This window comes from Vanellus vanellus (assembly GCF_965231255.1).
Source record: "Vanellus vanellus genome assembly, chromosome: 2".
In the NCBI taxonomy this organism is placed as follows: domain Eukaryota; kingdom Metazoa; phylum Chordata; class Aves; order Charadriiformes; family Charadriidae; genus Vanellus; species Vanellus vanellus.
Window position 1 is genome coordinate 63,042,923 of NC_138906.1, and position 113,426 is coordinate 63,156,348.

The 113,426-nt window shown below is 42.5% G+C and overlaps 2 protein-coding genes across 2 annotated transcripts; one reads left to right on the forward strand and one right to left on the reverse strand.

The window, feature by feature from the left end:
* Positions 1–13,085: 13,085 nt before the first annotated feature.
* On the forward strand, positions 13,086–55,791 carry SUSD5 (sushi domain containing 5; the record flags this gene model as incomplete). Its single annotated transcript, XM_082479573.1, has 5 exons — positions 13,086–13,179; positions 21,975–22,152; positions 35,160–35,278; positions 44,184–44,372; positions 54,423–55,791. The coding sequence occupies 5 exons, from the start codon at positions 13,086–13,088 to the stop codon at positions 55,685–55,687; spliced, it is 1,845 nt and encodes a 614-aa protein (XP_082335699.1). The 3' UTR covers positions 55,688–55,791.
* Positions 55,792–63,504: 7,713 nt separating this feature from the next.
* Positions 63,505–85,753, reverse strand: CRTAP (cartilage associated protein). The gene is made up of 7 exons (XM_082499576.1): positions 85,270–85,753; positions 81,655–81,804; positions 80,892–81,063; positions 78,046–78,174; positions 76,288–76,433; positions 73,857–73,940; positions 63,505–64,279 (listed from the first exon to the last, which is right to left on the reverse strand). The coding sequence occupies exons 1-7, from the start codon at positions 85,720–85,722 to the stop codon at positions 64,220–64,222; spliced, it is 1,194 nt and encodes a 397-aa protein (XP_082355702.1). The 5' UTR covers positions 85,723–85,753; the 3' UTR covers positions 63,505–64,219.
* Positions 85,754–113,426: the final 27,673 nt, after the last annotated feature.

Here is a 113,426-nt window from a genome sequence, read left to right on the forward strand (position 1 = left end):
CAGGACAAGTACAGAGTCTGTTTTATCCTCATTTACCCAGTAGCACAATGGCAAGAAGTCCAGGAAAGAGACAGGTGTGGCTGCACATAGGTGACAAAGAGGGTGATGTTAACATACAGGAAGAGGATGATGTCCTTCTGGAAAGATGAACCTAAATCTACGTTCTCCCAGCATTGCTGAGACTTTAGAAACATTCGGCTTCGTCACGGCATACATCCATTCATCGCGGTCATGCATCTCTGCGATACACCCATAAAATGCTTGTGTTAGGTTCAGCTTGGCCAGGGATTACTGAATCCCTTCCATGGCTCGCCCTCAGCAATTAAGCCTGAACTCACTGTGTCCTGAAGTCCACTGTCGATTAGTCTCCATATCCTCGTCCCCAGCAAACAGCCAGCAGCAGCAGCAGCGCTGCCAAGGTTTCTGCACTTGTTTCTGCCTCTTCTGTGTTGAACGTCATTCCAATTCAGATCCATCAAACTATCCACCGCAGAAACTGAAACATCGTGGGCAGAGGAATACACGAAATCAGAATTTCTTGGAAAAACCCTAGTCGCTATAATTGTAAATAGCTGTTTTTCTTCTTTGTGTGCTATTTCCTTTATGGATTCCACAGTTTCTGATTTCCGAGCTTTAGATCAGCTTAGAGCCGAGTAGATGGATTCGTGCCTGAAAATGATTGAAAAATAAGGTAGTCGCTGAGAGGAGCATGTCATGTGGTATTTCCAGTATGACTTGTGTTAATCAAACCAGAAATACCGTGATGCCTACCAGGGTGCCAGACACCTTAGCTACACAAACAGAAAGGAAACGACCGAGAACAGGGAACACCATCGCACTTTTGTAATTTTTTGCTGCTGCTCTCCTAACAAAGCAAAATAGAAACTGCAAAGCCGGTGAGAGTGAAACACTTTTTCATCCATCGCAAAGATCTGGTCAAGTTTGGAGAAGTTTCTTATTTAAGCTGAGCTGTTGCTGAGACGTCGTTAAGGCTATTAAAAGCAAAGCAAAGCAAACTGAAGGGAAACAATTACCCACCCAGACCCAAGAGGAAGATGATGCTGTGACTTAGCACGTTCCCTTCTCACCCCTGGGAACCTGAGGACAAATATGCTCACCACTTGCCTGCGTTGTCACAATACTGCTCATTTTTGTCATTATTTGCTACCTGTGGTCAGAAGAGGACACGTGGCCTGGTGGACCAGCCCTAGAAACGAGGCAGAAAAGCGTGTTGGTTTCAGAGCCCATCCTCATTTGGGAATTGAGAAAGGAGGGAGCACAGCAGGCACAAAATCCCTCTATTCCCTGTTTCACTTGCTCGTTCTTCTTTTCACCAGTTTTCAGGGTGCGCACTGCTGTTTTGCTAGTTTGCAGGCGATGGATTTTAACAGTCAGTCTTTAAAAGTCCTGCACTAGTAGGTAAGAGTAGAAGAGGAAGCAAATGTATGGAGGAAGCTCAGACTGATTTTTGGCAAATCCTGCACTTGATCCGTGTTGCAGTGTTGCCAGCCCTAAGTGTTCCAAAATCATACGTGATGAGGGTGGCTTAAAAATAATCAATTTGGAGTTCCTTTTTATTTGCCTTCTGGCTTAAAAATAATCAATTTGAGGTTCCTTTTATTTGCCTTTGGTTTCTTAGCCTTCAGGGTACGCTCAGATGTTTTCTCAGAAACCACGTGTGCTAGAAAGCTGCTTTCTCTTTTCCAAATAAAAATTACCATTTCTCAAGTCAAGCCTCAGCCCTATGCTAAGGCTTCATGTACCAAATACCGTGAGATATGCAATAAGCTTACTAGCGTTGCAATCCTTCATCTTGTTCCCCTCATGTTTTGTTTTGTTTGTTGCAGTCCAGCGTAGGATGACAGAGAAGAAAGCGGACAAGTTAATATGAGTAAAAATAGGAGAACAGAGAGTTTGGGAAGGAGGGGCAGCAACTTAATAGACGAAATAGAAAACACAGAGAGCAAAGCAAGGGTGCAAACAGAGACGAAGCATGAGGATGGCAATATTCACTATGGGGAAGATTTAGGAGGAGAAAGCAAAGCAAACAAACAGGAAATATCATTCTGCATATACCTATCCTTTCAGCGTGGCAGCTGCTTAGGGGCTCTGGAAGCTATCAGGGCTATAAATAGCTATGTATCTGTAATTAATGATTTGAAGCTGTGCCTATATTTAACCAAGGATTAGCCCCGCCAAAGCAAATGGGCAGCAGCATGTGGACCTTTTGAGACCAGGTATTTTCAAGCTTTTAAATGCTGCACTCTCACATTGTTCTGCATATATGTGTCTTCCAGAGGGCAATTCAGAGATCTTTAAGAGTGCTGGGCTGGAGGGACACTATTAAAATTCTTAGGTCTGAAATTAAATCTGCAAAATTTGGGTTCCTTAGCATATGTAACTCTGTTCAGGGCTGTCACATTCTGCTTTTCCATAGCCTGAGTGTTTGTGATGCTTGACTTTCAGAAGGCTTGAAGGAGTAATTCAGCAAAACACACTGAAGTCTGGCTATTTCTTCAAAGCAGAAGGTTGTTCTTGTTTTTAGAATTTCTTCCCCTTTTACACCTCTGTGTATTTTTTGCTTGTGTGTCTCCTATAACATTTCTATCCCTTTAATTTGATCTAGAATTATCTTTTCATTGTTCTCCCTTTTATTAGCCTTTTTTTCTGTTTCTCTCTCTGCCCTAAAAATCTGAGATGTCCTACTTAATGTACATCGAACTGCCTCCCATCCCCTTTTAAATCTGTCATTGAATTTGCAAGATTTCTGGTTATAACATGCTCTCTTTGTATCCGTCTACTCTTTCTTACAGCTTGTGAAATAGACGTGTCGTGTTTAGTCCCTGTTTAGCCGCTCCATGTATCCTATCTCCCTACGGAACAAAGAGCAATTAATAAATTACATAGTTCAGGAGGCTGGATTTACCTTTGTTGTGGTCGGTGAGCCATATTTAATCTAGGGTAAATGTCAGGAACTTTTTTCCTCCCAGTTTTCAAATGCAAAGCCCAAATTAAAAGAAGGTTCCTTGCACCGTCAACCTGGATAGAAGCGTTTTCACCGAGGGCTGAACACAAAACCAGAGAAGTCTAAGGATCACCATAGAAGCACTGATACTATGACTTGGATGGGAAGCTAGGATTGCTCTTGCGGTACAGCTCTGACCAGTAAAGAAGGTTGAATCACTGAAAAAATAAACTCCTCTCTATTGCATTCAGAGGCACAGAATATTTGCACTTGCATTCACGTGCGAAGCTCTCATGGAGTCATCTCTCTTCCCCTAACACTGCTTGTCTTACTGGTAAGTATTGGTTGTGCTCCACAAGGGCAACAAAGAGACTGAAGGACACCGAAAAAGATCACTCAGGTTAAGAGAAAAGATGGATTGATAAATATGCTACAACCACAGACCAAGCCAGAATAAGCAGGTCTTACTTTAGGCGGTATCTATTGGTCTGCTGATTTAAAATTGGCTTTTAGTAAACTAACTTGGTCAGCAATGCCTCAGCTACTGAAATTAGATAATATTTACTGTGTAATTAAATACTGGTTGATTTTTTTAAATATTTTATCAGATACCTTGCTAACTAACTTTCTTATTCCATAACCTTTTTTTTTTTTCAAATATTGAGCTTTAAATCTAGCTTAATTTCATGCTTTACAGCATCTTTTGCATACATTTACTGAAGCATATCACATGTTTATAAGGTGCACATAAAAAAATATCAAAAGTTCTCCAAGTGGGAAGCCTTAGCCACAAATCTAATTTTGGAGGTATCAGCATATGATGAGGTCTGCAGCATTAGATCCATGTCCGGAAATCACCTATTGCCACGTCCTGAGTTGCAAAAATAAAGAAGCAAGGAAAATTTTTCCGCTTTTTTCTCTCCCTCCCTCCTTCTCGTACACCCGCACGAGCACACCCACCCACACATGTGCGTGCCCATGCACGCATGCACGTACACACAAAAAGCTTCTGTTTTGATTCAGTTCTCCCTGCTTCTTTGCACAATTACAAATTGCAGATGTTCCAAACTTCAGGGCAGGGTTCAATTTCATTTGCAAATGAAATATATGATTTATATATTAAAAAAAATAAAATTAGTTATCTGGCGTTATTACAAATTTCCTTCTACTTATAGAGTTAAAATGATCCATTCTTTGAGGACACACAGTGTTGATTTTTCTTTTGCCAAATGAGGGAGAATACTTCTCTTCTTTTTTGAGTAAATATTTTAATATCAAAAATATCTTGGTTACTTCCACTGCTAAGACTGCATGTTTTGATGTCACTTTAAATTTACGGTAACAAGATATATATTTTTTTTCAGTATTTTTTCAGCTAATAATTATCCACTACTATTTTTGTAGTGTGTAATAAAAATCAATGGTTGCGATGTTAGTAGCCTTCCATTTGCGGCTACACCAATTACAATATCTCACATTATTCAATTCAAACCCTTTTGCAAGAGCTGACCAGTTCAAGGGGCTGACGTTAACTCATAGACTGCTAAGACCAGTTACTGGTTTTGGTACACAAATTGTGTTGTTATGCAACCCCAGTTGTCATTATGGCTTGTAGGGGGCACTTTAACACCTGTTTAAGTGTTAGTCAACTCCTGATGATGGGTCTTACTGCAAGGATGGAAGTGTAGTGAACTTCAGATGTTGTGGATGGTATTTGGCGGGTAGTGTGAACGTGGTTTGCATATTGTGTGTCCCCTTTGCCTGACCCAAACTGAAATGTTGCATTGAAAGGGAGAAGATGCAAGATGTAAAGTGAAACTTAGGCATTGTAAAACTGATGGCAGGTAGGTCTGCTGTTGTAAGTTGCTTAGGTATCTGATCTTCTTGGAAACAACATTCTCAGTATGATCATACAGCCCAACCCCACTGCGCCCCGCTCGTGCCTCTGAACCTCTGGTAACTACCACCTTGCACAAGCCCCTGGCACTGGCTTTGAATCAATTGCACTTTTCTTGGCCCTGGGTCTTTCCAGCAAATCTGGCTCTGCTTCTTCAACCTTCCCCCTACTCCTCCAGGAAGAGCTGAGTGTCAGTTGGAGAAAAGATGTGGAAAAGATGCAGGAGAAGAGATTGAGAGAAACCCGATAAACATATTTTCTGAAAAGATGGAAAGCCACACTGTGAGCAGGGATGTAGGTGGGGGATTGAGAAAACAGAAATTAGGCTTCCCCAGCCTAAGAGCTAGAGAGCTTGATCTTTTTCTTTCTATCCTCCTTCTCTCCCTGCTTCAGTGCCCCAGACTCCCACAGTAGCTTGGCACTGTGTGCATTAGATTTTCCGATCTACTCTCTCTCATGTTAATTTCTCCAACGATCTTCGAATAAAACCCTACACATATCACTCAGCAGCTTTACACTCCCAGATGCTCAGTTCCACTCTCCTCAAGTACCTGTGTATCTTGGAGAGATCATGTAGAGGTGTGAAAGAGGTCAGACTGTGAAAGCTAAGTGTGCTAACTGGAGGAAGGGAAGATGAGGAGTGTGGAAGGGTATTTCCTTCCCAAGTACAAATGAGCATTTATGACAAGAAAGGCTCAAAGCTTCTTCAGCGTTTGCCTTTCTCATATTCTCTGTTGTCTTACCAAAAAGTTATAGTGACCTTAGTAATGGCATGCTTGGCTTGTGCAAGGAGGGAAGGCATTTCAGAGATTGCTATCAACAGCCGTGCCTTCATCTCCCTGTATTCGGTTCTGCTGAATTAGGAAACATGACAACATTATCCTAGCTGCTTCAGTGTGTTTGAGCAATGTCATTTTCCCCAAGTGGAATAGGAAAACACAGCACTTTAGAGTTTGCATAAAACTCTATTTAAAAATACTACTGTTTAAGTGCAAAACACTATCAGAAGTTCTTGCATACGCTTTGCAGACTGCAAAGTGTCCAGGCTGAAACTCACTCACGTTTCATGGCTATACCATGTCTGGTTACTGTGACAGTCTGCCATAAAAACCTTTTGCTTCAGCAGAGCCCTGTGCTCTCTTTGGCCCAGCTGTTCGTTCCACCTTGATCTCAAACTCCAGGCACCGAGGTGAAGAGCTTTCTCAGTTGCGCTTTGCTCAAAGCAGTACTTGGTCACATCCCCAGCAGCTGAGAGCCTGTGGGGTGGATCAGAGCCACAGGCTAAGTCGCATAAGCATGCAAAAAATGAATTTGAATCAGCCTGGAGAAGAGAAGGCTCCGGGGAGACCTTATTGCGGCCTTCCAGTACTTAAAGGGGGCCTACAGGACAGCTGGGGAAGGACTTTTTACAAGGGCATGTTGCGGTACGGCAAGGGGTAATGGCTTCAAACTGGAACAAGGTAGATTTAGATTAGATATTAGGAAGAAATTTTTCACTCTGAGATTGGTGAGGCACTGGCACAGGTTGCCCGGAGAAATTGTGGAAGCTCCATCCCTGGAGGTGTTCAAGGCCAGGCTGGATGGGCTTTGAGCAACCTGGTCTAGTGGGAGGTGGCCCTGCCTATTGTAGGGGGGTTGGAACTCGATGATCTTCAAGGTCCCTTCCAACCTAAACCATTCTATGAATTTCAGTTAACGGGTTGGTATTGTAAAATGCTGGGGTTTAAGTGGGCTATATTTCAGAGGTCTGTGGTTTAAATGACTACAAAGGACTGGTAACCCACTCCCAGGAGGCACAAAAAATGTCAAGTCAGTGTAGTTAATGTGTAGATTTTTGACCATTTAGCATTTGACCAGTCAGCTTTTAAACACCAGCTGGGCTTTACAGCAAAGCCATGGGTCTATAACACAACATCCAGTTCCTGTGTCGCATGCAGCACTAGAGGGCAGAGCTAACAGCTAATGAGAAATTAAGGGTGCCTTAAGGTCCAGGGAACATACGTTATAACGCAGTTAAACAAACTTTTAGGAAATAACTGGAGAAGGAGGCTGAGACACAAAAGCCAAAATATTAGGTGACTGGTAAAATAAATGGCAAATTAATTGCTGTGCTGGAAGCGTGACAAACACTACAACCACGGCCTTGCATATTCCTCACAGCCCTGGTTGGGGAGCGTGTGCAGCTCTGAGAGATGCCGTTTCCAGCTTTCTGCACTCCTCTTTCTCCTGGATTTGCAAGGATCTATTTGCAAACAGAAGGACTGGACATGTCCCTTTGAAAAACCAAAGCTGAGATGCTGGAGCACAGTTTAGCTGCAGGAGGACAACTCGGTGCCCAGTGCCACGTAGGTGGCACCTTGTAAATTTTCTGGGGCTGAACTCTTCCTGCCACAGGTGCTCTGATCCTGCAGTATTCCTGGGTCACCATGCAACAGGGCTCACAGATGACTGGAGGGACTCAAGGAGGGAGTGGATGGAGAAGGTGTGGGGATCTGTGATAAATACTGAAGTTCAGCTGTTGCTTGTTTGGTCCACGTTGACCCTGTGTGTCCAGGTGGAGTATATCTCAGAGCAATGCCTGCAGTGTGGCACCCTGCTGATGCAGGTATGGGTGCTGGTGTAGGCACCCTGCTTCAGAGGAGACTCCCAGCATCAGTGAGACCCCTGTAAAGAGACTGTCTTTTCTCTGGTTGTTGCCCAGGGACCATGAGAAGATGAGTCATATCCCATGCTTGCTCATGCTGCGTGTCCCCAGCGTGAGGCAGTCAGCAGCTGTCGTCTAGGTAGATGTAAGTAGCCTTGAATTTGATTTAATTGCTCTCTCTCATCTAGCTGAAGGCCATGGCTGGTGAAGGTTTGAGGGTATGAGAAGAGGAGGGTGAAACTGTGAAATGGGAGTGGTTTGTCTGCAGGCTGAAGAGGGGAATCCAGGCAAGGTATTAGATTCTGTCTCTACCCAGACTTTTACAGATACCCACAGAGACCAAAGAGAAACCATTTGGCTAAACTTGAGTGCTTTTTTTACACTGCTGCATAATTTTCACTCATTAAACCACTGCAAGCCGGCCAAATAACACCAACCAAAACCAGCCAGATGTTTGGTTTGCCTCTGTTCATCAGGAAAAAAAATGGAGTTTATTTTGTATATCACTAATATTGTGGCTGCTGTTTTATGGCCAGATATCTTCATTCTTTTCTTGAGACTGCTCAGTCTTCAAGAAATGAAGTGTGATTTTTACAGTTTACATGGCAATGATTTATATGAGGGTCGTGGCCTGTCGCATGACAACGCCTGACCCCACATAACATGATGTAAGTGTAAGAATCACAGTCTTTCTCAGGGTCAGCAGCACCATGACACAAGTCCCTGTGTTCGACACACCACCCACAAAGTGGGGTATATGACTTTTCCTCTTTTTTTTTTTTTTTTTTTTTTGTCAGCTCCCTGAATTACTTTCAGGTAGTTCTGCACGTTTCTACTTTTTCATTTAATTAGGTGCAAACACTCTGTATAAATAAAATAAAAAGTTCCCTGCAGCTAGTAGACTGTTGCAGACTTCCAGACACTGAAAAATGTTTGTCTCTGTTGCTGTTGCTTAATAATTCACGTTTTATAAACAAAGAAATCTTTCTCTCCCTCTTTTTTCTTTCCCTTTTCCAGTTGGCGTTTGGGGGTTAGAAGCTTGGATACAGCTGCAGAATAAGTTTGGATCCCAGTATACAGTAGGTGTACTATCCATGAATACAATAGGTGTACAGTACTACCAAGGTTTCCTGCCTGCCTTTCAGTCACACAGACTCCATATCCTTTAGGAGATGTCAGTCATTGCAGGGCTTGTATGTAAATGCTATATCATCTATTAGGTATTTCAGATCCCTTTACACGGTGCTTGGCAAGCTGAGCCATAATTCTTTACGTCCCGTTTCTAGCAGCAGCTCAAGTCATAGGCTTCGGGAAAGCAGACATCCCCCGTAATAACGATATGATACTACAAAGTTTTCTATAAAGAAATTGATGTTGATTTACTAAAAGTATATCAGAATGGTGTGTAAAGTTGGTTATCTCCATTTATACGTGAAGAGAGAGTCTGAAAAGGTTGTGCAGACTTACAAGTTGATGTGTTAGTAACCTGCAGAACCCAAATCCTCTTCGTTTCCACAGTTGTCACCCCTGTACCCAGGGAGAGCCATCACCAACATGTCTGGACTGTAGGAAGTCAACTATTTCATGACACTTACATATATCAACCGATATCTGAAAGTTTGGATGTGGTAACTCATACTGGGCATGGATCACCACAGCTGGTTATGGAGTTATCCAGTAGTGCCATCATTTTATGCATCCTCTGCAGCTGAGCGCAGTGCACATAGAAAGCTATATGCCTCACTTATTTCTGTATTTGTCTCCTTTCAACTTCATCTGGAGACAGTATTTCAAAAGTTCCAGACTGTATGATAAATTCTTATAACCATGCTGTTTAGACCAATTTAGTCACCACCTTGCTCACATATTAATGTAGATCTCTTTCTTAAAAAAAAAAAAATTAGAAAGATAAGTAAACCTAAAGCCTATATTCCATTTAAATTCAGTTCTTCAAGCTTCATTATGCAGACTGTCAACATTTGAAGCTATTGCATTATGCAGAGAAACAAGTTAAACAGAATCTCATGCTTTAGTGACAGAGAGGTATCTTTTTCCGAACAGAAACTTTATTTCTGTTGTGCTTTATTCTGATATGAAAAGTGACCTTTCCTATGAGTTTCCAGCACTCTTCAAAGACCAGATTCTTTTCCAGCTGCAGCACTTTAACAAATTTGCCAACATCTGCCCAGCTTGGCTTGAGATAGCAAAAGTTTCTGAGAGTGTCTATTTGCTCAAGGCCTTAGGATCCTAAGTCCTTATCTTGCAAAGGCTTAAGGTCATGCGTTAGAATTTGCAGAATTGGAGCCTTTACATCTATAATGTTTATAGTATATAAAATTTTAATGGCAGAAAGTAAATATTCCTAGTAGTACATATGAAGAGACCAAATACAATAATCTCTATTGTAAAGACACGTTCCTGTTTTCAAATGTGCCTTTGTTCACTTATATTTCTTTTAGGTGTTTTATTTAGTATCTAAAATCCACTCTAACTTAAATGACGTATTCCAGATGTAAGTGTGTGTAGGTGCTCTTCAGGTACTAGATGCCCAAACCATTATTGTGTGCTTCACAGCGCATGAGTGTTTTGTGTGTGCACATTCATATGTGTATGTTTGCACTTTATGGCCCAGTGCCTTCACATGTCTTACGCCCTATGTGGAAGTTTGCATATAGTGAAGTACTGTTTTCTAAAATATGACTGTTGGCACATTCAGTGCTCCCAGGGAAGGCACGATCTATGAGTTGTGTAAAGCTGCACGTACAATTAGTCTTTTGTAATGTGTCATAATACATTGTACATCATACACTGAATAGTTTGACCAATGTGTTACTGTAGTGCTATGAGTGCCAGAGGTTCTAAGTGAAAGGTTATATCTGTTTCCAACCATCTTAACTTCCAGATCTCATTTTGAGTTTTAGCTGGTTCCGAGAAGCCCAAAATCTAAAGGCAAGACTTTTGCCTGATTAATGTTGATTTCAATGCAAAGCAATGTGTGTATCATTTCTGTACAAAACCTAATCTGCTCAGCTTTATGTAAATATTCTAAAATACAGTGGGAGCAGTTTTTTTTTGCTGATAGAAATATTAGATTGGAAGGACAACTATTTGGCAGCGAGGTACTTACCTTCCAGGAGTTAATAACTGGTAAGTTTCCTTGCCTTTCCACATTTACAGACTTACTTTACAGTTGAGATGGGATGACAAGAAGAAGCCAAGTCATTCCACGAACTGTTCATGCCTTCAAAAAGGAACAGATCCTGTGATTTGTTGTCATTCTTTAAAATCAGTACGATGTTCTACTCAAGAATACAAGCTGAGATTTTCCAAGACAGGAGCCAGAGTGGCAACATGCCTTTACATATATCAACACGAGGAAATGATCCAATTATAGCAAAACTCATCCAGCAGACCTTTGGAATTTTAGATGGAAATCCGGAAGATACTGTCCTTTCTTCCAACTGCTTTGGCCAAACTCACAAGGACAGCAAAGGGCCAACAAAGTCATCAGCCCTATGACAAGTGTCAAGGAAACCTGGAGCTATTGCTGTGGTCATGTCAAGTCTCTGTTAATGTCTGTGCTTCTTGCTGTAATTACTTACTCAATTTCATGGAATCTCTTTGCTATCTCACTAAAAGCGTGTAGACTCAACATCTTCTCTCATTTTTTTGTGCCCACTGATTTTTAAAATAGGGGCTAGAACTCTTGGTGTATCAGAGGGTTAAAACTGCATTTTATGCCATTAGCTACATTACTAGTAAAAGAAACACAAATAAATTCAAAGAACGCTACAATTTTCTATTTCATTTTCTGTCATGTTGTTTGTTAATTTCCGTGGTACAGAGCACACAGTTTCCGTTGAAATGAAATGCAGTTACGTAGTTACGTTACACCAACCGTCCCGTGTTAAGGATGGAGTGAGCAAGAAACTGCCCATCCTTCCATTTCTGGAGGTGTTCCTCACAAGTTAGGCTGGTGAGGCAATGTGAAGAAACCTGCTGCCATCCCTGTTCTCTGGATAAACAGAAAATTCAAAGCTCCCTGTCTGAAAGCTTTCAGCATGTACATTCACATGCCACACATGGGTATAAAGAAGGGGAAGAAGACTATGATTCTTTAAAAGTCAACAGGAAGGGAGCATTAGCTGCCTGAATTCATCAAACGTAGGGATTTTTAAAGCTTTGGGTATTATGGTGTTACTTGCTTCCTTGGATACCATATATAGAAGTTCCTGAGCTTGAGTTGTTTCAGTCAGACCGAAACCAACGTTGGGCAGGTTCATCATTATCAGAAGATGCCTACAACTGCCTGCCCAGCACCTTGCCATGTAGGACACTGGGGCCTCTGGCAGTGAGGAGGATCAGGTCCTTACTTCTGTTCCTGGTGGCTCAGAGTTTCTAGCAGAGGGAGTGATTTTTGCCCAGCCTCGAATTTCTAAGGGAAAAAATTTTAAGAAGCTGAAATAAAAGCAAAATAGGATGGGAATATGAAAACAACATTTCTGAGCCCTGCTCAGTTCCAACAGCAACACAAAACTATTCCGTTTATATATTTAGTGAAATAAATCCTGGCATCACCACCAGTATGTTTCCTCTTATTGTGGGGGATTCTTTCGAGATGTGTTGGGACAAATATAGGATGAATGAGAGTAAAGGACAGATGTCAGTGCTGTAAGTGCTAGTGGGAGCTGGAAACTCCCTTCATCAGCTGCTTTCAGAGCATTCAAACCTGACCAGCACCATTCATCTGGACCAGGAGCGCTGACGGAGACCAGCTGACGGACTCCTGCTTGGACCTTCAGTTCCTTATGCCCATCCCAAACCCAGGATGTGAAATAGCAGGATTAACCCATCCCAATCTTCAGAGAGGCTCGACCACCAGGGTCTCGTGCCGCTTGTCACCTTTCCTCAGCCCTTACCCGAGGACCGTCACTCTTGCTGCAGCAGCCTCTGACCTGCAACCCTCGGCAGCGTGCCGCAGGCTGATTTCATGTTGCAGAGAGAAAACGTTCCCCCCGTCTGAACCCGTCCCTCCGGAGATGCACAGCTAAGCCCACAAACTCACCGCGTGCCAGCACCAGCTATCTAGCTGCCCTTCTCCTCTCAGCCAGGGATTTCTTCAGCTCGCTGCTTGTCCTTTCTTCCCCCCGACCCCCCCCCTCCCCTTTTCTCTCCCTCCTGGCTTTTACGTTTCTTCCACCGTGATCCATTAGGTATTTACCGACAGGGTAATGTGACTTTTCACACCGGCTCTCTGCATGCACTGCCCTGCAGACTGGGCTGGATAAAACCTCTCCCCAACCCCAGCTGGCCGGACATCTCCCCCCCCCCCTCCACCCCCCCCCCCAAACCTTCCCCTCCCCTTCACACCAGCCAAGCCAAGGATTCCTCTCTCCCTCCCTCTTTCTTTTTCCACCCCTCCCGCCTTCAGTGCAAACCCAAGAAGCAGGATCCTGCCGAGGGGAAAGTGCTCCTTGAAATCATCACCGCAGACCCCGCTGCGAAAGTGCAGAGGAGGAGAGAGAAAAAGCCTCTCGGGCAGCCAACCTCCTGCAGCTGAGGGCTTTGCAAGCAGGGCAATGGCTTCAGGCTCTCAGAGGTTCTCTCTCACCTTTCTCCAGGGCGTGGGATCTGTCTTCTTCATCCTTCAGATCATCTCTGTTCAGGCTGATGGTGAGTCCCCCATTCAGTTTGGGCTGGGTTGCTATGGCTGGAATGAGAGCTGTATGTTGAAATGTGTTACTGAAAGAAAAAAGAAAAAACTTCTTTTTTTTTTTTTTTTTTTTTTAATAAGAAACTTAAATACACGCCCTGGTTTGGGTTAGGAAACGTCTGATTCAGAGGTTTTTGAGACTCTACAAATATCCCGGGGTTAAGCAGAGAAAGGAAATAAGATCCCAGAAGGCTAAGATTATTTTATTACAACAAAACGACAGGATAGTGAACTTTTCCAGAGGAAATAAGAATAATAAAACAAAGCCAGGACACGAATAAGAAGACTCAACTATGTTTTAGGAGGGCTCTCCTTATAATTAAAAGCGTCTTTTCTCCAAAGAAAGACATCTGCCCACTTCAGATGCCCCCCAGTGTCAATGTATACGGGCAGGTACTTGAGGAAGAGAAGACGAGAAGTCAAAGGCTTTTACAACCTTTTCTGTTTGGTACCACACACGCTGAAGATGACCGCTCACCTTTCTGCACGTGAGTTTCATCTGCACTTCACTGCCGAGGGATGTGACCAGGACATGAATTTGGCTGAAGCAACCAGTTACTCTGAAATGGGACTTTTTGCTCACTGATGATAATCCTAAATAGCTGCATCCCTTAAAAGTTTCCAGTAGCCTATTGCCCTTTTAATGATTAAGCCCGTATTAATGATGACCAACTTGCCTTAGCAAAAACCCACAATTTATTTTCGAAACAACTGTGCCTTTTCCTGGGAGAGCAATGCTGAATGGCCACATTTTTTCACTTTCACAGCTGCGATAGATTTATGCCTGATCACAGGATTTATTTTTTTTTTTTGTATACTAATCCTTTACCATTGATGTTTGCTGCATTATTCCAGGGAACAGATCTTAAACATTATAGGGCAATAAAAACCTCCTCTTTTTGTTCTCAGAGTATTTTCCCTCTTTAACCTAAATTTATTTCAGCTGATGACAAAGTATGGCAAAGGAAAGAGAAAATTAATCTTGCCTGTATGTTTCTACCACTTAGTGTAAAATACCATTTATACAACAGAACCCTGTCTCGTAAAAATTTGAAGAAAATTACTTTTCATTAGGAATAAAGGAAAATAAATGTGTCAGGCAACTGCACTTTGTTGCAGTAGGCAAAACTGTGATTCTGATTTTAGGAAATACTCCTTCCCTAGCAAAATGCCTCTGAAATGAGGAAAGAAAAAAAATGCAATCCCATGAAAAAGCGTTCTCCAGAGAACTTAAGAAAAGTGGACAGGACAGGAATAATTAATTTCCCTTGCTAAGAATGCTTCATCTGAAGAATTACCTTATCTTTTCAAGATCACCTCCCAATTTGTATTATTTCTATAGAATTAATGGAAACTTCCTGGTTCCTAAATAGATATCCTCTAACAGAGAAAGGGAAAAAAATGTTGGAGATAATTTTAAGGCAGAGTTCATGACAGATTTTAATTGTCATTCAACAGTTCGTCAAATTTACTTCACACATGGTAAAGCAATTATAAGAATTAAAGGGTAGAATATCTGAATTATACGACAGTGGTAGAGCATTATTATAATACTGTAGTTTCCATTTTTATTTAACTTCTACGTATCATTGTGGAAAATGTGGAAGTCCTCTATTAACATGCTCTTCGGTGTGTTCTCCTAATACTAATATTCAGGCAAACAACTGTAACTCTGTCCTATAAACCATCTGGCTTATTATACATTGATACAGAAGAAAACACTTTATGCAAACTTTAAAATTTACCACTACACGTAGGCGTCCGTATTTAAGAAGATCTAAGAACACAAACAGGATTAATACTTTCTTTTATAACAGATTCTGGCCTGATCCAGTCAGGAAACCACCTCCTTGTTTGCGTAAGTCGTAGGTAAAAATACAATTGTGCTACTCTCTAATACATGCAAATGTCACTTAAGTGCCAAAGGACCGTTCTGGGTGACACGTATGTATGTGTGTATTTGTTATTTTTAACTAAAAGTAACTGACTGTTTTGCAAACCGCTGAAGGGATTTTGAATTCACCTTGTAAAAACTCTGTGAAATTCAGACTGGCCCCTGTTACGGGCAAACCTCCGAAACTGGTTACAATATATTTCCCTAAGGAAGACTTTCGCTTTATTATCTCGCACACAAATAATGACAGAGAGCAGGTAATAAAACCGGAGAACGTCGAGGTCTGTTGAAGGTGTAAAGCCTCGAAGCTTAATTGATCTCTTTTGACTAGTATTTACCGTAGCGCATATTGCTGTAGTGCAGATAGACTCCAGAAAGACCAAGGTAAACGTTGGAATAAAAGATAGCTTTGTTTCGCTTTGCAGGTTTCTTTTTTAACGATTGAAATGTGCTAGCTCATAGCTGTCGAGGTCATGGTCGGACAGACAGAAGGCTCCTCAAGGGCTTAGTCCTGCTCTGACTTACCATGGCGTACCACTGCTGTTCATGCGGTTCCTGGAGAATACCACAGGTTATCGTGAGGGGTCTCAGTTGCACCAGTGCAAATGCAGGTTTTGGGGCATTTCTTTGTGTTCGCGCTGGAGTAGGAGAACAAGGATGCGGCTGCATGCATGCTGCACAGGAGTCTCTTCCCTGCTTCTTTTTTTTGACTCTCTCTTTTGTCTCTTCACGGCAGCTAAAATACCCGCGTGTATGAACCATAGTTTTCTGCAGAGTCCTTGCTCTGAGACAGAGCGTGTCAGCAGAGAAGGATGGCAGTCATTCGACCTTACTAAGACACTCCTGAGCAGGGAAAAAAAGTGCTAATTGCAAAACTTTACTAATTATTCCAGAGAGAAGTTGGTCTGTTGACTAAATTTGGGTTACATGGAAGACCTATTGGTCAAGCCAGTTGTCTGGTAGTGACCATCCATAGTGACTGCAGAGATTCCAAATGGAAGGATCCTGAATCCAGAAAGCTAGGCACAATTAGGTGAGGATCATAGAATTATAGAATGGCTTAGGTTGGAAGGGACCTTGAAGATCATCGAGTTCCAACCCCCCTGCCGTAGGCAGGGCCACCTCCCACTAGACCAGGTTGCTCAAAGCCCCATCCAGCCTGGCCTTAAACACCTCCAGGGACAGAGCTTCCACAACTTCTCTGGGCAACCTGTGCCAGTGCCTCACCAATCTCAGAGTGAAAAATTTCTTCCTAATATCTAATCTAAATCTACCTTCTTTCAGTTTGAAGACATTACCCCTTGTCCTATCGCTACATGCCCTTGTGAAAAGTCCTTTCCCAGCTCCCCTGTAGACCCCCTTTAGGTACTGGAAAGCTGCAATAAGGTCTCCCCGGAGCCTTCTCTTCTCCAGGCTGAACAACCCCAGCTGTCTCAGCCTGTCCTTATAGGAGAGGTGCTCCAGCCCTCTGATCATCTTTGTGGCCCTCCTCTGGACCTGCTCCAAGAGGTCCATGTCTTCTCTGCAGGATCCGGGCTGCATATTTCTGACCTAGAACCAGATATGTCTGATGTCGAAGGTAGGAATAAAACCTACTGTACTCTTTCCTTTGGCTTGCTTTGCACCCTTTTTGTAAAGAAAAGGAAAAAAATATGCTTTTTCTTTTCTGTTCTCTCTAGACACTAGCATTTGAGTAGCAGGTGTCTAAGCATTTCAGGCTCCCACTTGCAAAACAGCACATATGTTTGCATCTTGCAGAAATAAATATATAAACAATTCCAACTATTTGATCCTAAAGCCTGTAGTAAAATTAAAATTTAAGCTCCAACTAAATTTAGCTGAGGAGGAACTCAAAGGTGACCTTCCATTTTTGCTATTTTTCTGATGATGTAATATTTTAAGCAATTTGAATTAAATAAGACATCATTCACTTTAGTTTCTCACAGAAATAAACTCTACATTCATGAACACTAAACAGAACTGGTAATTACCCAAATCTCTGTCTGTAATTGTACAGTTTTACTAAATCCTCCACCCTTACTACTATTACAATCATGGCCATTGTTACACACAGCCATGGAAATGGAAATTAAATTGCTCTTGAAGTACAGAAGTGACCTTCCCTTCCCCTGCTCTCTTTTACCTCAATTTGAAGTTTTTAACATTTAAGTAAGAATAAATTGGACTCCAAATTTGCACATCTTTCAGCACTTTTATGTTGTTGGAACTAATTAGGTTTCATCCTTTGAACTAGTAAGTATCATGTCATGAGATCAGCACACTGGGCATGCATTTTAAAGTGATTTCAGATTACATTATTAGTGAGAGACATTTTTATTTCAAAGTATCTTTGGCTATGCAGTTTAATCTTTCTTCTTCAAGCATGATGCAAAACCTGCTGAAGACATGGAGAACTTTGCACCCATTTCAATGGGCTTTGAACCATGTCTATACACCTCAAAAGAACTTTGTGTTGTATCTGTGACTGTATTAAAATAAATTAGCCAAACTCTGTCTTCTTGGTAACCCAGAAAATTCTGCTAATTCAACTGAGATTCCTAAAAGTACAATAAAACAGGTTTGGGGCTGGTTCTATTTTTGAAGAGTCCCTTTTTTGTGCTTCCAAATATCTGATCGTAGATGTCTGTTCAGTTGTGAAAGTATAATAAGGTGCAGTTGTTAGAAGCTGAGTTTAGCAAAAGTTGAAAGTGGAAATAAGGTGGAGTGAGAGTAATGAACCATTGGAACAGTTTACTATAAAGTGTGCTGTAAATTCTCCATTACTTGGAGTCATTGAATCATGACTGGATGCCTTTCGAAAAGACATGCTCTAGTTCAACCGTGAATTTTTGGACTCAAAGGTGGAATTACTGGGGGAAATCTACAGTCTAGTTATGCAGGAATTAAACAAGGTGTTAAAAATGAATCCTAGAAGCCCCAAGATCTGTGCTTCTATGAGCATGTTTTCAATCAGGCTATATTGGGAAACTCTTAAGTGAAAACTATATTCAGCTATTGCATGTTGACAAAGTTTTAGTGCCAATCAATAATAAAAAATATTCTTTTGTCAATATATCAAAATGTAATCAACGTTCTGTAATAATAGTGATCAGATGATGGTAGAGGCTACTGATATAATGTAGGCTAGTTATTAAAGAAAGGCTCTCTTTGTTTTCAAGTGTGAATTTTCCTTGAGGTATGAGCCCAGCTGTTAATTAAAAGTAGCAAGAATTAAGTCTTATCATTGGTGTCTTACCAATGACATTAAAACTTTTTCCTGGTTTCAAAAGAGAACCTGAAGAAACTTACTGTGACAAAGACATTTTCATTATGAACCTGAAAAATTCAAGGTGGGTGTTACACCTTCTGGACAAAGGCGACTTTCCATGGATTTGCAGCTTGATCTTGAAACCAAAGGGACTGGCTTTGTTTGAAAAGGCTTCAGAAAAGTATGTAGAGTTTTGGGAATAAATTTCCACATCACCTGTCTCATCATAGCATTATGGGAAGCAAATATTATGGGGCAGAAATGAAGAGAGAGGGTTGCAAAGGAACTCAAACATGGTGGCTGCTCAAAGGTACCACAGCCAAAGGCATACTATGTTCTTCACACAAATAAACACAAAGACATAATCCTTCCATCCTGTGCCTTATGGAAATAGAGCACAGTCTCATATAAAACTGCACATTTAAAACAGAATGGCAACACATCTTTTGATTCTATCTCAGAGAGAAAATGGATTTCATCTACTCCACACTGTCATAATGTGCTAGAGAGAGAGGGGATACCATTTGAATTTTTCATAATCCCCGTACCGAAATTGTCTGCGATATCATCCAGTATGTGAGATAAACTTTTTTCTTTTTAAACTTTATATTACAACTAGCAGTGATAAAATTTTTACAAATACTTAACCAGGAACCTTCGACCCCAAGCTTGAAAATGATATGACTTTTGTGATTAAAAGTAAGAAAAATTCAATAATTGAATATGTTAGCCATACCACCGTAAAGGTGCAGAACTCAATTTTGGAGTTGTAGTCTTATTTATTATCAGAGGATTTCCTGTTTTGATGAGCTTTAGTATTTTTCCTATTATCGTGCTAGCATGTCTCCTGTATTTTTTTCCTGTAAATGCCCCTCAGTAATGTGACACAGCTCAGGATACTGGGGATCTATCTGTTCCGTTGGTCAAGTGTCAGATAAGCGAACCTTACTTGCTGTTATATTTTCTAAGTAAGAAATTAAGCAAAACAGAGGGCACATCTTAAAAACTGGGCAGATAGCCACAGAGCTTCTAAAGCTTTGGGGAAGATTCCCAGGTTGGTCTGGTAAGTGGCTCAGCCTTTATCCACTTCTGGCTAACCAAAATTTCCTATAAAGCAGTTCACTGTAATTTTCTCACCCAGTATGTCCTTCCTAGCTTGTCCTAAAACCTATTTGCCTACACAATTTGGATGTCCCAGATACCTTTTCGAAGGACAAGACTGTTTTCAACCAGTATCTTCATAGTTTCTAGTAAAAAGTTGATTTATCTTAAGTACTAGCAAACCTGTAACAGTAGTTAAGGAAAGCTGTCTCAGCCTCAGTCTTGGCTAGCTAAACTCCTCTAAAAATGTAATTGCCAATTACTGGTAAAAAGTCTAAATGATGAACTTAATTTCTTCTAATTATAAGTAGATGGAACTCAGTCCTTAATGGTTTTCCTTTCTTTAAGTCATCTAACTAAAATACAAATGACTGGAAAACAGGGCTTACTGCTGTGTCAAACTAACATTTGTGATTTAAGTCAAGTCATACGCTGCACAAACTTGCTCTATATGTCTTTGATGATGCATCTCAATCCTGACAGCCAAATTGTGAAATGTAGAACATGGACAAGTTTTAAGTTGGGACAAAGCCTCAGTAAAGCATTACATTTAATCCCTGCTTACCTTAACTAATGAAAGTTGTTCTGCAACTTAGGAATCGTTTAAAACCATCATCCTTCTGCTTTTATTATCTCTCTCCCTACCCCACGCATCTCTGCTTTGTTGATTCATGGCTTTGGAAACAACAGCCTGTGTTAGTCATGTGCATTATTTGGGACGTTCTGCAAAGAATCCTGAGGTTTTGGTACTCAGGACTGTAGAGGCTGGCTTTTTTTCACTGCTCTAATTACAGTTCATGGTATTGATTATAGTTGAGAAGCAAGAGACAATGTAGTCTAGGGTTTAGGACACTGATTTGTGCTTCTTGGTCGCATTCCTTGATCAACTGCTGCTAACTGCATGAGAAAATCACTCTGGGTACTCTGAATTCTTGTTCCTTCTCATCACTGCTTGTCCTGCTTATTTAATTTGCTATCTGCCCCAGTCAGGAAGACTTCTTACTGTGCGCATGTAGAATTCCCACCAAAGTAGGAATCTTCATCAGGAGCCAACTGTGCTTGTTAGCTAATGTACACACAAACGACATCTTTACTTGAAAGAAACTTTGCTTTTTCTTGTTGTAAGGACTGTGATTCTTGCAGTGGGTTTAAACTGTGCACAGGCGAGAAGAGAAAGCTGTCAGGGACAGCCCTAACCTGTATCAGTTCCCTATATTTAGGATTATATTCAGATTTATCGATTTGTTGAAATAATATGTGGTGGGGGTGGCACTTGGTACAGAATTAGTCTGAATCGGTTTGAAGGAGTCCTGACATTGGTCAATATGTCCTATACATAGTGAACACTCGGTATGTGCTGGAAGCTATGCCCTGATATAACCATTACCACTAATCTATTTTTGAAATAACACATGATAAGTGTTTCCAGGCGTTTAGTGAATGAACAGTGCTTGAAAGTTGTCTTTCTGCACCTGCAAGCAACTTTAATCTGTACCTTTGAAATTTAGAAGGTATTCTGAGGGATGTTATCTTCAGAAAGATGATATTAGCGGCAGTTTACATGTCAGCACTGTAAACTCTCTCATTGTTTATTTCTTTTTCTGGAGACATCCAGCTAATGTGTTTATTCCATAACCCAGTAACTTCTCAAGCTTTATTGCCAAAACCCCAAATGCCCTGTTCCAAGTTGCCAAAACCTTTAACTTTCACCCTTACAGCTTTTACAGTGTTAGATAAATTAAAGTAAAATAAACTAAACTGAAAATAAAAATAACACAAGAAATCGTTATGCTAAATATGTTCTCATGCTCATTCAAAAAAGCCTTCCATTAAGAAAAAAATTCCTTCTGTCCTTCCAGAAAGATATGAAAACAAAGTGGCTTTGCAGCAGCGTTTAGCACAAGTTGCCACAGAATTACATAGTTTTGATTTTAGAGAATAACTATAAAACGATTTTTGATGTGGAAGAGTGAGTTGCAATACTGGCTTTTAGATTTGTGCTTACTTGATAGATGCAGTTCTTATAAATGTAACTGTAATATGCTGAGTAATGAATTCCAGCGTTATGGCCTACAGGAGATGTTCCTACTCTGACTACACATGTGCATGTAATAGAGTGTCGTGCTTCCTCTCTCCAGATCTTAAGCCCAGACTGGTAGAGGCAAGACAAGCTTATCATATGGGCTGGGAACGAATAGGGTCTTAGCCATACTTGGTTTTCTGTTGACGAACAAAATGAAAAAAAAACAGCTAACACAAAGGTATTTACCGTGTTGATAAAATTTCTCATTCCAAGAAGTAGGTTGCTCATTATGGTTGGGCTTGATGATCTTAAAGGTCCCTTCCAACCTCAGCAATTCTATGATTCTATGATTATAATGACCTTAATAAAAGCAAGGAGACTTTATTTGCTAATAATTTGCAATATTTTTGTTGAATATGTATTGAGTACAATACCATGATGAGTGACATGTCCTTTCTTGGTGCTGCAGGGAAAGTGTTTGCACTTGAGTCCAAGAACAACTCTCAGGGTCTGGATTTAGCTGAAGCTGAGAAAGCTTGTGTTGACCTGAGTGCTCGCTTAGCAACTGCAGAAGAACTGAAAAGGGCTGTTCTGGACTGTTCTTTCGCTGGCTGCACCATGGGATGGCTCGCCGGTGGCTCCACTGGGTAAGGACAACAGCATAACCCTTCTTGAGAAGTACGAATGACAGCTGTCACGAGAGTTTTCCTCCTCGACTAAGACTATTAACTGGAAAACGTGGTCCACAATTCAAGCACCATGACATATAGCTAAATATGCCACTCCCTCCACAGACAGAATTTTGTACAGCTCATATTGCAGGGACACAAATGTTTATCCATTTCACGGATCTGAAGTAATTTCTTCTTCTTCTTTCCTTTTGAATTATGTCACTGAGCTTCTCATGGAAACCACGTATCTGTCTCAGGCATTTATGCATGTCTGAGTTGACAACGGGCATGCATAGGTATGACTTTATATGTACTTAGATACGGTAATACAAAAGCGGTAGAGAGCTTGCTGAGAAAGCTCACCAGGGAGCTGATACTGTCACTCGATGTGCTGAATTGTATTGTTTGAGGTAGCTCAGGTGGCTTGACATGGCACTAGGCTGAGTTTTGTCTTACATTACAGATAGCGTTGCAAGATGTAGTGGCCTGTTACAGCCTCTCCAGGTTGCGTGGTTGCCCCCATAGAGGCCAGTTCAAAGCAGGAACATAGAAGTGCCCTGTGGTGGAAACAACTTCCCTCTGTTGATCATAGTTCCAGGAGGCTAAAGTCAGCCTTCATGAATACTTCAGAAGTTGTCAGTGAAATTTAAGATTTTGAGGACTTATGACCACGTAGGTGCTAGCTGTGTCCCAGAAGCAGCAGAACCCTGTCACCATGTCGCTCTGCCATGGCTGATGAGGGCTTCCCAAACTCCAGCTAACTCAGGCTCATTCCAGTCGCACACAAGTTTAGCAATGTGGCACTGCACTGGGCCAAGCACCTACATCCCAACTGCCCAGTCTTCTCCAATAGGAAAGTCTTCACAGCATGCCTCAGGTACAGGTAGACAGGCTTAGTATTTGACAAAGACACCAAATTCAGAACAGAAAATTCAATTAAAAAAAAAAAAAAAAATGGAGGAGCTGAGGGTTGACATAAAAGTCTCACATCACTGAAGCTGGGACCATACAGGAATAGTCTAGAAGAAGCATGAGTAGATCTGAAGTCTCTTCTCTCTTGAGTCTTTCCTTCATCAGGTTTACCAGCCACAGCCTTAGTGTAATACGTACTTTCATTCCCTTGAGGTGCTTTACAAAGTTCTCGTGTGTTAGAGGGTAATATCTAATCTACTGTCAATGCTCAATGGTGATAAAGTTTTGTTTTATCAAGATACTGTCTCCAGGTTCCTAATCTTTAGTGTATATTGGATTGTGTGACAGTTATCAGTTATTTAAGCAAGCATTGAGTTTTTTTAATATTTATTTTTAACGATAAAATACCGTTTCCAAAGGACAGAAAATTGCAACTATTAATGAAAGGTGATGTTTAAACAACTTCAACAACAAATGCAACTAGTTCCAGTAATCTTTTCTTTTCTTCCCCCAGGTGAAAAAATTGTTTGAAAATTTATTTGTATGCACTTTTAGTCACTAAATAGTTATCCAGAAATCTCTCAGAATGTAAGGCAGTGGTCTAAACCCTAAACATTTTTTTCTTAAGCCAGTTGCTGAGGTGTCACGCAGGCCGAAGAGCCAGGAAAACTATATCCCTCTCTAAGAAGTGCGTGGCAAAGTTATTGTGCAAGTTCTTTTATACAGCCTCGGCGCTAGGAAAGTAAGGAGTACTGACGGGGAGGAGAAGGAACTGTCTCTTTTTTTAATATAAGCAATAACACCAGATAGTCCCGAGAGATCCCCAGATAATTACTGCAGGCACTGGAGCTACAACTATTAATAGACCAGCTGTGGACCTATCCCGGAATATCTCCAATATAAAAATTGGATACAGCGATAGAATTGTACACATCACACCATGACGATGTGAGAATGTACACGTCATCATACTGATGGGAGGGAAAGGAAGGTTTTTCATCCCTTCCAACATTCCGTACTCCATTCCTCCAGTAAACCTGTCCTTAATATGGAAGTCTCTAAACTATTTGTCAGGAAGGATATTGTGGGGGCACATCAGCATGCCATTGCTGCGCAGTCACCACATCTGACCTTCACTGGAGAGCTTCACCAGAGAGAATAGTTCTTCAGAGCTGGAATTTGATGCTTTCTTCTCTGGGAATATTTTACCCATGGCTGGGCAAGCACCAGAATGTATATTACTTGGTTCGCTGAGCTGGATATTTCTGATGCTGGGGAAAAACAGGAAAAGTATAATGCCTAAAAAGGCTGTGCTGGTTTCGCTGTTAGTTGATGCAGCTCTGGAGAAGGAAATAAACGGTTGAGTGCAAAGTGTGCAAATGAGACAAAGGTTGGACAAGCCAAAGTAGAATACGAAGATTTTCAGAGGGATTTAGATCAACAGGCAAAATGATGAAAAATGGAGTTCAATGATAATTGAACGTGCAGGAGGAATATGCAGTCTGCTTGAAAATATCTTATGGGGTTCTGATTTACCTCTATCAGCCCAGAAAAGATATGAGGATATCACTATGGACATCACAAAGAAAACCTCTGTCAAACTGCAGCTGTAGTAAAAAACAAACAAACAAAGAAAGAAGTTGCTCGAGTGCTTATGGAGGGAGATGGAGAATGTGAAAAAAAAAAATATATGTACACATACACATATAGGCCAGTGTAACAGCCTCCTTTGGAATACTATACATATTACTGTTACCACATCTTAAGAAGGGTTCTAAAACAGGTTCAAAAAAGGACTCAAGAATTATTAAAGGCATGAAAAAGCTATTGAGATAAGACTTGAAATATTTTTCTAAATTACTTAGTTAATTTTTAAAATGTATCTACAGGTCTCTGTTTAATACTTTGGGCATTTACTTGATAAATGGAAACATGATAGCAAGGATAAAGGACAGCTGGTAAATAGAAAAACCTCAATCCATACTCTCCTCAGCTGATTTAACACAGAGAGGGGAAAGCGGGCTTCACGGCGTGCCCAGAAGGTTACAGAAGTAGGGAGAAATATTTCCAAAATAAATGACTCTTCACTGTTACTCATCTTGATGGACCTTCACATCTTTAAATGTGATGGCATGGTCCATGGAGAGAAGTGCCCTCCCCATGTTTGCCAGGTCCAAAATCATTCAGGACTTTATAGGTTGGATCTAAAACCTTGGATTCCTCCCAGCAGCTGACTGGCGTCCAGTGCAGATCACAGAGCTTTAGTCCAATATTCTCCCATATCCTCTTGGACCGTGTGCATCAGAAAGGAGACGAATAGGAGGGAACATGATAAAAGAAGTTCCTAATTTCAGGAAGAATGCAGTTTGTTTTATTTATGTGATGCCTGGGAAGTTTCCCAAAAAGTTTGTTTTATTTATTTGATGCCTGGAAAGTTTCCCAACCTTTACCCTGAGGAAAAACGGATTAGACATTGGCAGTAGAAGTAAACACAAACAAACAATGTGAGTGAAGTCATTATAGCGTTGCAGATTTTCTGACACGCTTCAGTCCTCCTTCTACCACATGGACTTAAAACTGAACAGGAGCTCTAGCAGAGATGTAAGGACATTTTCACCTCTAGATCAATTTTTCCAATTTTGCACAAGTCAGTGGTTTGTTCATTTCTGATGGATATTTTATGGTCTTAGTGAATAATTACAATCCCACTCCTAGTAAATATATCCATCACTGTTGGCTGTTGTGTCCTTATTATTATTTTTACAGCCAAATCAGGGCCCGGAAACCTGGGGGAGTTTCTCCTGTTATGACTGAGGCACATCACTGAGTCAGCGTGAGCGTGTTTGCGCTGCCTGCTCTCTGGGCTATACCTCTTATATGGGCAAAGAGGAGAATTCAGTCTGAAGAACTAGCCCAGTTTGGGTGATGGTCAAATTTCTGATGACCCATATGTAAATATGGATCCATATGTAAGCACGCAAAGATTTTGAGATTATAATAAGAGATCCTTTGTTGGATCCAACCAGGTCATTCTAGCCCAGCTCACTTCAAGCTACTTCTTACTTACCCACCACAGTGACTGGTAGAGGTGCTCATCTTTTGCCTATTTTAAGTAAGAAGTTAACAGGGTGGGCAACCAGCTACTAGTTAGGGTGTTAAAAGCCATCGTCCTGCAGAAAGTGATGCTGGTGGAAGAAGACACCAACCTGCTGGTGGAGATGCTCACTTTGCATTCTCTAAACCGCTGCAGTCCCTGCGAACTGGGCTAGCCCAAGCAGCAGGTCTTGACAAATATGATTCACTTCAGCTGATGTAGGTTGGAAATTGCTTAAACAAATAGTTCCCTGCCAGCAAAGCCAAAGAGATGATGAACTTGGTAGTGTTGTGGTTTGAGCAGCCTCAAACAGAACGTCTTTCACAGACATAAGGGGATGTTTTTGTCTTCAACTTTTGGTTGTTCTGACCGAACTAATTCAGAATTCAGGGACATTGTTGGCAGGTCTGAGTGCTTGGAAACTTGTAGAGAAGAGCCCCTGACAAATAGACAGGGGTAAGAGGATAAGGGATAACTTCTTCCAGCAGCCCAGAAGTAAGCCATCTACAAGTCGGTCAGTCCTGAAATGTGTAACTTATAAAGCATTACACATTGTTACATTTCAGGAAATGAAACGTCGTTAGGCAGGTCTCATTTGTCAGATGAACCCTAATAGCTATTTATACTAAAATGACACTCTTACGACTTATTTGCATGTCAGACAAATGAGTCAGTAAAACCAGCAAGCGATCCGCCAGAATATAAATGAAAAAAGGTGGCAGAGTTCTTTGAAGGGCTCTCACTGCTATCTTCTGAATTCAAATGTCATACTGGAAAACCCCGTGTCAAGTACTCCAGTGCTGGGCAGCCTGTTCTGTAGGGTCTTATTTTCATTTCTGGGTTTTTTGAAATTTGGAAAATGAACATGACACAATTTTTATTGGGATCAGCCCTGCTAATTGTGCACAGAATATTAGAAAGCAGCTATTGGTTTTAGAAATTATAAACATCCTCAACAGCTTGTACTAAGATATTTATAGCAAATTTACTCATTTCCATCACTTTTCTAGGACTGAAAAGCTGAAGCTGTCCTATTCCCTATCCCATTCCTTATTTGTCTACAGAAGAATGAAGCCATATATCCCTTCTAGAAGGGCTTTGAACCTCTGCATAGACTTTCTGTTCTATGATGGAGGTCCTGCAGGGTGTCAACCTGTTCCTTTGCATGAAATTGCCCGGGGCTGGTTCCTACCCAGTCCCTGGGGGATTTCTCTCAGAGGGGATAACTCTGGAGTGAGCAAGCACAGTCAGCTAGAATAAGCCTTGCTGTGGGAGTCAGAAGACTGGGGTTCTTTTTTTGGCTGACCACAGACCAGATGTTTGCTGCTAGGAAAATTACTTCATCTCTATTTTTCCTTCCTTTTGTTAGCTCTTTGGGTTTTGCGCTGACTCCTATTGAATGCTGCTACAGTCTTGAACACAACAGGGCCCTCACTGCAGATGACACCAGTGCGAAATGTAATAATAAGAGTCAGAAATGACATTTCACAAGACTACCTACTTCTTTTTCTGCCTACTGCATGGGAGTTGCCCAGCACCTGGCAGTGGGGTAATAACAGCACATTTCTCGGGAAAGAAAAATGCAATATCCAAGGAATGAAATAAGGGTCAGTTGCTAACCCTTGCCAGTCCTCTCATCTGTGTGTGTAAATGCTTGGACTTGTGGGCCCCGTGAAATCTATCCAGGTGTACACGCTATAACAGGCCTGCTTGCTTATTTGCGGAGAAACAGTCCTAATGATATGTCAGTTTGGCAAGCTCTTTGTTTTTTTTCAAGGCTGTGCTCTGCTGCCTGATGAGAATGCATATGAGCTTGCTCCCAGACATGTGTATGAGGTAGGTCAATTTATTCCCTTCAAAAGAAAAATCCAGACATAGCTGACAGCACACGGGCCAATTCAAAATGCTAAAATTGCTTATGAAACTGTCTGAGGAGGTCTTGCACTCTGAAGTGCCTTCATGTCACAAACTCTAATCCCACAGCCCACAGCTGGTGTCATGCTCTGCTAGAAGATGACTTTGTCTTCTCATTGTTTCTCATCAATCATCTCAGAAAAACTCATACAGAGAAGAAACAAAGTAATTGTGTTTCAGGAACAGGGATTTCTACATGAAGCTCAGTCCAGAGACTTGAATTTAATGTATGGACATGACCGGTTTACTCCAAGGAGTGGTATCGCTGAGCAAGGAGGACATGAGCCACTTAGCATCAGCTTTGGGGGAGATGCGAATCTTTTCTTGGCACAACCTGCAAAGACATCATGGGCTAAGTATGACAGCCACAGTTCTTGTAAAGCAGACAGCCCAATAATTGAAGAATTTTTTAGAAAATGTGCTTTTTCAGGAAAAGCATCATACAAAAGAAAATACATTTTTGGTGTATTTTCTAGGACAAGCACTCAAAACACCATCTGCTAAACTGTAGCATGACAGCCCTCAGAGAAGCCATTTCCTCAGCTGGGACGCACACTTTTAAATTTTATTTTTACTGGGAGGTTTTTTTAACAACTTTAAAACTTTAGCAAAACTTCAGCAAACTTTGGCCCAAAAGGTAGGGGTACGCTAGTGAAATGAGTTAATGCCGGAAGATTAGGACTCATTGTTAAGACCAAGGAAAATCACAGTATTCAACAGGAAGGTAAACCTGACTTCAGAGATGGAGTAACAGAAATGGGGTGCAATGTAACGGTATTACATGAAGACTAATAGGAATTTCTGCCTTGAGCTAGCAGTTCAGCTGGAGAAGGCAGAGCAGGAGAAAGAGCTGGGTGTAGTCACAGAACGCAGGACGGCAGTGAGCCTCTTGTAAAATGAAATAACTCACATAGAAATTGTGAAAAAAGGAAACGCAGTCCTCCTAAAAGACATCCAGCAGCTCTTCCAGGAGAGAGAGGGCAGTACTGAAGGGCTTGCACGAGGCGCTGGTGAGACACCACCTAAACCAGTGCAATGTAATTCTTGGTGTCCAGACTCAGAAAGGATAAACTCAGACTAGGATCGGTCTAAGAAAGCACCTCTCTTATCAGAAGTGATTAAAAGTGATGAGTTTGTTTAGCCTAGAAAAATGGAGACAGAAAGGGGATATGCTTGCTCTTAGCAAATGCACAAGAGCGGCTAATACCAGGATTTTGACTTGCCAGTTAGTCCTAATGAGGCTGATTTTCTAATATTCAGAAGAGCTTCACATATTTTGCCCTTTTTTTTTTAGAACCTCTCTAATGTTTTGTCCGATCTGAAAGCCTTTTTTCTGAGAATGGAGCTTCTTTGTAAATTAATAACATTCAGCAAATATTTTTGTATTTTTTTAAACCCTTTGGTAACTAATCAATAACATCTGCTCTGAAAGCCATGGATTAAAATGGAGCCCATAAAGTGAAATTAGGTAAAACCAACTTTCTAGTGACACTTGACGTGCCTTTGAGCACCCAACTAGTCCAGGCCAGGAAGCAACATGGTTCTCCTCTACGTGCACGAAGCATGCTCAAATTATATGTACATAGCGATATTATAGTAAAATGGCTATATAAAATCTTTCATACTAGGCTACAGTATGAAAATCTGCATGAATGGGCCATATTTATTTAATGAACAGAGGCCTTACTATTTCAGTAGTCATATGTACAATTTTAAGCACAAAAGGCTGCATTTTGGTGTATATTTTTAAGAATCTCAAGGATATTGGTTCTGCCTTGGTAAGACCTCCTTTTGACATTTCCAGTGGCAGTATTGCTGTTGGAATGTCTTCATGTCACACTTAGCAGCTGCTTTCTTTGGGTCACATCCAGCCAAAATTAGCCTCTATAGTTCCCAGTCAATGGACTTTCCAAAGCCCACCTGTGCTCCCCTTCATGACTTCTCAGGGAAATTTTCTTCCCTTCAGTAATCGTGAACATGTCATTTATATTTTATTTCTCATCAGAGCCAGCTTTATAATTTGCAGTTTCCCAGACTACAGAAGGGAAAGACTAAGAATAAAAATCCTCTAGTTTGGCTTCCAGAGTACTGATTTTTTTTTCTCTCACCTAGTTGCTGAAACACAAGTGGTAAAGCTGACCCATGAAAAACATTAGCACAGGATGTTAAAGATTTATCTTGACTATGAAAAGTGATGAAGTTTTTAACTTTCTAATTAGGGGAAGGTTTGTTAGAGTTATATTATGTTATGAAACAGACTTTCACAGTGCCTCAGCTAACGCATTGTTGATGTTCTTCTGAGTTGAATATATTCATATGCAAGTTCATACTACTATGAATAAATGTCATAAGACCGTTCTGACTCAGTTCAGTGAATTTATTGACTAAGACTACAAAACTTACAATCAATTGGCAGATAAAGTAGTGACTACAAAACGTCCCAGTCCCACCTACTGGTTTCTGTGCTGATGGATCACGCTATGTCACATAAACTCAGCTGTTAACTCCATATGTTTTAACTTGGGTTTACTGAAAATCTTTCAAGTATTACAAAATTGCTATGTAATTAACTTAGAAAGTAGAAGTGGATACCAGTGGATACTGCTATAAGCAAAATGTATTATTTATATAAAAATATTATGTGTTTATTCTATATATCTATTATGCATGCATATATACAGTATATAAAATTAGGTATCATTACTATGGATCGAGTATATCATTATGATATATTTAACAATATATATTACATAATGGCATATTATGGCATATTGTGAAATAAATACTATTCATGCCAGCTTTTCTGCTATTTCCTTCTTTGAACAGAGGAATTAGAAGTGTAAAATATACCGATTACTCATTGGCTGAGTAATAGATTAGAAAAAATTTAACCAGCGCAAGAGTAAGCGGAAGGCTTTTAGGAAGTCTGGTTTGTACCATATTGTGCTATATATTAAATATTCTCCTTGTGTGTTCATGTGATAAATGCAGTATCTGAGTCAGGGCACGGGAAAACAGTGATCAGCTTCCACACCACCTGGCAGAACTGGGAATCTACTGAAATCTGATTATCTACAATTACTACTTCAACTAAGTACCATGCCCTGAAAGCTGACATGAAAGGGGAAACAGTGATCAGCTTGGCCAACCTCTGATCTTTCTTTTGGTGTAGGTACAGAGGAAGGACTGTTGATTGTTATTAATTGGATAAATCATATTGTACAGCAGAAATTAAGCTGAGGTTCAGCATAGCGCAGAGTTTCTGTCGTCTCTTGTTTTCCCACTTGAGAGGAGAAGAGGCATCATGAAGCAGGTTGTCCTTCTAGGATGGGTAGCAGTGGACTGAGAAGGTTCTCAGTAATTTTTGGCTTGGCTGGTCAAGGAACCAGAGGAGACACCATCAGGCACCCTCCCAGTAGGGGCTGTTGTCAACATCAGTAAAACCTGTCCTTTCCCAACTGTATTTTTACCTTACTGATAGTATATGGTACTTATACGGTCTATAGCGATAGTATGTGTGATTGATTTTTTTGCTGTGATTGTGAGTTCACAGCTGTGTAAGAGTAGTTTTCAGGGATGCGTGGATGTTTCAAGCAGATGTGTATTAAATATAGAGGATTATTATGAATATCTTCAGTCTGAACTCAGTATGTTTCTTCTGGGCATTCCTACTTTCATAAGAGATCTCTGTAGAAGGAAAAATGCATCGATTTCATCTATTTCTTAAACACAAGATACAAAATGATGCATTGCTCTAAGCATCAGATTACAATGTATGCTAAGACGAGTAATGAGCAAGTCTATTTAAGTATAAGTTCAATTATTACATGAAAGTAGCAATAAATAGAATTAAATTTCCCTGCGTGACTACATTCTTCTAAATGGCTGGGTAGGTGGATTTATCCCTAAAAAAAAGTATGAAGTTTGTGGCATTCTCTCAACCATGATGCATGCCCCAGTGCAACAATTCAAAATAGTAAAGAAACAAACTAAGCAACACATTTCCACAACCTCTCAGCTGGGTGCTGGAAAGAGTAGGAAAAATGTACATTTTTTTTGTTTCTTATTTCAGCATGGCAATGCTACTTCTGAAGAAAATTTAAAACGTGTTGAATTCTGAGTCGATAGCCATTTTTCCATCCTCAAACGAAAAAAGTAACAAAGTTAAAAGCATCAAACCCTACCTTTTAGGGCTGAGACAAAAGCGTACCTACGTATTTAATCTATAATTATCGATGAAACCCTAGCATTTTAGGATTTCGGGAAAGATATACCCACCCTCAAGAACTCGGAGAACAGAGACTATTATTGAATATTTTTAGTCATCCCTGGAGTCCTACTGACTGCAAAGATGCTATTTCTATGCCAAAGGTGTTGCAGGTCTGATCATTAGACCCACTGATGAGAAATGCTGAGCGCTCTTGAAGCTCCTTTCAGCAACGGTAATGACAGCTTACTGAAGATGTTGAAAGCTTTCAGGATTGAGCTCATGATAGGAAACTACCGACAGAGAAGGAGGAATGGGAGAGATGAAATAGATTTTTCTTTTTGTTTCTTCTATTTTTTGTACACTTACAGGTCGACTTCTTTTGTCTCAGAAGAATTACATTAGAACATTTGCAGTTTTAATCAGATTAATTTTAATATGACAAAAATCCAAATTAAAGTCCTAAGTAAAAGCTTAACCAGGATCTGGTCTGTTGTAGGAAACAAGGAAATAGACAGGAAGAGAAATTTTTAAACTTCATGTAGGAAAAAAGTTTAGTGAGAAATAAATTTCAATAATCTTAATGTCTTTTAAAACCTTACTTTATGTATAATGTTAAAACTATATGCAAGATACACCTTCGTAAGTTTGTTCTCATTGGATAGAAGCTAAGAAATGCTCTTAAAACTAATTAATCAATCAAGATATTCTATCAACTACAAACTTGTAATTCATTGTAAAATACTTGGAAAAAAAGGCAAGAAAAAACTTGCTCTTCAAGTACACAATCTTATATGTGAACCAGGTATCCTTTTTTGGAGAGGAGTTGAATATACCAAGGATGTGTCACCCACAGATAAGTTTTTAGCCTCCTGAAGAAATGATAAAGAAATTACAGGGCTTTGGGCAGAAGCAAAATGTATTGGCTAGAAATTGGAACTAGAAATCAGAAAATTCAAGATAAGATTTTCAAAAGTGGCTTCCGGCTATCAGGAATTTTCTTCCTTGATTGAGCATGGAAAGGAATGTGTCCTGATTTTCAGAGACCAGAATTTTATGATGGCAACAATCTTCAAAACTGTTGGGTTTTTTAAGTCCGAAGTACACAATTACAGGCAAAAGGCACAAATTTTTACAGACGTGTCTGTATCTCTCTACTCAGTGCTGCAAGGCATAAGTGATCTGGGTACCTAAGTGCGTGAGTAATTATTGGAAAGATTGGTTGGTAAGTCACTTTTTGAAGGGAGGCATAACTGTTTCATTCACTTAGGCCTTGTAAGACCTAGGGGAACAATATGTGAATACAGAAAAAAAATTTCTAATTGATGGCCTGATCCTCCCAGTCATCTGCGCTCACTTTGGCAGATCGAATCACTTTTGTCCAGGTGCCCGATTACTGACTGAGAGGACTCAGACTTTAAATTCTGAGAGAACTTGATTTTAATCTTGTATGGACAATATTGTCCTTCAGGTGACCCCCCAAAAAATCGATGGGTGTTTTCCGTCCAAAGAAACACGTTTGATTTGAAATCATAAAGGGGATTTTAGTAGGGGATGACATCATGTCGTTTTCCAGAGCAGAAGTGTGGTAGGAGCCATTCTGGTATGTATGCGTGATCACCACCATATGGCTTGTTTCATGTTCCTTTTGTTTGTTTACCTTAAAAGAACATTAAAGTCGCATATTTAACTGCTCAAAAGCTAACACATGCCAGAATGAAGATTGTCCGTACAATCGTAATTCAGCCCACTTGTGTAAATCAATTGTTATATCGTACTTAAAGTGCATGATCAAATAGTGGGTTTCCACTGGATCTTTTCCACGTTCAGTGAACGGGCAGTTAGTCAACATTTATCTTATGCCCCAAATTGAGTGCGGGACTGACAGCAAAATGAGTTCAACCATTGCACAATACAAAATGATAAATTTCTTCCACTGGAAGGATTCCTCTGTGGAAAGCATTCTCTAGAATAGCTGACCCTACAACACTTCTACAAACCTGCTGTCCACAAAAAAATAAAACCCACACCGTTAATATCCAGCTGCAAAAATTTGGGCTGAATTTGCTTTCCCAGCCTTTGTAACCTTCAGTGTAACAGTAAAACCAGTGTTTTCTACAACAAGCTGTCTTCTATTTGTTAGTTTTCAGCAGCCCGTACAGCTGAGAGAAGAGATAATTAATAATCTCTTCTTTCATGTTCAGCATCTACGAGTTGTAAAACAAAATACAGATTTGTTACCTTTGTTGAAGCCTATGAAAGGCAACAGGATGAATTAGGTACTGCTGAGTACCAAACCAGAAGAAATGGAGTTTACACAAAGGTGCGGAATTACTGTTAAAAAAAAGATAGCAGCTTTTCTTCCGGGAAATCTGGATGAATTTTATGAGCTTGCCTGTGTTAGCTTTTGAGCAGTTAAGTATGCAACCTTAGTGGCCTTTTAATGCAAAATGCTAATGATTTATCATCTTTCAGACCAAATCTTGAGTTTTCTATTCATTTCTATCCAGGTGCCATTGGTGGGAATCTGTATTGGTGGAATGTGAGAGCAGAATGTGGCCTTAAATACACTGGGACTTGGTCCGATGTTTAGAAGTATTACAGAATATAATAAGATAAACATTATTTATTGCTTCCTATGCCATGAACTGATCAACAGCAAACATTTTTTTAATCACGTTTAATTCCCCCTTGGCATTTTTCGTAGAGCTTCCCACACTAATGCCTTGTGTGCCAACTCTTAAACAGTTAAGCTGAAGGTAAAGCTTGACTACTGTGATAAAAGATCTCCAAATTTCACCTGTATGTACAACTCCAGAAGATTTCTGATTATTTTTTTCTTCTTCTTTATTTTAGGACAATTATATGCAGAAAGACGGGCAGCAAACAGCAGAGCGTGAAAGCCATTGATGTTAAAATTGAAACCGATCCCTTTGTGAATGACCAATATGATGCTTTTTGTGTAAAGGATGAAGGTCAGCACTGATATACTATTGAAATAATGCACAGTCATCACTGTCTTGCAACATTAATAGTTTTGCCTTCAATTTTTCTATTGCTGAGAGGCAAAGAGGAGATGTTAAGGAATAAATCTTTATAGTAGTCGCCCGCTCCGCTAAGTGAGCCAACTGCTGCAAAGACATTGGTTGCAGGAAATTAATTGCATTATCTTTTGGTTTTGCTGCAGTTTAGCAAGTTCAAACAGTGCTACTGATCTGGAAGAACCCATTTTGGTGTTCATAGGATATACTTTATGGAAAAGAATATATCTGGCAGCAATATAACTGAGATGCCTGAAGCATCTCCCATACATAGCACCGTAAGTGAATGTAACCCAGAAAGCTGGCTTCCAACCGCAGAACACCACATTGTCACGTATCTATCAGTATACAACATTTGTATGCAAATAACTTCATTGCCCCCATTTTATTTTTGTTTGGTTTTGGGTTTTTTTGTTAACAAATATAGACTAGCCTGCCAGGGACTCTGATATATCATGGATGATTCTGAAAACGAAATTATTTCCAATTTAAGTTGATGCTCAAACTTTTTGATATTCAAATGTTAGAACCCACAAGCAAATATGGATTCTGAAGGCAAAAAGTAAATTGTTACCGATAGGCAGGATTGTGTAAAGAAGTTTGGGAACCCCTGAAACAGATTGTTGATGTCCACAGTGAAGTTTCGCATCTCATTTCCAAGAAAAGCAGGGGCAAGCAGATGGCATTTACTGAGAAAAAATAAATTCTCAACACGGAGGCACTTTGCTAGACAGTCAGTGGCAGCAGTAGGAATGAAAATATAGTTGAAGTGAAATGTGGCAGAGGTGATGCATATTTGCTGTGCACCCAGTCATTCAAAAATCACAGCGTTTGACTGCACCATCCTCTCAAGTAACCCTCGTGGTATCAACTCCAGGCTCCGTGCTGCTATGAGCGATGCCAGCTCCGTCACCCGGTTGCTAATGTTGTCACACAAGCACCTTTGTGCTTTCTTCCATGCTGCCCCTCACATATAGGATCAGCTCCCTGTAAACATCTGCAAAACTCTCTCATTGTCTTCCTTCAAATCTCTCTTTTGTCATCCTCTCCCCCCCCTCGATAAAAACCTTGCGGTGGGTGGGACAGCTGTGGGGCACTGAAATCATTGCTCTGGTCACTATTGTTCCATTGTGCCCTTGTGCTCCCCTGTCTGTCTCCACCTGCTGTGCCAGAGCTTACACGTAGATGCTGGATCTCGGGGAAGGAACTGTGTTTGCCTTTTGCATTTGGTTACCGCTCACGGTAAGAGGGCAGTAAAGGCGAAGGTGAACATAGTCTGACAATTCTTGTTGGGAAGGAGCGCTGCATAGGACTCAGAAACTGCATACTTAAAACCCATGGGAAAATTCGGATCATTTGCGAAGAAGAGGCAATTTATGAACGACATGTTTTGTACAAGGCAGGGAGTTTCCTGATGACAGAATGGGATGATTGTGCCAATACACTCACCAAATAGTGCTTACACACAGAAACGTTTCTGGATGACAATGAGGTCCCCTTTTCTAAAAAATTCTGGATGCAGAGTCGATGCTTGAACAGAAAGGCTTGAGCAAAGTTGTGTGGCAACGAGGCTACTCTGTAGTTGGTATGAAAACAGCAAAGTCTGGAAAGGAAATAGCCTTAACATGCAAGCGTAGCACACAGCAACACACAAGCCAGCGCAAAGCAGCTGACTGATGAAAGAACATCCTACACTTCAGGGATGCCGCTTCCAGTTTGGGGAAGTAAATATCCAGTAAGAAGCAACAACAGCAAACCCCGCACCGCAGCTTCAGACATAGCATATCTGTTCTGCTGTTCTGTACATGTGGCTAATAACTACACGTCTAAGTTATGATTAATGAATGGTTTCTTACCTGAAACCTCCCAAGTACTTTTTATTTTTCTTTCAGAAAAGTGGACATTGCTTTTAACTGACACAATTTCAGTTATAATGCGGTAATACATAGTATTAAGACCTGTGTGTTGAAATCAAGTACAAAAAGCAAGTTGTTTTCCCTTGACAAAAGTGATAAATCCCAGGTTTCTTACACTGAGACCAATGTCCCCATGCACAATAACCACAAGGCCTTTCATTTCTTCCATATCTCCAACCAATAACCTGCAGTCCCATATGAAATTCATCTGCTTCTTTCTCCAGTGTTTCTTAACCTCACCTTCTACCCATCATCTCCGGATGGAAAAGATGCCTGGCTTTGGCTCTTTCCTCTTTTAAACTCATCTTGCCAAAATGAGCAGACACTCAGCAGTTTTCCCTCTCTGCCAGACTTGGCTGAAATCAGCCAAATGTGCAGACAGACTGGAAGGTTGAGGGTGGATAGAGGGAACAGTCACATCAGCCTTCTTCTGAAACTAAGTTGATGATAGTAACTCTTCACAACTCTATTTTCACTTCTTAGGGTTGTGCAAAGGGCATCTTGAACCACCACGGAACTTCTAGTACAAACCATCACAAGATTCCCTTCTTAGGCCTTGATATATAATTGACCTTCACTCAATTAACGTGTAGCAAGCGAATGAGTTCAGTTGAGTTGCTTAAGCATATGCCTCAGCATGCCTCAAGAGCCAGGGCAGCGGTCAGACGCCAGCAAGAGCTCTGGGTGTGCTGGATCAGGCTTTTACAAATAAAAATCCTGAAGAGAGAGGTACCTTTTTTTTTTCTGCTGCTCTTCTGAAATGGATTTTGTTCTGTGCACACAGAAGAATCACAGCAATCCTTGGTACTGTGAGTTATGTTTTACAGGGAATTGGTGCTAAGAGTTATGTTTGACAGGGAAAGAGGTAATGTTTTATGAATGCTGTGAGTATAGCTGCATTTTTTGCAGAACAGAGAAATGTGTCTTCTCAGTTTCTTGTAAACAAATGTTTTATGCAGCCATTAGAGCCAGGAAGACAACTCTGTACCAGCTCAGGATCTGCTGAGATCAGAAAATTTCTCTCTTAGCCCTGAGCGCCAAAAATTACCTAAAAATATATTACATTCTGCCTATTCTGAAAATGGAGTACCACATGTAAGTCAGATCTGGCCCCCAGAGTGTGTATTTATTCTCTATCAAAGCTCATAAGAAAATGCCTCAAAGTATAAAAGAGATAAAGCAAGAAAAACAGAAAGCTGGAATTTTTCCTACCAGTCTTTTTATTTTTGTAGGAGCGCAGACCATTCAATTTCATATGTATATAATCCTCTCGGTTCCCTTTCTTGTGTTTTTTAAAAATGTAACAAAGGAAAGATCTCTTTGTTAATAGCTCCCAAGTTTTACTGGTTCTTTCTTTCGGTGACCCACTGATATTTACAGGCAACAAGTAAGATCGCTATTCCATAAGGCTTTGATTTGCTGCCACCATAGAAAAACTAAACAGGCAGCAACTTGTGGTAGCATACAGCATAAATGCAAATCAAACTTTGTTAAACATGACTGCTGGCTCCAGATACCCATCAAAGCTTGGTGGCTTATGTACATATTTCAGTTTGCCTTTTTTAGCAGTAAGTAAGAAAGAAAGAATTAGTGTATTCTTTACAAATATATTAAATATATTATATTAAATATATTATTTATATATAATATTATATATTAAATAAATAAATTATTATTATATAACAATATATAATATTATAAATATTATATATTAAATAAATATTAATATGTAATATTATATATTAAATAAATTATATATATTATTCTTTGCAAATATATTAAATGTATTTTACAAAAACAATCAAACTGCAATTTGCTTTATGTAAGTTTTGAACCATTTCTTTGTGTTTGTCATACTTTGCTGTGGACATGAAGTTTTTCATTTTTTCATTGCTATAGCTTTCTTTTCCAGAGCTGTACATATAGCTGACAGTGAATTTCCAGCTACTTGGTGATGTCATTTAAACCAATAAATTCTTCTTTCTGATGAAAGAAGTATTGGCATCGTAACATTAGTAGCTTACAAGCAGCACTTATATTGGCTATGATTGAGTTTTGGTTCCTTGTACTCTGTTTATACTCGGTATTTTTATCCAAAAAGAAAAATTCCATATACTTTAGTGTCTCTGCAATCAAGAAGAAAAACAAACATCCACACTCATCTTTCACAGGGCTGAGCGCTCAGGGTTGCATTTTCCAATTTCTTAACGATGAGATGACATCCTATAAATTCCAGTGGTCTCTCTGGAAAAACTCTGCTGAATTGGGTGGTTGTAACAGGGGATGTTTTACATCAAAGAGGATGTTTCATGTCAGCTTTCAGGGCATGGTACTCAGTTGAAGTAGTAATTGTAGGTAATCAGATTTCAGTAGATTCCCCGTTCTGCCAGGTGGCGTGGAAGCTGAAGTCTGCATCTTTTTTGTGTTGATATTTTTTGCATTGATTTTAGGCTGTCCTTTCTGTAGACAGTATTTCATCAAGACATCTCAAAAAAATCTCTACAAACTGATGGGATGTTTGTAGTTTAAATCAAGAAGATGTTTCTGGAGGCATCTAGAATGGGGAGGAGGGGTGCTGTGTTCTTAAAGTGACGTGTGTCGACTCTTTGTCAGAAATCACCTGTCACAAACTCCTTTCCACACATACCTTGTAGTTAAAGTTACTCTTCAGAGTATAATTCCTAAAAGCCAATCACAACTGAATGTGCTAGCTCAATTAACAGGAGGTGTCTTCAGTCCCTTGTAAAAAATAGTTATTGAGCCTCTAAGAGGCCTGTAACCAGAGTCATCACTAGCCCTAACAGATCTATGCTCAACACATATCTTTGCTCTGCCACTTATTCCTGTTCAGTTGTCAGATGTTGATTCTGTCCTGATTTCTACCGGTGTATATTGAGTTCTTTATTGACTGCAGCAGTGATTTTCACTCTAGGAGACAGTCTATGCCAAATTACTGCTGACATGAGGATCTTCTGTGTACTTCAACATCGTCTCATACCTGTGCTGTTCTGTCTCGCTGTGTAACCCAATCCATCCTTGCTTACTGGAGGTCAGCTATCAATGTATGGAGCTCTACTATGTGTTTGACCTCAGTGTCAATACGTGGCAAACTCAGGAAGGGTCGCAATGTCCAGAACCAGAGCCCAGTTTCCCAGGTTTGAGATGTGATCCTGCACACAAGCAGGCAGAGCATGGGATCTGCTGGATGGGGCCCAAATATTAAGCACATCAGCCTCTTCTACTGGTAAGCATGTATTGGGCTCATTTTTTAGCAAGCATTAAGAAAATATGCTGGTTTATGGGAGGATAGATGAGGGGAAAAGCAGTGCTCCAGATGGAGAGCTCAGCACTGGAGGAGCCCAGTCCTCATCTACCAGCGTCACCACTCCAGGCAACCCCTGTGGTCGCCTTAACAAAGAGCACTACTGTTCCTCTACATGACAAGCTGCTGCCAACACACTCTCTGTCACGCTTCGTGGCCCAGATCTGCCTCCTCTCTTCCAGCAAGAGAATGGCCTGAATGCCAGCACTGAGCACATGCTGTTGTTCCAAACAAGCCCATGCTTTGCCAGCTCCTGGTACAACGACTGCAGACAAAAACCTGAAGCCTGTCCCCAGAAGTGGCTCAGTCTGATGAGCTGCTGTGCCAGTGTCGCTTCTGTACGTGTACCAGAAAGAACAGGTTTGGCAAAAGGCTGAGCAGGAATTGTCATAGCAACTGAGACTGCAGCAGGACGAGGAACCGTAAGATGCTGCAACCTGGAAAATTCTTACACAGGAGAGGACAGCAGCAAAATGGATGTAGGAACTTGAGTATGGCTTTCCAGGGTATCAGCTTCCATTTATGCTTGTCCATGCTGTCACTCAATATGCTCTGCAGCAAAGACATGACCTTACAGAGTCTCATATGAGAGAGAGTCAAAAGTTCCCCGTATAATGTTCATCCATGAACATCTTTAAAATCTCTGCTTTTCTTTCTATTCGCCCGTCAGCCAGAACTCTCTTTCAGGATCTCATAATTCTCTGTTACCACATCTGTTGCCAAATTTTACAGTAAAGCTCCCTTCAGCTTTCTTCTTTCCTGGAAAGTTGTAACGTGCTTTTTGCATATGTTTGCCATATTTAACTAATGTAAGTGTTACTTTTCTACTTCCCCTGGCCACAGGATTAAGAAACAAGGCTTTGTAGATAAGAATACCCTCTGACATATAATTGTCCCATACAGCCTTGGGATCAATACTGCCCTCAGAGCAGATACACAGCTCCCATTTGTACTGATGGAAGTAGCTACATAAATAAAGTACATGAAATGCAAGGGTCTGTAGCCTTCCTATGAGGCAATAAAATATTTTTTTTTATTCCTTTCATCCACATCAATCTCTATTCATCCGACCAGTTCACAGGAAAGGCATTAGCTGCTAACTGCTCCTCACTTCCTCGGATGCCAAGCCTCCATAAGACTGTACATAAACTGAGCTTTGTGTAGCCTCAAGAGCTTGTTTTTTCTGTCAGTGTGTGTGTGCATAACTCCCACTAACTTCTGAAGGTGTTAGACAGTATATATGTATGTGTACAGTATGGAGAATAGACTTCAAAGCTCTGACTTCAGTAGCGTGTCCCTTAAATTAGTGGCAGATGTTTTTCAGCATACCCGGTTGAGAAAGTGGTTAGCCAGGTCTGTCAGACAATTTCTAAAAGCCTGATCCAACAGGACTTTCATAGAGTGCGGTTGTTTATCGTAGGATGTTAGTTTCACTATGAGGTAAACAACTGGCAACATAAATACATCATATTTCTAAATAAACATGTATTTACCTAAGCCTGGGTCAGAAGCGGGTAGATGATGGGAAAAGCTGCAGCCGGGACTCACAAGGATCTTGCAGAATGTCCCTGGGGCAAAAGCAGGAAAGCCTGAGCTTTTGCAAAAAGGAGATTGAAAAAAGCTTTTCTGTCAAAACTATTGCCCGTTGAAAACCTTGGATGTGAATTGGTGTCAATGGAAATATTGTTTGTAAGATCTTGTGCTGATGCTGTCCTAAAAGTAATCTCTAGTAAAGTAGCAGGGATGGTCTCTGAAGATGTTTCTCCTTCTGCGTGTTTGGAAGCATAGTCTTAGAGGTCGCTTTTTCAGCTTCTGAGGAACATAATCTTTGCTTAGCCAACTAAGTAATTAGGGTTTTGTACAAAGGCAAACTGTTTCAAAAGGGGAGATCAATATTAGAACACAAACCTGGCTCCAAGTTTCCCTTATGCCATATCATTCCCAGAACTCCTGAGCTATCACCTCTTAACCTTTTCATTTTTGCTTGTTCTGTATCAGGACAAAAGCAGGTTTTGAATCTTCAGTTCACTTTGGCAAGTGGAACGGTTGTTTTTTCTTCCATAGTCAAAAAGGGCTCTAGAACCACAGAAAAAATCCCAGATTTCAGAAAGAATATAGAAGTGTTTATTTATACCAACACTGCACACTTTGTCCATTGGGTTTCTTGGTGAAGTCATGTTCTTGCATTATAGGGTTTTTGTTGTTTTTTTTTGTGTTTTGTTTTGTTTTTCTGTAACCAAGAAATTTCTGTTCCAAAAGGCACTGTGAAAAACGTGGAGGAAAAAGGGAACACAGCAAACCCCTCTCGAAGAGCACTTCTGAGAGAGGAAGACCTTTGAGAGAAGAGAAACCGCAATGCCTAGAAGTTGTTTAGAAGATCTTGACCCACCTTGTTGACAATAGCCAAGACTGTTCAAACCTGAAAAAGAGAGTTAAAATTCAGTTTACAATGGTGTTGGCAGTTGTCTCTCTGCCTCCTCTCTGCACTTCTTTCATGCAACAAAAAAAACTCGAATCAGTTTTGTTATTGTTTATAGTAATTTTTGCTTCCTGGCTTTTAGTGCTGTCAGCAGAAATATTATCAAACATTTTGTTTGATTTTATGTCCTGATAAATTTAGCTCTTCAGATTCTCACAGAGAGCAGCGCTATGTTACCCCTGGGTGTTGTTAAGTTGAAGAGCACAAGTCACCATTTATTTTAGGGTGTCTCTAACCTAAAATAGGGGAAATTCAAGTACCTGGGAAGAAACTTTTGAGTTTGAGAAAGACTAGAAGATTAGAGCGAGTTTGTAAAATGACTGTTGTCCACCTGGACCTTTCCTTTCTGTGAACGTGGACTGGGTCATTTCCCAGCCTTTACCTGCTTGCTACAGTGTCGTAGATATTAAAGTGCCAGCCTTAAACAATTTCACAAGCTTTTCTGCAGTTAAGAAAAATGACTGTGTCCAAGCCTTTGCTTTCCAATCCCAACCTACCCAAACCTTTGTAGAAGCAGGCAAAGAAGACAGCTGTAGCTTGATGTCCTGGGCTGACTTGTTGGAAACAAAGCCCCTCTGGATGCATCACTGTTACGCATCAATAAGATGTAGAAGATATCAATAGATATGAATAGATATATGTAGAACAATAAGATGAAGAAGGTAGATTTAGATTAGATATTAGGAAGAAATTTTTCACTCTGAGATTGGTGAGGCACTGGCACAGGTTGCCCAGAGAAGCTGTGGAAACTCCATCCCTGGAGGTGTTGCAGGCCAGGCTGGATGTGGCCTTGGGCAACCTGGTCTAGTGGGAGGTGTCCCTGCCTATCGCAAGGGGGTTGGAACTCGATGATCTTCAATGTCCCTTCCAACCTAAACCATTTGATGATTCTATGAATAACATCACAGCTGTCATGCCGCAGTTGTAGGCCAATATATACCTTTCCAGTTACAGGCTGAAAATAGTTATGAATGAGGATAAGGGCATGAATCAGATGAGATATATGAATTCTGTGGATGTACGTAAGTTTTTCCTCAGGGTAACTCTCTCAGCACCACTCTTAGCACTGCTTTTAAAGACTTTTGCAAGGTCTCTACAATATCATGTCTTTTTTTCTTTCAGACAAGCCCTGCGGGGACCCGCCGTCCTTCCCCCACACCATCCTGCATGGCCACACTGGCTTTGAAATGGGGGACGAGCTGCTGTATGTTTGCGCCCAGGGGTACGTCATGGGCAACAAGGAGACGGCGTTCACGCTGCTCTGCGACAGCTGCGGGGAGTGGTATGGGCAGGTTCAGGCCTGTGTCAAAGGTAAGCTCACCCAACACATGGAGCAACACTCTGGGAGGTCACAGCCTCTCATCAGCCCTATCAAGACAGCTTCATGCTTACAGGGATGGCTCCTGGACAAGTGCGGTCCCGGTGAAGGTCTTGGTGGCTAGAGCATCAATGTCTTGGTTGACCCAACAGGGCTTTTACAATCCCATTGGTAGATATCTCCAGTAAACCGCAGGAGAGGATAATTTATTCATACTTAAATGAGCATGAAGTTTCTTCCTGGGTAACAGGAGCCATACAAAATAAAAAATTGGAATTTTGAATGCCATATTTATTTTTTTCCGTATCCGCTAACCCCACTTCAGGGATTCACTGAGTCTTATCCCAGGGATATCATTCAGCTCCTGCTTTCCAGTCCACCATCTTCCCTCTTTTTCCCACAATACCATTTTTCTTTAGTACTGAACATAATTTTAAATTACTGGAAAATAACCTTTGGGAAGATCCTTCACCTGCGTATTTAATATCAGAATCAGCCCCTTTCTGGAAATCGGCTGTTTATAATCTTGTATGTGCTCATTCTGTTACTGGATGAGGTTGGTAACTTTTCAATGTACTTACTTTGTTTACTCAAGGAAAGGGATTACTATGGACGTTACAAGAAATATCAGAGGTATTTTTTGCGGAGTAGTTCAAAAGCCGTGGCAGCATTAGTGAGCCAAAGACATTGTTTACCAGATAGAGTGTACAATGCTGTTTTTGTGTGTCTTCCGCTATGTTTATTTGCACACGAAGCCACAGAGTTGCTGCAGAGCAGGCTACTAAAATGAAAACTTGGTGTTTGTTCTCGCCTTTGGGAACCTAGAGCAAGTACAGAGAAAAGCCGGTGTCTTTTTGTAGGCATGCACTAAGCACAGCCCGCACGCAAATAACATCTTTCCTTACCACGGACATTCTGAGGCTGTCCATGGCTTTATCACCCCATCACCAGCCTTACATCTTCATGTGGTGCTACGCACTGAGGCCCCTGAGATAGCATCCTCCTCACAGAAAGGACAAGATGCCATGGTGGTATGTGATGCCCCATGGATACAGGGGTCAATACCTCTCAAGGGCACGGCATGGAACTCCCCCCGCTTCTTTATATTTTCTAGGTTGAATCGAGCTGACCCTCCTTTAGATGCTCTTGGATTTTTGTTTGGGATGCAAAATGGGTAATGCATTAGCTGTCCATCTTTTAAGCCCCAGACTTTGTCCACTGGCTTGTAAGAAGCTACTTTGGCCGATCTGAGCTTTTATTAGCCCTTTCCTACTAATTGCTTTAGCACTTTTGAACTTCTGGCCTTACATATATGATAAATGCCGCTTCCTTTTGGATGATCAGGAAAAGACCTATGTAAATTAAGAGAGCTGCCCATGCCACAGAACAAGTCTGTGACAGAGTGTCAGAAATACAATTTGGATTAGAGCTAAGCAATGAGATGGAAAAGTTAAAAAAAAGTGTATTGTTTTTTAATTTGCTCCATTAAAAAGGCATACAATTTTTTATCTTGTACCATGCTTTCAGAATTTCAGATATTTACTCCATTAGAAGGAATGAAAGTGGATTTTCTTACCAAATAACTTGTCTCAAGGAATCAGGCTTTTATTAAAAAAAAAAGAAAAAAAAAAAAGTAAAAGCTCTGGGAAATTATAACAGTGATATTTTCTTAATTTAAACCTTCAAGAAAATACACCTTTACATGTTAGTTAAATTCAGCAACAATTTTTTAATTTTTCCCTTGTTTAAACATAGGCTAAATAGTATCGTGTTCAGGTGTGGATGCAATCTGAATTCTGCTATCTCATTCTCTTTCTCATGTTACCCTGCTCAATGCGCAATGCTCACAATTTTTCCAATATTTAAGAACAGTCATCAGAGTACCTTACTATTTTTTTCAGAAAGATATCGCACCTTTAGGGTGATATTTCTGGCAAAACAGATAAATTTTAAGCAAAGGAATGGGCAGCTGTTGGGTAGCTGAGCTATCTATATGAGCTGGAATTAGCATATCCATTTCAGAACCTGTATGTTCCTTAATGCCCAGGGGCTTGCAGAGAGTTATTTTTATTCATGAATATACACCACCGGGCAACGGATAACCATGAGAAAAGGTCAAACTCGTTCTTAGTAGAAACGGGTCATGTCTGTGCACCAGGGAACCGGATATTCAAAACCATCCAAAGGGTATAGATGTACAAAAAAAAACCCCAAACAATCCAACATCTTTCTGAACTATTTCAGCTTCCAGAACTGTTCTTAAAAACAGCAGTTCAGATGATTAAGTGAAATACTGCGGAGAGTGGAGGAGGAGCATGGAGGGAGAGAAGGAAAAAAGTGTATATACATCTGATAACTCAGTGGGTCTGAATCTCTTACAATCTGCACCAAATTTATATTTATTTTTCCTTCACTGAGGTTAGTGAAAATGCTTTATCATGCACAGAAATAAAACTGTATTACACTAAAGTAAGGAAGGGAAAGAATCAGGCCATTTAAGTTGTGTGTTTCTCTGTTTTCCCTGAATAAATAGTCTATTTCCCCTGTTTTGCCTGAGCCTTTCACACAGCCGCAGGGGAGAGAAAAATATTTTTAAAAGAAATAGGAAAGTGTGGCTGTAAAATCACAAACATCAACACTGGAACTTGGGAGCAGATGTAATATTGTGGATTATGATTTTTAAGATTATTTCAATGTGGACTTCATGCTGAGGGGCTTCCTTTGATTAATGTTTTTCAAACACTTTTGGGATAGAAAATACAATGTGTTCAATTAATAATAGTATATTCAAGGCTTCTGATGACAATTCTTTAAGAATGGAGGCTTCACAGGAAGACTGAAATGTATGATGCTAGGGTTCATTATTTTTAAAAAACTAAGAATTCGGGAAAAAAAAAAACACAAAAAAATTGAATTTAATTACAAGAAACCTGATTTTCAGATAGTTGACAGATATTTTGGGGACATAGGTGAGAGGAGAATAATTATTAATGGTCCAGAAACCAGCACACACACTGCTTTTTAAGTGCTTCGAGGCAAGAGAGCAACTCCCCTGTCATGATGGGACTTTATTTATATCCCTGTTGGCATAGTGGGCCATTTCTGTCCTAACTGGCTCACATCGGAGGAAAGATGGTCCTGAAGCCACTTCAACGAACATTTAAGCGCTATGTTTAGAGGCTGGTAAGTTGATACAGTTCCCTTGTTTTGTGTCTGCGCTGGGTGAGCAACTGGAAACGTGAAGTGGCCCCGATGCTCTTCCACCAGCACAACTGGACCACGGGGAGAAAACTCCGGTCAGAGGATTAAAAGATATAAGACCTGTTCCTCCATCTTGCACTGCTTCTGAGACCAGGGGGAAGTCACTAGACTACTCGCTGCTGCTTACTCCACGTCATCCGTGAACGCATGATCACGTTTATCCAGCTTCAAAAAGCTTTCTGAGATTTGCGGGTATCACAGCTGCGTATTACTGTCCTACTTGGTAACTGCCACATTATAATGCCCAGCTTTACATTCCCAGTTGCTCACCCAGGGCAAATACGGAGTTGAAGAACTATCATCGTAGCAGCGTCCAAATATAGCACTCAAATGTTCTTTGAAGTAGCTTTATGATCATCTTTCCTCTCTGTTTTGATCCAGTTAGAAGAGGCACGGTCCATTCTGGCACCCAGGACGTAAGTGTACAGCCATACGGTTGGCAAATTCGCAAATTAAATGACAAAGATATATTATGCATCAATACACATATAATCCAAAATATGTGACAAAACTTGGCTATGGCCATAACTGAACAAAATCATTTCAGGGTTATCGTAAGTGGATTCTGGATACAGTAAAGTATGTTGGAAATTGAGAAAACAGCTCATTGCAAGTGGCTTTAACGTACATTGCGTACACCAGGTAATGGACTGTAATTTTTAATCAAGATGCTTTTTAAGAAAAAAAGTGGCTCTGTATAGCTAATGTTTTCTGCAATTTCTCATCATGAAAAGACGCTGTGTTTTAGCTGAAAACACATGTTTTTTGAAGTTTATTGTTTTTTTCTGTTACTGTGGAGAGAACACACTGCACAAACTGTATCCTGAAGATTGACTTTGTAGTAAGTTCTGAAAGCAGACGTATACGTGCCACGCTGTGGCTGTCATGCAGGCACAGTGACTAAAGCAACCATTGCTAAATGACGTTTGTTTTTTTCCCCAAATGAACCATTTTCAGGAGGATTGATACTAGCATTTCAGTGTGGGGGGGGTCAGGGCTGCATTGCATTAAACTGTGTCCTTCAGAGTTTGCTTCCTCAAAGTGAAGACAGATTAGATGGCTGGGAAATCGTGTCACATCTCTGCCCTAAAACTGGCTAAGAAGAATGTCATGTATTTATCCTCTTCCCTTGACTGCTTTGGTTTTATTCAACTATAAGCTTGTGGCAGGAGAGGTCATATCTTCTGCACATCTAAGAAACCTCTCCAGTGTCAACACTTGGGTATTTGTGTAGTGCCTTCAGAGCCAGTCTAACTTCCACAGTGGGGGCCATACTTGTGATTTCAGTGTAAGGAGGATTCGGCTGACTTTGACCACCTCCGAAAGCTTCACCTACAGCTCCCAGTCTTTTTGCCTGATTCAACTCTTATTGTTTTCTGAGTTTTAAGGAATAGTGTCGGTTCACATACATGTGGTCTGTAAGCAGAACTAACCAGCATAATTTCATTATTTTTCTTTTTTTTTTAATGGCTTTTGATCTCATTTAGGAAAGCCTTTTTTTTTTTTTTTCCTTCTTAATAGTGCAAAGGGACAGTTGTGACAGACAAATAAAATAAGCAACAAAATATGTCCATGACCAGTCAAAACAATTGTTATGACAAACTTTGGTTCTCTTTTCAGGTCTGTCACTGAGCGGTTGTATTAGATTAATGTAAAGTATCGATCTGGTATGAACTGATTCTGCCAAATCGAATTAGTTTAAAGAATTATGATGGGTTATTTATTTATATGAGCAGACTTTCTGCTAGAATAAAAATCATCCTCCCTCTTGTTGCTGTTGGAAAAGACAAAAGGCAACACAAATTCTGTCTAATGTGATCCGGTTGATTTGAAAGAAGTGTGTTCGTGTGCCTGATCCTGGTCAAATGGATAATTCTTTGAGATGCTGTAGTTCACAAATCTGACTGATCTTAGGCAAATCTGTCTACATGCTCTTTTCCTTCCCATCCTTAAAGGCAGATGCTGGCCTGTTAATGTTTGCTGTAACTACTTTTAGTTTCTTAGAATAAAGATGTTTTTAGCAGTAGAAATGTTTATGGTGATGGTCTACATAGAATCAAGTTTCAATTTCCTGTACTCCAAAAATACATCCACAAAATATGCAGTGCACTTTATGGTTGTCCAAAATAGCAACACTCAAAATAGAGCTCGGATGCCAATATGCTATCTAGAAGAAAAATTAAACTGATCCGAGAGTGTGGAAAACCAGGCTCTTTGTTTTTGCCTGTCTCTGTGTTTGGTCACTTTTTTCACATTAGGATCAAAAGTTGAAGGAGATGAAAGCTGGTTAGGACTGGATGCTTCCCAGAAAGGACAAGGCTAAATTAAAAGGATTTTACCTTTTAATTGAGCTTCACATCTTTGGTAGTATGCCATTTCAGCATCTGTTGCTGTAAAATGTTCATTTCAGGCTCAGTAATCCCTCAGACAGTGAATCAAAACTCACTGATCCTTTAGTCTGCCACAGCAGGGTAGGGGAAGATGTAACGATGACCAAATATAGGAAGTTTTTGGTCTTGGACTAATTAATTTCAGTGCTGGCTATTCTTAAAACCAGACCTGCCTGGATAGGAAGAAAGATGCACCCACTTTTAAATCAGTTGAGAGCTGTTTTATAAATAAGTATAAATAAAGCTTACAACTATTTGGATAAGAGGTGGAGCTAAATCTACTTTGATTGTTGCTCTTCAGTACGGAGACTAAAATTCAGAGAGCTGGAAAGCTCAAGAAAGTGCTGAGGAGGTGAGCAAAAAGAAGGGCAAAAGTGGTGCAATCTGTTCCTGGAAAATCAAGCTCATGGCTGACTTAAAAAATTGTCATGGTAACACAAACTCACTAAATACCAAGTCCAAGCCCCATTTCAAGGTCTGAGGCCCAGAAGAAAGAATAGAGTATTATTACTGCGTAAGTCAATTCAGGATCATATAAATCAAAGCTTCAGAGTAAGGGGGTCTGTATTTCCTTTGATGGTCAGAGAGCTCAATAGTTGCTTTCATTCTGGCATCCCAGAAGCTAACGTTAGTTATGTTGATAGTCTTTCCCATAAACTATACAAATACGGGAGATTGCATATGAAAATACGTTATAGCAGCTTTACAACTTGGGCCACAATCTGATTGTCAGAAGGAACAAGACTCCCTTATGTGGTGACGAGCAAGAGCATAATGAGCTCCAATCTCAGGCTCCCTTTAGACTACAATGGGCTTTTTCTTTCCTCAGCTGAGCATTAAGAAAGCACCGATTCATTTCTACACATGCAGGATCAGGCCCAAAGACAGCAGGTTTGATGGAGGCTTGATTGATGGTTCAATAAACTCTTAATATGTTCTGATAGACTGAGGACTCTTATTTTCCTAGGAGCACACGCTCTTTCCTGATATGCCTCCATAGGACTTTCTTCTCAAGGGCTGAAAGTACGCAGCAGGAGAGGCACTAAAGGGGAAGAGCTTCAAATTCTATAGAAAGCATATTGCTACAGTTGTTAAGTATTCACCAATGATGTGTGGCCAGCAGGTCAAAGGAGGTGATTCTGCCCCTCTACTCCACTCTCGTGAGACCCCACTTGGAGTACTGCATCCATCTCTGGAGTCCCAACATAAGAAGGACATGGACCTGCTGGAGCATGTCCAGAGGAGAGCCATGAGGATGATCCGAGGGCTAGAGTACCTCTCCTATGAGGAGAGGCTGAAAGACTCGGGGCTGTTCAGCCTGGAGAAGAGAAGGCTCCGGGGAGATCTTATTGTGGCCTTCCAGTACCTAAAGGGGACCTACAGGAGAGCTGGGGAAGGACTTTTTACTAGGGCATGTAGTGATAGGACGAGGGGGAGTGGCTTGAAACTGGAAGAGGGCAAGTTTAGATTAAACATTAGGCAGAAATTTTTCACTTTGAGGGTGGTAAGGCACTGGAACAGGTTGCCCAGAGAGGTTGTTGAGGCCTCATCCCTGGAGGTGTTCAAGGCCAGGCTGGACGTGGCCTTGGTCAACCTGGTCTAGTGGGAGGTGTCCCTGCCTATGGCAGGGGGGTTGGAACTCGATGATCTTCAAGGTCCTTCCCAACCTAAACCATTCTAGGATTCTGACTCTAATAATCCATATTGATCAATAGGCTGAATACTAGCTGCCCATTCATATTGCTAACCAAAGAATAGGTCTGGAGCAGACAACACAAGCAAATGACTGTAATTTTTGTTCATGGGTGTGTGTGCATGCACTGCAACACCATAATGTAAAAATCAACGTTTCATCCTCAGCTGGATTACTGTAGTCTGAAAAATAAATGAGTGGCAAAAATAGAGGTACAGGAGACATACGGATGAAGACAGACTGGGGTGATGATTCATCTTAAAAAAGAAAACAATGACCATCACAGCTGGTAAATGGTGGGTTCTCACACTGTGATGTTCCAATTCACATATATCCAATAGACACCTGTAGGCTGTCATGAGAGACGCTGGACTTAAGGGAAGCAGGCATGCCAGATACCAACTTTTAGCAGGAGACTGTATGGTAAGAGGACAAAATGGCTTGAGGCACCATTTCCATGCAAACAGAGTGCCAGGCAGAAAAATCCTTAAGTGAAAGCGAGACAAGGGACAAAGTGGGACTAGCATTTGGTAGCTATTGTAAGTGCTATGTAGCGATGACCAATGCCACACAGAGCTTCACAAATATGTTGCTAAAATGCTTTGGTATTCAGAGGTACCCTCCAGTCATTAATGAAAGTCTGAAATACTGTTGGGAAAGATTTTGGGATGAATTAGAAAAGTGAGAGTCCTAGCAGGAAGCTTTCCACTCTGAGAGCTGGGTTCCCCTGTCTGTTAAGTTGTCTTTGCATCAGATGGAAGTTTCTTCCTGCTTTGGAGGGGATGGAGAGGATCTAGAGGATTACACAAGCAGATGAGGACACCGGGACCAGGAGGGAGAGAGGTCTGTTGTTGGCGCTGTTGTATCGTGCGCAGGTTTCACCCTACACTCTTGCTGTGGGATGAGAGGACCTGCTGAGAACATCCAGTTCACCAGCATGATAGCTTTCACAGAGGTATTAACTCTCCGCAGGCTATGTCGCACATTTTGGTTTCCTCAGCGTAACTGCTTTGGTTTATGGTAGACCCGGACCCTATTCCAAGAAAAATACCCTTTGCTAATACTCATTCTGTTCTGGCACCTGGCTTAAGCTGTTCTGGCAAAAAGTAAGCTGGTGTGAGCTGTATCACCACTAAGTGTTTTTGGTCAGACTGGTTTGACAATATTTCTAATCTTTCATAAGAGTAGACCAAATATGGCTCTGCCAGAAGTCTGGGAAGCAGTCTCCAAGGAGAAAGTGACTCATTCGGAAATTGAGGTGGGACCCAGATGAAAATGTGATTCAAAGCTGGTTGAGTGTAAAAAGGCAAAAAAAGATAAGGTTTTATGCATGCGTTGATTTGTAATACATCTTCTATTAATTTCTTGTTTCCCATGTCATGCCAGGTCTATTGCTTCACTCTCTTCATGAAAGACTAAACACTCTCTTAAAAAGAAAAATTCTCACCATGATTCAGTTTGTTTTATTTTCCATATCCCAAGGCACTATTTTCTAGGACTTTTAATGCTAGCATAAATCTCAGCAATTACATCAACTTTCTATGGAGTAAAACTTGTGTGAGCTGAAAATCAACCACCCTGTCTAGTTTGGAAAATTTTTCATTGAGCTAAGGTTTTAGAAGAGTGGAAGAAATATAAATTACAATGCATTATTTCATTCAAATTCAAACATTTCGTTTCAGGCTTTGAGTCAAGTCTATTTTGCTATGAGTGGTAGGTCTGTTGAGGCATGGGGAGTATTTCTAAATCGGACTCAAAGTTTGATGAATCCACCCCTCTGTTGCAGTCCGTTATTTTTTTGCTGGTTTGTTTTGTTTTGTTTTGTTTCTTTTTCCCCCTCTTTTCTTTTTGGTAACATTTCATTTCTTAAAATTGGAAGTCTGAGAGCTGGTTACAGATGATATTATCTTGATATCTAGGTGTTAGGCTTTAAGTGTTGGAGGTGGAGTTTTCTGTCCTTGCAGTCATGAGTACCTCTTGCTTTCTTCAGATAAAGATAAGCAGAACTCAGTGTCAGCTTTAGTGAGGGATCTTCCTTGGGCAGCTCTGAAGAGCTCTCATGGAATGAGAAATACCATTCAGCTCAGCTGGCCCCAGGTGTCGTATCACTAGAACACCAAGGTCCTTGAAGAAAAGTAGCATAATGACAAAAAAATTGAACATAAGCTACTGAATATAATCCTTTAAAATCAGCCAGCTCAAAAGAGATTAAGGTGCTGTAAAACTTCTAGGTTTGTTTGTTTGGTTTTTTTAAAGACCAAATAGTAATTGATTACGTTTTGCTATACATTCCTCTCCACACCCATTTCTTGCTTGAATACGATGAAAATTTTTCCTCAAGTCCTGCGAAAAGGGTCATGTTAGGGAGAGAGAAGGTTTGAGAAAACAATAAGCAATTGAAGGAAGTCCTCTAACTGCAGACAGCAAATTATTTATATAGGTTTTTAAATCTGGAAAGATAAGATATTAGTAGTTAGCATTGACACCTATCCTGACTTTTTTTTAAAACTTGATATTGACTATCAGCTTATGGTGGACCATCCCCTTTTCAAATAAACAATGACATTGAATGAAAAATACTGTCTAAAAGTCACTCCTCATTGCACCTTGCCTCTCGGTGTCTTGTAACAAATGAGCCCAGTAATTTTCTGGAGAAATTAAATGTTGGCTTTTGTGTTTTTTTTTTTAAATGTTTCTAGATGAAACTGAGGCCCACATTGACTATGAAGATAACTTTCCTGATGACAGATCGATACCTATTGTTGAAAATGAACACGTCAATGGCAAAGAGGAAATCGAACAGGAGCAAGAACAGCTTTCCTTCAGTAAAAGTTCAGAAGAAGGAAGAACTGGAAGTACCAAAGGTGTTACTCAGGACACAGACACTTCTGAAAAGGGAGGCAGGGCACCAACTGAGTCCCCTGTGTCACTCCTAAGCCAAAAAAACTTGTTTTGGTTTCCATCGGAGGCTTTCAGTGAGTCTGAGTCAGAGAAAGAGACAGATGATTCCACTAAAGCACAGTTTTCTGAAGGTGATAACCACATTGGAGTGAAGACAGCCTATGACGAACCCAGTGCCAAAATGTTTTATGACAGTGAGGATTTTCCCATTGGACCCATTCTCACAACTAATGATACAAAGGCAGAGATAGATGCAGTTGCCATTACTGATGAGTCGTGGTTAGATGGCTATCCAGTAACACAAGAAGTGGTAGAGGATGATGAAGAGGAAGGGGATAAAGTTGATGGTTCGATGGGAACAGAAGATGATGTCATCCTCACAACTGAACAACCGAATCACATTGAAGTAAGAAAATCAGGCAATGGTAGCCCAGCTCCAGAGGAAAGTTTAACACAGATTGTGGCAGCAACAACAACAATAGATGATGAAGGGGCCAAAGAGACACCAGTACCACTTACATCAGTGAGTGGTCTGGAGAACTTGAGTGTGAGCAGAGGTTATGATGACGCCGCATCTCTGGAAACTGTGACTCAGGAGCCCGGTACAACGATACTGTTTGACATAACCAGCTTAAAAACATCCATGTCAGAAACTTCTGTGATGGTCAGCCCCTCTGATCACACTGTGTATGCAGAACCAAAAGAAACAACCGCCTACCCAGCACAAGTAGCAACCACTGCACCAGCTCCAGGTATCGTTACTGACACGTCATCCCAGGAATTAGCTGAGCAGGAAAATCTCACCCAGGGCCTTGGAGAAAAGCCCGTCCCCACTTCCGAGCCATGTGAGGGAGAGGATTGTCCTAAGTCCGGTAAAGCTGCTATCATAGCAGTAATTGTGATTCTTCTCTGCTTGTTACTGGTTGCAGCTGTCCTGGCTGTGTGGTTTTTCAAAAAACGGCAGCAGAAAAATTCGGTCTATAAACTGAATGGAAGGTGTCAACCCAGACATCATTGCTACCACCACTACCACCACCAGCACATCGAAATGCAGAAAGTCTAACCAGGGGTCTTTTGGCAGAGATGCTAGAAATCAGAAGAAAAACATATTGATGCTAGAAGGATCACATGACTCATGGATGCTAAAATCCAGCAGTGCAGAAAGCAGAATTAAAAAAGAATGCTAAAAGAACATAGAAGACAGAAAAGGTTTCATCCTTTTGAAATCAGTTTAGCATGTTCGACATTTCAGAGCTAAAGAATCTGTACGTTTTTATCACAAGGGTCTTTCGGAGACATCAGCAGGACACAGCGTGCTTGGTAGTACATCTACAATTTGTTCCGCTTTTACATTTTGCTCCTATTAATAATAAATTAATTGATTAATTTCTGTGTTACCTGGTTATAATGTAATGGCAGGGCTGGTCAGGCCTTCTTGGTCTATTCTCAGTGGAAGAGGGAAAGAAGGAGGGGAGGAGGGGAGAAGGATGTTTTTGGAGCAACCACGCATTTGGTGTTTGTTCCTTTTTTAGAACCTGCCCAAGCTGGTCGGGGTAAACCACCGTAACAAATTATTACCTGACATGTCTTAAAAAGAAAAACTATTTGCTACCATACTTTAATGGATAGTATTGCAATGATTACTAAGGTACTTTTCTTCAGCGTTGTGAATTTAACAACCACAAATGTTGGATCATTACGGTATTTTTCTGGAAGGTGTTCTTTTAGCCTTAGTGAAGAAGTGCCATTCTTATACTAATCTTTTTATAGAAATTTCAACGTCTCCCTGGAATTCAGAGAATACTGTAAGTGCCGTTCTTCCTTGAGTATCTGCAGGAAAGGAGTCAGAGCACCTTTGATTCCAGGTGTTATGACGAATAGCCTCTTATTACGGAGCCAGACAGTGATGAAGCACTTTCCAGGGGAACCCTATCTGAAGTTGGTTGCTTTTCTGAAGGTGATACTGACTGACCAAGATACTGAATTTTAATTCACAGCCAGTAGTACCTCTGGCAACTGAAGCCATGTATAATACTTCTGCCATATGAACTCTGTAGAAGGAGTGATTTTCACCATTCTGCTCTTTCATCAGCTGGAGAGTGTCTGGGGTGGACACTGGGTATGGAAGACGGGGATGCATTTTGAATGCTGCTTATTGTGGTTCTAAAGATAAAGCAAACCCGGGAAAGAGAGAAATTGCGTCCAGTCGATAAAATTCAAACACTCGGCTTCTCGACTGGATGTTAGTGTAAAAACACAGAGGCTTTTCCAACAGCATGTTCCATTTCAAACGGTTTTGAAAATTAATAGGGAGAGAGGGGAGAATGTTTTCTAGAAACCCTTAACACAGTTCTGGTGTGTTGTGAAACACTCTTCCTTACCGTTCTGAATGAAGAGGAGAAAGACTGGCAACTGTGAATAATCTGCAGGTCAGAAATAAATTCATCTGCCACTCTATCGTACAGCCTTAGCCAAAATACGCGAGTAGTTCAACACATCAAAATATTGGGGTAAGAAAAGGTGGCAGGGTAGAGTTCACCCAGGTTTCACATTCTGTCACGGTGGTAACCATCTCTAACTCCACGGAAGGTAGACTTCATGACATGGAGTGCAGAATTGGGTCCGTCATACATAGAGCCATCGACCTCAGTGCTGGTAAGGAAAGCAAAGCATTTTTAGCCAATGGCTATATGTTATCTTGAAGAATTTGACCTCAGAGTGGTAAGAGTCAATAGTGGCAAGAGCCACAGTAAATAAAGAAGGACAGAAACTGTAAAGATTTGTAAATATTGTGTTCTCTGACATATGCATGACTTTATGCTTTTAATGCATTCTAGACTATGAAATAACCTAGAATTTCTGTTGTTGTAAACTACTTTTTATTCAGTAACGTTTTAAAAAAAAACACAATGGATTTCGCACTAAGCAACTTTATGGAGACTGTTAACTAAAACATACCATCTGTAATCTCATGGAACTATGCTGAAAAATAAACACAGGAACATCCATTAAAAATATTGTTTAACTGAAAGGCACAAGTACATGTTACAGTTCTCTGTAGCATCATTCAAAATGAAAAGTCAATACTATTTGGCTCAGGAACTGAACATGTGAAAATGAAACTCAAAATATAATTACAAACACAAACTGTACAGGAATCTTATTTGAGACTTAGAAATACTTGTTATTCGTGAATCAGAAGAAAATGTACATTAACATAATTCTTTGGAGGTATTTAAATAAAAATCAAGTTGCAAAAAAAAGGGAAAGGAAGCGCCTGTGTGTGTTCTTGTGCAAATCATCCAGTTTCCCCCGATGTTTATGGAGAACAGATAGGTCTGCCACTTGGGTAATTCTTGTAGAAGACACCTTGATATTAAAAAACATAGCTGAAAAGTGCTTTCCGTTATTAACAACCACCTATTAACTGGGAGCCCATTTCATACAGAATGTGTGCTGCCGCGTCTGGGCAGAGCCCTGTATAAATTTGCTGTCGGGCAAGCTGAGAAATGACACTGTGGGATGTTAACATCAACGCCAGTGGCAGTGTTTGGGGGTTCAAGCCCTTGCAACCAAAAGGGGGTTTTTGTACAGAAACACTGGGATAATGGGTCTTAAGTATTCAGTAAGTTCTCAGGCTGAAATGCCCTCAATTTCTGTGCTTGTCCTTCCATTTGCCAGCTAGATGACAATATATGGTTTATTGTGCTGTGCCGCCTTATTGCATACTGTACCTCAAAAACTATTGTGTTGTGGAGTGCATAGATAGATTGATTTTTTTTTCTTCAGTGAAAATAATTTACAGGTTTTTCTTATCCAATAATTCGTAATGCAAAGATACAACATGATACGTAGCTGTGAAAGGTCAGAATACGTAGCTATGAATGACCATTTTAAAAATTAGTCACAACAAGAAATGATTAAATAGTTGTAAGACTTGTCAAACTACAGGGTTACCACCAACTCAGGATAATACTTATCCCTTTTCAGATAAGTGATAGTGAGAATGGCGCAGAGGCAGGAAGTCCCTATTTCTTCTTTAAAGTTAGTAGTCACATGAAGTTACACCTCTGACCCCCATGTTTCCATTTCAGAGAAAGGAAGTTCTATTACTTTGCAAAAGAATTAATCAGGGAAAAAGTGCATTTGTTACTTCAAACTGCTTAAAAGGCCTACCCGAAAGGGACATCAAAGGGAAGAAAAAAGTTAAAAATAATCAAAGAAAACTTAGAAAGTCTTTCTACAGAAAAGGTTAGCATTTATAAACTTAAACAATTCCGAACTCTCTCCAGAATTCAGTTTCCATATAGCATCGGTACTCTAAGGAGAGAGAAGAGGGGAGGAGAGATGGGTGTCTAAACCACCGAATATTTCCTTGCCAAAAATAAATAAATAAAAAGGTATCCATTTATTTTAATATTTTTTCCTAGGCACTGAAGAGGACTTAAGATACAAACCCCTGACTTGCTGGGGCGTGCAACCCGGCTTACTTTGGCTATTTCTTACTTAACATCTTTTTTGTATATAGCTTAAACTCTCCACACTAGGTCATTCAAGTCTTGAGTCACCAGAAAAAAGAAGTCGCTGTTTAAAGTATGGCAGACAACCAAAAGTTCAGACAGCTGCAATGAAGGATTAGTTGTGGGTTTTTCTCACTGCCTTGCTACAAACTGCATCACAGCTCTATGTTCAAACATTATTAAATGGGAATGTTTTCTCTGGCACTGACTGCTTCTCCCCACAGTTTAAGTATTGAATTTTTTTAACTGAAGTAGCTTTGGTTTACAGCTCACATTAGAACTTAAAAACATATTTCCATAGTAGCTGGCATATGCAGGCAACTGTTTATTCTCAGTACCAGCCATAATAAACACTTGTACTTTTATAATGCAGCAAATCTTTGTCTAATCAAAAGTCCGTTTTCAGAGCTGTAAAATTTGCATGCTATTTAAGCCATTTTTCATGAAGACTCTCTAGAAATCGAAATATTTTCTAAGTCTGCCTTCATTATCAATATAGACCAATAATTCACTGTAAAGGATGTGGAGACACGTGGTGGACATTAATTGCAAGAGTGCAATGAGAAAAAGCTTTGTAAAGCAGGACACACTATAGGATTTTAAGAGGAATAGCTTGTCTTGAGGAGACCCGCCTTTAATTCTACCTCAAACTTATTCTGGCAAGTAAGAAAAAACGGTTGGCTGGGCTTTCCAGGTGAATTGAGAACAGCATCCGACAAACTTTTTGGTTTATATTTTAGCATTCCAAAGCAGTAAAGCTCTGGAAAATGGAGCAATTTGAATTTGCTTTTGGCTCATGCATTATCAACAGCACTAATGAAGGTCTGCTTGCAGAATCGCTACAGTGAATGAAAAAGCCCAGCAGGTCATCTGAATTCCCGTTGAATTTGCCAGAACCGATCATTCTGAAAGTATTTGTTTTTCGTAGCTGACTTTATTGGCTATTGGAATTGCCGAGACACAGAAGCGTGGAGCCTGTGATGCTGTTTTATGGGAACAGAATTAAACTTCGAGCAGAAAAATCACTACCACCCCTCTCCCTCTTTTAGTGAATATTGCTATATATGAGGATGAATTAGTATGAGCGGGTATTAATTTGAAAAAGCTTACATACTTAGCACAGTCTGTCAGATGTACTGATTCCAACCTGTGAACCTCTTCCCTTGCCCAAGCTTTGTTTTTCACATAAGAAAGGTTATCCTGACAGCCATCCATCTTGTTTTTCACATAACCAAATATCCACTTCAGTGCGCCGGCATTTGTGACTCAGTTTAATCTTCAGTTTTTCAAGGAGTTCCCCATCACACAGGAGATCCAACAAGAGATCAAGCGCACGACTCGCACTGCGTGCAGACCCTTGTGCTAGTCGTCTGCCAGAAGATGGATGTCACCCTCCCTTCACCTATAAGTGGTGACTGAACGACATGCTCAGCATTATTGCAGACTTGCCTGTGGGCAGCGATGCAGGATCAGAAGTCAAGAGCAACTACCCAAACAGCCAGCTCTGTTATGAGAAATGCGAGCAATTATTAAAAAGTATAATTGTACAGCTCAACAACAAGCAATACTACCGCCGACGTTCATGTGAGTTTTACCTCCAGTGTCAGCAGACACATGGTACCGATGCTGCGTTTGAGTCAGTCATACAAACACAGTGGCTTCAAGAATATGACACTTTCCTGAGCATCAGCGTCATACTGGAAGCCTTGTCAAAACAAGAAATGGAGGCAAAATCTAAATATCCCGTTGGGTTAGGCAGAAGCTGCTAACGTCTGAGGCAGACAACTCACAACTGCAAGAATTTGGGGTGGCAGGAGGGAGGCAAGAACCATATTCCCGCAGCCTCCCAAGAAGAGCTGGCAGGATCAGAGAAGTGGAAGAAAAGACACTAATTTATTGCAGTCACATGTAAATGTTGGCATTTAACAATAGCAGCAGCAAAAGAAAAATCAGTTAAAAGAACCTGAGAATGCTGAAAAAAGCCACAATAAATACTGAAGAACTGGAAGAGGAGCTATTTCTCATTAGAAAAGAACAAAGGTTTGAGAACTACTTGTACTTATTAAGATTGAACTGGCTTGGGACCATATGTAGTGGAAATTAAGAAAGCCAGAAAAAATCCACAGACACTTGAAGAAAATGAAAAAGGGATCACAGTGCCATTTCAGGAGGCCGCAAGAGTATCAGTTGCCTCCTCAAGTTAAACGGAACGGTAAAGGACATCAGACTTACTTAACGTAGGCTGAAGAAAAATAAATCGTTGGCTAACGGACATCTTAGTAAATCACGAAATCCCCACCTGAGAAGGCACAATGGCAGGGGGTTTTAGCTGTAAGGTCGAGAGCTGAGGAAATGACTGAACATGAAAGGAGATCAGTTAAGGAAGCCTTAAAGACAGACTCCCAAGCTTGCTGGAAAATTAATAATACCCGAGAGACTTGCAACGGTTGAGTAACTGTTTGAGGAAGAGGAAAAATTAGGGTTCATAGGTGCTAAACGTATCCCCAGTGGAACCCGTTGCAGTCAAATGAATCACAAAACAGGTTAACTCTGGTGCTCAGTGTTTTACAGGTGGAATAAAAATATTACAATATTTTACCACATTCTTCTTTAAAAAAGATTATAGCAATCTCCAACAATGAGTGCCGGAGAGGGGAAGGGAGTTCTTTAACTGGAAAGAAATAACTTCGGGTGGCAAACCAAAGAGATCCTGGAAGAGATTTTCTGTCGGCTGGTACCTACTGTAGCGTATGCTACTTGCTTCACCAACAGGCAAAATCTGAGCAGAAGCTTTATGCACACATGTTATTTCCACACAAGACGCAGAGTTATGGAAAACCTCAGGCCCGGGAACTTGAATTATAGGCACATCTCTTGGAAGTCTTTAAAGGTTGTGCGTTGCAGTACCTACAGACAGCACGCAAGAGCCAGGGCGCCACAGAAACAAAGAGCCAAAGAACAGGCGCTGCTTGCCAGAGCTCCTAGTTCAGTTTGGTAAATGATAATAAGAAAACAGTAAACTTAAAATGTTGTAAAGCAAAGGCAGTGTAGAGACGTCCATCTACCTCCAACCAACTCCGTGCCCTTTAATGGTGGGATTTCTGGATTTGAAAGCTAGAGCATCAAAGATGACGTTATTTGCGCGTATGATCTTAACATCAATGGTGCAGTTCCTGAGGAGGAAATCTGGAGTTATCCTACGCAGATTGCAAAGCAGAAGGACAAAAGAGGCCTCCAGAGCAGTAACCTCTCCCTTGAGCATACACACACCTCCAGCAAAAGCAAACTAGGGACAAACTGGAGAAGCTGCCCCAGCTGGGTATTATCATGCACATATTTCATGGGGAAGTAAGCAATAGTTTACAATCAACTACTTGTAAGTTTTAAAGGCAAAGTTAAGTTCTTACATAAAATTACAATAAATGGAGGGCTAATATTGTGTGGAACAAAAAGCGTAAGGAAATCTGACACACTCTCTGTATGTTCAAAGCCAGATTCTGGTCTTGTTACCACAAGTGGAGCTGGGTAAATCTCATGAAGTTAAAAGGCAAGAAGTTAAAAAGATAGATTTTAATTTTGAGAATACAATGGTCTGCCCATCAAGTTCAGCAGATTAGTTGTGATTTATATTAAAGAAGCTAAAAAACCCAATCCAATCTTCCAAACATCTTTCACATACAAATTGAACGTTTTGAAATGTTTCACTGCTGTCACAGGCTGGAGGACACTTAAACCTCATCCTGTGGATTCCCCTTTGGATTCCCCTTCTCGTTCTCTGTAGACACTCAATAGTGTAGACACTATACTTCTACATAAGCTACGGCAGCAACAACTCAGCAAGGTAGTGTAGATCATGTTTTGCCTTTTTAAAAACCTAAAGCAGATTTCGGTTTTGCAATTCACTTCCACTCAGTTGAATGTTTGGTCATAAAAGCACTGAATGCTCTTTTCTCCCCTTGATGTAAGCAGGATGAAACCACTTGCAGAACTTGGTCCTTAAAATTGAAAGAGGAAAGCAAAGGATGAAATCCTGGATACTCCTCTGAGGTCAATGGGATTTCTTCTCTTCAGTAGCCTTGTGCACTAATTCACTACTCATCTCTAACACAGTATTTTGGGGGCCTTCAAAGTACTTCTGTACAGGACTCTGCCATATAGTTAATAAAAGTGTCAGGAATTCATGTGCAAGTGTTTTTCATGATTCCACTTAAAATTGCCTCAGTCTCCACCTGTACTTACTTTTGGATGAAAACTATACAGATAGTCCCACAAAACAGAAAAAAAAAAACCATACAAACTGTTTTCTACAGAAGAGAATACTAAATACATGGACCATAATTATTTTATACAAGACTGGCCTCACCTCACACAGGAACCACAAGTTGTTTCAATAGAAAGAGTAAGAAATGGTAGGAAGAAGGAATTATTTATTATTCAGTTCTAAGTGACCTCAGTTTCACATAATGGAATGTTATTTAGTTTTTAAGAAAGATCAACACTGCTTACAGAAATCTTCAGGCAATTTTTACAAGATCGCTAGTTGTGCTTTGTTAATCATCTTATTTCATCTATTTAAATGTATCTTAACATCTTTCAGGTGCACTGGGGTTCAGTATCACTTTATTCATCATCACAGAAAAAGACATATATAAATAATACAATACATAGCTCAGAAAAGAACTCTCATGTCTTCCGTGGTTCATAATCTGAAAAAAGTTCTTTGGAATTTAGCTGTACTGTTATAACTTTAGTGGAACAGCACTGAAATGAGGAACCTTAGTGTTAGCCCAGAAAATACAAATAGGCTGCTTTGTTGTGTTTGTGTAAAGGAACGAAAGCTCACAAGAAAAACCCATATGCACCAATTGTGTAAAGGCACAGTGAAAAACCATGCTCACGGAGGAGTCAGTGCAGCATGGAAATGATCTTTCAGGAGTGGATCTTGTGACATAAGGCGGAGCTTAAAGGAGCAGCTTTGAGGTATATCTAACTGGAACTACAGGTGACCAAAAACAATAGTAAGGACCAATGGTGAGTGTTCACTTCTGTATAATACTTCGTGGTGATTTCACTCATCAGGATTCCTTCTTTTCCTCTACTTCTAACAGCTCATCAAGGAATTCCACAACTTCACCCTAGAAAGGATTAAATTTAACAGAAACAAGTTAACCCTGTACTGCAAAATCCGTGGAAAATTTTAACCATTTTAATCAAAAAGTAAACTCTAATAATAGGTGTCTAAGTATTTTTTAACACCCTCCATACAGACGCTAGCACAACAAGCCTACAAAATGCAAATAAATGGCCCATAGAAGGGTAGCACAAGTACTTGTGGTGACATACAGACCTTAAAAGAAGGAAATGCTACACTCTACAGTAAATCCTCTTGTACTTTTCCAGGTATTTAAATAGACAACGAAATCCTCAAACTTAGGAAGTAGAGGCATAAATGTTTAAAGCACTTGATAAATTAGGAAATTATTAAAATACCATAAAACATTAAAAAAAATTTAGAAAGCTTCAAAATTCAAAGCAAAAGTGTTTTGTAGAACCATAACTTTGACTTTGCATCTGTCTGCTCTAACTGTTTACATCCTCTATTATACCCTTCCACACATGCCTCCTCCATTTTCAACCACATATCTTCACATGCCACGCTTCAACACAGCAAAAACATAAAGAACCTAGACAGAGATACTAGAATGTTTTCCATACTGAAAACAAATACTTTGGGTTTAGATTCAGACCAGAAAATATTATATTTACAAGCTCCACTCTGCTAATGCAGGGTACCAACACAAGATAACAATCCAACTTTCTTTATTTAAACTACTCCTGATGTGGTTACATGTCATACACAGTTCAGAAACAACACTGCCTGAGATGTGAGACCCTGTGGGAATGCCTGTACGTATATTCACTTTTTGATACAATTCAAATACTGAGCTTTAAGAGGGGCGGGTGCTCAATGTTACATTTCCAAGCTTTTATTCTAAGAACTGCAATGTTCTCTTAAACTGTTTTAACTGTGTTTTTTTTAATTTTCCTGTCCTTCATTTCTTGACATAAATCTATGTTCTAAAAAGGTCTTAAGGCGTCATTTAGGCTTTTTCCAAAACAAATCGTCACTTTCTGATAGAAAAATATTCTGTGTGAAAATCTGATCAGCTCGTACTCACTTTCGTATTTAAAATTATGAGAATTTACAACAGTTATGTTAAAAGCAAGTCATCCTTCCTTGGATGCTCATTCTCCCTCTTCCCTTCACCCCCCATTCCAAGTCTTTGTGAATGGTATCAGGCTTCTGACTCTGCTTGATGAAGACTGCAAACAGTAGTTTACAATCTTAATTAAATTTTAAGCACATTTTTGTCTAGAAAGGTATTCCTTAGGAAGACAACACCTCCCATACACATGCAGTTTAAGACTCAAAATTGTACAGTTTTCTATTTTGGTGATGAAAGGGGATTAAAACCTTCGTCAGTGAAAATAATAAGAAGAAATAGAGAATTTTTGTCTATTTTGAATACAACAATTGTATTATGGATATGGTGATTAAAAATATTAACATCATATTTTTCAGAAGTGTGATTAGCAAGGAGAGAATAATGAGAACCAAGCAAAGAAAAATAAAAGCAGGAAGAAAGCTGGCTGAAATAACTGCTGCTCTCGTTCCCTGCTTCACAGTTCCATCTTAAAAGACTGCTGAGTTTTTGCAACTATGAAGTGGTTTTAGCAAGTCCTGAAGGATGGCAATATATTTTGCTTTGAATTTGTTCAAAACATCTAAGTATCCAATTCAATAAAAACACAAGAAAAAATACCAGCACTTTCATATTCCCTACTTGTCTTCCTGGTTGCAGGAAATCTGGCAATTGGAAAACAGGAATTCGACATTTCTGCACGTTTTCCTTTGTTAGAAGTATTTTGATTGCCTAAGGAGCCCAATCGTGGGAGGAACTCAATACCACTTCACAAATGCACATGAAGAAAATAGCTACTAGGTCCAACAGTCACTACGCAAGCAGCTGAAAATTACAGAGACAGAGGCACAGAGGACTTCGGATCAAGTTTTATACCACAGCTCCTAAAAATGTGGGCACAAGCATTTGGGTGCCTCTTGATGGACAACGGACAGGCAGCTCCCATTAACTCTGAACAGTTACAAGAGTGGGAATCCAGGGGTCTACTGTGCTACTGTATGGCTACTACAGGGACCCCAGATCTAGTTCAGACTGATTCTTTTACACCTCAGGATCATAGCTTAATGAAAGAATAATGGATATTAAAAAGGATTTCTCTCCTTGATCTACCTGTGAAGACAACCCTCAAAAGGTAAGAGCCTGAGAGCTAGGGTGAAAGGCATAAGCATCTATTCGATGATCTGACTAGATGACCCAGATTAAATATAAGGAAGACATGGGGATTTCAATATTGTACCTTTGGTAACTCAACCATATGGGAACTTAATTCCATTCATATTATTGTCACACTCATCAGTAAGTTAGGATATTTCAGAAGACACAGAAGATCCGGACAGAATTCAGTTTTTTTCTTCTGGTATGTCTTAAAAATCAGAAACACATAAGAAGCCCAAATTTTAAACTGAAAAGGATATTTAAAAGCAACAGTACTTGAAAAAAATTTGACTGAAATCTGAAAACTCCAGTGCCTGAAATCAATCTCTAAAGTAAAGTACGACAGAAGCTGTTGCAGTCTAATGAGAAGTACTGCGGAGTAAGAGAGGTTGAATTATGGCAAGAATAGCTGCCGAAACAATATACATACAGAAAATATGCTGCAATGCAACCGAATAATTGCCTGGATGTTGGTTATTTTTGAAAAGGCAAAAACTCCAGATTACAGTTAAAGACAAACAAAACCCGTAATTAAAATATTTTTGCCTGTGCCTTCATGGTCAGAATGTAAAACATTTGCAAGTTGTCCATACTGTGGTTGGCAGCCTAACGAAAAGGTGACAACACTAGGTTAGAAGAGCTGATCGCATTCTCACACTAGCAGCTATGACGAGATTGATCACTGCCCTTGCCCCATTAGCACTCACTTGACTTCACATCAGGCATTTTGCATGACTGAAGTCAGCAAATATTTCACAGGTGTTCATTCCAGGGAAAAAGCCTCCTGCCCGCTGATACCTAATAACTTTGTGCTGTCCTGCAGACCTGGAGTCTGAAAACGATTCTCTGATACTATTTAAGTATTCAGTGTGACAGAGTTCCCCCCTGTTACCCGGTATGCTCTTTGGCTCCTACCTACCTTAATAGGAAGGACAGCAAATTTTACATGCAAAGTCAGCTGCAAACCCATAATTTTTTCTGCTGCCAGCTACTAGAGATGACAACTGCCACCCAGCTCTAATGCAGGTTACATAAATACGCTGCTCAGACACAGTGCTGATGTAAATCAGAGTTGAGCAATATATGGCTCAAAGCGTGATGTAGCTGTCTGGCTGGTAGCTCGTAAATCAGTACGTGAAGTCTGACTAAGCTCAGGGAAGAGAAGGGTTTGCCGCCAGACCAGCGCATGACTGATAGTTAGGCAGCCAACAACTGGAAAGCACGCACATCTGGACTGCTTGGTCAACTGCAATGAAGCATGTCCTCGTTAGCAAGCTGGCCCTCGTTCCACAGTCGCTGCCTCCTGGTTTGCACTGGAGGCCAGGTACGCACTGCAGGTACAACAGCTCTGCTGGCACCTCATGACCTCCCTCCCTGTGCTGCCAAACTCATCCCTCTCCAATCCAGGCACAGTCAGTGGAAAGTAGGAGTTGCAGCAAGGATGTATGGGAAAAGATGGGGACACGTATAGCCTCAAATATGGGAGCCACAATGTCAAACAGCAGCAGGGGAATGCTCCCAGACTGGTGTGAGAGGTAGGAAGAATCAGAAGGTGATCTGATTGACTGGAACCTCTAATTATCTGTCAGATATGCAAACTGAGCGCCCTTGGCTTAGATTAACAACTGAAGAGGCACAAACTGAAAGAACAAGTTTCGTACCACAGCAAGTAATTCAAGAAAGCTTTACAGAGGGTAGGTGAGCAGGCGGATTATAATAAAAATAATTTTAAAACAGAGTTCTTGGTCAATTCTGAATAAGCTAACCCAGGCTAGTGAGATTGGTGCACTATTATAAGCGAAGCTAGAGCATTTGAAAAAATAAGTCCTAAAAAGGAGAAAAATGCAGAACTCCTCACTTATTACCGCAAGCTGAGTGTCCAAGACCAAGGTACACATTGGGCCAGGGATTGTTGCCGGCCCTTCCTTATGTAATAATAAATGCTGCATTCACACACACAAAACACAACCTCTTAGAAGAACCAGCTGTACTTTGGAGACTTCTAGCCAGCTATTAAAACAAACAGCAAAGAGGAAAAGCTACCAATACGTGGCTCAGTTATGGCCCACTTGAGACTGATCGTCCAGCACCAACTTTTCTTTCAACAGCAGCATTTAAAAATAGTAGCAACCGTAGCAGTTGTAGTGCTCACTGACAGACCCAGACGCTTCGCCTTTGGTTGCTAAGACTAAGCATTGCCTTCTGGGTAGCAAATATTAATCATTCATGGGTCCTTGCCTCCACCTACAATCTGCTCTGTCCTTTCTCAGTGTGGACTGGAAAAGTTCTGGGAAAAAACTAGCTTTCTGGCAATAAACCATACTTTCCATGCAGATCTGCTGGTGGCCTTTTCTATAGGGATTCCACATGCACTGCAGTGGGATAGCCTGTTCTTGAGGGAAGCAACAGAGAATATTAAAATAAGTGTTCTAGAATGAATTAAGATCTACAGAAAAATATTATTATAGACATGCTTTCATGCATGATTATCAGTGAATACATAAGAAACAGCCTTTATCCTAACTCATCCAACAAACTAAGCCTTAAGAGACAATACACAAAGCAAGAAGAATTGGCTGGATCTTTGTTTCCTTATAATCTATGACCTAGAAGGAAAATATTTATCCCACAAAATGTCCCCCGGCTGAGCTTCACAGTAAAAATTCAGATTTTGCTAAAGTTCAAAGACTTTAATGACTGGAAATCTGTTCAACACTGAAAGTAACAGATTTGATTTCCTTATGTATTGGGTGCAGGTGGCAAGGTTGTAGTAGCAGAAAGGGTTGGAGGGGTGACCTTTTGAAGAACAGTCAGGGCTGCTCTGTAACTAGGGAATAATTGTCCTGTAACTGCCCTGGTTACAAATTTGAGTAACTAACGGGAGTGGTGACAAAGCGTTAGGTTATGGAAAACAGTGGATTTTGTTCAAGGACAAATAGCCATCTTGCAAGACTGAAGACAAAGGTTTGATATGGATAACTGTGGAGGATATGCGCTCTGTGGGCCTGATAGAGCCTGGAAGCATACACCACACAGCCCACCGGCCAGTGATATTTTTTGGGGAGACACATTATTTCACGATAAGACTAAGGCATGTGTCAATGAGTGGCTCAGCCTGAAAGGTTTATTCAGCCTTCAACCAAGAAAAAGTTCCTTGATCTAACCTTCAGTTAAAACACGAGAGTTCACTATAACCACCTCAAAGCCCTCCTAGATCCTCCACGAGCAGTACAGACCAGGCTGGACATTCCTCACATTCTAGCAGAGGGGGGGGAAAAAAAATCCCTCTATTCTTCATGCAGAAAAATTATTTGGCCCTTAACTTGTTTATTTTCCAGATACTTAGTCCACAGTGTGACCCACTGTCACATGCTGTTAGGGTGGGTTTTTTTCAATATTAAAAGAGCTTAGTTGTTCTTTATTTGTATGTTAAGTACTTTCTCAAATATTTTTCCATTTCATTTTTTAATGATACATTCTGAACATGTAACTGTTCTCTTCACATATACTACAAGAGATTGCAGTACACTGCAGTTATTACAATAGTATTTTACAGTAATCCAATAAATGTGCTTTCCTCTTAACATTTTTATAATGCCTATAAAACATGAGTCAACCCAATTTTAGAGCAACTTCAACATTGCTCCCATTGCATTGAAAACAGAAGCCTTCTAGTGACCTTTGAGGGAGGTATACTTATGCTCTCTTGCCTGCTTTATGCTGCCCACACAAGCTTAAGAAAATCTGGGCAGGTAAAAATTCCTCCTAATGTCAGTACCTGCAACTTGGGGACATCCTGCCATTTACGCCCTATCATCCTTGCAACTTGCTGCGGTAGGTGGTGTGAATGGAAGGAAGAACACCTTTGACCAAGACACACATGCTACGGTAAAGGAGCAAGAGGGGAGAGCTGGAAGCTTCTGGAGATCCAGGCACACAGGGAGTATCTCCACTAGGAAGCGATGATGAAAAAATTCTGGTTTTTGCTTTGAAGAAGCATACGTTGAACAGGAACCATTACAATGCCATTTAGCTGCCAGCTCCCTCTGAAACAGCTGCCACCAGCTCTTCTCAGTGTAGCGGTGCTATTGTAGCTGTGCTGGTCTGCGGTCACAGGCAGGGAAGGGTTTACAGTCTGCATTTACAACTTGCCATTACAAGCACACTTGTGTAAATCATTTGAACATATGCAAAGAGTGAGTTAATAAAGATGAAAATATGTTATTAGTGACTGCTGAACAGAAAAATAGGCTGAATTCAGGTTATTATTTGGTATCTGTAGTCCACTGGGCCCTGTGCTTTGATGATATTCCATATGTTCTCTTTCCACACATTAGTTCAAGACTTATTCTCCTTTGCATCACACTTAGGAATGGAGCATTTGAATTTCAGCTACTATACACACATTATATACAAATAAAAAGAATAAGATGCCAAAAAAGTGGGTCAAAGCTCCAAACAGTTTTTCAGCTACTGATTAAGTACTGAAAGAAAAATCCCATTGTAGGATCATCCCAGCCAAACACTTGTGGCTGTTATGTAACATAGAACAGCTAAGTAGCTATCCCTGAAAAAAAAATTCCTCAAGAACACTGATTTTATGGGCCAGAAACATGTCTCATACAATTAGTGTAGTGATGAAGTTATATCTACACTAGCTGAGTATCTGGCTCGTAACGGCATTTCAGTTTGCTATGTAAATCTGTGCAATACTAGGAGTTGTATCTATTATAGCCCTTATGCATTACATGTCTGAACAGAAATCAAAAAGCTTGACTATAGATGGCCAACTAAGATGACAACACTGTGTAATGTTCTTTTAACTTCACTGTGGAAAACTGGAAGGATATTTAATAATAATTACTTTTAAGAAAAAGTAATTTGTAGCTAGTTGGCGCTAATATTCTCTGTCACCTCTACTATGTTAAATGTTTGAACTAGAGTTTTTCATTTCCTTGTGGAAAAACATTAATAAAGTAACACGAACAGGACAGTATTTCTTGCAGTGACATATGCAAAAATCATTACTGCATGTTCCAGCCCCTACAATTACTGCAATGCATCATTGGAAGAAACCACATGTTCTCACTTGCTTTGCTAATAGGATTTAAAAAGACACTCGGATGATCTGGGAGACAGGAGTACTGAGAAGTCTGAATAAAGTGAGATTCTCCACTTGGGAATAATGACATATTTGCATAGGAAGAGATCCTTTTGCCACATCAATCCTTTTGCTTCACACAAGGAAACAGAATGATTTTTTTGTGCAGATTATTTTACGGGCTTGTTGGCCCACAAGCAACTTCACAGACAGCAAACATGGACCACAGGAGCTCACAAAAGGTATGGCCTATGGCCCAAGAAGCACATGGTTTGAATAAACAGAGCGCTCTAAAAAAAGAGGTTGCCTCCATCCTTAACAATTTTTAATAAAGTTTTTACTGTAACACCTTATCTGGGGTTTTCATCAGTTTTCAGCATTCCTATGGAATAAACTTTTCTATCCGTGCCAGGAGAAATATTAAAAAAAAAATTCCACTTGCACTACCAGGTCCTGCCCATACAGCAGAAACTGCAAGGTAGTGATTTTACCTTTGTGCTATTCCTGCTCTGTCTGGACTCCCTGGAAGGCTCCTGCAGCCAAAGACAAGTTCTGGTAGCCAGGGATTTATGAGTTCACTACCAAAAGCCAGAGCCAAGCCAGAGCATGGACAGCCTCCATCCCTCCCAAGTTCTTCAGCCCAAGTAAGGAAGGGCACAGAAACCTTTCCCCAGGAGAACAGAATGGTAACTTTCCTAATACGATGAGAGTGGGGGGTAGGGATATCTGTGGCATGACCAGGCCCAGTAATTTTGGTTGCTTAACCCAAACATATAATCCAGTGTAATGTGACTTCCTTGACACTTTCCCAAAAGCTTAATTGACGTTTCCACTGTACCTCCCTCCTGCAGATTGCAAGGTCATTTATAATTGCACTGGTGAAATGGGCTACAGGAATGAATGTGAGCAAATAAATGCTTGTTTATTCTATACACAGTGCACAAGGCTGAAGATTGTTTCTATAATCCCTTCTTGTAACAACATATGGGGAAAGCCCTCACAACGAGGTGTTTCTCCCCTTCCTTAATTACTCATCCCTGTGTATTGAAGCAGCAGATGTGAAAGGAGAAAATTACAAATTAAGTTTATGCCTAACATAAGAAAACATTATGGGCAAAGCACCAAGCAACAAGAGAATGTAAAAAAAGTGCTCAAGTATTTCACACCCTGATGAAAATCCATACAGACTAGTTCTCATCTAAGCTTAACCTTATAACAAGCTTATTAAACTGTCTTTCACAGAGTTTTATCGCAATGGAAAGTCTTCCTAAAGTCTGGTAACCTTGCAATGGAATTTTACGTATAGAGTTGTTTTCAGGTCACTTGCATACTGAAGGCAGCACAGACATGTTATTACTTCTCCTCTATAAAATATTACCTCTCCCTATGTGCTGGATAACATAAAAATTACAAAGGTGATTTTTTTTTTTTTTTAGCATAAACCATTGTTCTCATTTCTAACTAAAAAAGATCTCAGCAGTGCTCATTACAAGTACCCTGCCCCATGCCATAACTGAACACAGCTCCTTGCCAATGCCAGCAATGAACTATTCCATCATTTGAAGACTTTTTTAAACCTTTAAATGAAAGGTTCCAAAAACAAAGTCAAACAAAAAGCAATCCAAAGTCTCCTTGATTTAAACTTTAATTTCAGCTGTGGGAGACAAAGAAATGCTCTTTCAATAATTTAACTACATTTCTTGCACAAAAAATACACTTTACATATTTCCAGTGTAATAGTAGTCATTATATGTTATTAGGCCATGAATTCCAACCATTTAGGAAGCAAGACTGGGTGACCAAAATGTGCAGAAAAAAAACCCCAGATAACAAGACTTCAGTTTGACAAAAATGACAATTTAGGTGGTTACTTCTGCACAAAATTATAAGGCCCTTTAAATCTAATTTAAACAGCAGAAAACAAACCCCTGAAAAACGTTAGGTTTAAATATATATACTGCTTCTCTGCCCCCTGGTGTCATAGCTTGCAAAGTGCATTTTCTTTTTTTGTGGGCTCAATGCATTATATTTACCTTTGTGTTAATACTGCCCATATTTTTTTTAAATGGTACGCGGTGTTCTTTGAGTTTGTTTCTTATATTCCATTTACAAAAGAAAAGTTTGTGATAAAGTGGTCAAGGTACAAGAAGATTTTTCCATATTACCTAAATCCTGGAATTCCATCTACGTATCATCTTCACTTTAATGGGATTGCTGGTTTTCTGACCACAATTTCCTTTCTAGAAAACTCACCTCATCATCATCCATCAGATGCTCCTTTGCGAATTCATACATTTCCAACTGGAGTGTGGTTATGTTGTGGTATCGAACTGCCTCCTATCAAAACCCAAAATTTCTATGTTACTTTAAGGTAGCAACACAGGGGAGTGTCATCACGTGTCACCTGAAACTATTCCAGTGAAGTCAGACCCAGACTTAGTAGAAAACCCAGGGGGGGTTATAACGTTTCAGAAAGGAAACAGCAGAACAACAAGCAGCGTATCCAATGTCTTCTATGGATCCTTCTAAGCACAGGCTCCATCGGTGTGAGGAGAACAAAGCACTCTCCTCTTTCTCATGTTTCAAAGCATTGGCAAGTCTGAGAATAAGGAACGAGACTGCCAGAGCTGAGCAGCAGCCTGTGCCTGCATTCCAGCGGGCTTTGGACGTGAGAAAGCCTCTGTCTCCCAGTGCGCTGGCGTATGGCGGCAGGCAGTTCTGGGAAAAAGAGACCCTAAGCTATTTTGCACGATAGTGACTCACCACCCCAGCTTGAGTCTGGGCTAGGGAAATTCTGCACATTCACCCACCTGTCCCCTCCTCGCTTCCCCGGCTGGTTGCCAGAGAGCACAGTTCAGCCCAGTCACCTACTCTCGTATTTGTGAATACCAACGGTAATCTACTTTGGTTATCCCGTTTAACTCTTTTTAGGGAGGAAAAGATGTTCTTGTGAAAGAACATCTAAAGCTTAGCGCCAGGGCCAAATGCTGCTGTCATCCCGTTACCACTTTGTGAAAATAAACCAGAGGCATTATGGTTTCCATGGCAAGTGATTAGGACAGCAAGCAACTTCTGTTCGTCGTTACATGGATCAAAGTACAAGAAAATACAGCTGTGTGCATTTAATATTTAAAAATTAAATTATATGTAGTCCCCAGCTTCTGAGAAGTTATCAATGAAACATTCAGAGTTAATGTGTAGGGCTCTTGTTCTGCCCTCTGCACACATAGGCCAAATCTGTCTGTGGCTTGCAGTTTTACACTGTTACTAACCCTCACTCCCACCACCATCAAACATTGTCTCCAATATGGCTATGAAACACAGTTCTGTTCCCAAAAGCAGTGACAAAGGAGTGGTCCCTTTCCCCTCCAAGCTCAGACTCACTGCTGCTGCCTGAAAGAACCAAATGCATTTTCGATGTCTTCTGTCTCAGCTGGCCCTGCAGGGCAGGCCTGGGTTTCCAGTGTGACATAAGGTGTGTTGCACGTAACCCAACCGCTGTCCACAAGAAAAACACACCTAACTTAAATGGAGTGGTATTTTTGACTTGAGCTGGCTGGCCTGAGAGGAAGGAAAATGACTGAGAGGAAGGAAAATTATCAAACCACTGCAAGCTGGAAGGTGCATCCGGGAACTGCTCTGTAGTGTTGCTACAGATAAAGCCAGTCACCTAAGCACTACGTAGACGTACTGAGCTTTATGCAGCATTGCGAATCAAGGGATGGGCCAGGACAGGTCTTGGTGACTGAGGTGTCTGAAGAAGCAACATGGGAGAGGCAACTGGAACATCACCACTGTTGCTTCAGCTAGGTTAACTCAAATGACTCTTCCAGAGGGAAGTCATGCCGTAAGAGAAAGAGAAGGCACTACATTTAATTTGTGGAATGTGCATTGCTAACGACTAACTACTTGTACAGCACATGCCACTGATGCCTAAGGAGTCACTCAGGTGTCACAAAGCAGTTAATTCAGTTGCATGACATAAATCCTGGCAACAAGAAATTAAAATCCAACTTGATTGTCAGAGTCCAGGCTTCAGGACTCCATAAACACAGAAAAGATGCTTTTAGTGTAAAATTTCCCTGGACATGGAAATTTAAGAACAGCACAGAAACTCATTTTTGGAGTAATTTTTCAAAGCCAGACCACAATCACTGCTGGATGGATTGATGTTTACGGTGGGTTCTTTGCAGCAAGATTCTAACTCAGATAATTAGGTGCAATATGGTCACGAACATTTTTCCATCCTCATCCACCCAACTATGTTCTAAATGGAGTAAGTGGAAAGTGAGTTTAGCTGGGTTTATTAAATCCGAACACATTCCATGCACACAGAAGCTGAAATAACAAGCAGGTGAGCAACTATATGTTGGCAAATAATAAGCAATTGACAAAAGCCTGAATGTTACTGGGGTGATCCTTTCATCAGGAGATTTCAGGGGCCAGCTGCTTGATTTATTGAGGTAGATGGAGATATAAATAGACATAAGTGGCAGACAAGTACCAGCATGAATTTACTTGCTGTCATATCATATTATATCCTATTGTAGTATATTTCAACACAAAGGGAAGAACTATAATGACACTCACCATCCCAGAACCAACAAATAACCCCCATTTCCAAAACCTCTGACCCAGTGAGTTTCAGGAAAATATCTGAAGGCATTTTAAGTTATTCACCTACCGATCGGGGCTGAAAATCCTCTTCTTGAAGTCCCCACTTGTCTTTGTGGTACTGATAATATACCATGTTCTGTTTCATTACCTCATCTTTCTGGTCAAACAGAAGGTAACTAGCAGCACAAGAAGCTGCATTCTTCATGTCATTCACTAATTAATAAACACAAAAAAAAATCCAGATAAGGTAAATGAACAAATTCCTACTATTATCCAAGCTCTGAAAAGCTCAGATGGAAACAGGATCCATTTTCTACCTCCCCACCAGCTGCACAGAAGAAAAAAAATAAATGCTTCCCAGCAACGATATGCTATTTCTGTGCTCTGAAACAGGTTAAGGCCATGATTCAAAAATGGGGATTTACCTCTGATGGTTTTCCATGAAAATCCCAACCAAATGTCCCTCCCAGGTATCCCAGTATCAGTGAGGTAACAGCCCACAGTTTGGTGATCACCATTGGGGCATTTATTAAAGACCAAACAAAAACTCAAATTAAAAAAAGAGACCCCTTCTTTGTACTAGAATTGACAAAGAGGGAAGAGTCAATGTGTAAAACACAGTCAAATGTGTAAAATGTAGTCAAACAACATAAGCAAAAGTCATTAATGGCTTGCTGCTACATGGCTGGACGTGTCTTCCCTTTGATGTTGGAGCCACAGGAGTAGCTGTAATGGCTACATGTGTTCTTTACAGTGAAAGCAGTTCCTCAAGAAACCACAAAATCCACTGAAGGATTTACCTATCTAATGTGTAATCACTGAGCATCAGAACAGTACAATTTCCGCCAAGTGGTTGCCTCTTTCTTCAAAACCCATTTAGCCCCATCTGCATCATTCTAACAGGGTTATAAGAATCCACTAGATAAAAGCAAATGGCATGAAATATTCTGTAGGTTTTGTCTGTGGAAGAAATTCTGAATAGTAAATTGAAAATTGAGTGTTTATTCCATAGGATAAGTGGTGTTACGTTAAATGTGTTGCCTTGAAGTTACAATCTTTTTTCTATCTAACTGAATGAGTTAGAAGTTTAAGAAAAAACTTCTGTTAGAGCTATACATTCAGCTGCTTAACAACCATGTGGGCCTGACAGCTTGATGACCATGGGTTTTGGGCACAAACCATGGGTTTTGTACACAGGTGTACAAAATGGGTCTGTGACATTGCACATATTCCAATGTCTAGGAAGTGGCTGACACTGTTTACCCTAACATGTTATATTATGAGTTACTTCAGAAAGGCAGAAGCGTTGGTGTATCATTTAAACATCTGAAATACATACAATGAATATTTATCATTTATATGGACATTTATCATTTATATGAAACTCTGAAAAGTGTAAGCAACTTTGCTGGCAGTAGGTATCACATAAAGGATGAAGGGCAATGATGGATCAGATCACACTTAGTCTGTAACTTCATTTTTCCAATGCCCAAGTGGAGACCAGTCACAACCATGCATAACTTAAAACAGAGGGGCAAAATCCAGCCTTTACAGGACTTATGTTCAGCAATTCATTTTGTCGTGGATAATTTTATGAGCACAGGCTCTATATGTAATGTTTATCTCCCATGTCTGTTAACTACAGTCATACAGGGAGAAAAAGATGCCAGGCAGCTCAGACTTTCTGACCCAGAGCAGGTTAAAATGCAGATTTTGGAGGCCACTATTTACATCCTAAAGCAATATAACTAGAGGGAAAAGGTTATGAATGGAAACTGTCCCACATCATCCCAATGTTATTTAAGCACATTAGATCACCACTTACATTTATAATAAGCAAACTGCAAGTAATGGTACATGGTGGCCACAAATTTCTCAACAACAAAGCCTCCTATAATGGGTGTCAGGTTACTCTCGCACTGCACTTTGCATGCAAGGACTTCAATATAATGATCTAGAAGGAAGAAAACAACAACACAGGATATGGATAGCGCACAGCGAATTATTAGAACCCCTCCCATCAGCTACCCATTAAAGTTTGGCTTTATAAAGCTCTCCTGAGTCCTGTGTGTCCGGATCTTGCTGCCTGGAAGTACTGAGCATCTACAATTCCACCTGAAGTACATATCAAGTACTGGTACTCAGCCCTTCTGTAAAAATCACTGCAGTCTGGACTTGAAATGCATCAAAGCTGCAATTCCCAAGAATTAAGCAGTTAGGTTTTACTGACACCTACAGGCAGTCTGTGGTGGTAGGTTTAGATAGAGCGTTACGGAGTATTTCAGATTGAACGTTTGGAAGAAGTTTTTCACTTAGGGCGGTAAGGCACTGGAACAGGTTGCCCAGGGAGGTTGTTGAGACCCCATCCCTGGAGGTGTTCAAGGCCAGGCTGGACGTGGCCTTGGGCAACCTGGTCTAGTGAGAGGTGTCCCTGCCTATGGCAGGGGGGTTGGAACTCTATGATCTTCAAGGTCCTTTCCAACCTAAACCATTCTAGGATTCTATGATTGCGTTATTTCCTAATTGTGAACTTAACAGTGCTATCTTTTAAGTTTTAAGAGTCTTTCCAATTCATTAAATTATTCCATTAATAAGGTCCACATGATGCTGAGTACAACTGTGTCACAGAGAAATACAGCAGGTCACTGCAAAATAAACCTCCAGAGATGGCCGCATTTTGTGCCTGCAGTGTGGATGTTGTAAAAGAGAAGACAGACATGAATATGCTGCTCACTACAGAACAATTTTCAGCCACAAATGTTTATGTTCACAAGCTTACCCGGTCTACAAAGCTTGCTACAATGGGACAGGACTAGAAGTGATCTTATCTTTAAGAAAACACATTCCGAGAAAACCTTCCATCAAAGAATTACAAGTGTTTTCGGGATATATAACATTAGACAAGAACACTGAACAGAAATCTTTTAAAGCCTTAGTTTCTCTGTTAGCCACATTTGGCAGGTGTACGCGGGTTATCTAAGCTTGCGCAGCAAATCTGTGATCAAGGTAAAAGAACAGCAAAGGCCTCTTCCCATTTTTATCTCTGACAACTCCTCATATGAAGGATGCTGAAGCTAACCACAAATGATTGGCCAAATGAAATTACCAGACCCGTCTTTTAGCTTTGGAGCTTCCAGACACAGCAGCGTTCAATTCCAGCCAGCATTTAAAGTCAGAGACACAAGTCCCTCAGTGAAGTGATCCCATACAATGAGGACAGCTGGCTCATTGCTCAGGGATAAATATGTACCTGATGCAATCACCAAATACTTCTGATGAACAGTTTTTGCTACATCTACCTTCTGCAGCAAAAACTTCAGAGGCAGAATATATCTCCCTGGAGGAAGAGCACAGTTCAGCCCAGGCAGTGCAAGTACATTTGAATTTTCTTATCTCAAGAACAAAATATTTGAAATGCATGCAAATGGCTGTGACGACATCATGCAGTAATTCCAACCTTTCCTTCTCACCACTACTGCTGGGAATTGTCCTTTTCTTCCAAGGAGGAAGAGGAAGGATGACAGCAAGCGCCAATTACAGCTGAGCATGGACACTGTGCTCTCTACAGTGGCTTGGAGGTTATCATGATGTCAGGGCTCTAACCCACTGGGGTCAGACCTTTACCTGCTGTGATTTGACCTTCACTCCTTATCTGCCGCCCTAGGCACCTGCCTGCTTTGCCCAAGAGTTAAGCGTGGCTTGCAGAATAGCCTGCCATAGCTATTCCACGTCAGCTGTACTGGTGGATACCAGTGCCACATGGTGAGACACTGTGGACCTGCTTTTGTACTTTACATCTATGTATCGACATATTTCATAAAAGTTGCCCCTCACCAACATATCTGATGGTGTTAGGACAAAAAGTTGGGCTGCTTTTCCCCCTGGCAACTTAGAAATTCTGTTGCATTTTTTGTGTTTTTAAGTTTGTTGAGAAAACATGCAGGCATTCTCCACACAAGTATTATGAACAACACTGAGCCCAGAGCACTGGAGAAATTACTTGTTTCTTTCGCTACCAAAGAGCATAGGAAATGTGTGCTGCCATTATGACAACAATCAAAAAAGGTGGTGTCCCTTTTTCTTTGTAAAGCAATGGGTTTTTTTTTTAAGCTACATACTTAAGAAAAAGAAAACTTATCTGCTGGTAAAAATCTGTAGGAAAGATGAAAAATAGGCAACAGAACCTTGTCATATTTATGAGAAAGGAGATACATATCACTAGGCATACACAAACCCCAAAGCAGATTTTGAAGGCAAGCTAACCACTGACCCTCAAAGGTGGCCAAACTGATATTGAAAGGATGGTCAAGAGACCTGTCTGGATAACCATTGCTAGCTGGATGGAATAGTTGTTATTAATTACACATCTGTCTTATTCTGACATGCACTTATATTTCCATGTTAACGTAAGAACTCTCTGTTCTGATTTTCTGACAGCCCTCATTTATGTTACAGGGATAAAAAAAGAGAAAAAAAAAGGGAAAAAAAAGTAAACCAGAACTCAAGCAGTTTTCAGTGAATCTAATAAACTCATATTGGCTTGAACTGAGCAGGGGGCACCACGTGCATTTCACACTGCGAACTGAGGAACAGGACTTTGGTAGCCAATCCTACAGATAAACTGAAATGCGCTTTTGGGACATTTTTCCTTACTATTTCCTAACCACCCACCTGCAATGGAGAGATAGAAGTCTTTAAAATCTTTGATCTCTCGGGAGCCTTCACAGGCTGCTGTACAGTCATCATAGGCTTTGAAGAAATCAGGAAGAGCCAGCTCCATGTCCGAGATAGATGTTCTCCAGTTCTCACCATTGTATGCTCTCACAGCCCTCACAAAGAGATTCTGAAAAATTGGCAGGAATGAAAACCAGCAGTACTGATCTGTGGAAAGCTGTGTGTAAATTCAAATTCAGTTAATGACGTCTGCATTTTTGGATTACTGTATAAGCTGTTATGCAACTAATGTGAGGACAACAGATATAGATGACTAATGGATTTTACCAGAGTATGTAATTCCATTTCAGATCAACAGAACAGACTGCTGGACAGTGTGATTGTAAAGCACAGGTTTTGACAGACATTTTCAATGGAATCTTAAACGCAAATGTCCTAGTTATTTTAAGCTGTACTGCTACAGCACTCATGCATTTCAATAACTCTCTGCACCTGCTTAGCTCCAGTAGTGATCTGCATGTAGTATCTTTCAGGTATGCCACTGGCTGTGATTTCCTGTAACTTATGGAACAGTGAAAAGCATGAGAGGTAAGAATTACTGAATGCATCAAGAAGGCAGAACAGAGATGATGGAGGAAGACAGCAAGAGGGAAAGGAGAGTAAGAACTGAGAACACGCAAGCAAACGAGATCCTTGAATCTCGCACAATAAGAGGAGTAATAGAAGAGTTCCAAAAGACCAGACTGAATAAAAAGCATACCTCATAAGGCTTTGTCTCCAAGTCTTTAATATGCTCCTCGGCATCAGGTATGCTCTTATAGTAGGCCATATTTCTTTGCATCATTTCATCATCTGGATGCTTCAGAAGAAATGTGTGAGCTGCTGCAATAGCTTTTGGAAGATTATTAGCCTAAACAGGGATGGGGAGAGGAGGAAGAGGGGGGAAAAAGGTTAATTGGAAAAAAACAGTTTAAAGTTACCCAGTTTTTGTCAGACTTTCCTGCAGACTCTATATTCCCAAACTTACTTCTACTGAAACCACAGCCCCAGCAGATACAACGGCACAATAAGACTGATACAATTCTTCTCAGTTTTACTCTCAGCTGTATCACTAGGAACATTTTTTTTTCATCTTAAAAGTCTATTATCATGGCAAATAGCATAGATGATGACTGTAAATCAAAAAGCAGATTTTTTTTCCCTCCTCCCTCCCCTGTTCATAAAGCTGACAAGGAACAAGATTATACTGTTGCTCCTGTGTGGAATTAATCAGCAATTACTGATGCTAATCTATGGCTACTGGGCAGTAGTCATCACTTACCATGTTTACATGGTGTTTATGTTGCTAGCAGCACAGAAGACAATATTACAGTAATATATCTTCCTGATGGTGTTACGAAGTTACAGCAAACAGCAGGGACTTGCTCAGTAATTGTGTCCTAATGTACTACGTGATTTTCTGTACCTATTTTTAAACTAACTTTAACCCTGTGAGAGATACTTTGTGAACTGTGTATTCCTCATTAAAAACTGCATATCCCAAATACATATGTACTTCTGTGTCCACATATTTATATATTTTTTATATATGCATATTTTTATAAATTATATAGTATGTATAGACACATTTAGGAAGAGTGAGAGAGAAAGTAAAAGTCCCAAGTATTTTTGAAATGTTAAAACCTTTTCCCTTGTAAGCCAAGACCCATACCAACCCATTCAGCGTATTGATGTGTAGGCGATATAGTTCCACCTCACATCTGAAATAGCTTAAGGAAGTGTACATATAAAACTATGAGCAAGAATCACAAGCACGTATGCACATGCATGCTTCCGTTTGCCTCCATAAAAGGTACCCCTTCATTTCAGAAAGAAACCTGAGAGATAGCTGCACCAAAGAAAAGACTTCAACCCGAACATGAGCTCTTGCTGCTGTGCCGCTATAAGTGTCCCGGCGCTGGAACTCTGCCAGCTGCCCTTCCTGGCTGTCCCAAAACTATGCGCTTCCAGTCAGCCCAGGCGGTGCTAAACGCAAAGGGAAATCTCAGCTGCACTTTCGTCAAATGCCTGGTTTCTTTTGTGCTTTATATTTTAACCCTGTTTGTTGGTAGGCTGACAGGTCTCTCATTTTTGCTTAGTCCATAATTCACTCTTAGTTTCAATTTTAACCAACTAAAAAAAAAAAAGCTTTTGTAGAAACACATTCCTAAGTGAACTCAGTGGCTACGAGAAAGCTCCCTCCAGAGGAGCAAGCAGCAGCACAGAAACATCTACTCCCAGGATCTAAGACGTGGCAAAATTTCACTGTTGAACCCACCTGAATAAACACATGGTCACTCTAAAAAATGATGTAAAGAGTTTCCCTCTCCTTTCTGCTTATATTATAAATGCTGTAGGGGGGGTGAGGAAGTGACATTCCTTTCTTCAGAAAACCACCAGCCAGTAAAAAAAACCCTTTGTGTGTAGCAGTTTGTACCTCTAGAAGGCCCATTCAGAACTCCCCCAGTGAGTACCAAGAGCTCAGAGCTGGACTACAGTCTAATAAGAAAGACAACATAAACAACTGACACTAAAGGCAAAACCACCAAACTGCACTGCTCAAACCTACTGCAAACGGGACTGAAAAACAGTTTAAAGGGAGAGGGAGGGGTTCCTCCAATTTTCCTCTCACATTCCTGCCTGCCAGTTACCTAACTGTATCAGAAATGGTAACATAGGAATGGTTTCTGCTGTGATCCATACATTGCAAACTTTGTACGTGCCACAAGGGGGGAATGAATAGTTAAAAGTAAGGCAAGAAATGGAAATATTTGTGATGATGTCATTTTGGTATTTGAAAAGGAGAGGAGTGCCTGCCCACTCTGTTGTTCAAAAGAAATCTCCCCTGTTTGATACCTTCTGTTCTGTGTGTGCAGAGGCTTTAATATATGCAGGTAAGTTCTTGCGTATGGTCTTAGGGATGGCTTTAAATGCACAGAATTATGCCGGTGCGATCCTGTGCACGTGGATACTGTTCCTGTTTTATGAGCATACATTTCCCTACTTCTGCTTGTGCAATTTAGGGAAACCATTGAATATTTTCATGAGAAAACAGCACCCCTACAAATAAGACACAGCAACAGTTAAGATGTCTGTTTGCAAGCAGCAATCTCAAAAACAATGCTCAAGGATACAACCATATATAATGGACACGGGGATATGTTGGGAGTGAATCCCTAAAGGAGAAAACAACCCAACCAAAGAGTGCAGCTTGTTTTCTCCCCCCACAGACGTCCCATTTATTTGAAATGCAAGTAATTGCAATATCATTTGAGGGGATGGCATGAGGGATGGACCTTGATTTAGAGAACAGAAGATGAAGATGAGAAGGAGGAAGAAAACTGTCAATTAGATCCTGGACAGAAGGATGAGAAGAAGTTAGAAAAATGGGATGAAATCTGTTAATAGAGGTGTGACCCCCCAGTCCTGGCTGATCCAAGAGCAGAGTAAATACCGTTCCAGGGCCAGCATTAGTGTCACGCTTCAACAGCCAATTTTCGCTTTATTCCTTCCCGCAGGCTGTAACAAAACTGGGATTTTGCAGGCATCAGGGTATCTGCGAGTCACAGGCCGGGGGCTGCTGCACTTGAAAGAACTGGACCAGAAAAGAGCAAGCGAGGAAGATGGACGCGCTGAGGGAGAGGAAGCAGCGAAGAGCACTTGCAATAGTAGAGTGGTGACACGTAAGGTCTGAAAAAAGTTTCAGAGAAGACAGTAAGGCGGATGGAAAGATGAGAGGGGCAAGGGTAGGAAGAGCACATTGACAGGACAAGGAGGCAGGGTCCAGTGGCTGTGGGTCTCAGAACTGGTGGCACTAATCGAGGGGATGCGCTGGATGAATTGTGGAAAAACTGGTGAAGAGCAAGCTGGATGGTACAACGTGGGCAAGGAGGGGGGGAAGACAAGGCACAGGATGGTGGCGCTGTGGGTTACACGAGGTGGGTGGCAGGAAGGAGCTAAAGGACTTTGCCGGGAGCAGATGCTGAGGTGCAGGCACTGGGGAGCCCGACCAGGGAGGAGGAGAAATGGAGGCGGGATGGATGACAACTGGTGGCTAAACTGGTGTGGAGGAGGCGATGGGCCAGAGTAACCTGCTCCGGGGCCAGGCAAGAGGTTGGCACGACAGGAGCCTTTTCCAGCGTTGGCCGCACAAGGCACCCGCGTCCATCGAGACCGTGCAGGGACGTGCCGCGCTGTCCCCCTCCACTGTGACACTGACAGGCACACTTGGCTTGGCTGGAGGGTGACACCGCACCAGGCCGAGCTTGGGGGAGCCTCGAGTGTAGCGCAGAGAGACGGGACGGGAGGGAAGAGAGACGAAGGGCCGGGGCCTCACCTTGAAGTAGGCGAACTGCAGGTACTTGTAGGGCTCTCGGCGCTGGAAGTCCTCCAGCAGTTCGCGGCCGGGCTGGGCCTGGCGGAAGGCGGGCAGCCCCTGCTTACAGCGCCGCAGGCACTGGGCCCGCCGCAGCACCCCGGACAGGAGGCGCAGCTCGGCCAGCGCTTCCCCGGCGGCGGCGGCAGCGGCGGCGGCGGCGAGGGGGGTCTGCCCGGCGGCGCTGCAGTTGCGGTGGCAGAAGGCCTCGCTGTCGCGCAGCAGGCGGTAGAGCCGCATGCTGACCTCCAGGTAGTTGACGCTCTCGGGCCAGTTCTCGGTGCTGTACTGGTCCAGGCCGTAGCGGTAAGCGGACTCGAGCGGCATGAGCTCGTCCCGCGGGAAGCTGCGGAAGCTGTAGCGCTCGTACTGCGCCCCCGCCGCCGCCAGCAGCGCCGCCAGCGCCAGCCACATGGCTGCGCCTCCGGCCGCCCGCCGGCCACCACGTCGCCGCCGCCGACGCGGGGAGAGGAGGAGAGAGCGGCGGGGACCGGTGGAAGGACCGGGGAGGAGGGCTCCGGAGGAGGGTCGGGTCGGGCCGGGCCGGGCCGGGCCGGGCATGGGGGCGGGGGAAGCCGGTCCGGCCCCGCCCCGGGGAGGGCTGTGCGCGGCCGTCGGGGGGAGCAGGGGATGGGGAAAGCGGGGCCGGGGCGGGCTGAAAGCGGCGAAAACACCCCGGAATTATTGTGTTTTCAGCACAAACCCAGCACGTAGCCCCCGCGCTAGCTACCGTGAAGAAAATGAACTTGTGCCCCGGCCAAAGCCAGCAGAAGTCCCTTCGCTAAGAGCTGTGCAGCCGCAGCCGTGGTAAGCGGTGCCGGGTGCGGGGTGTCCCTGCAGCGCAGAGCACACTCCTGATCCCCGCTCAGCAGAGGTTGGGGCTCTGCCTGCACCTCCTGCCTTCCTGGGCGCTCCCTGACCCCCCTGGCCGCCGGGAACTGTTGAAGAAATGGATGAGGGAAACCCATGGTTGCATACGACTCGGCCCACGCCGATTCCAAGGCTGTTTCCGATGCCGTGAGTACCTTAGAGGGGCCACCTTAGAAATCAGCATAACGGTTGGCAGTCAGCGTTGCTTGTGGCAGGACTTGTGTCTCCCACTGCATGTTGACGCCGCCTTTTTTTGCGCAGCTCGGTGAGAAACCTGAAGAAATGCTGCCGCCAGCGTGTAGCGTGCGGTGGAGCATGGGACAGAGAGGTGCAAACCAATAAGGCGTAGCGCAGCTCCTGCTATGTCTTCTAGGCCAGTTTCCCCAACTGTTGAGCTACTTACGCTCGGGAACACCCTTTTGTGCGTACGGTCTTCCTTTCTGCAGTCCCTTATTTGCTGCAGTAACGTTGCTTTCAGTTCCGAAGCCAGAGCTGGATGCTCTTCCCGAGGAGTACCATGCTCCAGTGCCTCCTGTAAACATGTCCCAACCCTCCCGTGTTGAACTGCACACGTGAATTGCAATGTTTACTAAAGACATATTTGGAAGGAATCAGGCCCTGTCTGTCTCAAGACCTGATCCAGAGTGCCCGCTTTTGATTGAACCAAATAACCTCCCATGAACCAAACCAAAAAGCCCCAGTGTTTTCACTTACGTCCTGAGCAAACTTGATATGAAGTCCCTGAGGTGCACCGAGACTGTGAGTTTAGTGTATTCCCCGGTGTGCTGCAGGCCCTGGGCTCCAGTAACCTGTGCTGGATACCTGCCAGCCCGCTCCATGGCTCCACGTGGGAGCAAACCAAATAGTGCTGTTCATTAGAAACCAAGGTGTAAAAAAGTCGTTGCCATTGGCAGAGAACATTCACATTTGAATGCACTCGTACTTCTTCTTTGATCAATAAGACTCAGGAAGCAGGTAGAAGAGAGGAGCCCGTGACTTGTATCCTAGCAAACAGAGTAGGGGTGCAAGCTGGGGAAAATCAAGCTCTCCGTTGCTGTTCTGAATACCAAAGCGAGCAATAGTGAAGTGTGTGCGTGAGCTAAACAGGGTGATTTTCTACGTGGCATTGGGTCAGGAAAACAATTTCAGTGTTCTGGCAGATCAGGAGTCAGAGCCAGCCCTGAGCCTTCTCTTCTCACAGCTGCCCAGCGGCAGTTCCCTCAGCCTGCCCATGTGTGCCCTGTGCCCCGGCCCCGCACCACATGTGTCAGTGTCTTTCCTGCCCTGGGGAGACCAGAACGGGTCACAGGAGTCCGCATGCAGTCTCAAAAGTGTTTAATAGGAGAGGAGAGCATATCATTTTTATTTAAATTGTTTTTTCTTGTTCTTTTCTTGGGTTTTATCATTTTTTTTCTAATTGTTTTTTTTGTGTGTTTGTTTGTTTTTAATTGTTTATTGGCTAATCATGCCAGATGAGATGCATGATTATTATGGTTAATAAACTATTAAACTTTGCCAGAAACAAGAAAGCAGGGTAACTGACTGATGCACAAAAAAAGTGCTCTTGAGAACAAACTGGAAAGTTTCAGGAATGTGTTTTTTCTCTCTTTTTATTGGTACTGAAATTTTTTTCCCATGAATTCTTATCTTGGCATCCAAATAAACCCCCAAAACATTCCCACACCGAGTTTCTAATTACTTTTTCTCTTGTGTTTCTTAAGTCTTTTTGTTTCAGCCTTTGAGAAGAAAGGACTGTCACCGATGTTACGTACCACTTTGGAGAAGGGGCTGTGCTCAATGCTCAATGCTATCGAGGACAAGAAGCAACCCAGGGGGGCCACCCTTGGGGCCCACCCCGGGAGTCAAGAAAGCTTCCTCCCCCTGGATGTGGGGCACAGGAGCCACCTTTGCGCAGCAGGAGCAGCAGGCACCTAGGCAAATGGCCCAAAGGAGCCCTGGCAAGGGGCTGTGCTCAGTGCTGCAGAGGAAGGCAAAAAACCCCCGGGGAGCAGTGCCAAGCTGCCCCGGGGGAAAATTGCTTCCTAACCACAGCACTGGTGATGGGCTTTTCACTGAGCGTGTGAGCAAGACCTCGTCCCACAGGCTGGTCACGCCTCCCAGGAGATGCCCAGGCCCTATCCTCTCTCAACCTGGAAGCATCTCAGGGGCTTCTGAGAGTGGCCATATGCCCCTGGCCTGGTGGACCTTGGAGGCAAGACTCCTTACTGCGCATGGCAGGACACCAGTGGGCGCTGCAAAGCTCTGGGACACCTTGCAACAACTCTGCATCCCATTTCTTACAGCTGCTGCCCTTGGCTTGACAGGGGATTAGGACAGAGAACTCTGCAGTGCTCCTTGAGGGCTCCTCCAGAAGGCATTCCCTTGGTCTTAACACTGGGCTTGGTGGTTCTTCTCATCTCCTGAGTAGCTGGCGTCCTCCCTGAGGGCTGCAGCAAGATTGCCGTCCATCGGATGGGCTTCAAACGTGGTCCTGCCAAGAGCTGGCCTTACAGTGAAAACCTCCAGCACCCTTGTCCCGCCTCCATTCTTCCTCCCTCCAAGTAATTCCACCACCTCCTCAAGGAGTTCACCACTTCCCTGGTGAGCCTGCCTGATGGCAGTGTGGATAGTCCACTTATGGCTAGCGGCTAACATTATCTGCGTTGTCGTCGTTGTTGCTTGGTTCAAGCTTGCCGTTTGGAGGGTCTCCGAGAGGCCCTGGCGATCCTGCCGCGCTTTGAGCACCGTGGTGCTGGAGGCACCCCAGCCGTGGTGGCATGGTGCCCCATCAGCCCTGAGGGAGATGGATCCACCTCCATTGCCTCCCCCTGATCTGCGGGTGGATCCACCTCCATTGCCTCCCCCTGGTCTGCGGGTGGATCCACCTCCATTGCCTCCCCCTGATCTGCGGGTGGATCCACCTCCATTGCCTCCCCCTGGTCTGCGGGTGGATCCACCTCCATTGGCTTCTCGCTATTCTGTGGCAGGTTGAGCTTCATGGTCTTGGATTGCTTGCTGTCGGCGCTTCTCTTCCCATCATCCAGCTTCCATTTGTTGGGATGTGCAGACATCCTCAGTGGTTCCAATGAACCTCTTCTTGCTTGTCCCACTCAATGTGGGCACTCGCCTTGCTTCACCGGCTCCTCTACCAAGCAGGCTTGGTGTGAGAATCTCCAGCTGCTGAGCGACCTGTGCACCAGCCACAGCGGTGCCTGCCTGTGTAACAATAGGCTGATGATGTCAACAACGGAAGCTGCTGTGGCTCCGACAGTGTCCCATGAGGTCCTGAAGGCCCCATTCCGGGCAGCCCTTTTGCTTGCCAGAGAGAAAGGCTGCCCCTGGGGCACCAGGACTGCCCTCCATCTCCCCTTGTGTGCCCTGGGCGCCAGCCCCCTCCTCATGACCGGCTTGGGGTGCCCTCAGTCGGACAGTGGCCACAGTGTCCCATGAGCATCAGGGAGCCTCCATGACCCTCTGTCCTGGTTTGAGCAACACGGGGCTCATTTCTCTTCTAATGCATGGGAAAACCACACTTTCAGAAGACTCCAGTGTCTGAATTTTGAAAATATGTACTTTATAGCCAGCTATGGTGTTTTGGTTTCAAGGTCTAGGCTTGCTGTGAAGGTGTTTTTGGTGATGCCTTGCTGTGCCTGTGCTGCCCTGGTGACATCAGATCTCAACATGCCCCTTTTAGCTCTGTTGTTCCAGTCCTCTGCTTTCATGGTTTGTCTAGCTACAGAAGGCTATAACTGACTTTTAAACTATGCACTGGTGTCATGGGGGGAAGGCGTCACCTCTCCTCTGTTTAATTGTTTCCTTTCTTCCTTTGGCTCATGCTGTTTTGTCCAGGTCACCGTGCGGACCACATCTTTAGAAGATTGTTTGTCTTTTCTTTGGGTTAGATTTTTACTAGCTTTTCGGTGGGCTCGTGCAAACCTCATGAGGTTCAAGCAGGCCAAATGCAAGGTCCTGCACCTGGGTTGCCGCAATCCCAAGCACAAATACAGTCTGGGTGGAGACTGGATTGAGAGCAGCCCTGAGGAGAGGTACTTGGGCATGTTGGTGGATGAGAAGCTCGACATGAGCCAACAATGTGCGCTCGCAGCCCGGAAAGCCGACCACATCCTGGGCTGCATCAAAAGAAGCATGGCCAGCAGGTCAAGGGAGGTGATTCTGCCCATCTACTCTGCTCTCGTGAGACCCCACCTGCAGTACCTGCAGTACTGTGTCCAGCTTTGGAGTCCTCAGCACAAGAAGGACACGGACCTGTGGAGCGGGTCCAGAGGAGGGCCACAAAGATGATCAGAGGGGTGGAGGACCTCTTCTAGGACAGTCTGAGACAGTTGGGGTTGTTCAGCCTGGAGAAGAGAAGGCTCCAGGGAGACCTTATAGCAGCCTTCCAGTATCTGAAGAGCATCTGAAGCTGGCGAGAGGCTTTTTGCAAGGGCATGTAGTGATAGGACAAGGGGGAATGGCTTGAAACTAGAATAGGGTAGATTTAGATTAGATATCAGGAAGAATTTTTTTCACTTTGAGGGATGGTAAGGCACTGGAAGAGGTTGCTCAGAGACGTTGTAGATGCCCCATCTCTGGAGGTGGTTAAGGCCAGGCTGAATGTGGCCTTGGGCAACCTGGTCTAGTGGGAGGTGTCCCTACCTATGGCAGGGGGGTTGGAACTACATGGTTGTTAAGGTCCCTTCCACCCTAAACCATGCTATGATTCTATGATGTAGTTCTTAATGGTCGAGTGCAGATTGTCTCTGGGCCATTTACTTGGTCTGAGTATACAGGCCAGTTATCTTTATTGGAAATGTTCTGCTATGTAAATACTTAGGCTGGTGCAGCTGTGACTGTCTGGAGGAGATTAACTGAAGGGTGTGTCTGCCTCTATAAGCTTGATATAGTTGATCGATTATAGAGGTTTAATCCTCCTTCTTTTTTTCATTGGATTGCATTATTTCTTCTTTTCTTGGGTACAATTTTAGGTTACCTATTTTTTAAAGGCTTGGATAATTTTTCTTGAGTCAAGTTATTTAATAAATCACTCCAGCCAATTACTGTTTGAGTGAAATAACTTGTATTCTTCATGATCTTGTTCCTGAGTACAAAACTGGGTTGGAATCATTGGGCATAGAGGAGAAGATATTGCAGAAATCACAATGCCTGCTTCATGCCAATTGTCATTCCCTTCTTTAACAGACCTGTTCAGAGCGTGTCAAATACTAGGTGGATCTAGTTCCCAGCCAAGCTTCTCCTCTTGTTCTCTGACCACTCTGCTGTAATTACCTCTTCTCCTTGTCAAAGAGATACAGCAACCAGCACTTTTTGAACATCTCATTGGTATGACAGTCCAAGTCAATAACTAAGAGACCCAAAGAAACAGGCTCGTAATCTGATTGATTGTGTAAATAAAGAGAAGCCCATAGCTTCTCCCAAAGCTTACTCCATACTTGCTAGAGAAAACTCCTTCCAATGCGTTCAGGAATAGAAAATGCAACGTCCTGCTTTCACACAGCACAGAGCCTTCCTAACAGTGAGCAGCAACTCCGAGTTTTTAACAAGTACACAGGAAACTGCATCCTCAGACTAAACACTGTATGTATAGTAAACCTTTGCTTTGTGTCTTACATAATCTTACTTCACCCAGCAAGAAGACCCACAGTCCAACAGTGGGCCCTTGGGAGGAACATGTGGAACAATCATTGTGTTCATGCTATCAATCAAAAGGCACATGGAAGCGGACCAATTCCTTGACTCTCATTCTCTTTCTTTAACAGGTGCATATGGATTGTTTTTCAAGTCTGCGCAAGAAGAAGATGTTCCTGTACATTTCCAGACTCCACATAAAAGTCTTGGCTGTAGAGGTGGAACGTTTCTTGTGCTGTAATTTAATCAACAGGAAGAGCTGTACACTTCAGAGAGAAAGTCAGCTAATGAAAACACCTAGCATCAAGAAATCCGTCAAAATATCTAACTCCACATGCATTTCCCAGTAAGACTACGGAGAAAACAGGGATGGAAACACAGAACCCGAAAGGAGCCTTCTCAGGCAAACCAGATAAATTCCTGTTACGACAGACAGGCTAGCTGTATGATCTCTTGATCTTAAGCTCCCCTAATTCACTCTGAATTACTGCCATTTGAAAGCTGCTTTGGAACTTTGCCTTTCTGCAATTATTAATTTCTTGTAGGCAATCTGCAGCACGTCTGTAGATGGTTCATATCCACTTGTTCTTGTGCCAGCACCGTCTTTTAGATTGAACAGTTGTTTTTTCCTCCTTATTTTTCACTTTCCAACAGTCTCCACGTCAGCCTGTGTGTAATGCAGTGGTTCAGTGAATCCTCCAAACACCGTGAGCAAGCAAAAAGAGAAGTTCCACACTGCCACTTTCAAAAGACTCTTTTCCACCCCCTTGCTGGTCTTCTCCCTGTGCCTGTGTAGCTGTCTTCTGCAGATGTCTGCTTGGCAAACAGAACCTGTGAACCATCCGGCTCAAAATCAACCCACCAAAACAAGGCTTACTTTTTGGAAGCCTCATTTTGTTAGCCTGCTTAGTCAAGCTTTTCTTAGTCCTTCTCCTCCTCCTCCTCAAAACCAGACTGCCCAAGGACTATCTCATCCAATCCTGGAAGCCACAGAGAGAATCTGAATACGTTTTTCTGAAAGGTGGATCAGAACTTTTATACATTGATAAATATATTAGTATTAGGCTATAGAACTAGATTTGATGCCCCCTTCCCTGCAGGTTACACCACTTTGGTGACTTGCCTACATTATACCTACTCTATTTCTTGTACCAAAAATGTAGATCTATCATTTACTCTGATGAAAGACACAGGTCGGTCAGGCAGGATCCTTCTTCAGTGAATGCACGTAGGACTCGGTCTACTTATTTTCATGTTGTTGATTAAGTCTTTCCTTCACAAATTCTCTAGAGCCTTGCATACTACTGATGTCAAACTCATTAGGCTATAGCTACACAGCTCCCTGCCTCCAGTTCTTTTAGGAAACGTTTTCTGTAGTTCAGTAACAAATCTGCTAAGTCAGAGGTAGAAGATGTTGAAAGTTCTTGCTCTGAGAAGAGGGCTTCAGTTTCATGGGTCAGTTCTTTCTAAATTCTGAAACCAATTCCCTGACTCCTTTGGTCCAGCCTACTGAACTCAGTCCTTGCTTCCTTGTCCCGTTTTTATGTTCATGCTTGACATCATCATTTTTGTTGAAAAAGGAGACAAGGAATTTGTGTGAAGGTAGTCTGCGTGTGACTCAAAACCGGACATCTCCTGGCCTGCCTCCTGACCTCCCTCCTCCCGTTCTTTTTGTATTCATGAAGCTGACAACTGCTCTAGTTAGATTTCCCTTAGGATGTCTGGCTGTTTGTGGTTCTAACAACTGTCATTCAATTCCTGAAGTTCTTTGCCCTATGACACAGCTACCCCACCCCCTTACCCAACAACCTTCCTCTGCAACCTTTTGAGTTACTTAAAGAAGACTTTGGTTCAGAGATCTCCCCCCCAAACCTGAACCAGGTGAGGGCAAAAATGCACTCTTCCTCCTACAGACACCCAACTAACGTTCATCTCCTAACGGTCTTTGACAAGAAAGAGGCTGATACATATTGCAAACCTTGCAACCTCGATGATCGAATTCCTTTGCAGGAACTGATCCTGCAAACATCCCCATGTGAACAGCCCCTAGACACCCTGAGGAGAAAGGATGCGTTACAAAACCATGCAGAACTTTCAGGAAAAAGACAAAAGACCTACAATGAGTTACTGCACTTCTGCTTCAGCCTCTGTTGGTATGAGGAATTGGTTTCCATGTTACCATGCTTGTTTCATTTTCTGAAGCATTAACAAAGATTAATTTAACTCTCTGGTACCTCATATGGAATGTGTTCACATCAGACCGATTCTTGGGTAACGACCATCACATACATGATGCTTCTGGCAATTTTTGTAAAGGCTAAGAACGCTCAACACAAAAGAACACTGGTTGGCCCTCTCCCACTTTCAAAAGAGCTTCTTCCAGCAGTGTGGCGGGCCACTACAGTTTTAGGGTTACCTTAACTAGAGCATTCAGCTCTCTAGCAACTGAAATGCATTGGACCATTTCAAAAAAGCACCTTTTGAGGAATGAAAAAAAAAAAAAAAAAAGAAAGAGCTAGTGAGTAGCTCTCACCATTGAAATGCCGAAATACAATCTCTGAGGCTTAGCTATTGAGAGAACAGAAAGAGGGAGGAAACAGAAGGGAGAAGAATGAAAACAAACACAATTTTGTGTTCAACAGATTCAATTTAACATTCGCTAACATAAGTTAGAAGCTCCAGATGCAAAATTCCTTTTTGGTCATTATAAGGACCAAGATAATTCCATCAGTGTAATCAATCAATATAATGATTCAATACTGTCCCATTAAACAAGCAAAAAGCACCAAACTGCACTGCTCAAACCTACTGCAAACGGGACTGAAAAACAGTTTAAAGGGAGAGGGAGGGGTTCCTCCAATTTTCCTCTCACATTCCTGCCTGCCAGTTACCTAACTGTATCAGAAATGGTAACATAGGAATGGTTTCTGCTGTGATCCATACATTGCAAACTTTGTACGTGCCACAAGGGGGGAATGAATAGTTAAAAGTAAGGCAAGAAATGGAAATATTTGTGATGATGTCATTTTGGTATTTGAAAAGGAGAGGAGTGCCTGCCCACTCTGTTGTTCAAAAGAAATCTCCCCTGTTTGATACCTTCTGTTCTGTGTGTGCAGAGGCTTTAATATATGCAGGTAAGTTCTTGCGTATGGTCTTAGGGATGGCTTTAAATGCACAGAATTATGCCGGTGCGATCCTGTGCACGTGGATACTGTTCCTGTTTTATGAGCATACATTTCCCTACTTCTGCTTGTGCAATTTAGGGAAACCATTGAATATTTTCATGAGAAAACAGCACCCCTACAAATAAGACACAGCAACAGTTAAGATGTCTGTTTGCAAGCAGCAATCTCAAAAACAATGCTCAAGGATACAACCATATATAATGGACACGGGGATATGTTGGGAGTGAATCCCTAAAGGAGAAAACAACCCAACCAAAGAGTGCAGCTTGTTTTCTCCCCCCACAGACGTCCCATTTATTTGAAATGCAAGTAATTGCAATATCATTTGAGGGGATGGCATGAGGGATGGACCTTGATTTAGAGAACAGAAGATGAAGATGAGAAGGAGGAAGAAAACTGTCAATTAGATCCTGGACAGAAGGATGAGAAGAAGTTAGAAAAATGGGATGAAATCTGTTAATAGAGGTGTGACCCCCCAGTCCTGGCTGATCCAAAAGCAGAGTAAATACCATTCCAGGGCCAGCATTAGTGTCACGCTTCAACAGCCAATTTTCGCTTTATTCCTTCCCGCAGGCTGTAACAAAACTGGGATTTTGCAGGCATCAGGGTATCTGCGAGTCACAGGCTGGAGGCTGCTGCACTTGAAAGAACTGGACCAGAAAAGAGCAAGCGAGGAAGATGGACGCGCTGAGGGAGAGGAAGCAGCGAAGAGCACTTACAATAGTAGAGTGGTGACACGTAAGGTCTGGAAAAAGTTTCAGAGAAGAAGACAGTAAGGCGGATGGAAAGATGAGAGGGGCAAGGGTAGGAAGAGCACATTGACAGGACAAGGAGGCAGGGTCCAGTGGCTGTGGGTCTCAGAACTGGTGGCACTAATCGAGGGGATGCGCTGGATGAATTGTGGAAAAACTGGTGAAGAGCAAGCTGGATGGTACAACGTGGGCAAGGAGGGGGGGAAGACAAGGCACAGGATGGTGGCGCTGTGGGTTACACGAGGTGGGTGGCAGGAAGGAGCTAAAGGACTTTGCCGGGAGCAGATGCTGAGGTGCAGGCACTGGGGAGCCCGACCAGGGAGGAGGAGAAATGGAGGCGGGATGGATGACAACTGGTGGCTAAACTGGTGTGGAGGAGGCGATGGGCCAGAGTAACCTGCTCCGGGGCCAGGCAAGAGGTTGGCACGACAGGAGCCTTTTCCAGCGTTGGCCGCACAAGGCACCCGCGTCCATCGAGACCGTGCAGGGACGTGCCGCGCTGTCCCCCTCCACTGTGACACTGACAGGCACACTTGGCTTGGCTGGAGGGTGACACCGCACCAGGCCGAGCTTGGGGGAGCCTCGAGTGTAGCGCAGAGAGACGGGACGGGAGGGAAGAGAGACGAAGGGCCGGGGCCTCACCTTGAAGTAGGCGAACTGCAGGTACTTGTAGGGCTCTCGGCGCTGGAAGTCCTCCAGCAGCTCGCGGCCGGGCTGGGCCTGGCGGAAGGCGGGCAGCCCCTGCTTACAGCGCCGCAGGCACTGGGCCCGCCGCAGCACCCCGGACAGGAGGCGCAGCTCGGCCAGCGCTTCCCCGGCGGCGGCGGCAGCGGCGGCGGCGGCGAGGGGGGTCTGCCCGGCGGCGCTGCAGTTGCGGTGGCAGAAGGCCTCGCTGTCGCGCAGCAGGCGGTAGAGCCGCATGCTGACCTCCAGGTAGTTGACGCTCTCGGGCCAGTTCTCGGTGCTGTACTGGTCCAGGCCGTAGCGGTAAGCGGACTCGAGCGGCATGAGCTCGTCCCGCGGGAAGCTGCGGAAGCTGTAGCGCTCGTACTGCGCCCCCGCCGCCGCCAGCAGCGCCGCCAGCGCCAGCCACATGGCTGCGCCTCCGGCCGCCCGCCGGCCACCACGTCGCCGCCGCCGACGCGGGGAGAGGAGGAGAGAGCGGCGGGGACCGGTGGAAGGACCGGGGAGGAGGGCTCCGGAGGAGGGTCGGGCCGGGCCGGGCCGGGCCGGGCCGGGCATGGGGGCGGGGGAAGCCGGTCCGGCCCCGCCCCGGGGAGGGCTGTGCGCGGCCGTCGGGGGGAGCAGGGGATGGGGAAAGCGGGGCCGGGGCGGGCTGAAAGCGGCGAAAACACCCCGGAATTATTGTGTTTTCAGCACAAACCCAGCACGTAGCCCCCGCGCTAGCTACCGTGAAGAAAATGAACTTGTGCCCCGGCCAAAGCCAGCAGAAGTCCCTTCGCTAAGAGCTGTGCAGCCGCAGCCGTGGTAAGCGGTGCCGGGTGCGGGGTGTCCCTGCAGCGCAGAGCACACTCCTGATCCCCGCTCAGCAGAGGTTGGGGCTCTGCCTGCACCTCCTGCCTTCCTGAGCGCTCCCTGACCCCCCTGGCCGCCGGGAACTGTTGAAGAAATGGATGAGGGAAACCCATGGTTGCATACGACTCGGCCCACGCCGATTCCAAGGCTGTTTCCGATGCCGTGAGTACCTTAGAGGGGCCACCTTAGAAATCAGCATAACGGTTGGCAGTCAGCGTTGCTTGTGGCAGGACTTGTGTCTCCCACTGCATGTTGACGCCGCCTTTTTTTGCGCAGCTCGGTGAGAAACCTGAAGAAATGCTGCCGCCAGCGTGTAGCGTGCGGTGGAGCATGGGACAGAGAGGTGCAAACCAATAAGGCGTAGCGCAGCTCCTGCTATGTCTTCTAGGCCAGTTTCCCCAACTGTTGAGCTACTTACGCTCGGGAACACCCTTTTGTGCGTACGGTCTTCCTTTCTGCAGTCCCTTATTTGCTGCAGTAACGTTGCTTTCAGTTCCGAAGCCAGAGCTGGATGCTCTTCCCGAGGAGTACCATGCTCCAGTGCCTCCTGTAAACATGTCCCAACCCTCCCGTGTTGAACTGCACACGTGAATTGCAATGTTTACTAAAGACATATTTGGAAGGAATCAGGCCCTGTCTGTCTCAAGACCTGATCCAGAGTGCCCGCTTTTGATTGAACCAAATAACCTCCCATGAACCAAACCAAAAAGCCCCAGTGTTTTCACTTACGTCCTGAGCAAACTTGATATGAAGTCCCTGAGGTGCACCGAGACTGTGAGTTTAGTGTATTCCCCGGTGTGCTGCAGGCCCTGGGCTCCAGTAACCTGTGCTGGATACCTGCCAGCCCGCTCCATGGCTCCACGTGGGAGCAAACCAAATAGTGCTGTTCATTAGAAACCAAGGTGTAAAAAAGTCGTTGCCATTGGCAGAGAACATTCACATTTGAATGCACTCGTACTTCTTCTTTGATCAATAAGACTCAGGAAGCAGGTAGAAGAGAGGAGCCCGTGACTTGTATCCTAGCAAACAGAGTAGGGGTGCAAGCTGGGGAAAATCAAGCTCTCCGTTGCTGTTCTGAATACCAAAGCGAGCAATAGTGAAGTGTGTGCGTGAGCTAAACAGGGTGATTTTCTACGTGGCATTGGGTCAGGAAAACAATTTCAGTGTTCTGGCAGATCAGGAGTCAGAGCCAGCCCTGAGCCTTCTCTTCTCACAGCTGCCCAGCGGCAGTTCCCTCAGCCTGCCCATGTGTGCCCTGTGCCCCGGCCCCGCACCACATGTGTCAGTGTCTTTCCTGCCCTGGGGAGACCAGAACGGGTCACAGGAGTCCGCATGCAGTCTCAAAAGTGTTTAATAGGAGAGGAGAGCATATCATTTTTCTTGTTCTTTTCTTGGGTTTTATCATTTTTTTTCTAATTGTTTTTTTTGTGTGTTTGTTTGTTTTTAATTGTTTATTGGCTAATCATGCCAGATGAGATGCATGATTATTATGGTTAATAAACTATTAAACTTTGCCAGAAACAAGAAAGCAGGGTAACTGACTGATGCACAAAAAAAGTGCTCTTGAGAACAAACTGGAAAGTTTCAGGAATGTGTTTTTTCTCTCTTTTTATTGGTACTGAAATTTTTTTCCCATGAATTCTTATCTTGGCATCCAAATAAACCCCCAAAACATTCCCACACCGAGTTTCTAATTACTTTTTCTCTTGTGTTTCTTAAGTCTTTTTGTTTCAGCCTTTGAGAAGAAAGGACTATCACCGATGTTACGTACCACTTTGGAGAAGGGGCTGTGCTCAATGCTCAATGCTATCGAGGACAAGAAGCAACCCAGGGGGGCCACCCTTGGGGCCCACCCCGGGAGTCAAGAAAGCTTCCTCCCCCTGGATGTGGGGCACAGGAGCCACCTTTGCGCAGCAGGAGCAGCAGGCACCTAGGCAAATGGCCCAAAGGAGCCCTGGCAAGGGGCTGTGCTCAGTGCTGCAGAGGAAGGCAAAAAACCCCCGGGGAGCAGTGCCAAGCTGCCCCGGGGGAAAATTGCTTCCTAACCACAGCACTGGTGATGGGCTTTTCACTGAGCGTGTGAGCAAGACCTCGTCCCACAGGCTGGTCACGCCTCCCAGGAGATGCCCAGGCCCTATCCTCTCTCAACCTGGAAGCATCTCAGGGGCTTCTGAGAGTGGCCATATGCCCCTGGCCTGGTGGACCTTGGAGGCAAGACTCCTTACTGCGCATGGCAGGACACCAGTGGGCGCTGCAAAGCTCTGGGACACCTTGCAACAACTCTGCATCCCATTTCTTACAGCTGCTGCCCTTGGCTTGACAGGGGATTAGGACAGAGAACTCTGCAGTGCTCCTTGAGGGCTCCTCCAGAAGGCATTCCCTTGGTCTTAACACTGGGCTTGGTGGTTCTTCTCATCTCCTGAGTAGCTGGCGTCCTCCCTGAGGGCTGCAGCAAGATTGCCGTCCATCGGATGGGCTTCAAACGTGGTCCTGCCAAGAGCTGGCCTTACAGTGAAAACCTCCAGCACCCTTGTCCCGCCTCCATTCTTCCTCCCTCCAAGTAATTCCACCACCTCCTCAAGGAGTTCACCACTTCCCTGGTGAGCCTGCCTGATGGCAGTGTGGATAGTCCACTTATGGCTAGCGGCTAACATTATCTGCGTTGTCGTCGTTGTTGCTTGGTTCAAGCTTGCCGTTTGGAGGGTCTCCGAGAGGCCCTGGCGATCCTGCCGCGCTTTGAGCACCGTGGTGCTGGAGGCACCCCAGCCGTGGTGGCATGGTGCCCCATCAGCCCTGAGGGAGATGGATCCACCTCCATTGCCTCCCCCTGATCTGCGGGTGGATCCACCTCCATTGCCTCCCCCTGGTCTGCGGGTGGATCCACCTCCATTGCCTCCCCCTGATCTGCGGGTGGATCCACCTCCATTGCCTCCCCCTGGTCTGCGGGTGGATCCACCTCCATTGGCTTCTCGCTATTCTGTGGCAGGTTGAGCTTCATGGTCTTGGATTGCTTGCTGTCGGCGCTTCTCTTCCCATCATCCAGCTTCCATTTGTTGGGATGTGCAGACATCCTCAGTGGTTCCAATGAACCTCTTCTTGCTTGTCCCACTCAATGTGGGCACTCGCCTTGCTTCACCGGCTCCTCTACCAAGCAGGCTTGGTGTGAGAATCTCCAGCTGCTGAGCGACCTGTGCACCAGCCACAGCGGTGCCTGCCTGTGTAACAATAGGCTGATGATGTCAACAACGGAAGCTGCTGTGGCTCCGACAGTGTCCCATGAGGTCCTGAAGGCCCCATTCCGGGCAGCCCTTTTGCTTGCCAGAGAGAAAGGCTGCCCCTGGGGCACCAGGACTGCCCTCCATCTCCCCTTGTGTGCCCTGGGCGCCAGCCCCCTCCTCATGGCCGGCTTGGGGTGCCCTCAGTGGGACAGTGGCCACAGTGTCCCATGAGCATCAGGGAGCCTCCATGACCCTCTGTCCTGGTTTGAGCAACACGGGGCTCATTTCTCTTCTAATGCATGGGAAAACCACACTTTCAGAAGACTCCAGTGTCTGAATTTTGAAAATATGTACTTTATAGCCAGCTATGGTGTTTTGGTTTCAAGGTCTAGGCTTGCTGTGAAGGTGTTTTTGGTGATGCCTTGCTGTGCCTGTGCTGCCCTGGTGACATCAGATCTCAACATGCCCCTTTTAGCTCTGTTGTTCCAGATGATCAGAGGGGTGGAGGACCTCTTCTAGGACAGTCTGAGACAGTTGGGGTTGTTCAGCCTGGAGAAGAGAAGGCTCCAGGGAGACCTTATAGCAGCCTTCCAGTATCTGAAGAGCATCTGAAGCTGGCGAGAGGCTTTTTGCAAGGGCATGTAGTGATAGGACAAGGGGGAATGGCTTGAAACTAGAATAGGGTAGATTTAGATTAGATATCAGGAAGAATTTTTTTCACTTTGAGGGATGGTAAGGCACTGGAAGAGGTTGCTCAGAGACGTTGTAGATGCCCCATCTCTGGAGGTGGTTAAGGCCAGGCTGAATGTGGCCTTGGGCAACCTGGTCTAGTGGGAGGTGTCCCTACCTATGGCAGGGGGGTTGGAACTACATGGTTGTTAAGGTCCCTTCCACCCTAAACCATGCTATGATTCTATGATGTAGTTCTTAATGGTCGAGTGCAGATTGTCTCTGGGCCATTTACTTGGTCTGAGTATACAGGCCAGTTATCTTTATTGGAAATGTTCTGCTATGTAAATACTTAGGCTGGTGCAGCTGTGACTGTCTGGAGGAGATTAACTGAAGGGTGTGTCTGCCTCTATAAGCTTGATATAGTTGATCGATTATAGAGGTTTAATCCTCCTTCTTTTTTTCATTGGATTGCATTATTTCTTCTTTTCTTGGGTACAATTTTAGGTTACCTATTTTTTAAAGGCTTGGATAATTTTTCTTGAGTCAAGTTATTTAATAAATCACTCCAGCCAATTACTGTTTGAGTGAAATAACTTGTATTCTTCATGATCTTGTTCCTGAGTACAAAACTGGGTTGGAATCATTGGGCATAGAGGAGAAGATATTGCAGAAATCACAATGCCTGCTTCATGCCAATTGTCATTCCCTTCTTTAACAGACCTGTTCAGAGCGTGTCAAATACTAGGTGGATCTAGTTCCCAGCCAAGCTTCTCCTCTTGTTCTCTGACCACTCTGCTGTAATTACCTCTTCTCCTTGTCAAAGAGATACAGCAACCAGCACTTTTTGAACATCTCATTGGTATGACAGTCCAAGTCAATAACTAAGAGACCCAAAGAAACAGGCTCGTAATCTGATTGATTGTGTAAATAAAGAGAAGCCCATAGCTTCTCCCAAAGCTTACTCCATACTTGCTAGAGAAAACTCCTTCCAATGCGTTCAGGAATAGAAAATGCAACGTCCTGCTTTCACACAGCACAGAGCCTTCCTAACAGTGAGCAGCAACTCCGAGTTTTTAACAAGTACACAGGAAACTGCATCCTCAGACTAAACACTGTATGTATAGTAAACCTTTGCTTTGTGTCTTACATAATCTTACTTCACCCAGCAAGAAGACCCACAGTCCAACAGTGGGCCCTTGGGAGGAACATGTGGAACAATCATTGTGTTCATGCTATCAATCAAAAGGCACATGGAAGCGGACCAATTCCTTGACTCTCATTCTCTTTCTTTAACAGGTGCATATGGATTGTTTTTCAAGTCTGCGCAAGAAGAAGATGTTCCTGTACATTTCCAGACTCCACATAAAAGTCTTGGCTGTAGAGGTGGAACGTTTCTTGTGCTGTAATTTAATCAACAGGAAGAGCTGTACACTTCAGAGAGAAAGTCAGCTAATGAAAACACCTAGCATCAAGAAATCCGTCAAAATATCTAACTCCACATGCATTTCCCAGTAAGACTACGGAGAAAACAGGGATGGAAACACAGAACCCGAAAGGAGCCTTCTCAGGCAAACCAGATAAATTCCTGTTACGACAGACAGGCTAGCTGTATGATCTCTTGATCTTAAGCTCCCCTAATTCACTCTGAATTACTGCCATTTGAAAGCTGCTTTGGAACTTTGCCTTTCTGCAATTATTAATTTCTTGTAGGCAATCTGCAGCACGTCTGTAGATGGTTCATATCCACTTGTTCTTGTGCCAGCACTGTCTTTTAGATTGAACAGTTGTTTTTTCCTCCTTATTTTTCACTTTCCAACAGTCTCCACGTCAGCCTGTGTGTAATGCAGTGGTTCAGTGAATCCTCCAAACACCGTGAGCAAGCAAAAAGAGAAGTTCCACACTGCCACTTTCAAAAGACTCTTTTCCACCCCCTTGCTGGTCTTCTCCCTGTGCCTGTGTAGCTGTCTTCTGCAGATGTCTGCTTGGCAAACAGAACCTGTGAACCATCCGGCTCAAAATCAACCCACCAAAACAAGGCTTACTTTTTGGAAGCCTCATTTTGTTAGCCTGCTTAGTCAAGCTTTTCTTAGTCCTTCTCCTCCTCCTCCTCAAAACCAGACTGCCCAAGGACTATCTCCTCCAATCGTGGAAGCCACAGAGAGAATCTGAATACGTTTTTCTGAAAGGTGGATCAGAACTTTTATACATTGATAAATATATTAGGATTAGGCTATAGAACTAGATTTGATGCCCCCTTCCCTGCAGGTTACACCACTTTGGTGACTTGCCTACATTATACCTACTCTATTTCTTGTACCAAAAATGTAGATCTATCATTTACTCTGATGAAAGACACAGGTCGGTCAGGCAGGATCCTTCTTCAGTGAATGCACGTAGGACTCGGTCTACTTATTTTCATGTTGTTGATTAAGTCTTTCCTTCACAAATTCTCTAGAGCCTTGCATACTACTGATGTCAAACTCATTAGGCTATAGCTACACAGCTCCCTGCCTCCAGTTCTTTTAGGAAACGTTTTCTGTAGTTCAGTAACAAATCTGCTAAGTCAGAGGTAGAAGATGTTGAAAGTTCTTGCTCTGAGAAGAGGGCTTCAGTTTCATGGGTCAGTTCTTTCTAAATTCTGAAACCAATTCCCTGACTCCTTTGGTCCAGCCTACTGAATTCAGTCCTTGCTTCCTTGTCCCGTTTTTATGTTCATGCTTGACATCATCATTTTTGTTGAAAAAGGAGACAAGGAATTTGTGTGAAGGTAGTCTGCGTGTGACTCAAAACCGGACATCTCCTGGCCTGCCTCTTGACCTCCCTCCTCCCGTTCTTTTTGTATTCATGAAGCTGACAACTGCTCTAGTTAGATTTCCCTTAGGATGTCTGGCTGTTTGTGGTTCTAACAACTGTCATTCAATTCCTGAAGTTCTTTGCCCTATGACACAGCTACCCCACCCCCTTACCCAACAACCTTCCTCTGCAACCTTTTGAGTTACTTAAAGAAGACTTTGGTTCAGAGATCTCCCCCCCAAACCTGAACCAGGTGAGGGCAAAAATGCACTCTTCCTCCTACAGACACCCAACTAACGTTCATCTCCTAACGGTCTTTGACAAGAAAGAGGCTGATACATATTGCAAACCTTGCAACCTCGATGATCAAATTCCTTTGCAGGAACTGATCCTGCAAACATCCCCATGTGAACAGCCCCTAGACACCCTGAGGAGAAAGGATGCGTTACAAAACCATGCAGAACTTTCAGGAAAAAGACAAAAGACCTACAATGAGTTACTGCACTTCTGCTTCAGCCTCTGTTGGTATGAGGAATTGGTTTCCATGTTACCATGCTTGTTTCATTTTCTGAAGCATTAACAAAGATTAATTTAACTCTCTGGTACCTCATATGGAATGTGTTCACATCAGACCGATTCTTGGGTAACGACCATCACATACATGATGCTTCTGGCAATTTTTGTAAAGGCTAAGAACGCTCAACACAAAAGAACACTGGTTGGCCCTCTCCCACTTTCAAAAGAGCTTCTTCCAGCAGTGTGGCGGGCCACTACAGTTTTAGGGTTACCTTAACTAGAGCATTCAGCTCTCTAGCAACTGAAATGCATTGGACCATTTCAAAAAAGCACCTTTTGAGGAATGCAAAAAAAAAAAAAAAAAGAAAGAGCTAGTGAGTAGCTCTCACCATTGAAATGCTGAAATACAATCTCTGAGGCTTAGCTATTGAGAGAACAGAAAGAGGGAGGAAACAGAAGGGAGAAGAATGAAAACAAACACAATTTTGTGTTCAACAGATTCAATTTAACATTCGCTAACATAAGTTAGAAGCTCCAGATGCAAAATTCCTTTTTGGTCATTATAAGGACCAAGATAATTCCATCAGTGTAATCAATCAATATAATGATTCAATACTGTCCCATTAAACAAGCAAATAGTGTTTGAATACATGTTATTTTATTGGCTCCAATAGAACTGTGCATACACAAAAAGGCTTGTAAAAATCCTTCTTCCAACAGCCCTCTTGTTATAAGTTGATCTCACAAAATTGACGTGAGACAGAGTCAATTAAAATTTGGAGTATTTATTAGCAAGCGGCAGCAAGCAAAACAGCGCTGGGCGGCCCGGGAGTCTCACTCCACCGACGGCGCGCACTCAATGCAGCGGCTTTCTCAAATATATATGGTACTTTTTACATAATCATAAGATCTCTTAATACGGCTATACATATGCATAACCTATCCCCGCTTCGTATTAAAATTAGCTTTAAGAAGTCATTTTCATAAACTCCTCCTAACTGCGCTTGCGCAATGCTTTGTGGTGGTGGTCGCTGAGGGTCTTGAGGATGAAGGCTGCAAATTCTTCTTCATCACTTCAAGTAACCTTTTGTCCCTGCGCAGACTCAGTTTTTCTTTTTGGTCTCTGTCCAGACTGCAGGGTTGGTTTCAGCCGCCTTTCAAGGCCTTCTTTTATTTGTTATCAGGAGCTGTCCTTGGCAATGCCTCAAGACTTCTTGCTTCGTCCATTTTTTATCAGGCCTGTCTTTTAGGTTATGAATTACTACTAGTTAATTAGTACTATATCTTTGACTTAGTCCCCCCCCCTTTTTTCTAAAGAGTTAGTAAATTCTATAAGGATTCTTCATCTAACATTTTCTCAAAGTATTTATCTAAGTGCTATAGGTATCTCTAAAACTCTGGCAGTACTAAACGAACACCTTTAAAATTACACAAATTAACATCTTAAACACTAGTATTGCCAGTGGTCTTGGGGTGAAGGTTTCTTTCCTTCAAGTCTTTTCACAATTTATTATACTTTGTCTACATAACTTGACCCTGCAGCTTAGTTTTGCCTGCACAATCATGCATATCTTGTTTACACAGTAAAATGTTGGCCATCTTGCCACCTCTTGTTAAGCAGTTGCCTTCTTGTGGAAATGTAAGTTTTTAGGTTTGGTGAACAAACGATACTGAGTTTATCACAATTCCCCCCTTTATTTTTTTACTATTTTGTTCATCAAACCGCTTAAGCTTTTGTTGACTTAAAATAAAGGTCTCTTTTGGTTTTGGTATCTTTTTTAGGGGTTCATACTTGGCTCTTATAAGCATTAAATGAGCTGCTTTTAATTTGCTTTTTACAATTGCAACTATTTTGTTGCTTTATTGTCATTACCAACACTTTTATTGTACACAGACTTATTTGCAGATTTGAGAAAGGTGGAGTGCTCTTGCCTTTGCTATAGGTATTTCAATATCTCTGGCAATTTATATATATATATTTTTTTTTTTTTTTTTTTTTTTTTTTTTACTTTTGTTTCCTGGGAGAGTGTGTAGACTTCGGGAAAGTCTTAAGGTTGCTTGGGTTGGGAGTTGTAAGTCAAAGGGCTATATGGGTCATTTCTGGAGGTGGTTTATTAATCTCAATCCCCACAGCAGTACGCCTCTGCCTCTTCCTCTGCCTACTCTGTTGCTTAGAGCAGCGAGGGGTACCATCTTCTCGGCAGCAGTCGTATTTTTCAGGGGAACCTCCTTCATATTTAGCTCACCTTGACTTACATGCTTGTCAGTTTTTACTTTTTACCTCCTAAGCTCTACACCCTATCTTAGACACTGTCTGTCCGCAAGTCACCTGCACAATTTTGGCCTCTGTTAAACAAGGTTCATTTGCATGGAGACAACACTTCTCAGGGTTCATGCTTTTGGCAAAGATATTTTACTACTTCTTAGATTCTTTTATGATTTTCCCGGTTGCAACTCTTATGCGTAATGTCTGTAGTTATAACATTCATGGCAAATACTACTAAGAGGATACCCATAGAGGCAGTGGACCCACCACTTTTCTTTACAAAGTTTACACTTAGACAAAGGGATAACAAATACAGTTAGGATTTCTACAAAAGACAGTTTCATTCATTTGTCTTTCTTTGGAAGGTAACCTTTAGGTTGTCTGGGCTTCCTGTTGCCTCCTAATGGGAACTTCGAACGGGTCCTTGATTCGGCTTGCGTGAGTCCACTCTTTTTCAGCAGTCCGAACAACAGAATCTGTAGTGAGTAAAACAAGAAAAGGTACCTCCCAACAGGGAGTCAGGGATGATTCTTTCCAGACTTTGATCAATACTTTATTTAATTGTAATATTTAAAGGCGGTCTCTGCACTTTTAGTCTTTTCTTTATTAACTTTTGCTTCCTTTTCATGCACAGGAGAAAGAGTCTGTCTCTCACCTTGAAACACACTCCACACTGCAACTAGCTCTCTCACCTGTGCACTGCCTTCTCTTGTAATGATTTGCTTCTTGGTTTTTACTTGAAGGGCCACAGCCCGGTACTTCTAAACTTTCTCTTCTCGCTTCGATGAAGCATCAGTAAACTATGCATTTAAAACTTGCTCTGAGAATGGGGGAGCGACTTTGATCACAAGGGAAAGTTGGGGGCATCTCCTTATCTAAGTTCGCCTCATCTTGGATAGGCAGTATTTTAGCAGTTCCTTTTGTCACAAAAAATCGCAATAGTGTTTTATTTGAGCATACTATTTTTTTTTTTTTTTTTTTTTTTTTTTTTTTTTTTTTTATGGAGGCGCTCTGAGCCACCCCGTCAGGGGTGGGGTCTTTGTAAATTTTAACTCTTTCTTGTATGTGAATGGTTTCAAGTTCTTGGGCCAGTACATGATGAGCTGGTGTGGGGGAGTGTTTACATCCTTGAGGCAGTCGAGTAAACGTATACTGCTGCCCCCCCCCACACACACACGTGAAAGCAAAGCATTCCTGTTTCACAGGTTGCAGCGGAACCATAAAAAAATGTCTTTGACATCAATTGTTGCTATCACCGGGTGAGATTGTTTCTGAATGGTGGCGATTAACTCAGCGATGTTTGGCACGGCAGCCGTTAATGGGCCCGTATTGTTATTGAAGCGCCGATAGTCTACAGCCAATCTCCATTTCTTATTAGGTTTTCTCACGGGCTATATGGGAGAGTTGAAGGGGGACTGTGTCGGGACTACGACTCTCTGCTTCTTCAGATCTTCTAACACGGGGGTGATGCCCTCCCTCGCTCCCAGGGGTAACGGGTAGGGTTTCATATTAGTCAAGCGGGAAGGGGGGAGGGGAGGCGCCGCTTGTAGCAGGCGCACTGACACACTGAAATTCTCGGTTAGCCTTCTAACCTGAGGAATGCTGAAAGACTGTAAGTTCCTTTGGGTGTCCCGCCACTGTCTTCTCTTCAAAACATTTATTTCTAGGAGATTTATTTGGAAGGGCTTTATAACCGCCATGGTGTCTACCGGACTTTCCTCTCCTGGTAGCCACAAGATTACTGGAGTCATGGGCACAGATTGGGTTTTCCCCAAAGCATTTAGTACTATTAGGTGTTTAGAAGGGGCCGAGATGCCGACTGTTCTACCTCACTCCGATTAATTGCTGTAATTTGGGCCCCTGTATCAATTAAAAAAGTCACGGGTTTTTTCCTTGGCTCTACTGCAACTGTAATTAGTAAGTCTCCTTTATTATTGCAGATGAGTTGTCTAATAAACATTTACCCTCTGCCTCCCCTCTCACCTTGGGGGGGCGGAGGATTTAGCTTTCTGCCACCTTTTTGTTTCCTTTGAACCCTTCTTCTATGTCCACGGGTGGCGCCGAAGATGGGTTCAGTGTGAGCGGGGGTCTTTGTTCAGACCACCTCCGCACCAGGAACTCTAGCTTTTTGGTGGGGAGCCCCATCCATTAAGTCTTGGGGCACCTCCTTTTGTAGTTCTATTTGCCACAATTCTTGCTGGAACAGAGGTCTCTCTCTTTTTTTTTTTTTTTTTTTTTTTTTTTAAGATCAGGGCTTTTCCCAGAAAAAAAAACCTAAACAATGATTTATTCGCCTGCTCCTCCGTCCGCACTACTCTAGTTTCTGCTTTTTGGTAAGTCCGACTTACTGGCTTATATTTCTTTCTGTAATTTATTAATTCTTGAGTCACTTCCCCCTCTTCAATGGGTTCAGCCCCCCCCACCCCCCGACTAATATGCGGCTCTCTGGGTTAGAGACCATGGGGCTCGGAGGTCGCCCGTTGTGAGGAAAACGCCAGGGTCTCAATATCTTTCTGCTCCTTTTTTGATAAAATGATTCCGTTCTCCCCCGACAGGGATATACTCCACACGTATTCGGTTTCGGATTTCTTTGCCATCCTAGCAAAATCTTTCCGTAGTTTGGCTAATTCAGTGGCGGTAAAGGGGATTCTGTTTTTATCAGTGGATACATGTGGGGGTGTTATCTGTGGCGTCTTTTAGTTGGGTTTTTGTTTTGTGGTGTTTTTATCTTCCTGACGATAAATTGGGCGCACCCCTTTTCCCTTTGGCATTAGTTTTGTCTCAGCGAGGGTGTCTGACTCCTTCAGGAGCTGAACTCAGCTTCTCTTTCAATATTAAGTTTTTTTGCTCTTTTCTTCCTTTAGCACCCGCTTGGTTTCTAGGAACTGTTCCTGCAGCGGCGCCAGTGCCGCTTGTATTGAGGCAACTATCGCCTCTTCTTGACAGGGCGCCTGCCTCTTGTCCTTCACCGCAGCCGCCAGGCACGCTCCCAGCACAGCACAAACAGTAGCTTTCCCTTTTCTCTTTCTAGCTTTAGCTTCTTTGTGCAACACCACTATTCGGTTTATGACACCTTGCAGTTGGAACCAATGGTTCCGTGCTCAATCTCGTCCCGAGAGTGAGGGGCGAGAACAATACCTCTCTCAACAACTCGTTTAATCCTTGCTCTTGCCAGTTTTCTAACTTTATCAATTTCTTTCTAATGTCTGTCCATGACTTTACCACAAACTGAGTTTTCAACAGAACTTGTCTCACAGGGGTGGTGGGATCTAGCCTTGAATAGAGTTGCAGATTCTGTCGCAATCTGTCTAGCCATTTAGTGGGGGGTTCATCTTTCCCTTGATGTTCACTAAAAGCTTTATTTATATTCTGTCTCTAAGGAACAGATTTTTTAATTTCTTGAACAACTCTGGTGCGCAGATCCACCATATGAGTTTTATGTTCAGTGTCTTGATTAGTCCAGTTTGGCTGCTGTAGTAGCCATTTAATGTCTGCACCTGGACTATGTCGATGTTCTCTCTCCTCCATTATGAAAATCCTTTTCACTTAGGGTGAACACACAAACTCTGCACCGCACTCACTCAAACACTCACTCAGTCATATAAAAGGGCCCATTACACTTCTCACTCACACCACAAGATTTTCCAATTAAAACAATAGCCAGTTACGTGTAACTTAAATCTTAAACCATTTGCCATTTACTACTAATCTGCACCAAGATAGTCAGACTGATCACAAATCTAAATTGGCCAATATAAGCCTTTTCTTATTTGTTTCTTTCTCTCCATATTTCCATACAATAGTGGATCAATTTTACTTTGTTCTTACCCCGCCTAGAGGGGTAATCATCCCAATACTTGATCATTAAACTTAACGGACTGTCTGGTGGTATTTGGGGGGGGTCTCACATGAGGTCCCAATCCACATCTGGTGGTATTTGGGGGGGGTTTCACATGAGGTCCCAATCCACCCATGGGATCAGAGGGCTTGCTCTTCCTCTGTCCCATCTTCCGGAGTGCCTTCTTACACACACACACACGCTCCCCCTATTCGTGGCCCAGTCCCTCGCGGGAGATGGGAACCGCACTACTAAGGGGTCCGCACTCGCTTCGTCCGGTGGGCTACTAAGTCCGGTGGACGTCTCACATTATCACACTCCGGGATACCCAACCCCAACCGAACGGATAACCGGCCTATACTCACGCGTTCCTGCGTCTTCGTTCGGGGCTTCGTGCACAAAGATTACAGGGTTTGCCGGCTTTCTTTTGCTTGTTGCCGAATTTAGGGTTCGTCGGTAGAGGATGTGATGCGATAGCACCCAGCCAGGGCCGCTGAATTTCAGCGGGGCGCCTCCCTGTATGGGGCTTCTCACCAGATTGCCTCCATCCGAGTCACGGCACCAAAATTGTTATAAGTTGATCTCACAAAATTGACGTGAGACAGAGTCAATTAAAATTTGGAGTATTTATTAGCAAGCGGCAGCAAGCAAAACAGCGCTGGGCGGCCCGGGAGTCTCACTCCACCGACGGCGCGCACTCAATGCAGCGGCTTTCTCAAATATATATGGTACTTTTTACATAATCATAAGATCTCTTAATACGGCTATACATATGCATAACCTATCCCCGCTTCGTATTAAAATTAGCTTTAAGAAGTCATTTTCATAAACTCCTCCTAACTGCGCTTGCGCAATGCTTTGTGGTGGTGGTCGCTGAGGGTCTTGAGGATGAAGGCTGCAAATTCTTCTTCATCACTTCAAGTAACCTTTTGTCCCTGCGCAGACTCAGTTTTTCTTTTTGGTCTCTGTCCAGACTGCAGGGTTGGTTTCAGCCGCCTTTCAAGGCCTTCTTTTATTTGTTATCAGGAGCTGTCCTTGGCAATGCCTCAAGACTTCTTGCTTCGTCCATTTTTTATCAGGCCTGTCTTTTAGGTTATGAATTACTACTAGTTAATTAGTACTATATCTTTGACTTAGTCCCCCCCCCTTTTTTCTAAAGAGTTAGTAAATTCTATAAGGATTCTTCATCTAACATTTTCTCAAAGTATTTATCTAAGTGCTATAGGTATCTCTAAAACTCTGGCAGTACTAAACGAACACCTTTAAAATTACACAAATTAACATCTTAAACACTAGTATTGCCAGTGGTCTTGGGGTGAAGGTTTCTTTCCTTCAAGTCTTTTCACAATTTATTATACTTTGTCTACATAACTTGACCCTGCAGCTTAGTTTTGCCTGCACAATCATGCATATCTTGTTTACACAGTAAAATGTTGGCCATCTTGCCACCTCTTGTTAAGCAGTTGCCTTCTTGTGGAAATGTAAGTTTTTAGGTTTGGTGAACAAACGATACTGAGTTTATCACACTCTTATGAATAACAGAGCAAATGAGGAAAAAAATACAGTCCTGCAGCGTTCCAGCCTATTCCCTCAGAAACTTGTTTACGTAATAGTAGCAGTGAATTCTGCAAAGACACCAGAGTGACTGTCTTTTCTCCCCACTCTTGCACCATGTTGACAAGTGGTCCTTTGATGTGTTCACACTAAATGACACCAGTGGGGATCACATGCTGAAATTAATTTTCTATGAACTTCTCACCAGCTATTATGTGATCAGCTATTTCAAGGTCAGTAGTTATGAGGCTCTTCTTCAGTCTTGGGTTTTGTTGAACTTCCCTCTCATCCTGAAATAGCTTATGGAAGTGTATATATAAAACTATGAGCAAGAATCACAAGCACGTATGCACATGCATGCTTCCGTTTGCCTCCATAAAAGGTACCCCTTCATTTCAGAAAGAAACCTGAGAGATAACTGCACCAAAGAAAAGACTTCAACCCGAACATGAGCTCTTGCTGCTGTGCCGCTTGTAAGCGTCCCAGCACTGGAGCTCTGCCAGCTGCCCTTCCTGGCTGTCCCAAAACTATGCGCTTCCAGTCAGCCCAGGCGGTGCTAAAGGCAAAGGGAAATCTCAGCTGCACTTTTGTCAAATGCCTGGTTTCTTTTGTGCTTTATATTTTAACCCTGTTTGTTGGTAGGCTGGCAGGTCTCTCATTTTTTGCTTAGTCCATAATTCATTCTTGGCTTCAATTTTAATGAATTAAAAAACAAAAGGCTTTGTGGAAATGCATTCCTAAGTGAACCCGGTCTAGTGGGAGGTGTCCCTGCCTATGGCAGAGGGGTTGGAACTAGATGATCTCCAAGGTCCCTTCCAACCTAAACCATTCTATGACTCCATGATTTTATGAGAGGGACAAGGGTAGGAAGAGCATATTGACAGGACAAGGAGGCAGGGTCCAGTGGCTGTGGGTCTCAGAAGAACTGGCGGGACTAATCGAGCGGTTGTGCTGGATGAATTGTGGAAAAACTGGTGAAGAGCAAGCTGGATGGTACAACGTGGGCAAGGAAGGGGGGAAGACAAGGCACAGGGTGGTGGCGCTGTGGGTTACACGAGGCGGGTGGGAGGAAGGGGGTAAAGGACTTGCGGGGAGCAGATGATGAGGTGCAGGGTGGGCAGCCCGGGAGGGCAGGGACTGGGGAGCCCGACCAGGGAGGAGGAGAAATGGAGGTGGAGTGGATGACAACTGGTGTGGAGGAGGCGATGGGGAATGAGGCTGTGGGCCAGAGTAACCTGCTCCAGGGCCAGGCGAGAGGCTGGCGCGACAGGA

Excerpts from the sequence above, each read along its gene's own strand:
- CRTAP (XM_082499576.1), bottom strand. The coding sequence starts at position 85,722 with ATGTGGCTGGCGCTGGCGGCGCTGCTGGCGGCGGCGGGGGCGCAGTAC. Across the intron at positions 81,064-81,654 it reads TGGAGACAAAGCCTTATGAG|AATCTCTTTGTGAGGGCTGT; the intron begins GTATGCTTTTTA and ends CCAATTTTTCAG. Across the intron at positions 78,175-80,891 it reads CTTCTATCTCTCCATTGCAG|ATCATTATATTGAAGTCCTT; the intron begins GTGGGTGGTTAG and ends TCTTCCTTCTAG.